Below are 128,323 nucleotides of genomic sequence, written 5' to 3' on the forward strand. Positions count from 1 at the left end.
CTGATCTTCTGCTGAAGTTACTCCATAATATCAGGACAGCCAGCCAAACATCACCTTCACCACCCGATGAGATTCTATTTTAAGGAGAATCAAATGGTACATTTCTGACTGGTTCTATTCCCATATTGATAATTAACACATTGATTTGGGGAAAATAACAGTTGGAAAATACAACCTTAAGATACTTCCACTACCTCCCTAAAAGTAATCATACTATACTACAATCAGCTACTCAGCTCAGCTAGAACTTTTGACCACCAGACCACTGGAGTCTGCATCTCTCGAATGTTGCCATTCGTATGGTAAAGGTTTGAGAAACCCCAAATAAAGAGCGTAAATAGCCATTTCAGCCACTTATCACAGTTTTCCACCAATCTTCAGCAAAACGTACAAAGGAGAATCTGGAAAACCACTATGAAAAGTCGTGGTCAGTAACTTCAGATGAGGGAATAAAGTAGGAGAGGGAAAAGTTAACTCAAATGTGTGAGGTATGACACAATAGGTAGACATAATGAAGCACAAACAAGATTTAAATAATTGATAGATTGGCAAAATATAATGTAGCTTTCATAATTAAGTTTTAACAGGAGATATCAAAGTGAATCATCCATATTCATTTGAAATAATTGGATTGAGTCATTGTTAAATTGCAGTAAATCTAGGTTCAATAGAATGTTTAAAACAAGGAGTAACAGTAATTATGCAACATACCACTATCAGCAGTAAATATTAACAAACATTGTTAACCCAAGGATATTATAGGGTTTGAACTCCTTCATCTTTTCTTTGTTCAGTATTTCTTTGTTTGCCTACCAGGACAATACATGTTATGTGTTATTTAAATGAACCAATAAACACTTGACAAAGGATTAACAAGATTGGTTGCAACTCTGATGCAAACCAGAAATCCTAATTGGCCGCACTATTCTACGTCAATTAGGCTGGATTCAAAACCAATACTTTATGCCTTTCATGTTAGAGTATGTCCCTGTAATTCAGTACGTGCACTGGATCTAAGATATTTCAAGAGAAGTCACAAAGAGGGATCCATGAAAACGAAGACCTGAGTTGGAGCAACACTTATCAGATTTCACCATCAAGAGCCTAGAAAAATTCTTCAAGCACAAACGCATTCTCTGGTTAAGGTATTCATTTGGCTGCGGTGAGATTTTGTGGAAATCTGTGAGATGTGATTTGATCAGCAGTAACAGTGCTCCCACAGCCTGTATCATTGTCACTCCAGTTAACTTGAGATGAATATTGAATGATTGATATTATGCTATAAACTTAGTTAAAGTTAAAAGAAGTCACTGCTGCAGTCATTATAAAAGTGGTAATATTTGTTAAATGCTCTTACAAAGTTTGCAAATTTTGTTTCATCTTGACTTGTGAAGAAACAAATAGGTCAGAGCCATTCCAAGGATCTTTTCTGTTGTGACCAGCATTGCGACAGAGTGACAGTGGAACTCAGGAGTCAGGTCCAGTGTCTTTATAATTTAAATATAGTGTTCAGCTGGGTTTAAAATGTGATCTTTGGACATCCATTGCATTCCCTGAGATTACCCAGAGCTTAATTAAAAGTATTGAGAGTGTAGGTGCTTAGATGAATGCTTTCAATGCATTTAAAATTTAATAGCTTGGAACAGAGCTTTGTGTATGTGTATAATTACATGGGTATAAACAAGGTACTGCTTGGGTGGAACCGTTACTATATTGACCAGTTTCAAGCCAGTAGCTACAGCATAAATACATCATCATGTTAATAAAATGTTTAAATCAATCCAGTACAGAAATGAAATCTGTGAGCTCCCTTGATGACTCTCTTTCTGGAGTTTACACAGTATAAGATGGATCGCACAGACCAGCAGCTTCCAAATATGAACGCTGAATAAATTTCTCTCAGCTATGGCCCTATCATCTGAACTGGGTTTTATAAATATCTATAATAAGCCATTGAACTTTATCCACTGCATGAGTGAATACAGGATTCATAGGAACTGATAAATAATCATATTAAATTGTACCAAATGTGCTTTTCCACAGGAATTAACTTCAAATACAAAAGGATTCAACACTAGATCGAGATTACCACAAACTCCTATTTTCTGAATTGTCTCATTTCTATCTCAAGGTTTTACTGAAAGAAGAAAAATGAATTCAACACAACTTCAGGATATGGGGGACACACAATTCTGCTTTGAATTTGTCAATATTTCCTGCCCCAAAACCAACAGGTCGACAGCAGTCCATGTAGCATTATACATCCTCTTTGTAGTTATCATAATAATTACAATTTTAGGCAACTCGCTGGTGATGCTTTCAATTTTGCATTTTCGGAAACTACAGACACCCACCAATTATCTTGTACTTTCACTCGCTGTAACTGATTTTCTAGTGGGGCTCATTGTTTTGCCTTATAGTATGATTAGGTCTGTTGACACATGTTGGTACTTTGGAGATATATTTTGTAAAATCCATTCCGGTTTGGACATGGTCCTGACAATAACATCTATTTATCACCTGTGTTTTATTGCCATTGACCGCTACTATGCTGTGTGTGAACCTTTGCTCTACACTACAAAAATTACTCTGCCTGTAATTGGTATATTTATTACATTTAGTTGGGTATTTTCTATAGTTTATGGATTTGCTTTAATTTACTCAGACGCTAATGTGTATGGAATAGAGGATTATATCAGTGCCATTTCTTGCTATGGTAGCTGTGTACTCATATTTAATAAATTATGGGGCCATCTGGATCCACTGATAGCATTTTTTGTTCCTGTTTTGGTTATTGTCTATATATACCTCAAGATATTTTTTGTGGCAAGACAGCATGCTCGAGCAATTGGAAACGTAATGCACAGAAAGAACGTGAAACAGGAAAACAATATCGGAGGTTCCCACAAAAAAGAATTCAAGGCTGCAGTAAAACTGGGGGTTGTAATAGGTGTCTTCATTATCTGCTGGTTGCCATTTTTCATAATTACTATTGTTGATCCTTACATTGATTTCTCAACACCACCAGCAGTATTTGAAATGTTTGTATGGCTTGGTTATTTTAATTCTACTTGCAATCCAATGCTTTATGCCTTTTTTTACCCCTGGTTTCGCAAAGCACTAAAAATGATTATTTCTTGTAAGATATTTGAAGACGACTCTACAATGCTGAATATGTACCCAGAATAACCACATTTTACCAAGTAGGAGATTGTTAATAACCTGTTCTTTGTGACACCAATGAGCTGTATACTCTGTGATAGCACTTTCTTTTAGAGGCATAATTGTTTCATATTCTATTGAAATATAGTTTGCTCTGATACTTATGAATATGTATTTGAAAATTCTGACAGTAAACTTGTAATGTGTATAATAAGTTCTATTTTAATGTAAACATGTTTTCTACATGTTACAGAGGAAAGTGCATGCTGTAAACGTTAATAAAGCAATATCAGTGTTTAGAAGATCCATACTGAATTCAAAAAGGTGTACCTGTGCAGGGTCTTGTGATATTACAGAACTGCCAATGGTATCGGTGCCAATAGCCTACCCCTGTGCTGGTCAATACAAGCTTGACACATTTTGAGATTTCCCTCTATGCTGTCATGAAGAGGTCTATGGGCTGGATTTTCATTATGGAGACGGGAAACAGGAACCAGGTCTGAAACCCGCCTCTGGTGGGAAACTGATTCAGATAGAGATTTTAAAATAGGTGAGCCCTTAATTGGTATGGAGACAGATTTCCTGTCCACTTAGAGCCACTGGGGCTGAGAATGAAGGTGAGTAAGATCAAGTGTGGGGCTCATGTAAAGTCCCATGGCATCCATCACTGAGGCTGCTTGTTGTCCTGAGGGAGAGATCTGCCTTTCACTGCACCAGGGAGAAGTGAGATCTCACAGGGGAGCCAGAGGCCTGGCACTAGGGGCAGGGCAGACCCTTGCTTCATCGATGGCGACCTGTATTTAATGCTGCAGGCCATGAGGGAGAGAAGAGTGGTCCTCCTCCCAGAGGGCGGCAGGAGGAGGCCATCTTGGCATGCAGCAGGGGCATCTCTTGTTATTCCCTTCCATCTCTTCTTCCTCCTCCTCCGTTACGTCCTGCTTCACCCCCAAAGAGCTGCTTCATTCCAGGGCCTCACTGTTCTCAAAGTCCACACCTCTCTGGAGGGCCATGTTATGCAGTGCGCAGCAGACCACCACAATGACTGAGACCCTTGCAGGAAGATATTGGAGGGTTCCATCTGACCAATCCAGATACCAGAATCAATGGCCTACTCAATGTTTGGCCTGCTAAGCAGGTGGTATTGGTTGTATTGCCTCTGTGCCTCTGTCTGGGGCTCCCATAGAGGGGTCAGTAGCCATCTCTTCAAGGGATTTCCCTTGTCCCCTTGGATCCATCCATGCACTTTCAGGGATGGAGTGAAAATCCAAGGCAGTCTGGACTGGCGTAGGATGAGGTAGTCATGGCAGCTGCCAAGAAAACGAGCACACACATGGAGCAAGCTCTTGTTGTGGTCGCAGACCAGTTGAACGTTGAGGGAGTGGAAGGCTTTCCTGTTGATGGATCTCACTGGCCGGTTACTGGGTGCCTTGATGGGCCACATGGGCGCAATCGATGATGTCCTGCACCTGGAGGAATCCAGCGATTGAGGCTGGACCCAATGTCCTCCGTGCCAGCACAGGCCCATTTGTGTGAAAGTGGATGTAGTACCTCGCCCTCTGGAATATGGAATCCGTGACCTGCCTGATGGCTTGATGAGCTGCCGACTGCGAGATGCCACCTAGGTCAACAGCAGATCACTGGAACAATAATAAAAGCAAAATGCTGCAGATGCTGGAAATCTGAAATAAAAACAGAAAGTGCTAGAAATACTCAGCAGGTCTGGCAGCATCTGTGGAGAGAAAAACAGAGTTGACTTTTGAGTGGGATATGACTCCTGACCAGGTTGCATAGAAATTCAGGGCACGGTGTCCTTAATGGCTGCAGGTAAGGGACTGCCATGGGGGGGTGTGAGGCCTTAGGTCGTTGTGTATCAGAGCACACAAGATGGAGACCATCTGCCTGGATAGGCGCGCAGCCTCCTACAGCACTGACGCTCTGTCATTTGCATGTAGCTGACTCTTGAGCGGTAGACCTGATGTATTGGGTAGCGCCTTCTTCCCCTTGCAGCCCCTGCTGTGTTCCTCTGGCCTCCTGCTGTCCAGGAGTTTGCATTTGCTGAACCACATCCTGTCTGCTCTGTCCAATGTTACAATGGCCTGTTCCCATCTGAGCTCCATCAGTTGTGATTTGTTTGTTCACCAGGCCGTCCCCTGCCAACCCCAGCTACCCAAGTGGTGCCAGTGGCTCTCTGGATTTCTGCCACTCACCACTGAGAAAAGCAAGTCTCACAGCTGCGGCAAAGGTCACTCTGTGGCACTTTTGGAGCAGCTAAGCTTTATTTTGTGTCTTTGCATTATTTTAATCAGCCCTTACCAAAGCCCACATGGTCCCCCGCAGTATTCATGACTTGTACACCCTGACCTGTTCCACTCATAGCGTTCTCCCCGTTCCCTACCTTTAAAAATCCAAAACTGCCGCTAACAAGCCTGTTAATGAGCTCCATAAAGAGCTCAACAGGCAAATAATTGGAGGTCATAGAGTCATAGAGAGATACCCCTTTGGCCCACTGAGTCTGTGCCGACCAACAACCACCCATTTATACTAATCCTACATTAATCCCATATTCCCCACCATTCTCCTACCACCTACCTACACTAGGGGCAATTTACAGTGGTCAATTTACCTATCAACCTGCAAGTCTTTGGCTGTGGGAGGAAACCAGAGCACCCAGCGGAAGCCCACGCAGTTACAGGGAGAAATTACAAACTCCGCACAGGCAGCACCCAGAACCGAACCTGGGTCGCTGGAGCTGTGAGGCTGCGGTGCTGTTCCGCAGGTATGAGGGGTTGACATTCCTTCCCCCTGGCGTCCCTTTAGAAATGGCTTTGAAGGCGACGGGTACCCGTGCCAAACTTTGAGAATGCGATCTTTAATTTGTGCTCGCCTTAACACCCAGCGGGTTTTAAAAATCCAGCCCAAAATGGCAAAATGCTACAACTAAATTAAAGATGGCTCTCAAGCACTTTGATTTGTTGGACCGCAAGGCTATCATATTTAAAGTAAGATTCAGCAGAGGGATCTGAACCAATGTATTTCGGTAATGAAAATTAGCTTAGACATTTTAGTAATTGTTGACACCTATAGTGGTTGAGTTGACTTGATTAATTTGAGCTCACAAGGGATAGTTGCAAGGATAGTCTAGTAAAATTCCTCGGCTTGTGGTCAGAATGAACAAAAAGGGAACAAAAACCCACATTCAGGGCCAGCCAAGTTGTACAAAGGTGTTGTCATATTAATGCAGCAAAATAAACCAGCTCATCTTGCCAGTGACTTCATCAGTTCTGCTTGGATAAACACACATGGGGACTTTTACAAGTCTATCGTATCTGGTTCATCGTCAAGGGGGATGCATTGTTGCATTCATTATGTCTATATAGATATTGGCAGCTTGAATCAACTCTGTAATGTAAGACACATGCCCAGATTTTGCTGTGGTAATGCTGATAAAACTGTCAGCGTTCGACATCATTACTCCACTGAAACTGACAGCAACTTTGGGAGCTCAGGCAAGTGCAGAATAATGCAGAATCCAGAATTTTCTGTCAGTGAGTCTACACTTCTGTATAGGATACACTGCACAGGTTCCCACAGACTGCTATCTTGCAACAATGAATTCATGAGAACTTCCACTCTAATGCTGCTAGTCTCACTGTAAAACCTCTGGAAAAAGTTACAACTTGTTGAAAGAGGTGTAACTGGGTTTTTAACAGCTTACTAACTTCATAATTGCTACTACATAGCCTGACTGGCCCTGAAAAGCTTATTTTATATTTGTGGAATGTCAAATTTCTCCACAAATGATTGTTTGGGAGAGAAATGCAATATTGTACTAATGTGCCTCCTGGCTTGCCGTATTCATGTGACCTCTACCATGAGGCACTCACTGCAGGCATCCATCAGAAGACAGTTCAATAAAGCCACAGTACAAGCAAGACTGTTGTCCTGTGAGATCGTAATATGATGTCAGGAGTGGGATGGGATTGAGTGTTAAAGAGCTGCAAGGAAGCACAGCTACTAAAAGAGAAACACAGGAATGTTCAGAGCTGCTGAAAGCTGCTAAAAGCCTCAGAAAAGGAACAAAGAAGTGCTGAAAGCACTGGGTAAGACACAATGGCTACAAATCTTCCTCTCCCAGCACCAGTCCAAATGAAAGGTGATATGAAGCAGAAGTGGCAGTTTTTCCACTCACAATGGGATGGATTTTACAGCCACCCCCCCAGCCCGCCCAACATCAGGGGTTGTGGCTGGGGTGGGGGTTGGAAAATGCCCTCAAGCTGAGGAATTTTGCTACACCATGATAATATCTGCTCCAAAGCATCTGCAAAGAATGTTACTCCAGTTACAGAGATACATCTGGACTTGACATAGAAAATAGTGCACAAAGGAAATAGTCATTATCCCGAAGGAGTTGAGAGGAGAGATGCTAAAGCACATCCATGTAAGCCACCAAGGAACTGAGACAAGTCTGAGGAAGGCAAAATAAGTGCTGTACGGGCCAAACATGAGCAATGAAATCAAGGACCACACCAGCCAGTGCAGTGCATATAATGAGTACCAAGCTAAGCAAAATAAAGAGCCGCTAGTGACACATGACATCTTAGACAGACCATAGATGAAGCTGGGAGTAGACATCTTCACTCTCACAGTAACTGATTATCTTGTCACCGTAGGCTGCTATTCTGACTTACTGGGAGGTAGACCAGCTGACCTCAACGACTACTCGTGAGATTCTAGAATGCCTGAAAGAGTCATTATGGCATTCCAGACATTGTAATGAGCGACAATGGCCCTCAGTTCATGAGTGAAGAATTCAGCTGCTTCATAAAGGATTGGGAAATTCAACACCATACATCATCTCCACCCTATCCCTAGTCAAATGGAAAGGCTGAGACCGCAGTGAAAATTGCCAAAGGAATCATAAAGAAATCGAGCAAATCCGGCACAGATGTATCAAGGCAATCCTCAAATGGAGAAACACATCTACTGAAGGCATGGAAAGTAGGCCAGTACAAAGACTAATGTCATGCCGCACCCAAACCACTCTTTCAATAGCGAAAAAGCTACTGAAACCAGAAGTAGTAACAGGCATGAGTGACAAAATCAAGGTGAAACGGCAGAAAGACAAATTTCATTTTGACAAAACTGCCAGACAATTGCCAGAATTGAGCATTGGGGAGCCAGTCAGGGTACAAATCTTTAACGCTCACACCAAGAGTCAGCCCAAGTGGCAACTTGGGACCTGCATGGAGCAGTTGTCACCTCAATGGTATGCGGTGAAAATGAATGACCAGATATACCGTCGCAACCGCAGGCACATACGCACAACTGGAAAAGCTGTTCCTTCACTGCAGGCAGCCGATCAGGCAGATGTGAACTGACCATCTGCACAGGCCACAGATCAACCATCAGTCCCAGAGGTCCACAGCACACCAGTAACAGAAATGTAGCAATAACAGTTACCGTGGCAACGACAAGTGACATGGGAACGACCCCCCCCACCCCCGAGAAGGTAAATCAGCCAGATGAACAGCCAACAACAACATGCATGTGCACAATTAAGAGACCAGCACAATTTAAAGACTATGTGTGCAATGCATGTGCTGAGGCTGACGAGAATAATGAACTGCTAATGCATGAGAACAGTTGTGTGCGTAGTGGGTACCTTGGGCAACTCACAGTGTAAATGATAATGTATGCACATTTCTTTCATTTTTTTGCATGAAAAGGGGTATGTTTGGGAGAGAAATGCAATACTGTACTAATGTGCCTCCTGGTTTGCTGTAGTCATGTGACCTCTTCCATGAGGCACTCACAGCAGGCATCCATCAGAAGGCAATTCAATGAAGACACAGTGCAAGCAAGACTGTTGTCCTGTGAGCTCGTACAATGATTAAAAATTCCACATACTTTGAAACATTTTTTTCCCTTTTTTAAAAGTCTGTTTATCGTTATGTTTACCTCTATGTTAATACTGTCATATTTATTTTGTTATCTGAAAATCTAAATTAAAAGTGAAGCATTTTAAGTGCTTTTAACTTCAAAGTTTGCTGTGTATTAATTTAATTGGTTTCCTACCTGCTTGCTGACATCAATATTGCTCAATACCAAGAAATCCTTGATTTGGCACCAAATTTAAGCTGCTGTCGGGGAAGGGAAAATTTCCACCACAGAGATTGCTAGAACTTTGTGGGAAGCTTTCTTTAAGGTCAGCAACAAGCGCCATTGCTTATGAATCCAGGAAAGCATCTATAGCCTAACCAAATTTGAAACATAGCACTGCTGGAGGACATGTCCATGATCACACTGAACATAGAAGAATACCTATCACTACTTATAATCCCTTGCTCATAGTTGTCTGTTACAATTGTGTAAGCACATTGAAGCCACTGATGATTTCACTGTGGAGTGCAGACACCAAACCTGCCATATCAGTTCTGAGGAATACTGCTTGCTTTGCTTAAAGCCTGTCATTTAGACAGTTGAATTATTAAATCTTGCTTTGCTCTGTGTTGCTCATTGAGCCAATGAAAATCTTACTTTTTATAGTATTTGAAGCCACCATCTAGGGTTTTCTGCTTCTGTACTCACCACTCACATGATTTTCTCTCCATTCATTTTAATGGATGGAAAAACTCAGACAGGCATATGCAGGGTACATTGAAAAACCAACATTCCACTTTGGCTGTAGCATGAGATGGAGATGGAGCAGAGGCAGCAAAGAAGAGGACAAGGGGCTCACAGAGTAAGGAGGAGAGGAGAAGGGGTCTCAGTAGGAGACCTTATCCACCTAGCATCTTCCAGGAGCACTTCTCTTACCTCTAAGCAATGTGTGCCTCATCTGCACTTTATGAAGGAGGTGCTCACTGAAATTTGTCACCTCTTGCAACCAGATCTGCAGCTAAGAGTCATGCGAGAACAGCACTGTCAGTGGCTGTGAAGGTAACCGTGGACCTGAATTTTTTCATATCGGAATCCTTCGAGATTGGAGCACTTAACATTCTAGCATCTCTAACATCTCTCAATTCACTATCCCCTGCTGCATCAGAGAGGTGACAGACACACTTTATGCTTGGAGAGGAGCATTCATTGTGTCCTCTCTAAACAAAGAGAAATAGGTGGAGCATGCACAAGGTTTACCAGGCTTCCCCAAGATGTAGGGTACTATCGATTGAACAGATGTAACTTTGTGAGTGTCGCATCTCAATGTTGCAGTGTACCACGATCACAAAGGTTATCACTCGCTGAAAGTGCAGTAGGTGTGCGGCCATGCTCAGCACACCGTGCTGGTGAATAGCCATTATCCTGGCAGCAGACATGATGCTTTCATTTTGCCTGAGTCTGCTGTTCCCTTAATCTTTCAGCCACCATCTCATGGTTGCTGGGCAAAAAGGGCTACCCACTTTACACCTGGCTCATGAATCTGCAACCGAACCACATGTGGCCAGGCCAGCATGCCTACAATGTCAGCCAGGCTGTCATGAGAAACATCATAGAGCAGACCATTGGTGTGCTAAAGCAACCGTTCCGTTGCCTTGACCACGCTGGAGGAGCCCTCCAACACTTGCCAGAGTGGGTGCCCAGATTCATGGTAGTCTGCTGTATCCACCGCAAACTGGTCTTCATGAGGGCACAGTCTTTGCCACCAGGGATACTGCAAGCACCTCAGAAGAAGGAGGAAGAGGAGGAGGAAGAAGAGGAGCATGAGCATGTTACGTCATCTTCCCTCTTCCTGTAGCTCAAACATTCTTCTACAATGACATCCAGTACCTGCTGAGCCCGAATGCACCACCCCTTTAAGAGATATAGGCATAAACTGAGGCATACAGCCCTCTGCTGAGCCATACAGCCACTAAATAGCAGTTAGAGTCATAGAGTTTTACAGCACAGAAACAGGCCCTTCGGCCCCATGCGCCTGCGCCGACCATCAAGCACCCGTCCAAACTGATCCCATTTCCCCGCATTTGGCCTATAGCCTTGTATGCTATGGTGTTTCAAGTGTTCATCTAAAAACTTCTTGAATGTTGTGAGTGTTCCTGCCTCTACCACCTCTTCAGGCAGTGTGTTCCAGATTCCAACCACCCTCTGGGTGAAAAGATTTCTCCTCAACTTCCCTCTAAACCTTCTGCCCCTTACCTTAAATCTATGCCCCCTAGTTATTAACCTCTCCGCTAAGGGAAAAAGTTTCTTCCTATCTCTCCTATCAATGCCCCTCATAATCTTGTACACCTCAATCAGGTTCCCCCTCAGCCTTCTCCACTCCAAGGAAAACAACCCCAGCCTATCTAGTCTGTCTTCATAACTGAAATGCTCCAGCCCAGGCAATATCCTGGTGAATCTGTTCTATTAGTGTTGGCTGCATAACACTATCATTTAACTTAGCAGGCAGTATGAGGTTTGGGTGCTGCCTGCATTAGTTTAACTGGGCAGGGTTTAATCACGCATTGCAATCCCTGTTTTCAGAAGCTATCAAATTTCTAGCCCATAGAAATTGCAATGGGGTGGTAAAAAGAGTTTTACAAGCATATTCAACAATGGATCTGAGGTTGCTGAAGAAAATCAGAGAAGATATAGCAGTGCCTCAGACCTCAATTTTTCACTCCTCTTTAGATGTGCAAATAATGCTGGGACATAGTCAATGTAGCATCTCTGTTCAGGAAATGAGAGATAGACGAAATGGGTAACTCTAAACCTTGACAAACTATCATTCAAAATCAAATCAGCTGGTATTTACAGATGCACCAGTTAATTAATAACAGCTGGCATAGATTTGTTGAGCACAAGTCTTGTTCAATAAAATTCATAGTTTTTAGACGAATTGTCCATGTGAATTTGGCAGACATAATGGCCCAGATCTTTCTGCAAAAATAACAGCAAGTTTATTGGTACCAGTATTAATGCATAAATCAGCCATCGAGTTGTGGTTAGAAAGAGATACACTTTGAACTGTGAATTGTCACAAGTTGCTGAACTATTTTCACATTGCCCATTAGATTTGCAAAAATGGCAGATCACCCACAACATTACCCTGTGTTTCAAGAAATTGCAGCATTTGCAGATTAATTGCCAATTAAACTTGCCACAGAAAGTTAGGGCTAGCACTAACAGCATAAATAACTTTTTAATGAGGAGATTTATGCTCAGGCCCAGAAAGAGACCTATTTAAACTGCGAAGTCTCAATCCTGCCAGCATTAAATTGTTAGCGATTTAAAAAAAATCTATTTTTTGAAAAAACTAACCATTTGCCTCATATTTCCTTCTCTCTTAACCCATTCTTTCTTTCCCTCTCTTTAATTCTCTTTCTGTATCTGATGTGGCTCTAATTCATCCTGTTTCCTTCTCAGTCCTTCAGTTTCTTTCTGCTTAAATGTCATTGGTTAAAGCAATAGACTGTTGGTCCGATCATTTACTAAGGTTCGAAAAGCCCCTTTGTCCTCATCATTTTCTTATCAATTTATACTTCCAGCAACTTTTAGGGAAATCTTTTTCTGAATTGATGGGTGAGGGAAAAGTTCTAACCGACAGGGGATGCTGCAAAATGTTCCAAGATATATGAATTTTCAGTTGTTCAATAAGGTGTCTCACTTGAAACTTTTTAGAATCTAGGATGGGGAATTTTCCCAATATTTAATTCAAATTACAATGATACATCATGCAGCCAATACAGTTTATTTTCATGACCACTTAACCCTTAGAGTGTCAGCTGCCTTTTTAATGTCGTTTCTCAGAGACAGAGAGCTCAAATATCAACTAATATTTTATAATAATTCAAATAACGTGCTAGGGACAGTTTAATTAGTGTAATACCTGTTATGGGTTAAAAACAGTGAATAGTTTTAAGATTCTGATGGTACTGGATCTGTTTTTGCTAAGTAGTATAGGTCTCATTCCTGAGGCCCACTCCTCTAGCCAGCCCTTTCTGTTTAGTGGCAGTATTGGGTTTGCTGCTTTGCTTCTTTTTCCTTAATCTGACTAAAGAGTACTTACCTAGTCCCCTCATTTTTGCAACAAACAAGTCTTGCATGTCAGGATTTTGCCACACATTTTCACAGGCAACAAAGCTAGTTTCAAATTAAAAATGCCAATGTAAACCTGGTTTTAATTTTCTTATTTCCAGTGCATTATAAATTTTGGGGGGATGATATGTTAGCCATATTATAGCAGAAAAGTCACACGTTAGATTGGGAAACAGATATGCAAGGTCCCAGCCTTTCCTGGATCCTTGTTTGGGGCTAAGCTCCAAGAGAAGAAGCAGCTGGGGACAAGGATTACTAGGCCAGGAGGTCCTTCATTCCCAGCCTGGCAGAGCATTAGTGGGTCAGTGCGTCAGGTGAGAGCAAACATACTGGCTCATCCCACTGCACTTGTGGGGCCTAGATGGTGATCCAAACCTGGATTGTAGTCTGGAAACCAAAGAAAGAAGAAATTTAATAAAAGCAAAATACTGCAGATGCTGGAAATCTGAAATAAAAACAAGAAATGCTGGAAATACTCAGCAGGTCTGGTAGCATCTGTGGAGAGAGAAGCAGAGTTAATGTTTCAGGTCAGTGACTCTTCATCAGAAGAAATTTGTTTGGGTCATTTTAGCTCCCTGACAAAGGATGTTTATGGGGAATTGTGGTAATCTTCCAGGGAAAAATTCCCTGGGCTGCCCTCCCGAACCCAACACCACAGGCCAGAGTTCTGGGCTTTTCCTTTATGGAGGGTACCCACCAGACTAATGCAAATATGTGACCTCCCCTGACCCTGCCAACCTTTGTAGGTTTAACATTAGAGGTGACCACTTGGTGAATTCTGGTATGTGGGAACGAGAGAGACTCACGGTTGGTATGTTGCCTCCCAGGTGCCAGGGTTCGTGATGTCTCGGATCGTGTTTTTGGGATCCTTAAGGGGGAGGGGGAGCAGCCCCAAGTCGTGGTCCACATAGGCACCAACGACATAGGTAGGAAGAGAGATGGGGATTTAAGACAGAAATTCAGGGAGCTAGGGTGGAAGCTTAGAGCGAGAACAAACAGAGTTGTTATCTCTGGGTTGTTGCCCGTGCCACGTGATAGCGAAGCGAGGAATAGGGAGAGAGAGGAATTGAACACGTGGCTGCAAGGATGGTGCAGGAGGGGGGGTTTTGGTTTCCTGGATAATTGGGGCTCTTTCTGGGGTCGGTGGGACCTCTACAAACAGGATGGCCTTCACCTGAACCAGAGGTGTACCAATATCCTGGGGGGGAGATTTGCTAGTGCTCTTCGGGGGGGTTTAAACTAATTCAGCAGGGGAATGGGAACCTAAAATGTAGTGACAGAGTACAGGATGTTGAGAGTAGTGAGGTCAGGGATAAGGTTACAAGGACGCAAGAGGGCACTGGCAAGCAAGAACCTGGTTTAAAGTGTGTCTACTTCAACGCCAGGAGCATCCGGAATAAGGTGGGTGAGCTTGCAGCATGGGTTGGTACCTGGGATCTCGATGTAGTGGCCATTTCGGAGACATGGGTAGAGCAGGGGTAGGAATGGATGTTGCAGGTTCCGGGATTTAGATGTTTCAGTAAGAACAGAGAAGATGGTAAAAGAGGGGGGGGTGTGGCATTGTTAATCAAGGAGAGTATTACAGCGACAGAAAGGACGTTTGAGGACTCGTCTACTGAGGTAGTATGGGCCGAGGTTAGAAACAGGAGAGGTGAGGTCACCCTGTTGGGAGTCTTTTATAGACCTCCGAATAGTTCCAGAGATGTAGAGGAAAGGATAGCGAAGATGATTCTCGATAGGGGCGAGAGTAACAGGGTAGTTGTTATGGGGGACTTTAACTTTCCAAATATCGACTGGAAGTACTATAGTTCGAATACTTTAGATGGGTCAGTTTTTGTCCAGTGTGTGCAGGAGGGTTTTCTGACACAGTATGTAGACAGGCCAACCAGGGGCGATGCCATATTGGATTTGGTACTGGGTAATGAACCCGGCCAGGTGTAAGATTTAGATGTAGGTGAGCACTTTGGTGATAGTGATCACAATTCGGTTATGTTTACCTTAGCGATGGGCAGGGACAGGTATATACCGCAGGGCAAAAATTATAGCTGGGGGAAAGGAAATTATGATGCGATTAGGCAAGATTTAGGATGCGTAGGATGGGGAAGGAAACTGCAGGGGATGGGAACAATCGAAATGTGGAGCTTATTCAAGGAGCAGCTACTGCGTGTCCTTGATAAGTATGTACCTGTCAGGCAGGGAGGAAGTTGTCGAGCGAGGGAGCCGTGGTTTACTAAAGAAGTTGAAGCGCTTGTCAAGAGGAAAAAGAAGGCTTATGTTAGGATGAGACGTGAAGGCTCAGTTAGGGCGCTTGAGAGTTACAAGCTAGCCAGGAAGGATCTAAAGGGAGAGCTAAGAAGAGCAAGGAGAGGACACGAGAAGTCATTGGCGGATAGGATCAGGGAAAACCCTAAGGCTTTCTATAGGTATATCAGGAATAAAAGAATGACTAGAGTTAGATTAGGGCAAATCAAGGATAGTAGTGGGAAATTGTGTGTGGAATCAGAGGAGGTAGGGGAAGTGTTAAATGAATATTTTGCATCAGTATTTACAGTAGAGAAAGAAAATGTTGTTGAGAATACTGAGATTCAGGCTACTAGGCTAGATGGGATTGAGGTTCACAAGGAGGAGGTGTTATCAATTTTGGAAAGTGTGAAAATAGATAAGTCCCCTGGGCCAGATGGGATTTATCCTAGGATTCTCTGGGAAGCTAGGGAGGAGATTGCAGAGCTTTTGTCCTTGATCTTTATGTCGTCATTGTCGACAGGAATAGTGCCGGAAGACTGGAGGATAGCAAATGTTGTCCCCTTGTTCAAGAAGGGGAGTAGAGACAGCCCTGGTAATTATAGACCTGTGAGCCTTACTTCGGTTGTGGGTAAAATGTTGGAAAAGGTTATAAGAGACAGGATTTATAATCATCTTGAAAAGAATAAGTTCATTAGCGATAGTCAGCACGGTTTTGTGATGGGTAGGTCGTGTTTCACAAACCTTATTGAGTTTTTCGAGAAGGTGACCAAACAGGTGGATGAGGGTAAAGCAGTGGATGTGGTGTATATGGATTTCAGTAAGGTGTTTGATAATGTTCCCCATGGTAGGCTATTGCAGAAAATACGGAAGTATGGGGTTGAAGGTGATTTAGAGCTTTGGATCAGAAATTGGCTAGCTGAAAGAAGACAGAGGGTGGTGGTTGATGGCAAATGTTCATCCTGGAGTTTAGTTCCTAGTGGTGTACCGCAAGGATCTGTTTATCGTTTTTATAAATGACCTGGAAGAGGGTGTAGAAGTGTGGGTTAGTAAATTTGCGGATGACGCTAAGGTCGGTGGAGTTGTGGATAGTGCCGAAGGATGTTGTAGGGTACAGAGGGACATAGATAGGCTGCAGAGCTGGGCTGAGAAATGGCAAATGGAGTTTAATGCGGAAAAGTGCGAGGTGATTCACTTTGGAAGGAGTAACAGGAATGCAGAGTACTGGGCTAATGGGAAGATTCTTGGTAGTGTAGATGAACAGAGAGATCTTGGTGTCCAGGTGCATAAATCCCTGAAGGTTGCTACCCAGGTTAATAGGGCTGTTAAGAAGGCATATGGTGTGTTAGCTTTTATTAGTAGGGGGATCGAGTTTCAGAGCCACGAGGTCATGCTGCAGCTGTACAAAACTCTGGTGAGACCGCACCTGGAGTATTGCGTGTAGTTCTGTTCACCGCATTATAGGAAGGATGTGGAAGCTATGGAAAGGGTGCAGAGGAGATTTACTAGGATGTTGCCTGGTATGGAGGGAAGGTCTTACGAGGAAAGGCTGAGGGACTTGAGGTTGTTTTCGTTGGAGAGAAGGAGGAGGAGAGGTGACTTAATAGAGACATATAAGATAATCAGAGGGTTAGATAGGGTGGATAGTGAGAGTCTTTTTCCTCGGATGGTGATGGCAAACACGAGGGGACATAGCTTTAAGTTGAGGGGTGATAGATATAGGACAGATGTGAGAGGTAGTTTCTTTACTCAGAGAGTAGTAGGGGTATGGAACGCCCTGCCTGCAACAGTAGTAGACTCGCCAACTTTAAGGGCATTTAAGTGGTCATTGGATAGACATATGGATGAAAATGGAATAGTATAGGTCAGATGGTTTCACAGGTCGGCGCAACATCGAGGGCCGAAGGGCCTGTACTGCGCTGTAATGTTCTAATTCTAATTCTAATAACAATTCCAGGTGAATTGCAAACCCATTGTAAACCAAGTGGGACTATGTCCTATGTTTGCTATCTGCAAAATTATGAATGTTTGTAACCACATATCTATAGGGTATAATGAAAGCAAAAGCAAAGGATTCAGTTTTATCCCCTTATGCCCCCACCTCAATGAATTTCGCGCTCAGCATGACGTTGAGCTCTTCTTCTGTCGCCTCCGCCTCCAGGCTCACTTCTTTGACCAGGAGTCCTCCCCCCGACCAGCAGACCCATTCACCCGCCCCCCTGCATTCTACCTCTACCTGGACCCCTCCCTCTGGCCTCTTACCTGCTCTTGATCTTTTCATTGAAAACTGTTGGAGAGACATCTGTCATCTGAATTTCTATGCCCCCTCACTCACTCTAACCTGCCCCCCTCTGAACTTTCCGCAATCTGTACTCTCAGGTCTAACCCCAACATTGTCATCAAACCTGCAGACAAAGGGGATGCTGTTGTTGTATGGTGTACTGACCACTACCTTCCAGAGGCTCAGCACCAACTCTCAGACATTTCTTTCTATTTCCCCCTGGACCATGACCCCACCACTGAGCCTCAAGCCACTGTCCACAGGACTATAACTGACCTCATCTCCTCTGGAGATCTTCCCTCCACAGCTTCCAACCTCATAGTCTCGCAACCCCGGACAGCCCGCTTCTACCTCCTTCCCAAAATTCACAAACAGGACTGTCCCTGCAGACCCATTGTTTCAGCCTGTTCCTGCCCCACTGAACTTATTTCTTCCTATCTTGACTCGATCTTTTCTCCTCTGATCCAGTCTCTTCCCACCTACATCCGTGACTCTTCTGATGCCCTCCGTCATTTTGACAATTTCCAGTTTCCTGGCCCCATCCGCCTCCTCTTCACTATGGACGTCCAATCTCTCTTTTTTTTTTGTTCATTCAGTGATGTGGGCATCGCTGGCTACGCCAGCATTTATTGCCCATCCCTAATTGCCCTTGAGAAGGCGGTGGTGAGCTGCCTTCTTGAACCGCTGCAGTCCATTTGGGGTAGGTACACCTACAGTGCTGTTAGAAAGGGAGTTCCAGGATTTTGACCCAGCGACAGTGAAGGAACGGCGATATAGTTCCAAGTCAGGATGGTGTGTGACTTGGACAGGAACTTGCAGGTGGTGGTGTTCCCATGCATTTGCTGCCCTTGTCCTTCTAGTTGGTAGAGGTCGTGGGTTTCGAAGGTGCTGTCTAAGGAGCCTTAGGGCATTGCTGCAGTGCATCTTGTAGATGGTACACACTGCTGCCACTGTGCGTCGGTGGTGGAGGGAGTGAATATTTGTAGATGGAGTGCCAAACAAGCGGGTTGCTTTGTCCTGGATGGTGTCGAGCTTCTTGAGTGTTGTTGGAGCTGCACCCATCCAGGCAAGTGGAGAGTATTCCATCACACTCCTGACTTGTGCCTTGTAGATGGTGGACAGGCTTTGGGGAGTCAGGAAGTGAGTTACTCGCCGCAGGATTCCCAGCCTCTGACCTGCTCTTGTACCCATGGTATTTATATGGCTATTCCAGTTCAGTTTCTGGTTAATGGTGGCCCCTAGGATGTTGATAGTGGGGGATTCAGCGATGGTAATGCCGTTGAATGTCAAGGGGAGATGGTTAGATTCTCCCTTGTTGGAGATGGTCATTGCTTGGCACTTGTGTGGCGCGAATGTTACTTGCCACTTATCAGCCCAAGCCTGGATATTGTCCAGGTCTTGCTGCATTTCTTCACGGACTGCTTCAGTATCTGAGGAGTCATGAATGGTGCTGAATATTGTGCAATCATCAGCGAACATTCCCACTTCTGACCTTATGATTGAAGGTAGGTCATTGATGAAGCAGCTGAAGATGGTTGGAGGAAGATGAAGGAGGAACTCCTGCAGTGATGTCCTGGAGCTCAGATGATTGACCTCCAATAACGACAACCATCTTCCTTTGCGCTAGGTATGACTCCAGCCAGTGGAGGGTTTTCCCCTGGATTCCCATTGACCTCAGTTTTGCTCGGGCTCCTTGATGCCATACTCGGTCAAATGCTGCCTTGATGTCAAGGGCAGTCACTCTCACCTCACTGCTTCACATGAAAGGAGTGTTTGGGGCCTTGGATAGTGAGGAGAGAGGAGGTAAATGGGCAGGTATTACAACTCCTGCGATTGCAAGGGAAAGTGCCATGGAAAGGGGACGAGGTGGTGGGGGTAATGGAGGAGTGGACCAGGGTGTCGCGGAGAGAACGATCCCTTCAGAATGCTGATAGGGGAGGGGAGGGGAAGATGCCTTTGGTAGTGGCATCACGCTGGAGGTGGCAGAAATGGCGGAGGATGATCCTTTGGATATGGAGGCTGATGGGGTGGAAAGTGAGGACAAGGGGAACCCTGTTGCAGTTCTGGGAGTGAGGGGAAGGGGTGAGGGTAGAGGTGCAGGAAATTGGACAGACACGGTTGAGGGCCCTGTCAGCAACAGTAGGGGGGAATCCTCAGTTGAGGAAAAAGAAAGACATATCAGAAGTGCTGTCATGGAAGGTAGCATCATCAGAGCAGATGCATCAGAGATGGAGAAACTGGGAGAATGGAATGGAGTCCTTACAGGAGGCAGGTTGTGAAGAAGTGTAGGAGAGGTAACTGTGGGAGTCGGTGGGCTTATAGTGAATATTAGTAGACAGCCTATCACCAGAGATGGAGATAGAGAAGTCGAGGAAGGGGAGGGAAGTGTCGGAGATGGACCATGTAAAGGTAAGAGAAGGGTGGAAATTAGAAGCAAAGTTGATAAAGTTTTCCAGTTCCGGGCGGGAGCAGGAAACAGCACCGATACAGTCATCAATGTACTGGAAAAAGAGTTGGAGGCAGGGGCGCTGAGTAGGACTGCAACAAGAAATATTCGACATATCCCATAAGGTGGGGAGTTGAGTTTCTGTGTTGATTTAGTGTTTTTTAAGGTGGGCTGTTTGTTGCGTTTGTGACTGTCAATTTGTAAACTCAGCAAGAATGTGGTAAAGATAGCTATGGGTTTCTGCTTCTAATTTGTTTTTGCTTTTGAGAGGAGATCTGGGGGGAAGCGGGCTGTCGTGTATCTTACAACTCTGTTCTGCATATGGTTTGATAAGGGAGACTGTGGCTCATGGTGCAGGATGTGTGTTAGTAATATCACCCAGCACCCCAACTGCACTGCTTCAGCTTCTTCAGGGTTGGGGGTTTGATAATTTTCTCTAAACTCCATTCAGTGCGTTGGGGGAGAGAGTTATCAGTCTGGACCTAGCCATTATTAGTGCACATCTTGGGGCAGCACAGTGGTGCAGTGGTTAGCACTGCAGCCTCACAGCTCCAGGGACCCGGGTTCGATTCCGGGTACTGCCTGTGTGGAGTTTGCAAGTTCTCCCTGTGTCTGCGTGGGTTTTCTCCGGGTGCTCCGGTTTCCTCCCACAAGCCAAAAGACTTGCAGGTTGATAGGTAAATTGGCCATTATAAATTGTCACTAGTATAGGTAGGTGGTCGGGAAATATAGGGACAGGTGGGGATGTTTGGTAGGAATAGGGGATTAGTGTAGGATTAGTATAAATGGGTGGTTGATGTTCGGCACAGACTCGGTGGGCCGAAGGGCCTGTTTCAGTGCTGTATCTCTAATCTAAAATCTAATCTAATCTTGACCAGCAAGTTTGTGGGATTAGGAGATATTGCATGAGCTACAAATTTCCAGAACATGCTGGTCGATTTATTCTGTTCCGTTGTTTGCGACACACAAACGGCATCTCGCCCAGAACCTCCCTGTTATGTTTAATAATTTGTTGGATATGCATATCAATTGACCATTAAAATCAGCACAAAAATCTAAGTCTGATAATTAATAGTGTAAGTAGCCTCTTAATACAATCCCAGTTAATCTCTCCATCCAGAAAGGAAATAATTTAAATGGTTTAATCTGATTTTTGCATGTCAGTAATTCCCCCTCCTTTCCCATCATTCCTCTGTTTCTTTCTCAATCCTTAAACCTATCCTGCAGTTCACTAAGGCCCAGATACCCCATTGCCCTCGCCACGCTGTTATCAATCCACACTTCCAGCAAGGTATGACGTAAATATTTCTGAGCTTAATGGTTCAGAAAAAGGTGGAACTAATGGCACACCCAGCCTTGCTCCAGCAAGATCTAGCCTATTCATCCATCAGGTGCCCATCTGCCACTACTTTACTGGATCAGGAACCAACAGTGCTACCGTGCAAGCCAAACATCCAAAATAGCTTTAATTCGAGTCACCACATGGTTTTTATTTTGTGATGTTTGATTGAAGGATAACTATTGCGCAAGACACTAGGATAAATTTAAATATTATAATAAGGATGAGGGTCTCACATTTAACATGTTTTACAAGTTTAACCCTGGTTGGCCAGGTTTTCCAAGCTTCTGGAAACTCGCCAGCTTAACATGCAGAAATCAGCGAGTGCAGCTTCGGGGAAAAGATAAGTGCCATTACAGCACTGCTAATGGTCCAGTAGAAACAGGAGTGCTTCATTCCAGCCTTCCACGCTACCATCTTCTCTGTCATTGGATACTGCCCCCTGCCGCGCCATCGGATCCACCCCACTCCAAAGACTGCCCTTCCAGGATCAGAAATCCGACCCCTCCCCAGGGATCCAATCCACCACCACTCCCCAGGAATTTGCTCCCTCCTTCTCAGGATTGGGGAGCTGACCCTCCTGTGCAAGGGATCTGATCCCACCATGATCAAACCTGTCACCCAGGATCAGGGGTCTGACCTACCCCCTAGAATTGGGGATCCAAATGCCCATTTGGTTTCAGAATCTGCCCCTTCCCTCCCTCATTGCCCTTGGGGATTAAGGGATCTGACACCACCCCCAGAATAATGGATCCAACTTCCCCACCTCAAGGCTCGGAGAGATGATCCCCCCCTCCATTCCTGGGATCAGGGATCCAACCCCTTCTCCTCTCCAAAAATCAGGAATCCAACCCCCTCCTCCACTTCATTCTCTAACTAGTAGCAGCTGGCTCCCTACCTGTCCCTGCTCCTGCAGCCTCCTATGGAGCAGCCTCTGCCTGACAATCAGGCTGAATTCCTATTGGATAAGCTGTTGAAAAGAAAGAACGCTGTGCAGTCAAAATGCCACAGCATGGGGGACCAAATCTCCTTACCTCACCACACCCCAACCGCCCCACCCCTCTCCCCAACCTCAGTTTATGTAACCCATCCCTGTTAATATCAGGGCCATTACTTTTGTTTTTCTCTCCACAGATGCTCCCTGACCTGCTGAGTGTTTCCAGCATTTTCTGCTTTCATTTCACACAGAACATGCCTTCTTGCTGAAGAGATCAGGGAAAGAATAACCAAAGTAACAATTTTAACATGAAAATCAAGGAAACATTGCTGGTCCTCAACCAGATGCTGGTTGATTTAGAAAAAAAAAAGCATTTCAGTGTTAAATAAAAATAGAATATCTCTCACTCAAGAGGTAAATGCTTGAACAGAAACAAAAGAAAGAGAACCTGTTGACTGTGATTCAGTAACACCAGTTTTATTTAGTGTATCACTGGCATCTGCTTTAAAAACGAGTAGAAGTGCAATTTAGTTAACCTATTAACAAGAAACATTCTTTTGGGGAGATATTATGGAGTGACCTTAGAAAATCTGTACACGTTGTAACTTAGTAATATTTCAGTTTTAAGTTTCTATATAGTATATTGACATACATTTCTGCCATTGTATATCGACCACCCCCTGACTCAAGCACTTCCACAGGAAATAAAGATAATTACAATGACACACATAAGTTTAATTCTAATTATGTATTAGAAAGATTATCATGCGAGAAATGATCGATGAGAATTGCCAACAAACACACAATTTTCCTTTGAACAATTATATTTCTAGAGCACGTTTAACATTTAAACATTCCAAAGTATTTCCAAGGCACAGCAACCATATACCAAGCAGTGATGGGACAATGTTCAGGTGAGATGTGGTCAAACAAATAGATTATGAGAAAGCTTTTGAAGGAATGGAGAGAGATAGAAGGGTCAAGAGGCTTACAGAGAAAATTCCAGAGTGCAGGGTCATTGTGACTGTAGGGTCTGTCACTGATGTGGAGCAGCAAGAACTGGTGATGCCAAACAAGGCAGAATTGAAAAAGAGAGCGTATTGCTGTCACATAGAGCTAGCGAAGGTGTGTGGGGAAGGGTGAGGTGAGGCCAGGGAGGGACTTATGAATGAGGAAACAGATTTTGAATGCCGTGCTAATGTTCTGAGAACCAAAAATGGAAAAGACACCTGTAATTTTTTGATATTTTGAACAATTTTACAGTGTATCTATCTCTTTTTACAGTAGTTTAAACATTACTCTGGCATAAATTATTTCCAGAAGTGCAGACATGAGAAAAGCCTGAGTAAAACATATTATTATAAAAATTGGTGTCTTCACATGTGTCAACTTGTCACTTGAGAGCTTACAAAATTTATTAATAAATTACTAATAGTTAATACAGAAAAATTGCCATAAAACATAATTTAATTTGAGTACAGATTTACAATGCCTTACAATTGCTATTACAAGGCTCTAATTATAAGAAGTGTTGCACATAATCTCCATTTATTTATTTTATGTAATTCAGCAGTGTTATAATTATTCTGGCAATAGAGTTATTGTGGATGATTCATTGTTCATTATTTTACCCGAAAGGATGAGTTTTAGAGCTTTGCAAAACTAGGAGTAACAAAAAGCATAAATCATTGGATTAAAAGTGGAATTAATATAACCAATCCAAACAAATGCATCAAATAAAATTATTGGTGTGCTGAACTCAATATATGGGTCAATAATAATGCTTATGGTGAAAGGCAGCCAGCAGATTATATAGACTCCGATTACTATTCCCAGTTTTTTAGCAGCCTTATGTTCTTTCTTGTGAGAAATTTCTGTATTGTCTTCCTCTTTAGGCTGGGGTTTCCTTGTCATATTTCCAATTACCCGAGCGGATTTTCTTGCCACAAGAAAGATTTTGATGTAAGTAATTAGAATGGTAAAAGTGGGGCCAAGAAATCCAATCAGTGGATTCAAATGTCCCCAAAGCTTATTAAATATGAGCACACAGCTGCCCTCGCAAGAAATTGCCCTGATGTAATCCTCTATTCCTTGTATTATAATGTCAGAAAAGACTAAACTAAACCCATACACAGTAGAAAACATCCAAATGAATGAAATAAGAGCAGGCAGTGTAATTTTTGTGGAGTAGCGCAAAACACATAGCATAATAACGGTCAATTGCAATAAAACACAAGTGGTAAATTGATGCTAATGTCAAAATGATATCCAAACTCAAATGAATTTTACAAAACAAATCCCCAAAATACCAACATGATTCAACAGATCTGACCATGCTGTAGGGCAACACAATAAGACCCACTAAAAAATCAGTAACAGCCAAGGAAAGAATGAGAAAGTTAGTGGGAGTTTGGAGCTGTTTAAAATGTAAAATTGAAATAATCACTCCCAAGTTTCCCAAGACTGTAATTAATATAACTGTTGTAAAGAAGATATACATTGCTGCATGAGTCACTGTTGTTCTGATAACTTTGGGACAGGAAGTATTGATAAATTCAAAGCAGTACTGTACACCTTCCAAAGTTTCCAGATGTGTTGAATTCATTTTATCTACTCTTCTCAGATTCTCCTGTTCCACTGGGATGAGATTCCTGGGGAAAACATAATAAGCCAAATTTAAATTGGAAGAGATAGTGAAGCCCACAATGTTTTCATTCATCGGATTAAGACAACAATTTTCAGGTATATGGTGCCTTTAGTATAGATAAACATTCCAATCCATTTCACAGAAGCATAATTAAAAGAAAGAGCTTCTAAACAATAGGGTTCTTAAACAGTTAATAACATCATTATATTTTGAAAGGAATTTGAAAGAAGGTAACCAGGTAAATCATAATTTATTTCTGTTAAAAATTGTATTTGCCGAAGCACTGACTGAAAAAGATCTGTCTAATTCAAAGTAAGAGAGAGCAACACACATTTATCCCGTGCAGTTCACAATCTCAGGCTTTACAGCTAATGAACTACCTTTGAAGAGTAGGCACTGTTGTAATGTAGGAAACACACCAACCAATTTGTGCATAGCAAGCTCCCATAAGCAGTAATGAAATAATTGACCAAATCATCTGTGTTAGTAATGTTGGTAGAGAGATAAACCTTGAGATCAGGAAAACTCCCCTCCTCTTCTTCAAATAGTGCCATGGGATCTTTTACATCCTCCTGAGAGGGCAACCATGACCTCAATTAATGTCTCACCTGAGAGGTGACACCTCCAACAGTGCAGCATTCCCTCAGTACTGCATTGGAGTGTCAGCCAAGAGTTTGTGCTCAGATCTCTAGAAACATTAACCCACAACCTCTGACTCTGAGGTAAGAGTACTATCACTGAGCCAGAGCTGACGCAGTGCTAAGTTTTAAAAAATTCTATACTGTATATCTTTTTATAAGCTCAGGTGCAGTATTTTTATATAAATTAGGAGACATGACTGCTGCTCTAGTTCTTCAAAATTTCTTTGTTTTGTCATGAGGGTCTGAGTGTAATATAATATATAGCTGCCTGTCTGGAGGGAACTTTGATATTCAGAGAATGTCCTGCTCTTGTTTCTGTCTTTGTAAATAATCCAAAATAAAGAAAATGCTGAAAATATGCAGCAGGACTTCATCATCTGTAAACTGGAGAATAACTAATCCCCATGATGAAACTGGGCAAAGAACATTGGTGGAAATTAATGGATGTAAAAAGAAGAAAAGGTAGTGAAATACAAATCAAAAATATAATTACCCGAAAGGTAGACACCTCACCAAACCTGTGTTTGGATAGGGGATGACAACGCCAATCTGCCCATCCCCCAGATACTGACTATACACACCATACAACCCCAGTAAATCCCCCATCTCAGAAGGTGAGAAAGCTCATTGCAGTCCATAGCTGGTCATGTGTACTCCTGCCATAACTTCAGCAAGAATCCACCAAAATATTTAAAAACAAGGCCAGCACCCAGATATGCCAGGACACAGCCTTTTGCTAAAGGTTTCTGAATGATCGGTTGGGGTGGAACCTCCATCAGACCTAAACAATTACCATCTTTTTAACAGGATTAAGGGCAGAGATTCTCTACATCAGGAGCCCTCAGTAGGAATATTGTTGACAGACATACAGTGAGGAGCAGAAGTAAGGCTTATCTAGGGTTCCATACGAGGATTATGGCCTGGCCCACAAAGAAAAAGGTGATATCCTTTGAATTTTTAAATGCAGCCCCGTTACAAAGCAGGCTGCTGAGAGCAGCTGCAAATTATTTCCGGTGACACCTGATGCCCCTCATGGTGCAACCTGCCATTGACAACCAAATTAGGCAACCTGCCTCTCACAGCCGGGGTCAGTGGCAGAGGTTCCTAGTTGGCACACCTTGGCACCTATGCTGAGATGCCTGCCATCATGCATCTTTGCTTCAGTATATATTTGACATTAGGATATAATTAATCACATATATCCTATAACATGGTATAATACTTACTTAACTGTGTCATCATGACAATATCCAAGAAGCATTGCTCATTTAATCCTTTGTTTCTTGTCGTGGAATTATATATGAACACTCTGCACACTATACATAGTACAGTGCTTTAGCTGTGTCCTGTTATTCCTATTTCATACCAATTTAATTTTATTCACTTTCTTTTTCCATGCTGACCAATATCATCTAACCAAATTCTATGAACATACTAACATTCTATTACAATAAGAAAAGCACACATGCACAATAGAACACTGCGATGAAAAAAGAACATTTGCATGGTATATTTCTGACACATGGGGGGTTGATGGTCGGCACAGACTCGGTGAGCCGAAGGGCCTGTTTCAGTGCTGTATCTCTAAATAAAAATAAAATAAATAAAATATCCCATTATGTATAGTGATAACAGGATTTGGTTATAGAGACGCAACACACTCATGCACTAGAAAACCATTAATGCAACTCCTTTACAAACAGTGGACACATTGCCAGATAACTTTGATTTTGTATTTAAGCATTTTGCCTGACCTATATACGCTACAATAGATAGTTGAATGTTCTCTTTTGCGAGATGAACACATAGATAGAAAATAGAACAAAGTTTTGTTAAGAACTGGTGATGAGCATCTGGGCAAAATATATATTCAAATAGCTGTTACTTACAAAAACCATAAACCTAAGTGTAATAATATTGAGAAAACATTCATTATATTCCATTCTTTATAAAGCTTAATGCAAATAACAAGTTAAAAACTAAAGAAATCTATAATGAATTGAATGAATTATTGAAAACTTTCACTAAAATATTAACTCAAAGCAAGGTCTCTTAACAACACAAAATTATATTTATTAATAAATATTTTGATTTTCTATCTTGTAAAACATACATAACTTCATTGACAGCAAGTTTCAGTTGTTTATTTTTTACAAGTACAGAATAGGGGAATATTTATTAAGAGTAGTCACAATGTTTGGGATGAAATGAAGTGACATTATATATAATCTTACACCAGTGGAAATCTAATTCTTCCAATAATACTTTCCAGTACTTTATGTCCTGTCAGTTATTGTTATTAAATTAAGAACCATGATGTGGTTTGCTCCAAGTGTGGTGCAGTTGCTCTGCACCTACTCATTTGGCATTGGTGTAATTTTGAGCGTGTTACGGCAGTGCGGTACTGGGTTTTACAGCCCACTCATAAGCCTTCAGTCCAAGTATCAAACATTCTGCTCGCTGACATATAATTGTTAGCAAAATGTTTAATGTTAGAGAAGTGTTGATAGGAAAACCAGCTCTTTTCTAACATTAGAAAGATAAAGGCAATCCAGAAGATTACCGGGATATTTTTAAAAGCAAAATACTGCGGATGCTGGAAGGGTCACTGACCCAAAACGTTAACTCTGCTTCTCTTTCCACAGATGCTGCCAGACCTGCTTAGTATTTCCAGCATTTCTTGTTTTTATACCAGGATATTTTTTCTGCTTTCATTTCTAAATCTGAAAAGATGGGTTCATTGTAACCAATGTGAAGTCCAAATGGTGCATCCTGATAGAGATCTGTAACAATAAAAAGATTATGGCCATCAGCTTGAACCAGCTGAACTCAAAGATCTCTGAATGGTGTGAGTTGACAACCTCAGCTGCACATCCAGCACAATGGGGTTAATTTTAACCAAACCCGCCAGGTGGGAAACTGGTAGGATCATGTTGAATTAAAACAAGAAATGCTGGAAATACTCAGCAGGTCTGGCAGTGTAACTCTGCTTCTCTCTCCACAGATACTGCCAGACCTGCTGAGTATTTCCAGCATTGCTTGTTTTTATTTCAGATTTCCAGCATCTCCAGTATTTTGCTTTTATTTTAGGATCATGCTGAATGTCACTTTACACCATTCCCAATTTAAATCACCAGTTTAGGTTAGGGTTAGGTTAAAATTACCCCCAAAATGTCTGTTCAGTTGAGTGTTTCTGATTATATTTCATTGCTTTGACAATTAAACCAATTTCCATGGCTGTAAAGATGTAGTGTATTTGCAATATTGTAATAGCAAACATCCATTGGTTTTTCCTAAGTTCAACATGTTTTCTTTTTAGTCTAGCAGTTAATAATACATGTTGCCTCATACTTTGTAGTTTGAATCCATCTCCGTGCATCAGTGTAATTTGTTGTTGCCTATAAAAATACTTCCCATGTTTGAAAGCAATACATACTCACAAGGATCAAACTTGATGGTTCTTTGCTCATTCTAAAAATGGCTGATGGTCAAAACACCAATTGTGAAGTTACAATATAACATTTATCAAAAGTCTCAAATACAGAGATTTCTCAAAAAATTCTACTATTTAGAATTGGGGCCTAATAAAGCAATGTATTGTACATAGACATGGTTAATGCAAAGATAAATAGGACAACAAGATTTTAATCAATTCATTAGTATTACACAAATTCTATAATCATATTATACCATAAAATCTATAAGAAACCAGCTGTTAAAAAAAGACTTTTCTTCAAACTGTAATCAGAAACCTGAAAAGTAACTTTACCATAGGATGCTGATCCCTTTGAAGAATTCAGCCAAGATCTGAATTATGTAATTTAATACTGCTAGTCTTAGGATGTGAATCTCTTCCAGGGCTATGTTTAATACCAATATCTGATGGAGTGAAGAATCGGAACATAAACACAGATGTGAATTCTCCCACAAAACTTTAAGGAGAAAAATACTGGGCTTGCCTTCCAGACTAAATGATACAGAATCGTATAACCAATAAGATGGCTTTGTGTCACACCTCAGCCATAAGCAATCTGACAAATTTCTTGGAGGCATATAAATATAAATCATGAAAAAAATACATTGAAATCATTTAGAGAAGCATAAACATACCAATAGAACTAATAGAGATTACAATGGAGTGTATAAGAATAATTAAATCTGTTCAATAAAATTATTCCTTCTAGATTGCTTTATTATGTTGTGTTAGCTAAATCTAGAATAAATAAATCACCATGAAGAAGCCTGTGCTTTCTTAATTAAGATTTATATCCCTTATGGGCAAAATATGCATAATTAGCAAGATTTACTTTTCAATTGTTGGCCAAATGCCATGGGGAGAACCTGTCCATTATAGGATGTTCCACAGGTTGATATACTGGATCATAACCTACCTCAACCACAACCAAAGCAGTGGCTGAATCTGGACCCAAACTGAAAAGCCTTCAGAGGGTCTAGTAGTGTTCTGAATGACAGTATTCTGGAGTAACATGGAGGACGAATGCTGGTTTCACACTAGTACAAAGAGCCAAACTGCTCTGTAAACTATGAGCAGCAGGTTGAATTATGTTATTGCAATCTGTCCATGGATATGGGACCAGGTCAAACATGAACAAGGAAACCTCCTGCTAATTACCACCTACTATTCTCCCTCAGCTGATGAATCAGTGCTGTTCCATGTTTAACACCATTTAGAAGAAGCACTGAGGGTACCAAGGGCAGAGAATTCTTTTAAATTTGTTAATGGGATACAGGCTTCGCTGGCTAGACCAGCATTTATTGCCCATCCCTAATTGCCCTTGAGAAGGTGATAGTGAGCTGTACTCTGGGTAGGAGACTTCAATGCCCATCACCAGGAGTGGCTCAGTAACACCACGACTGTCTGAGCTGGTCGAGTCCTGAAGGACATATCTGCCAGACTTGGCTTATAGCAGGTGCTGAGAGAACCAACACAACGGAAAAACCTACTTGCCCTCGTCCTCACTAATCTATTTGTCACACATGCATCCGTCCATGATAGTAGTCATAGGAGTGACCAACTCACAGTTCTTATGAAGACAAGGTCTTGTTTTCAGACTGAGGACCCCATCCATTGTGTTGTGTGGCACTGCCACCATCCGAAATGGAATAGATTCAGGACAGATCTAACAGCTCAAACTGGGCATCCATGAGGCGCTGTGGGCCATCAGCAACAGCAGAATTGTATTCCACCGCAATCTGTAATCTCATGGCACAGCATATCTCTCAGTCTACCATTACCATCAAGCCAGGTGACCAAACCTGCTTCGATAAAGAGTGTAGAAGAGAATGCCATGAGCAGCACCAGGTGTACCTAAAAATGAGGTGCCAACCTGGTGAGGCTACAACACAGGATTGCATACATGAATAGGAAGATAGGGACAGGAAGTAGGCCATTTAATTGAAAGCAAAATACTGCGGATACTGGAAATCTGAAATCAAAACAAGAAATGCTGGAAACACTCAGCAGGTCTGGCAGCATCTATGGAGAGAGAAGCAAAGTTAATGTTTCAGGTCAGTGACCCTTCTTCAGAACCCCTGTTCTGGGCTGGATTTTAAGCGCCTGCCAGCAGGAGAGGTGTTAGGCGAAAAAAATGGCTGCCCGCATGTGCGGGCCGTGCACCGCCATGCTCCCGCGATCTACCACACAGCAGCTCATATAAATACCCTGATCAGCCCGCTGCCCCCCCTCCAATCATGTGGAGGGGGTGTGCTCTCCAATGCCAGCAATGCGCCTGCTGCCTGTGCATCGGCACTGGCACCATTTTCAAAGGGCAGCCAGCCTTGCCGGTGAATAAAAAATTTTCGAGACATACCTCCCCACTGCCCCCCTCCACTGTTGCAATCAAAATTCTATCACCCTTTTCCCACCCCCCCATAACAATAATATTAAGTATTTGCCCTTACCCCCTCCCCCAAAACACTTAGCTTTCAAATATGACCTTCCCTTCCCAAACTGAACAAAGTTCACAGATCACCTGTTCCCACCATCCCCTACACTAATGACGATAATTTGACCCCATCACCCCCCCACCCCGCACTAAAAATCTTACGTTCCCCTCTTCCCCACCAGTGTGGCACCTGCTTGCCTCAGAGGGAAAGTAAAGGCATGGGAATGCCGGCCGCTGCTCTGAAGACAACAGCGGGACCTTAAGGTGGCAGGTAAATATATTTTAATTTATTCAATTCATTAATTTACATATGTTAATCCGGGTCCCATCACCCAGTGGTGGGGGGGGGTCACCATGGAGCCCCACCGTTGCCAGGAAGATTGAGCGTGGCCCTTCTGGTGTCGGGCTCCATGGCGGGCTGCTGCCAGAACGATCTTCCAGCCCCACATCCCGCCAGAGAGCCCGATGTCAGGGGCCCTATAAAATCCCGACCTCTGTGTGTAGAAGTGTTTCCAAATTACACTCCAGAAAGGTCTGCCTCTAATTTTTAGACTATGCCTCTAGTCCAGGACTCCCCACCCAGCTATCTTTCTAGCTACCCTTTTGTTCCCCTTAATCCCCCTTAACCTTCTAAATTCCAAGGACTACAACCTTAAATTTGTGTAATCTCTCCTGATAATTTAACTCTTGGAGTTCGGATTTCATTCTGGTAAATCTAAGCTGCATTTCTTCCAAAGCAAATATATCCTTCCTAAGGTAAGGTACCCAGAACTGCTCACAGTACTCCAGGCGTTGTTTAATCAGTGTTAGAGTCATACAGTTGTACCGCATAGAAACAGGCCCTTCGGCCCACCGCATCCATGCCGACCATAATGCCTATCTATACTAATCCCACCTGCCTGCATTAATTCCATATTCTCTATGCCTTGCTCATTCAAGTACCTGTCCAGATGCCTCTTAAATGTTGCTACTGTTCCTGCCTCCACCACCTCCTCAGGCAGCTCATTCCAGATACCCACTATTCTTTGTGTGAAAAATTTACCCCTTTGATCCCCTTTAAACCTCCTCCCTCTCACCTTAAATCTATGCCCTCTAGTTTTAGTCACCCCTACCATGGGAAACAGACTCTGGCTATCTACCTTATCTATGCCTCTTATAAACCTCTATTATGTCCCCTCTCAGTTCCTTCACTCCAGGGAAAACAGACCCAGCCTATCCAATCTCTCTTTATAACTCAAGCCCTCCAAACTAGGCAACATCCTTGTGAATCTTTTCTGCACCCTCTCTAGCTTAATCACATCTTTCCTGTAGTGCGGCGACCAGAACTGCACACAGTACTCCAAATGCGGCCTAACCAACGTTATGTACAACTGTAACATGACGTCCCAACTCTTGTACTCAGTGCTTTGACCAATGAAGGCAAGCATGCCATATGCCTTCTTCACGACCCTGTCTACCTGTGTTGCCACTTTCAGGGAACTATGTACTTGCACCCCAAGGTCTCACTGCTCAACAACACTCCCCAGGGCCCTGTCATTCACTGCATATGTCCTGCCCTGGTTTAACTTCCCAAAATGCATCACTTTGCACTTGTCTGCATTAAATACCATTGGCCAATCCCTTGCCCACTTTCCCAGTTGATCTATATCCTGTTGTAACCTGAGACAACCTTCTTCATTGTCCACTATACCACCAATTTTGGTGTCATCTGCAAACTTACTAATCATGCCCCTTACATTCACATCCAAGTCATTAATATATATGACAAACAACAGAGGGCCCAGCACCGATCCCTGCGGCACACCACTGGTCACCGGCCTCCAATCTGAAAAACAACCCTCCACTACCACCCTCTCCCTCCTATCACCAAGCCAATTTTGTATCCAATTTGCTAGCTGACCCTGGATCCCATGTGTTTGAACCTTCTGGACCAGCCTGCCATGCGGGACCTTGTCAAAGGCCTTGCTAAAGTCCATGTAGACAACGTCCATCACCCTGCCCTTGTCAATCCTCTTGGTCACCTCCTCGAAAAACTCAATCAAATTCGTGAGAAATGATTTCCCACGCACAAAGCCATGCTGACTATCCCGAATCAGACCATGCCTTTCCAGATGCATATAAATCCTGTCTCACAGAATTCCTTCCAATAACTTTCCCACTACTGATGTAAGGCTCACCGGTCAGTAGTTCCCTGGTTTATCCCTGCTGCCCTTCTGAAATAAAGGCACAACATTAGCTATCCTCCAGTCTTCCGGTACCTCACCCGTGGCTAATGATGATACAAAAATCTCTGCCAGGGCCCCAGCAATCTCCTCCCTTGCTTCCCATAGCATCTTAGGATACACCTGGTCAGGCCCTGGGGGTTTATCCACCTTAATGCGCTTCAAAACCTCCAACACCTCCTCCTTTGTAATGTTGATATGCTCCAGGATATTGCTGTTCCCTCCCTTGAACTCATTAGCTTCCATGACCTTCTCCACAGTAAATACAAACGAGAAGTATTCATTTAAGACCTCGCCCATTTCCCATGGCTCCACACATAGATTACCACACTGATCCTTAAGGGGATCTACTCTGTCCTGAGCTACCCTTTTACTCTTAACATACTTATAGAATCTTTTAGGATTCTTCTTTATCTTATCTGCCAGGGAAATCTCATGGTCCCTTTTCGCCCTCCTAATTTCCTTCTTAAGTGTAGTCCTACATCCCCTATACTCCTCGAGGGACTTGCTCGATCCCAGCTGCCTATACCTGACATATGGCTCCTTCTTTGTCCTGACCAGACCCTCAATATCCCTCGTCAACCAAAGTTCCCTAAACTTGCCAGCCTTGCCCTTCCATCTAATAGGAACATGCCAGCCCTGAACTCTTCCTATCTCACTTCTAAAAGCCTCCCACTTGCCAGACGTCCCTTTATCTGTAAACAGCCTCTCCCATTCAACTTTTGAGAGTTCCTGTCTGATGCCATCAAAATTAGCCTTCCCCCGATTTAGGACTTCAACCTGAGGACCAGTCGTATCCTTTTCCGTAACTATCTTGAAGCTAATAGAGTTATGGTCACTGGTCCCAAAGTGCTCCCCCACTGACACATCAACCACCTGCCCAGCCTCATTTCCTAAGAGGAGGTCGAGTGTAACCCCTTCTCTAGTAGGGCCTTCCACATACTGCTTCAGAAAACTATCCTGGACACACTTAACAAATTCTTTCCCATCTGATCCCTTAACAGTCCCAGTCAATATTAGGGAAGTTAAAATCACCTATTATTACAACCCGATAATTCCTACACCTATCTGTGATTTCCCTACATATATGCTCCTCCAATTCCCTCTGACTATTGGGGGGCCTATAGTATAATCCCATCAAAGTGATCACCCCTTTCTTATTTCTAAGTTTTACCCATATGGCCTCGCTGCTCACCCTCCCCTTTCAGAATGTCCTGCCGCCGCTCCGAGACATCCTTGACCCTAGTACCAGGGAGGCAACATACCATCCTGGAGTCTCGTTTGCGGCCACAGAAATGCCTATCTGCACCCCTTACAATAGAATCCCCTATCACTATAACTCTTCCAACCCTTTTCCTCCCCTGCTGTGCAGCAGAGCCCTCCGTGTTGCCACAAACTTGGCTGTTGCTGCTTTCCCCAGTAGGTCATCCCCCCCAACAGTATCCAAAGCGGTATATCTGTTTGAGAGGGGGATGGCCACAGGGGACTCCTGCACTACCTGCCTGCGCCTACTACTCCGTCTGGTGGTCACCCATCCCTTTTCTGCCCGTGCAGCCATTACCTGCGGTGTGACCACCTCACTAAACGTGCTATCCACAATGTCCTCAGCATCGTGGATGCTCCACAGTGAATCCACCCTCAGCTCCAACTCCATAATGCAGGTAGCCAGTAGCTGCAGCTGGATACACTTCCTGCACACATCAGCGCAGGAGGAGCATATCACGGGGCTGAGCTCTCCTGCCATGGCTTACCCTTAGATTAATTAGTTACTCCCTTAATTAAAAAATACTAATTACACTAGGGGCCTTGTTCTACCCGCTCCAATCTAAAGTCCTTAAAAAAAACACGTTAGTGGTACTCAGCTTATCACCAGAGGTTTTCTTTTCAACAAAAAAAAACTTCCCCTTATTTTTTTTTAAGATATTTAAATGCACTATCAGCAGTGACTCACCAACCAATCACCTTGCAGCTCTCCTCTGACGTCACTATTGGCTTTTTTTTTCAAAACTCCGGCATGCTGGAAGAGCTCCTCTCCGCTCTGCTCCCGGAAGGTAAGAGACTGGGCCTCGATCCTCGGGTTGGATTTATAGGCTCCGCTCTCGGCGTTCTCCCCACAGGTCCGCTCCGCTCCCGGAAGGTTATGTATAGCTGTAGAATAACTTTTATACCCTCGCATTCTCATCCTTTCAATATAAAGGCCAATATTCTGTTAGCCTTTTTGATTATTTTTTGTACCTATTCATGACATTTTAATGACCCATGTACTTGGACCTAATGTTAAACAGAGGAAGCAGCAAATGAGAGACAGATTAGATTAGATTAGATTAGATTAGATTAGAGATACAGCACTGAAGCAGGCCCTTCGGCCCACTGAGTCTGTGCCGACCGTCAACCACCCATTGAGACTAATCCTACACTAATCCCATATTCCCACCAAACATCCCCACCTGTCCCTATATTTCCCTACCACCTACCTATACTAGTGACAATTTATAATGGCCAATTTACCTATCAACCTGCAAGTCTTTTTGGCTTGTGGGAGGAAACCGGAGCACCCGGAGAAAACCCACGCAGACACAGGGAGAACTTGCAAACTCCACACAGGCAGTACCCGGAATTGAACCTGGGTTGCTGGAGCTGTGAGGCTGCAGTGCTAACCACTGCGCCACTGTGCCGCCCCAAGCTAAGCAATCCCACAACCAATGGATTAGATCAAAGATCTGCAATCCTGGCACATCCAGTCTTGAACAGTGGTAGACAATTAAACAACTTATGGTAGGAGGAGGCTCCACAAACATTCCCATTCTCAATGATGGCTTAGCCTAACACATGAGTGCAAAAGACAAGGCTGAAGCACTCTCACCCATCTTCAGCCTCCTCCTGAGGTTCCAACCATCACAGATGCCAGTCTTCAGTCAGTATGATGCACTTCATGTGATAACAAGAAACAATTCAGCACAATGGATACGACAAAGGCTATGCACCCCAAAAACAACACTCTAGAAGCTCAACAGCAGCCCACTTGATAGAGACCTCATCCACCACCTTGAACATTCACTCCCTCCATCACCAGCATATTGTGGCTACATTGTGTACCATCTACAAGATGCACTGCAACCACTGACCTCAACAGCACCTTCCAAACTCATGACCTCTACCACCTCGACAGTCAAGGGCAGCAGGTACATGGAAACACCACTACCTCCAAGTTCCCCTCCATTGAGTCATACAGCACAGAAACAGGCCCTTCGGCCCACTGTGTCTGTGCCAGCCATCAAGCACCTACCTATTCTAATCCCATTTTCTAGCACTTGGCTTGTGGCTCCAAGTCACAGTCAGAATCAGAATCACAGAATCACAGAATAATACAGTGCAGAAGAGGCCCTTCGGCCCATCGAGTCTGCACCAATGCATTAAAGACACCTGACCTGTCTACCTAATCCCATTTGCCAGCACTTGGCCCATAGCCTTGCATCTTATGACGTGCCAAGTGCTCATCCAGGTACTTTTTAAAGGATGTGAGGCAACCTGCCTCTACCACCCTCCCAGGCAGGACATTCCAGACCGTCACCACCCTCTGGGTAAAAAACTTCTTCCTCAAATCCCCCTTAAACCTCCTGCCCCTCACCTTAAACTTGTGACCCCTCGTAACTGACCCTTCTCTAAGGGGAACAGCTGCTCCCTATCCACCCTGTCCATGCCCCTCATAATCTCGTACATCTCGATCAGGTCACCCCTCAGTCTTCTCTGCTCTAGTGAAAACAACCCAAGCCTATCCAACCTCTCTTCATAGCTTAAATGTTCCATCCCAGGCAACATCCAGGTGAATCGCCTCTGCACCCCCTCCAATGCAATCACATCCTTCCTATAATGTGGCGACCAGAATTGCACACAGTACTCCAGCTGTGGCCTTACCAAAGTTCTGTACAACTCCAACATGACCTCCCTGCTTTTGTAATCTGTGCCTCGATTGATAAAGGCAAGTGTCCCATATGCCTTTTTCACCACCCTATTAACCTGCCCTCTGCCTTCAGAGATCTATGGACTAACACGCCAAGGTCCCTTTGTTCCTCGGAACTTCCCAGTGTCAGGCCATTCTTTGAATACTTCCGTGTCACATTACTCCTTCCAAAGTGTATCATCTCACACTTTTCAGCGTTAAATTCCATCTGCCACTTTTCTGCCCATTTGACCATCCCGTCTATATCTTCCTGTAACCTAAGACACTCCACCTCACTGTTAACCACTCGGCCAATCTTTGTGTCATCCGCGAACTTACTGATCCTACCCCCCACATAGTCATCTATATCATTTATATAAATGACAAACAATAGGGGACCCAGCACAGATCCCTGTGGAACGCCACTGGACACTGGCTTCCAGTCACATCCTGACTTGGAAATATGTCGATGTCCCTTCATTGTTGCTGGGCCAAAATCCTGGAACTCCATATTTAACACTACTGTGGGTGTACCTACACCACATGGACTGCAGCGCTTCAAGAGGCAGTTCACGAGTACCTTCTCAACAGCAATTAAGGATGGGCAATAAATGCTGGCCTTGCCAGTGATTCCCACATCCAATGAATGAGTAACAAATACTAAATACTCATGACATGGCTATTGAATTGGCTTTTTAAGTTGGCTCAAAGCTTCTTACATGAAAACGCCAAAGTAGTAATGGGCCAGCATCTACTTCAATGATTGACATGTCTGCTTGTTTTACTGTAAACCTTCCTGCTTGGAGATATCCAAAAGAGATAAAAGAATACTCCCAAACTGAAATGTGCAGGCTGGAAATGAAAGACAGAAAGCACAACTTGAGAAAGAAAAGCTCCAACAGGAAAAGGAACTGGAGGCAGGAGAAAGCCTTCTAGTTGGAATTATTCAAATATAAAGCTATTGAGAAGAAGGCTAGTTCCAATATATTTGATGGAAAGCTAAGCTTCCGACCCCATAATTTCTCCACCTCAAGGACCGCCTACTCCCATCTCCATAACATTGCCTGTTTCTGACCCTGCCTCAGTCCATCTGCTGCAGAGAACCTCATCCCTGCATTTGTCAGCTCTAGGCTCCAATGCTCTCCTGGCCAGTTCGCCATTCTCCACCTTCCATAAACACTTTGCTGTCCATATCCTGTCCTGCAGCAAGTACTTCCTCACCGATCACTCTTGCCCTTACTGACCTAAATTGGCTCCCGGTTCCCCAGTGCCTTCAGTTTAAAATTCTCTTCCCGTGTTCAAATCCCTTTATGGCCTCTGCACCATCCTATTTCTGTAACCTCCTCCATCCCTACAACTCCTAAGAACTCAGCGTTTCTCCAACTCTGGCCACTTCATTTTCTTAGATTCATTCTCAGGATGTGGACATGCTGGCAAAGTGCGTGAAAAGATGGTGACTGGTCTTCCTCTTGAACCAAGACAGTCCATCTGATGAAGGTGCTCCCATACTGCTGGTAGGTAGAGAATTCTAGGAATTTGACCAGGCAACAATGAATGATCGGTGAAAAGATATCCATTGGGATGGTCTGCGACTTGGAAGGGAACTTGCAGGTGGTGGCATTCCCATGTGCCTGCTGCCCTTTGTGCTTCTAGGTGGTGGAGGCTGCAGATTTGGGAGGTGCTGTCCAAGAAGGGAAGTGTTACCAAAGAAGCATCCTCCAACCCCTTTGCCTCACCTTTGGTAGCTAAACTTACGACCATCTCGGCCTTAAGGTCTGTAATTCTATCCTTAAAGATCTTTCCACCTTCCCCTCCTCCTTCAGGACCCTGCTTAAAACCTATCTTTTTGACCAACTTTGAGGCACCCCTCCTGATATTTCCTTATTTGTCTCAGTACAAGACCTTAGGACAAGACCTCCTTCCCAGTGGAGCAGGTGGGCGCACATTGCCAGTGGCCAACATGTTGCCTGGCACTGGAGAGCCATACCCCCACCCACCTGGGTCTCTGTTTCTCACCAAATTGTGTGCTTTCCTGTTCTGCAAGGAAAGAAATAAGAGAGGTGTGAGTGGTCATGGCTTGTGTGCAGAGGAATGGAGAACACCATTTGTCGAGGGTCACTGTGAGGCATGGGGTGGAACAGGGCAATAGGATGTGGGTGAGTGTTGGCTGCTCAAATGGGAAGGTGCTGCCTGCAGGGAGAGGAATGAGTGGAGCTGTAAAGTGTGTTGTTGTGAGGAGTGTCATGCAGGTGTCACGGCGGCAAGCCCACGTGGGCTGCATGCCAAAGAGCCGCTGCAACCTCCCACGTGGCGGCTCATTTAAATAGCCGGAGCTGCCGTTTTTAAAGGGCAGCCAACCTTGCCAGCACATTTAAATTTTTAAAGTAGGAACCCCATAAAAGTAAATCAATAAATTTATAACACCCCTTTCCCAACCCGCCAATAACAATTACAGTAACTATTTGCCCTCCCACTCCCAAAAAAACACTCATCTTTTACATCTGACCTTTCCCCCCAAACTGCACAAAGTTTAAAGGTCAACCCTTCCCACCATCCCCTACATCCATAACGTTTATTTGACCCTGTCCCTCCCCACACTGATAATCTTACCTCCTCCCGCCACCCCACCAGTGTGGCGCCACGTTTCCCTGGATGCGGATTTGAAGGCGTGGGAGTGCCAGCCGCCACACCGTAGATCTATTTAACTGTATTCATTTTATTGATTTGAATATTTTAATTGAGGTCCCGTCGCCCAGAGGCAGGGGGGATTGGGCCAGGCCCCCACGGTATCGAGGTCGGTGGCGGGCCTCATCCGGAGCCATCTTCAGGCCCCCCACCACACAACCCGATGCCTGGCGGAGAACAAAATCCAGCACAGAGTGTGCGGCTTGGCACCTGAAATTATTATGCGACTCACCTTTTATACCCTACCTCCTGAAATCCTATATCCTCTCTCCAGGTTGAAGGGAGAACACTCCTGTTGCTGACTTGCTGCCTGCTTTGTTGGAGAGTTGTGCCCTTCCTCTCGTCCTTGGGAGTGCTCACCTCACTGCAGCTGCTCCTGCAGCAGGACCTCCAGGTTAGAGGGAGAAACCTGGGTGGGGTGGGGGAGGGGGGGCGGGAATTGTGTGGAGCAGCCTACACAGGTCTCCTCTCCATTCCTGTGGTTGCTGCAACCTCAAAAATCCAAGTGCTGGTGAACTTTTCTGAAACATGCTGTGGTCCCTTTAATTAGAAATCCTTCCTTTGACAGAATATGACGTCCCACCCTCCCTCCCTAATTGATGAGTGAACCTGGAGGTGGACTATTAATTGGTTGGGTCTTGAACAACTATTGGGCACACTGTTCCGGTTCCAAACCGAAAATGGTCCCGTTGTTGTGCCAGGGACTAAGTTGGTAAGATTCCGCACTACACTTCTGCGAAGTTCCTTGGGATGTTTTTCTATGTTAAAGACTACTAAATAAATGCAAGTTATTGTTATTTGTAGGTACCACCTTTATATGTTTCCAGTCTGCCTTACATACATAAATTATAATTAAACAATAAATATAGCAAGCGATCCACACAGAAATACACATTTTCATCCCATCTTTTTGACCAAAACTGTGACACTCGGACAGCAAATTGCACAGCAGTTGGCCAGGGTTGAAATTCATAGAATTTAACACAGAACCACTTATCCTGATCATAAATGATACCATATGTATAGTCAATCACAGTTCCACAGTTAATCTATATTAACATTTAGTTTCTGAATGATTCCGTAATTAACAGTTCACATTCAGTTCAGATGTTATTCCAAATATATTAATCACAGAGCCTTAGAACATCTTATTTCATAAGTCACAGAAAAGTATTTTGTAGTTTCCAAATTTTGTTTTTAAGATTGATTTTAAAAATCTGAGACTTTAACTTTTTACTTTTTTTCAATTTGCCTTTTTATGTTCCTTCTTGGATATATTTTACCTCCTTAAAATCCATGTACTCGCTTTCCTTATTTTTCAGATTTTGTGACTACTTAATTCTATCTCTAATTTTCTGACTTTCTGTAGCACTCCATCTCCAGCTTCATTCAATCCCATTGTATCTCTCTCACCAATCCTCAGAGTCTGAAACAAGAGACAAAAGGCAATCTGTCTACGAATGTCACATCAAAATCCCAACCCCACAGGCTCCAGCAATGGTTGAAGTTTGGATCAGTTTGTTACTTGATGACTGAGGTAGCAGAACACAACAGGAGAAACTGGACGTCATTCGGGAAACAGTGGACAGATCCTGGTTGGATTCGAACTTTAACCATTGATGGAGCCCGTAGAGTTTGGATTTTTATGTGACAGGAGAGGCTGGTTTACTGTGGGAGGAAGAACTAAGGTCCACCTGCAGGCTGTTAGATGGGCAGTAGAACAGACATTGTGAATCATGAGCATGTGGGGACTCAATTGGCCTGGGTAAGGAGCAGATGGTTGTGAGTGGACCTTGTTCTCTCTGCAAGTAGTTTATGAGGTGCCTAAGGACGATATTGTCAATCAACTGCAGGAAGGGCATGCACCAGGCTGTGGATCGAAAGTGTAATTCTTGTGGCAAGTTTGTAACTTTTGAATGAATTATTATTGAATGAATAATGTATTTATTATATGATAAATTACATTTTTAGCAGTATATAGTGGGGTCGGGACCAAACTGTCATTGTTGTAGAAAATAATTTGTTGGGAACATAGGAACATAGGAGCAGGAGTAAGCCATTCAACCCATTGAGCCTGCTGCACCTATGTCACCAACTGCAGAAGCTTGAGCTCCGGGTTTTGGAACTTGAGCGGCGGCTGGAGTCACTGTTGTGCATCCGTGAGGCAAAGGATGACATGGAGGGAGGTTTAGGGAGGTGGTCACATTGCAGGTTAGGAGCATGCAGGCAGAGAGGGAATAGGTGACCGCCAGGCAGTCTAGAAGAACCAGACAGGCATTGCAGGAGTCCCCTTGCTATTCGATTTTCCATTCTGGATACTGGTGAGGGTGATGGTTCCTCAGCGAAGTGCAGCCAGAGCAAAGTTGGTGGCACCCCGGTGGCTCAGCTGCATAGGAGGAGAGGAATAAGAGTGGAAGAGCAATAGTAATAATGGATTCGATAGTCAGAAGATCAGACAGGCATTTCTGTGGCAGTAAACGTGACTCCAGGATAGTACATTGCCTCCCTGGTGCTAGGGTCAAGGATGTCACGGAGCAGCTGCAGGACATCCTTCTGAGGGAGGGTGAACAGCCAGAGGTCATGGTCCACATTGGTACCAATGACATAGGTAGGAAGAGGAATGAGGTCCTGAAAGCAGATTTTAAGGAGGTAGGAAGGAAATTAAAAAGCAGGACCTCAAGAGTAGTAATCTCAGGATTACTCCCAGTGCCACGTGCTAGTGAGCATAGGAATAGGAGGATTGATGGATTTGAACACATGGCTGGAGAATTGGTATAGGATGGAAGGCATCAGATTTCTGAGGCATTGGGGCAGGTGGGACCTGTACAAGATTGACAGCTACACCTTAACGGGACCGGAACTAATATCCTCACAGGCAGATTTGCTAGTGCTGTTGGGGAGGGTTTAAACGAGCTTGTCAGGGGGAATGGGAATCTGAGGGGTAGCTCAAATTGGAAGGAAGCAAAGCTGGTAACAGGAGGTAGAAAAGTAGCAAGTGACATTAGAAGGCAGGCGAAACAAAGGCAAGCATCAACTAGGTTTAGAATGCAGAACAATGTCAAGAAGACAAGGTTAAGGGCACTCTACTTGAATGCACACAGCATTCACAACAAGGTAGATGATAGAAAGGTACAAATAGAGGTAAATGGGTATGATCTAATTGCCATTGCAGAAACCTGGCTACGGGGTGACCAAGACTGGGAACGGAATATTCAAGGATATTCCACATTTAGGAAGGACAGGAAAATAGGAAAAGGAGGTGGTGTTGCGCTGATAATAAGGGATGGGATCATTACATTAGTAAGGGAGGATCTCAGATCGGAAGAACAAAATGTGGAATCAGTTTGGGTGGAGCTAAGAAACAGCAAGGGATGACAAACATTGGTAGGAGTTGTTTATAGGTCACCAAACAGTAGTGGTAGTGTGGGGCATGGCATTAATCAGGAGATAGAGAAGCATGTAGCATGGGTAATACAGTAATCATGGGTGACTTCAATCTGCACATAGGTAAACCTAATGAGCACTAATGCTGTGGAGGACAAGTTTATGAAATGTGTTAGAGATGGTTTTCTAGAACAGTATGTTGAAGAACCGACTAAAGAACAGGCTATTTTAGATCTAGTTTTATGTAATGAGAAAGAGCTAATTAATAATCTTGTTCTAAAAGAACCTTTATGGATGAGTGACCATAATATGATAGAATTTTATATTATGTTTGAAAGTGAGGTAGTTCAATCTGAAGCCAGGGTGTTAAATTTGAACAAAGGAAATTATGTAGATATGAGGGCAAATTGATTGAGGCGAATCAATCACCCATCAACACTAACAGAATTTTTTATCCACAGCTGTTTACATAAGTTTCTAAATTCACTTGAAAAAGCCCTTCAAAACACTCCTGCAGGGGATGCAGAGACCAACTGGGCCCACATCAGAAACGCCATCAATGATTCAGCAATGGCCACCTTTGGCAAACGTGAGAAGCAGAATGCAGACTGGTTTCAATCTCACTTTGAAGAGCTGAAACCTGTCATAGCTACTAAGCGCACTGTACTGTTGAACTACAAGAAAGCCCCCAGCGAGTTAACATCCTTAGCACTTAATGTAGCCAGAAGCGCTGCACAAACAACAGCCAGGCACTGTGCAAATGACTACTGGCAACACCAGTGCAGTCGTATTCAGCAGGCCTCCGACACTGGAAACATCAGAGGAATGTATGATGGCATTAAGAGAGCTTTTGGGCCAACCATCAAGAAGATCGCCCCCCTCAAGTCTAAATCAGGGGACACAATTACTGAGCAACGCAAGCAAATGGACCGCTGGGTGGAGCACTACCTAGAATTGTACTCCAGGGAAAATGTTGTCACTGAGACCACCCTCAATGAAGCCCAGTCTCTGCCAGTCATGGATGAGCTGGACGAACAAACAACAAAATCGGAACTCAGTGATGCCATTGATTCTCTCGCCAGTGGAAAAGCCCCTGGAAAGGACAGCATCAAACCCAAAATAATCAAGAGTACCAAGCCTGCTATACTCTCAGCACTCCATGAACTGCTTTGCCTGTGCTGGGACAAGGGAGCTGTACCACAGGACATGCGCAATGCCAATGTCATCACCCTCTATAAGAACTGCAACAACTATCGTGGAATCTCCCTGCTCAGCATAGTGGGGAAAGTCTTCGCTCGAGTCATTTTAAACAGACTCTAAAAGCTAGCTGAGCGCATCTACCCTGAGGCACAGTGCAGCTTTCGAGCAGAGAGATCCGCCATTGACATGCTGTTCTCCCTTCGCCAGCTACAGAAGAAATGCAGCAAACAACAGATGCCCCTCTACGTTGCTTTCATAGATCTCACTAAAACCTTTGACCTCGTCAGCAGACGTGGTCTCTTCAGACTACTAGCAAAGATCGGATGTCCACCAAAGCTACTAAGTATCATCACCTCATTCCATGACAATATGAAAGGCACAATTCAGGACAGGCCTTATCAGACCCCTTTCCTATCCTGAGTGGCGTGAAACAGGGCTGTGTTCTCGCACCTACACTGTTTGGAATCTTCTTCTCACTGTTGCTCTCACATGCATTCAAGTCTTCAGAAGAAGGAATTTTCCTCCACACAAGATCAGATGGCAGGTTGTTCAACCTTGCCCGTCTTAGAGCGAAGACCAAAGTACGGAATGTCCTCATCAGGGAACTTCTCTTTGCTGACAATGCTGCATTAACATCCCACACAGAAGAGTGTCTGCAGACACTCATCAACAGGATTGCAGCTGCCTGCAACGAATTTGGCCTAACCATCAGCCTAAGAAAACGAACATCATGGGACAGGACGTCAGAAGTGCTCCATCCATCAATATCGGCAACCATACCCTGGAAGTGGTTCAAGAGTTCACCTACCTCGGCTCAACTATCACAAGTAACCTGTCTCTCGATGCAGAAATCAACAAGTGCATGGGAAAGGCATCCGCTGCTATGTCCAGACTGGCCAAGAGGTTGTGGGAAAATGGCGCACTGACACGGAACACAAAAGTCCGTGCGGTTCAAGCCTGTGTCCTCAGTACCTTGCTCTACGGCAGCGAGGCCTGGACAACATATGCCAGCCAAGAGCGACGTTTCAACTCATTCCATCTTGGTGGCCAACACCCCCAGCATATACACCCTACTGAACCAGCGGTGCTTGAGATGGCTTTGCCATGTGAGCCACATGGAAGATGGTAGGATCCCCAAGGACGCATTGAACAGCGAGCTTGTCACTGGTATCAGACCCACCGGCCGTCCATGCCTCCGCTTTAAAGACGTCTTCAAACACGACATGAAGTCCTGTAGCATTGACCACAAGTCATGGCAGTCAGTTGCCAGTGATCGCCAGAGCTGGCGGATAGTCATAAAGGTGGGGCTAAGGAATGGCGAGTCAAGTCAAAGAGACTTAGCAGTTGGCAGAAAAAGACACAGAAGTGCAAGGAGAGAGCCAACTGTGTAACAGCCCCAACAACCAATTTTATCTGCAGCACCTGTGAAAGAGTCTGTCACTCTAGAATTGGCCTTTATAGGCACTCCAGGTGCTGCTCCACAAACCACTGGCGCCTCTAGGCGCTTACCCTTTGTCTCTCGAGACAAGGAGGCCAAAGAAGAATTGGGAAAATACATTAAAAGGTATGACAGTGCATAGACAATGGATAGTCTTCAAAGAGTTATTACATAGCTTACAGCAACTGTACTTTCCTTCAAGGCACAAAAACCCCAAAAGTAAAGGCAATCAACCGTGGCTAACAAAGGAAGTTATCGATTGTATACGATTAAAAGAAAAGGCCTATTAAGTTGTCACAAATAGTAGTAAACCTGAGGATTGAGAGGATTTTAGAACACAGCAAAGGAGGGCCAAGAAACTGATAAATGGAGAATAGAATGTAAGCTAGCAAAAAACATAAAAACGAACTGTAAAGGCTTCTATAGGTACGTAAAAAGGAAACGTTTGGCCAAGACATATCTGAGTCCATTACAGGCAGAGTCAAGAGAATTTGTAATGGGGAATAGAGAAATGGCAGAGAAGTTAAATGATTACTTTGTGTCTGTTGTCACTGAGGAAGATACAAGAAATCTCCCAAAGTTAGAGATCCAAGGGATTAGGGGGAATGAGGAATTGAAGGAAATTAGATGTGGTTCCGCAATTGGGCAACATTTGCTAAATAATCCGCAGTGTGCTTAGAATTACGCTGATAACCAATTTAAGATTGTCAGTAGGGCTCGCAGTGTGGTGCATTTGCATATACTGGAAGCTACATATATTAATTCACAGGGCCCTGTTATTTGCAGACTGAAGGAACATTGAATTAGAATTAAAACATTACAGCGCAGTACAGGCCCTTCGGCCCTCGATGTTGCGCCGACCTGTGAAACCATCTGACCTACACTATTCCATTTTCATCCATATGTCTATCCAATGACCACTTAAATGCCCTTAAAGTTGGCGAATCGACTACTGCTGCAGGCAGGGCGTTCCACGCCCTTACTACTCTCTGAGTAAAGAAACTACCTCTCACATCTGTCCTATATCTATCACCCCTCAACTTGAAGCTATGTCCCCTCGTGTTTGCCATCACCATCCGAGGAAAAAGACGCTCACTATCCACCCTATCTAACCCTCTGATTATCTTATATGTCTCTATTAAGTCACCTCTCCTCCTCCTTCTCTCCAACGAAAAAAACCTCAAGTCCCTCAGCCTTTCCTCGTAAGACCTTCCCTCCATACCAGGCAACATCCTAGTAAATCTCCTCTGCACCCTTTCCATAGCTTCCACATCCTTCCAATAATGCGGTGACCAGAACTGCACGCAATACTCCAGGTGCGGTCTCACCAGAGTTTTGTACAGCTGCAGCATGACCTCGTGGCTCCGAAACTCGACCCCCCTACTAATAAAAGCTAACACACCATATGCCTTCTTAACAGCCCTATTAACCTGGTTAGCAACCTTCAGGGCTTTATGCACCTGGACACCAAGATCTCTCTGTTCATCTACACTACCAAGAATCTTCCCATTAGCCCAGTACTCTGCATTCCTGTTACTCCTTCCAAAGTGAATCACCTCACACTTTTCCGCATTAAACTCCATTTGCCATCTCTCAGCCCAGCTCTGCAGCCTATCTATGTCTCTCTGTACCCTACAACATCCTTCGGCACTATCCACAACTCCACCGACCTTAGTGTCATCTGCAAATTTACTAACCCACCCTTCTACACCCTCTTCCAGGTCATTTATAAAAATGACAAACAGCAGTGGCCCCAAAACAGATCCTTGCGGTACACCACTAGTAACTAAACTCCAGGATGAACATTTGCCATCAACCACCACCCTCTGTCTTCTTTCAGCTAGCCAATTTCTGATCCAAAGCTCTAAATCACCTTCAACCCCATACTTCCGTATTTTCTGCAATAGCCTACCGTGGGGAACCTTATCAAACGCCTTACTGAAATCCATATACACCACATCCACTGCTTTACCCTCATCCACCTGTTTGGTCACCTTCTCGACAAACTCAATAAGGTTTGTGAGGCACGACCTACCCGTCACAAAACCGTGCTGACTATCGCTAATGAACTTATTCTTTTCAAGATGATTATAAATCCTGTCTCTTATAACCTTTTCCAACATTTTACCCACAACCGAAGTAAGGCTCACAGGTCTATAATTACCAGGGCTGTCTCTACTCCCCTTCTTGAACAAGGGGACAACATTTGCTATCCTCCAGTCTTCCGGCACTATTCCCGTCGACAATGACGACATAAAGATCAAGGACAAAGGCTCTGCAATCTCCTCCCTAGCTTCCCAGAGAATCCTGGGATAAATCCCATCTGGCCCAGGGGACTTATCTATTTTCACACTTTCCAAAATTGATAACACCTCCTCCTTGTGAACCTCAATCCCATCTAGCCTCGTAGCCTGAATCTCAGTATTCTCAACAACATTTTCTTTCTCTACTGTAAATACTGACGCAAAATATTCATTCAACACTTCCCCTATCTCCTCTGATTCCACACACAACTTCCCACTACTATCCTTGATTGGCCCTAATCTAACTCTAGTCATTCTTTTATTCCTGATATACCTATAGAAAGCCTTAGGGTTTTCCCTGATCCGATCCACCAATGACTTCTCGTGTCCTCTCCTTGCTCTTCTTAGCTCTCCCTTTAGATCCTTCCTGGCTAGCTTGTAGCTCTCAAGCGCCCTAACTGAGCCTTCACGTCTCATCCTAACATAAGCCTTCTTCTTCCTCTTGACAAGCGCTTCAACTTCTTTAGTAAACCACGGCTCCCTCGCTCGACAACTTCCTCCCTGCCTCACAGGTACATACTTATCAAGGACACACAGTAGCTGCTCCTTGAATAAGCTCCACATTTCGATTGTTCCCATCCCCTGCAGTTTCCTTCCCCATCCTACGCATCCTAAATCTTGCCTAATCGCATCATAATTTCCTTTCCCCCAGTTATAATTTTTGCCCTGCGGTATATACCTGTCCCTGCCCATCGCTAAGGTAAACCTAACCGAATTGTGATCACTATCACCAAAGTGCTCACCAACATCTAAATCTAACACCTGGCCGGGTTCATTTCCCAGTACCAAATCCAATGTGGCATCGCCCCTGGTTGGCCTGTCTACATACTGTGTCAGAAAACCCTCCTGCACACACTGGACAAAAACTGACCCATCTAAAGTACTCGAACTATAGTATTTCCAGTCGATATTTGGAAAGTTAAAGTCCCCCATAACAACTACCCTGTTACTCTCGCCCCTATCGAGAATCATCTTCGCTATCCTTTCCTCTACATCTCTGGAACTATTCGGAGGTCTATAAAAGACTCCCAACAGGGTGACCTCACCTCTCCTGTTTCTAACCTCGGCCCATACTACCTCAGTAGACGAGTCCTCAAACGTCCTTTCTGTCGCTGTTATACTCTCCTTGATTAACAATGCCACACCCCCCCCTCTTTTACCATCTTCTCTGTTCTTACTGAAACATCTAAATCCCGGAATCTGCAACATCCATTCCTGCCCCTGCTCTACCCATGTCTCCGAAATGGCCACTACATCGAGATCCCAGGTACCAACCCATGCTGCAAGCTCACCCACCTTATTCCGGATGCTCCTGGCGTTGAAATAGACACACTTTAAACCAGGTTCTTGCTTGCCAGTGCCCTCTTGCGTCCTTGTAACCATATCCCTGACCTCACTACTCTCAACATCCTGTACACTGGCACTACAATTTAGGTTCCCATTCCCCTGCTGAATTAGTTTAAACCCCCCCGAAGAGCACTAGCAAACCTCCCCCCCAGGATATTGGTGCCCCTCTGGTTCAGGTGAAGACCATCCTGTTTGTAGAGGTCCCACCTACCCCAGAAAGAGCCCCAATTATCCAGGAAACCAAAACCCTCCCTCCTGCACCATCCCTGCAGCCACGTGTTCAACTCCTCTCTCTCCCTATTCCTCGCTTCGCTATCACGTGGCACGGGCAACAACCCAGAGATAACAACTCTGTTTGTTCTCGCTCTAAGCTTCCACCCTAGCTCCCTGAATTTCTGTCTTAAATCCCCATCTCTCTTCCTACCTATGTCGTTGGTGCCTATGTGGACCACGACTTGGGGCTGCTCCCCCTCCCCATTAAGGATCCCAAAAACACGATCCGAGACATCACGAACCCTGGCACCTGGGAGGCAACATACCAACCGTGAGTCTCTCTCGTTCCCACAGAACCTCCTATCTGTTCCCCTAACTATGGAGTCCCCAATGACTAATGTTCTGCTCCTCTTCCCCCTTCCCTTCTGAGCAACAGGGACAGACTCTGTGCCAGATACCTGTACCCCATTGCTTACCCCTGGTAAGTCGTCCCCCGCAACAGTATCCAAAACGGTATACGTGTTGTTGAGGGAAACGGCCACAGGGGATCCCTGCACTGCCTGCTGGTTCCCTCTCCTTCCCCTGACGGTAACCCATCTACCTACTTCTTTTACCTGAGGTGTGACTACCTCCCCATAACTCCTCTCAATAACCTCCTCCGCCTCCCGAATGATCCGAAGTTCATCCAGCTCCAGCTCCAGTTCCCTAACGCGGTTCTCGAGGAGCTGGAGTTGGGTGCACTTCCCACAGATGCAGTCAGCAGGGACACTCTTGGCGACCCTTACCTCCCACATTCTGCAGGAGGAACATACAACTGCCTTAACCTCCATTCCCACTATTCCAAATTCCCAACAAATCTACTGAAAAACCAAAAACAAAAAGTCAAAACTTGTTAGGTTAGCAATCCAACGGACAGAACGTCCTAAATAAAAAGCTTACCTTATCAACACACCAGAGTCCTTTTTTTTGGTTAGAGGAGGAGGGTGGGTGGGAGACACTACACGTGTAGTGTCTCGGGTACAGCCACCACACAAATATATACCTTTCTCCTTACCCAGCAGTCCCCTGGTCCTCCGAAAACAAAAGGGAATTCACTTTTAAACTTACACTGAAATTGACTTCACAGCTGTAAGTCCGCTCCCGCACCTCCGTTACTATCAAAGCTGCAGTCACCGAAAACTGAAATTGACTTCACAGCTGTAAGTCCGCTCCCGCACCTCCGTTACTATCAAAGCTGCAGTCACCGAAAACTGAAATTGACTTCACAGCTGTAAGTCCGCTCCCGCACCTCCGTTACTATCAAAGCTGCAGTCACCGAAAACTGAAATTGACTTCACAGCTGTAAGTCCGCTCCCGCACCTCCGTTACTATCAAAGCTGCAGTCACCGATTGCTCCTGTTTCAGCTGAACATAACAGTGAAAGCCCTTCACTGGTTCATTCCTCAGGGCAATTTCTTTACCAATCAGAGTCAAGCTGCCTGGTTTAAATTTCAAACAAAGCTTGGCAGTTAACTGTCAGTCACCAGAAACTGGTGCAGTCTCCTTGGGAGACCTCTACCAATCAGAGTTCACTTGCCAACCAATCAGCCCTCTCTTCTCATGCAGTATAAGTTGTTGTTTTCCCTTACATTGGTTATTCTTGTGTATTGTCCTGATGAGTGCAAGACGAAAAGCTTCGACAACATTTCTCTATTTTCAGCAATTCTCAAGTTCTGTACTTCCAAATGACTATTTGAAATTAGTATTAGTAAGAAGGTTGTATTGGAGAAATTAATGGGGCTGAAGGTTGAAATGTCCCCAGGACCTGATATTCTACATCTCAGAGTGTTGAAAGAGTTGGTATGGAGATAGTGGATGCATTGGTGATCATCTTCCAAAATTCTATAGATTCTGGAATGGTTCCTGCAGATTGGAAGGTCGCAAATATCACCCCACTATTTAAGAAGGGAGGGAGAGAGAACACAGGGAATTACAGACCTGTTAGCCTTATATCAGTCATTGGGAAAATTCTAGAATCTACTCTAAAGGATGTGATAAATGGACACTTGGATAATAATGATTTGCTTAGGCATAGTCAACATTGATTTATGAATGGGAAATCATGTTTGATGAACCTGTTGGAGTTTTTTAAGGATGTTACTGCCAGAATTGATAAAGGGGAGTTGGTGGACGTGGTATGCTTGGATTTTCAGAAGGCTTTTGATAAAGTCCCGCACAGGAGGTTGATTAGCAAAATTAAAGCACATGGGATAGGAGGTAATATACTGGCATGGATTAAGTACTTGTTAACAGGCAGAAAGCAGAGAGTAGGAATAAATGTGTCATTCTTGCGTTGGCAGGCTGTGACTAGTGGGGTACCGCAGGGATCGATGCCTGGGCCCCAGCTGTTCACAATATATCACAATGATTTGGATGTGGGGACCAAATGTAATATTTCCAAGTTTGCGGATGACACAAAACTAGGTGGGAATATGTGTTGTGAAAAAGATGCAAAGCGGTTTCAAGAGGATTTGGACAGACTTAGTGAGTGAGCAAGAATCTGGTAGATGGAATATAATGTGAAAAAAAGTGACGTTATCCACTTTGGTAGGAGGATTTCTTAAATAGTGAGAGATTAGAAAGTGTAGATGTACAAAGGGACCTGGGTGTCCTTGTCAATAAGTCACCAAAAGCTAACATGCAGGTGCAGCAAGCAATTAGGAAGGCTAATGGTATGTTAGCCTTTATTACAAGAGGATTTGATTACAGGAGTAGTGATGCCTTGCTTCAATTGTATAGAACCTTGGTTAGACCGCACTTGTGTGCAGTTTTGGTCCCTTTACCTTAGGAAGGATATTATTGCCATAAAGGGAGTGCAATGAAGGTTCACCAGACTTGTTCCTGGGCTGGTGGGACTGTCCTATGAAGAGGGATTGGGGAAACTGGGCTTGTATTCTCTAGAGTTTCGAAGAATGAGAGGTGATCTCATTGAAACCGACAAAATACTGAACGGGATTGACAGGGTAGATGCAGCTGACATGTTTCCCCTGGTTGGGGAGTCTAGAACTAGGGGACACAATTTCAAAAAAAGGTGGAGGTGGGGGGAAGCCACTTAGGACAGAGATTAGGAGAAATTTCTTTACTCTGAGAGTTGTGAATCTTTGGAATTCTCTGCCCCAGAGAGCTGTGGAAGCTCAGTCATTGAGTATGTATAAAGCAGAGACTGACAGATTTCTAAATACAAATGACATAAGGGGATATGAGGATAGTGTCATGCAGGCCCCCACCTGCCAAGAATGAGGCATATTAATTTTGTCATATGAACTTTGATTTTAAACTTGATGGGAAAAAGAGAAGACCTGTTCCAAGGACTGCCAGGCACCTAGCTGAAAAACATTTGCATCCTAACAGACGGTGCTTGTGGACACAAAAGGACCATTCTCTGACACATTCAACCCACAATGGATTTTGATCACCAGACATTGAAGGTGTAAGGAAGAGCATTCCAGAGACTGCTAAGGTGATACAGTTCACAAAATCCAAGACTGGTTAAACCGGCTGGTCATATGACTAACTGGCTGGTCCAGGGTTTTTTGAAGTAGCCACAGAGTTTTTGAACTCAGAAAGACTGTTTGCTGCTGGAGTGAGAAGACCCACTGAGGGTACATGAACTTCAAGAGAGAAAAGTATTCTACATCAAACAAGGTTTAAGAAGAATACTGGGCCCCAACGAAAAGCAAGGCCTACATACAATGAAGGACTTACAGCGAGCTCAAAGAACAGTAACCAAAACCATCTTCAGATATTGCCTCAAACTTTTCCACTTTATTTCTTCTGTTCTTTTCTGTCTCTATCCGCATGCGTGTATCGCATATGCAGGCTAGTGTGGGCACAACACATATCCTTAAACGTTAACCGAAAATTAGTTGTAAGTTTAATAAAGTTCAACCTTTTTTCTTTAAACCTAAGAAAACCAGTTTGGTTAGTTTCTTTGCCTTATAATTGGAAGTTAGTGAACAAGGATTCACCAAAAGGAAGCTAAAAACATGGTGTGTTTAAAATTAAACCCTTTTACGGTAAGACCAGATGAAGGCTGAGGGGGAACCCTAGACCCCTTTCTCACTTGGTCGTAACAATAGTGTGGGAAAAAGGCATTGAAGTGGATAATCAGCCATGATCATATTGAATGGTGGGACAGGCTCAATGGGCTGAATGGCTACTCCTGCTCCTATATTCCTATGTTCCTATATTATATTTGTATTAAATCACCAACTGGTTTATTTACAGTACTTTAAAATATCTCAGTACAATGTCCTTCTTATAACAGTTTATGTTTCTCGAGAACATTCCATCCTGTCTCTTTTAGTTTCAGTTTCAACACACTAGGCTTAAGTAAACTAACACAGTGAACATTGATCAGTGAACAGACTAATACAATCAAACCCAGATCAATCATACATGACAGGCATCACTGACAAGGCCAACATTACTGCTGATCCCTAAGTGCCCTTGAGAAGGTGGTGGTGAACTAGCTTCTTGATTATATCTGAGTGGCTTGCTGGAACCTTTTCAGTGACAGTTAACAGTCTATCACATTGCTGTGGTACTGGAGTCACAAATAGGCCAGACTGGGTAAAGATGGCAGATTTCCTTCCCTACAGGACATAAGGTAACCATATGGGTTTTTTATGACAATCTCATAGTTTCATGGTCACCATTACTGAGACTAGCTTTTTATTCCCGATTTTATTTAATTTTGTTGAATTTCAATTTCCCAGCTATCAGGGTAGGATTTGAAATCATGTCTCTGGAGCATTAGTCTAGACAGCTGGATTACTAATCCAGCAACATAAAACATAACCACATGCTGAAAACTAATCTGTGAAATCATGGTTCATAATTCAGAAACATGAAGGCACTAATTGTCGACTATTGCACCTAGGAGTCACCAGCTGGCGAAAGACAGCAATGGCGACACATCCTGTGAACCAGTGTATATTACCATGACAACTATTTGCTACAGCAGCTTGGCAACAGGCGCCAACCTCAGAAACAACAACTCACAGCGCCACTTGGCAGCTTCACGTGCAGCACTTGTGGCAGAACCTGCCTCTCAAGGATTGGCCTTCACAGCCATCAGCAAAGGTACACCAAGAGAAGACACCCCACCTAAATGGATTATTTGCTGCATGTCCATCATCTTTCGTAGATGAAAGGATGCCAACCAGTTCAGAAACACCAAGAAAACATCATCACAATCAAATGTGCATGTTATGCCATCCATCAAAGAGGAAGTATTATTTAACCATTATTCAATCTGCCAAAGCAACTGATGAGATGCCTTGATTTCTCTGCACTGAGTAAGCGAAAGTGTCACAGTTCTCTACAGTGTGTTGCAATCTGGTGGAGAGTCATAATGATGTGTTGATGGTGCACAACATTATTAGTGCATAAAAATTTAGCAATTGGTGGCAAAGAAGCGAAGCACCGTGAGTTGTGATCTGTCAAAATTGCTGGATGATTTTTGCCAGTCTGCCGTTAGCCTTGTAAAACCTGGATCATGCTGTCAATCTCACCATGAGTGTCAAGAAATTGATGGTTTTGTGCTGTAAGAACGAATGGATCTCACCACAGATATTTATGTTGCTATTTCATGTCACAAAATGGTGTGATTTGTGATTCTGCTATGAAACTCAACCTTGGAGGCCTAGAAAGAAGACAATTAAAACTGTGGGGCTGATTGGGTAGATGATGGCATAGTGGTAATGTCATTAGACTAGTAATTCAGAACCCGGGCTAATGCTCTGGGGACATCGGTTTGAATCCCACCACGGCAGATGGTGAAATTTGAATTCAATTAATAAATCTTGAATTAAAAAGCTAGTCTAATTATGACCATGAAACCATTGTTGATTATTGTAAAAACCCATCTGGTTCTCGAATGTCCTTTACTGCCGTCCTTACCTGGTCTGGTCTACATGTGACTCCAAACCCACAGCATTGTGGTTGACTCTTAAAATGCCCTCTGAAATGGCCTAGCAAGCCACTCAATTCAAGGGCAATTAGGGATGGGCAATAAATTCTGGCCTAGCCAGCGATGCCCAGATCCCACAAACGAATAAAAAAAACTCCGCTATTCCAAGAGGTTTTTAAAATGTTTGATTTTACACTTCTATTTTTATCTTACTTTTAATTTTGTTTCTTTTTTTCTCTCTTATTCCATCTTTCTTTTCCTCTTTCCATTTCTCTTTCTGTATCTAATTTGACTTTAATCCACCCTATTTCCTTCTCCGTCGCTCACTCTGTTTCTCTATGCTTCATTTTTGTTGGTTGGTGAGATGCACTGTTTGTCCTCTCATTCACTGAAGTCCCAGACACCCCATTGACATAACCATGCCCTTATTAGACTTGCAGCAATTTGCCATACAAAAGTAATCAGAATTGAAAATAGAGGGAAAAAAATCCAATTCACAGCACATGCTGTGAGATGCCCCGCTTTGCAGTTTCCGGGTCATTTGGATTTTTCAACTGATTTACTTGCAACGCAATACCTCTATATTTGCATCTATTATCTATATTGTGCACCTTGACCGCATATGACACTTGCATTTCTGGACTCTGTATGTAAACATGTAGGGTGCCACCTGTCCTCCCTTACTGGTTGCTGTACCTCTACACAAATGCATCACTTCCAACTGGAGAAGTCTAATTTGGAATTTGGCCATGAAAGCAGGATCAGTGGCACACTCTTATGGAGGTTGGATGTATTTCAATTGGTCACCAAGGAAGATGCACTTCACTCATTTGCCAGCTATAATCAAACTCAGAATTCCACATTCAATAATGAATGTCAATATTGATAGCACCATTGTCAACAGTGGTGCCTTTTTAGAAACAGTCTGCGAATGTATTTTGACAGGGTCTGAGGTATCTATTGAGAATTCTTCTTGCTTGGTGGTTGAATACAATCTTCTCCTTGACATCATTAAACCAGTTATTCAATTCCTGCTGGGTTCTTCTGTTGGCTATGGTCTTATAGTCGCATTCAATTGCTGCCCCCAGGTCCTCCTGTCGGTTGATGAATTGGGCGAATGTGTTTGATCACTTTGTATAGTGAACCTCTAGGCCACTGTCTCATCCATTACTAGGACCACCTCCACTTCAATGAATTCTGTATCCTTAATTTCATTAGATATTGTCAAAATTTCCATCCAGCTCTGCTAGTGAGGTGGCCTCACATTGAGGCGAAGAACCTATCATTACAGGCTTGGAATCAATATTTACAAACTTATTTGACCAAACCTTAACAGCTTCATATTATATTGTATACTACTTTTAACAGATTTAACATTTACATTTAAAATATCGGGGAAAACATTCGATGAATGCATTAAAGTTTTGTCTTCAAATAACACAAGTATAATTTTTGCTTTCTATCTAGCTAATTACATATTATGGTCTCAAAACACTAAACTCATATTGTCATCCCAACAGAGTTTAAAATAATGGAATTTTTGTAAATTCAAGCCCCAACACAAAGCTTCACCCACCAGAGTGTTCCTGAGGAATTCAGGTGCAGAAGACAATGAACCGCATAGGATTTTCTATCACTTCAAAGTAATGGACAGAAAATCCACAGTGCCTGCTGATCTCTGTTCCCAAATTTCTGATATGGATCCCTTGGAGTTGAAGATCTGTGCTCAGCACAAGAATCTGTAAAAGTCACTCTATAGAATATAATCTATTTTCGCTTATGAAATACATATGAAGTAATAAATTGAAAAAAGCAAAATTGTCGACCTGATTTACGACAAACTGTTCATGTAAATTGCATGGATTAATTTCTCACATGACAGAATAATTCAAAATCTCCTCCACCAATCCCAACCCTCAGAATTTTTATGTAACTTGTTGTGATTCCGCAGGCAAGTTTATTGTGGAAGATTCAAGCTTAAGTATTTTACAGCTTTGTAAAATGAGGGGTGATAGCATCTTATTACTGTGAACCAGTGATTATTTATTAACCTGACCATAATAACAACAATAGCCTAGATTACAGGCTGCTCTCCTATTACAGTCCACTTCTTGGTTGCTGTTATTAGGAAGAATCTGGCTGAATATGTGGCTGTTTTTAACACTTAATGAGCATATGCAGATATATTGTGTGTTGGGGGTGGGGGAGGGGCATGGTTTCTGAGAAGGAAAGTGATAATGTGTAAAATTCAAAGTTCACTTCTATCATTTTATTTGTACTTTGTAGCTGCTGTATGTGAGTTGAAGCTACAGAATAAAGTGTTTGTTCCTTTTCAGAAGCGGGAGCAAAGTTTTGGGGCAGGATTTTCTCTGCGGGGATGGGAAACAGAAGTCGGGTCTGTTTCCAGGTCCTGAGCTAGCCCCCGGGGGTGAAACAGTCATTGGCCCCAAGTTTTATGGGGGTTCCCCTTTAATTGGCATGGAGAAGAGTTTGGTGGCCAATTAGTGGCCGCAGGGGTGGGAACAGAAGCGGGACTGCTCAAATGTAGGCCCAATTTAAATAGACCACGTCAGCCATTGCTGTGGCTGCCATTTGAGTGCTCGAACTTCAGCTTAGAAGAAACTAAATTGTGAGGTAATTTTCATGTCTCAGGAGAGCCAGAGACCTGGAACCGAGGGCGGGGCAGCTCCTCGATTCGCTATTGCAGACCTGGAATTCCTCCTGGAGGCTGTAAGGGAGAGGAGGGAGATCCTCTTCCCAGAGGGTGGCAGGAGGAGGTCATCCACCCACAGTAAGCAGATGGATATAGCTGACTCAGTCAGCAGAAGAAGTCTGGTCCATGTAGTGTTGTAATGTTTTGGAATCGCAATTGCATTGTGCATTATGTACTCTAGAGGCTGCTGTAGAATACACATGCTAGTAAAGTGAAACTAAGACAGAAGAATAAAAGGAAAAGCCTCTGGGTTCAGTTGCTACAGCTTTGTCTCTCTGTCTTTGCCTCATACCTTACACCAAACTTAGGTAAACCTCACTCAAGTCCCGAGGACATCACAGCCTGCAGAAGTTAGATCCACTGTCAGAACAGGTTCAATGATACACTCTAGCAAAGTGAGTGTTACCCCAAACCCTTCTGGAAAAGCCTCTGAATATACACCCTCCAGCAGACACACTAGCTGAGAAGTCTCAGAGCACATGCTGCTCCTGAGGAGTGTGTGCCCAGGCCACTTACTGACCCCTCAGAATGGCTCAGAGCCAAAGTGCTGCTGAGGACATGCCAGCTCTGAAACATGCAGCTTCTTTTTTTTAGAACATTAGAACATTACAGCGCAGTACAGGCCCTTCGGCCCTCGATGTTGCGCCGACCTGTGAAACCATCTGACCTACACTATTCCATTTTCATCCATATGTCTATCCAATGACCACTTAAATGCCCTTAAAGTTGGCGAGTCTACTACTGTTGGAGGCAGGGCGTTCCACGCCCCTACTACTCTCTGAGTAAAGAAACTACCTCTGACATCTGTCCTATATCTATCACCCCTCAACTTAAAGCTATGTCCCCTCGTGTTTGCCATCACCATCCGAGGAAAAAGACTCTCACTATCCACCCTATCTAACCCTCTGATTATCTTATATGTCTCTATTAAGTCACCTCTCCTCCTCCTTCTCTCCAACGAAAACAACCTCAAGTCCCTCAGCCTTTCCTCGTAAGACCTTCCCTCCATACCAGGCAACATCCTAGTAAATCTCCTCTGCACCCTTTCCATAGCTTCCACATCCTTCCTATAATGCGGTGAACAGAACTGCACGCAATACTCCAGGTGCGGTCTCACCAGAGTTTTGTACAGCTGCAGCATGACCTCGTGGCTCCGAAACTCGATCCCCCTACTAATAAAAGCTAACACACCCTATGCCTTCTTAACAGCCCTATTAACCTGGGTAGCAACCTTCAGGGATTTATGCACCTGGACACCAAGATCTTTTTTTAGATTAGATTAGAGATACAGCACTGAAACAGGCCCTTCGGCCCACCGAGTCTGTGCCGAACATCAACCACCCATTTATACTAATCCTACACTAATCCCATATTCCTACCAAACATCCCCACCTGTCCCTATATTTCCCTACCACCTACCTATACTAGTGACAATTTATAATGGCCAATTTACCTATCAACCTGCAAGTCTTTTGGCTTGTGGGAGGAAACCGGAGCACCCGGAGAAAACCCACACAGACACAGGGAGAACTTGCAAACTCCACACAGGCAGTACCCGGAATCGAACCCGGGTCCCTGGAGCCGTGAGGCTGCGGTGCTAACCACTGCGCCACTGTGCCGCCCTCTGTTCATCTACACTACCAAGAATCTTCTCATTAGCCCAGTACTCTACATTCCTGTTACTCCTTCCAAAGTGAATCACCTTGCACTTTTCCGCATTAAACTCCATTTGCCATCTCTCAGCCCAGCTCTGCAGCCTATCTATGTCCCTCTGTACCCTACAACATCCTTCGGCACTATCCACAACTCCACCGACCTTAGTGTCATCCGCAAATTTACTAACCCACCCTTCTACACCCTCTTCCAGGTCATTTATAAAAATGACAAACAGCAGTGGCCCCAAAACAGATCCTTGCGGTACACCACTAGTAACTAAACTCCAGGATGAACATTTGCCATCAACCACCACCCTCTGTCTTCTTTCAGCTAGCCAATTTCTGATCCAAAGCTCTAAATCACCTTCAATCCCATACTTCCGTATTTTCTGCAATAGCCTACCATGGGGAACCTTATCAAACGCCTTACTGAAATCCATATACACCACATCCACTGCTTTACCTTCATCCACCTGTTTGGTCACCATCATTCCTTCAAAGCGCCTGTTTTATACATTTCCACTAAGTTTTCAAAGTGCAAACAAATCAACACAGTGGAGGGTTCATAAACCTCAAAAATTTGCAGTCAGTGGGCACACTGACACTCACCAGTACTAAACTGGTAAGTGTAGTATAACTGCATCCTAAGAGGATTTAAATGCAAAATCTTTAAGACATTATGAGATTCTTATATGTTTGATAGCAAGGAAGAAATCCATAAACTGAAGGACTGATCAGGTGGGCAGAAAAGTGGCGAGCAGAATTCAATCCAGAGAAATGTGAGGTAATGCATTTGGGGAGAACAAACAAAGCGAGGGAATATACAATAAATGGTAGGATTCTGAAAAGTGTAGAGGAACAGAGAGACCTTGGAGTGTATGTCCACAGATCTCTGTAGGTAGCAGGTCAGAAAGATAAGGTAGTCAAGAAGGTATACAGGTTACTTTCCTTTGTTGGCCAAGGCATAGAGAATAAGAGCAGGAAGGTTATGCTAGAACTGCATAAAACTTTATATAGTTCACAGCTAGAGTACTGCGTACAGTTCTGTAGCCGGAGTATACAAATGTGGTCAGTTAACAAGCAGGATTTGAAAGCTTTCAAGTTGGAATGGGGAGAGAGAGGGACTCCTACTGAGGGCCTGCTCATGTCAGAGTCCAGTTGCTTCACATCTTCTGCAGAGAAAACACCAGCTTAAAACCATAGATGGGGAGGGGCTTGTCACATGACATCCACTGAGTGATTCAAACATAGCAGCATTTCACTGCTTGCTGAAAAAAACAGGTAGTTAGTAAAATTTCTTCAAAAAATATAAATTCAGATCTCCAGTCAGTGGACCAAAGAAAATTATCATTCAACAAAACACATTGGCGTAACAAGTAGGAGCATAAAACAGAGTTGAAAGTTACAAACTTCATGTAGTGTGACTCACAAAAAGCCCAAAATTAAGTTTGTGTTGCCAGTATGCAATGACGGTAGACAGAGTTTGAGAAACAGTGGCTACATGCACAGCTTCCCAACCTCAAGAATTCCTACTGAAATTTTGTTGAGGTTAATGAAATATGCTGCTATGTGAGATGTGCCTTAGTTGGTAGTGCTCTTGCCTCTGTATCACAAGGTTCTGCATTTAAGTCCCACTCCTGGGCTAGAGCACAAAAATCAAGGTTGACACTCCAGTGCAGTACTGAGAGGTGCTGTCCTTTGAATGAGATGTTAAACCAAGGCCCCATCTGCCTGCTTAAGTGGATGTAAAAGATCCCATGGCACTATTTTGAAGACAAGCAGGGGAGTTTTTCTCGCTGTCCTGGTCAAAATTTATCCCTCAATCAACATCACAAAAATAAATTATCTGGTCATTACCACATTGCTGTTTGTGGGACCTTGCTTTGCGAAAATTGGCTGCTGCCTTTAATTGATTACAACAGCGACTACACTTCAACAAGTACTTCATTGGCTGTAAAACACTTTGCGATGTCTGGCGTTCATGAAAGGTGCTATATAAATGTAAGGCTTTTTGTGCTACTTTATTTTTGGGCCTCACAATAACTTATCATAATAACAATGGGAAATGCCCCTCTCCTGCTGCCAGCACGAACAGTGCCAACCTGTGCACATCCCAGGCACGCGGCACTGCGCGCTTGCGCAATGGCAGGGGAGGCGGCCTGGTGAACGGGGTCAGAGGGGGCGGGGCGAACCGGGTCAGAGGGCGATTGGGAGCTGCCGGAGAGCGGGGCTGAGAGTCGGGCCGGAGCAGGTACCCAGCCGCCGGGGCTGTCTGTAAGGGAGGAGCTGTCGTTGTCGGCTCCGCGCTCTCTCTCTCTCTGTCCAGCGCTTGTTCCCTGTCAGCGGCGTCTCTCGCTCCGGACAAACCGTCTATAACAGTGTCCGGGCCCGGCTTCAACTGGGGTTTGTTTGTACCTTGGGAGCGGCGGGTGTTGACGGCGCTGGTGGGCGAGGGGCCCAGACTGACTGTCACCCTCCCTTCCCAATTCTGGGAGAAAACCCTGATCCTTCTCTCTGCACAAAGCTGTTCCAGCTCACTTCCGAGAAAGGGAAACTTCAGGTCAGGCAATCCTTTGAAGGATGATTAATGGGGCCCTCTCGCTGGAGAGACGGAGCCGGTCAGACAGAATAGTCGGGTGGTCCCAGGTTTGATTCTCCAGTTTGTGCTGAATTAACTGATCTTAGCCTGGGTGACAGTGGGAGCTTCTGACCCAATCCAGGGTCCGTGTTTGTGTGTGACGGCAAGGCTGAGATTTCAGCTTCTGTTTGTTTCAGTGGACTTGGCTGGGAGCACATCGCAAGCAGGAACTGGCTCATTTTTCATAAACTTGCCTACTGGCAGTTACTGCCAAGCTCTCACGTGATGGTGTCTGCTTTAGCGGAGGATTATAGGTGGCAGGTGTATGTGAAAAGTATCTCGGGGGAAGTTAATAGCTTTTGTCACTGTGGTTCAGTTGGTAGTACTCTTGCACCTGAATCAGAAGGTTTTGGGTACAGAAATTAAGCCTGACACTCCAGTGTAGTACAGAGGAATAAGACATTAAACCAAGCACTCCCTGCCCTGTCAGGCGGACCTGAAAAATCCCATGGCACTATTTTGAAGAGCAGGGGCATCCTTCCTGGTGTCCTGACCAATATTTATCAGCCTTGAAATTTCAACCGTGCTGTTTGTGAGAGCTTACTATCTGCAAATTGGTTTTCTGCATTACAACAGTGACGACACTTCAAAAGTACTTCATTGGCTGTAAAACACTTTGAGAAGTCCTGTGGTCATGAAAGGTGCTATATAAATGCAAGTCATTTTAGGAGAGGTGAAAATTAGTAAGAAAAGAAATTACTCTGGGGGTAAGAGGTGAAGGATGCAGGTGGGGGACAGGTGGTACAGCATTATCTTGTTCTGATTTATAACATTTTGAACACTAACTTGTACTTTGAACTGATATTTGTAACAGTGCGATAAACCAGTTTCAGGGTATCTCAATTGTCAGTCAAGCTCAACTGAATTGCAGTTGAAATTCTTGATTAGATTACAATATTGAACTTGTTCCTTATGTTATACATTTTCTTGATAGTTATTTCTCTTTACACGGTACTTGCAACAACTGTTAATGAATCAACCCCTTATTTTCAATAGAGGATGCATGAAAACTGAAACTTGAATACTGCTGGCTGCAGTTCCTGTGTAATTGTTACAGTTGTGATTGGTAATTTTCTACTTTGTAAATAAAGCACATATTTTTATTTTTGGAGGTTTATTAGATTTTTGGTTTGTTTTATAAAATCTATGCATTAATTGCCACAATTTCCAGATTTATACCTTTTCAACTATTGTGTCTTTGTGATCAGTCTGCTGATTGACTGAAATTGACACCCTTAATATTGACATGCTTCTTTGAATTTTAACATTCCATTTGTGGGTGTATTCTCCATTTATTTTGCAGAATCACAGAAAAGCCCACTCACCATTCACTTCAAAGAATCACATCAGCTTCAGTTGGCAGGCTATCATCGATGTGTTTAAAATTAAATCACGTACATTAACCTTTTTTAAAACGGGCATCTCACGAACACTTACAATAGCTGCTTCAAACGGCATTCTTAAACTGGGTGGTTATGTGAGTCATTTGGGCTTTGTGCATGTAATTAGTCTAAGGTGGGATGTGCCTTGTGAAATCTTGCATAGGTTGGATTTGTCTCTGGAGGTGTGCAAGTCTTTGGAGCTTGGAGAGTGGAGAATGTGTTAAGTTTTGCAAAATTCTTGTCATTTTTTTCAAGGAAAGCCCTGGATTTAAGAAATTAAATTCTACAACTAATAAATGGTTTGAAGAACTGGCACTAGCAATATTTTATTTGATGCAACTGGCATTTGAGTGTTTGTAGTAGTTTGAAAAGCTGACAGCTCTGTGTTGGGTCATAAATCACTAAGCCTAATGAATTCAACATCCATTCAGTATAAATGTTGCAACTGTCCAAATTTACTGTCAACAACCACCTTATTAGTACCATATTTTAGTCTCGCTTTCATCAAATTTTCTTGGTTGTAAATGGCTTTGCCCATATCTCCCAGTCAATTTGTCTATGTCAGCTGGCTCCTGTTGCAATGTGATTATTGACTGTGGTTCTGCAGTTTGAAATGTCGGCTCTGGCCATTGGGTTGCAATGCAGTTTTAAACCTTTTCAGAGACTGTAATTTATTTTTCAGGTGCATTCTATTTGTAATCTTTGTATGCAATTAGTGAATGAAATTAACAGTTTTGTTTGCATCCATTACATTCCACAATTTTAAAAATCCGTCTTTAAGCTATCTTTCTCTAATGTGGGACATTCTCAAATTTTCTAAGAGTATGCCGTGAACTCAGCTAAAGAAAAAATATGATTTCTCCAGCTAATAAAGCAAAAGAAAGAAATGTAAAAAACACATGCGGTCTGTGTATTACCTATTTTCTAGATGATTTCACATTTGTTACTTTCTTTACTGTCTCAGCTGCTTCCCCCACCTCACCACCACATCTGTATCTAGTGTCAGGTGCCAGTCTGTTTTTGCAGTGGGTTATTAACCATGCTAATATCAGCTTCACATTGACAAATTGTCTACAGTGAATGGCAAATAATGACACCAAATCCTTTTCTTCCTTTCTTGATGAATATCCACTCATTCACTCATTCGTTAAGTGAGTTGTTGAAAGAGGCTGCAAAAAAAGATTTGGTCAGAAAATAATTCTTTTGCAAATGATTGAGCACATGGAGAGAATGTTGTTAGGTCTGTGATGCAGACTTGTTGCTAGAGGAAAAAACCAATTTTTGTTCAGCATCTGATCTGCAAAGGTCTTTGGATGAATTCTTAGAACACAGAATTATGTATGAAAGGGGTGTTTGTCAGTAGGACTGGGAACTGCTCAGGACATCGGTACATAACAGCATCATGTTACATTCTGATGGACAATACACTGGTGTGAGGCAAAATAATTTGAAGCATTTTAGTGCATAAATTTAATGCTGCTGTTTTAATAGATTCTCTGCATATTATGTAAGGATTGGGCAGGAAATGTTTTTTTGCTGGGGGATGAGGATGGCAAATCAATGTAGTATGTGGGTGTATTAGAAGATCTATGAAGTAGACATGGTGCTGGAAGGTTCCCTTTTCCAGCAACATGTGAAAGTATATTTTCCCCAATCACTGAATTTACAACTGAGACAAACCACTTAAGGGGGAAAAAAGCATATGTTGAACACAGAATTGGATAGTTGATTATGCACATCACATGTGTATTCGGACTAAACCCGCCATCTTTCCTATTCTTGTGAATTTGCTTACCATAGTTCTGTCTTTCCATGGACACACATTTTCACATCTTGTAGCAGCTGTTGTTCATAATTTACCAACTGTCTGTCTGAGGGAATTGATTACTATCGAAGGAAGTATAACAGCTTCCTCTTTTTTGAAAGCTGTTCCTCAATGCTGAACTGTTTTGAAAAAATGAAAAAAAGCCTTACGACATTGTAAGGTCAAGGAAAGGTGCTAAAACAAAACTTGCTTTATCTAGATTTAATTTGCTAGGAGTGTATAATTTTATGGAGCTAAAGTTTTGCAAAGTGAACCTAATGGATTAATCTGTGAGAGTTTATCTTTGCCACTGGTGACCTTCTAACCTTTGCATTAAACAAGACAAACACTTGCAGTGACTTAGTTTAGTTTAGAGATACAGCACTGAAACAGGCCCTTCGGCCCACCGACTCTGTGCCGACCATCAAACACCCATTTATACTAATCCTACACTAATTCCATATTCCTACCACATCCCCACCTGTCCCTATATTTCCCTACCACCTACCTACACTAGGGGCAATTTCTAATGGCCAATTTACCTATCAACCTGCAAGTGGGAGGAAACCGGAGCACCTGGAGGAAACCCACACAGACACAGGGAGAACTTGCAAACTCCACACAGGCAGTACCCAGAATTGAACCCGGGTCGCTGGAGCTGTGAGGCTGCGGTGCTAACCACTGTGCCACTTAATTTGTGACTAAAGCGTTGACCCTTTTCGATACAGCTGTTAATGGTTTGTGATCGTCTCTAATTCATTCCTCGTTAGAATAATTTAGTTTAACGTGCATTTGCAAGGTATCTTGTATTTTCTGTTTGCTACGAAATAGAAAATCGGGTAAAATGTAAACTAGCAGCTATTCTGTTTTTCTGCCGACAGTGAAAGTTAAAATGACCACACTTCAACCTGAACTTAATGTTCACCACCCTGAAGTACAATGCTTATTTTTTTTCTCTTCTCTCCTGCCAACAAACCTAGTTGGATCAAAATGCCAGTTTCTTTTTAAAATTTTCACTGTATTTTTTTTCCATAGGAGCTTCTGTCAACATAGAACAGTGTTGACCATGAAAAGCTCAAAGCTATCATCCTCATCAGATGACTCGACATGTATACATGATAAACTTTACCATTGGTTCTACTTGTCACTCCATCTGACCTGATCATTAGGAGGCAGTGACAAGCAGTTTGAGGGATAGATAGTTCCAACTGCAAAGCTAAGAGCAGTTCTTTAGAAACAAGGTCGGTGAAGTGGGAAAAACTACCAGTTGAGAATTTTACCCAAAAAAGTAGAAAATGGAAAATCAAATTTCCGCATGTGCTATCTTTTTGGCTAAAGTTATTGAATTGGGAATTTTTCCCCCAATATATTTGTAATTGTTAAATGAGCGAAACCAGCAACATAAATTGATTAGGAATGCAGGGCGTTACCTACCAGAACAACCTTGGTCATGATCATTCCAATAGAGGCTATTTTGAAACAGGGGACCAATAGTTAAGTTATCGGATTCTTCCACAGTTTTTATCCCCCCAACATTGTGTGCTGGAACTTCTGTTGCTGAGGTTTAGTTTTTGCTAGTTTTTAACAAACATAAATTATCCATCTGTAAAATTGTATTTGCTGCTTTAAATGTTCATAAGTCTTTTTTTGCAATCTTGGAGTTGAAGCTAAGGAACAGAAAAAGTGGAGAAAACTGGTGGAAATATTTCATACACCTGTTTGTATTAACGTATTAGAAGAATGTCCTTGGATATGTGTGGAAGAGGCCTGCAGATGAAAGATAATAGATTTTGGCCTGTACGTGACACTGGGAGGGCTGGCTACTTAACCTTGGTTTGTATTCCCTTTGAGTTGAAAAGGTTGCAGGGTTATGTAATTAAGTGTTTCAAATAAAGTTAGATAAGGTAGATAAGGAGAAATTATTTCTGCTGGTGGGAGGATCCAGTACAAGGGGGTATAATCTTAAAATTGGGGATTTAGGGATGAAGTGAAGCACTAGTTTTTTTTACAAAGGGTATTGGAAATATGAAATTCAAAAATTTGTAGATGATGACACGGTTGAAATCTCAAGGCTGATATGTTGCAATATTAAGTGATATGGGTGAATGGAGTTGAGGTACAGGTCAGCCATGATCTAATAAAGTGGTGAGCAGGCTTAAGGGGTTAAACGGCCTCTTCCTGTTGCAGGTGGACAGACAGTTTCAGTATCTGAGGAGTTGTGAATGTAGAATGTAAAGTGCCAATCATCAGCGAACATCCCCATTTCTGACTCTATGGAGTGAAGGTTATTGCTGAAGCAGCTGAAGATGGTTGGGCCTAGGACACTACCCTAAGGCACTCCTGCAGTAATGTCTGGGGCTGAGATGATTGGCTTTCAACAACCACAACCATCTTCCTTTGTGCTAGGAGGTATGACTCTGACCAACAGAGATTCCCCCCCCCCCCCCCCCCCCCCCCCGATTCTCAATGACTTCAATTTGGCTAGGGCTGCTTGATGCCGCACTCAGTCAAATGCTGCCTTGATGTCCAGGGCAATCATTCTCTCCTGATCTTTTGAGTTCAGCTCTTTTTATCCATGTTCAGACCAAGGCTGTAATGAGGTCAGGAACTGAGTGGCCCTGGTGGAATCCAAACTGAGCATCAGCGAACAGCAAGTACTGCTTGATAGCACTGTCGATGACACCTTCCATCACTTTGCTGATGATCGAGGGTAGACTAATAGGGAAGTGATTGGCCAGATTGGATTTGTCCTGCTTTTTGTGGACAGGACATACCTGGACAATTTTCCACATTGTCGGGTAGATGCCAGTGTTGTAGCTGTACAGGAACAACTTGGCTAGGTGTGTGGCTAGTTCTGCAGCACACGTCTTCAGTACTACAGCTGGGAGGTTATCAGGACCCATAGCCTTTGCAGTATTCAGCGCCTTCAGTTGTTGCTTGATATCACGTGGAGTGAATTGAATTGGCTGAAGACTAGCATTGGTGATGCTGGGGACTTCAGGAGGAGGCCGAGATGGATCATTCACTTGGCACTTTTGGCTGAAGATGGTCACAAATGCTTCAGCCTTTTCTTTTGCACTGATGGCTCCTCCATCATTGAGGATGGGGATATTTGTGGAGCCGCCGCCTCCTGTTAGTTGTTTGATTGTTCACCATTCGTGACTGCAGTCTTGCCACATCCAGAGCTTAGATTTGATCCATTGATTGTGGGATTGCTTAGCTCTGTCTATTGCATGCTCCTTCGCTGGTTGGTTGGCATGCAAGTAGTCCTGTGTTGTAGTTTCACCAGATTAATGCCTCGTTTTCAGGTGTGCCTCTTGCTACTCGTGGCAAGCTCTCCAGCACTCCTTATTGAACCAGGATTGATCCCTTCGCTTTATAGTAATGGTAGAGTGAGGGATATTCTGGGACATGAAGTTACAGGTTGTAGTTGAATAAATTCTTCTGCTGTTGATGGTCCACAGCACCTTATGGATGTCCCGTTTTGAGCTGCCAGATCTGTTCTGAATATATCCCATTTAGCATGGTGGTAGTGTCACACAACATGATGGACGGTATCCTCAATGTGAAGATGGGGCTTCATTTTCACAAGGATTGTGCGGTGGTCACTCCTACCAATACTATCATTGACAGATGCATCTGCAACAGGTGGATTAGTGAGGGCAAGGTCGAGTAGGTTTTTCTTTCTTGTTGGTTCCCTCATCACCTGCCACAGACCCAGTCAGGCAGATATGTCCTTCAGGACTCGACCAACCCGACCAGTGGTGGTGCTACAGAGCCACTGTTGGTGATGGATATTGAAGTCCTCCCACCCAGAGTCCATTCTGTGTTCTTGCCACCCTTAGTGCTCCTTCAAGTGCTGTTCAACATGGGGGAGTACTGGTTTATCAGTTGAGAGGGGGTGTGGGCACGGGCGCAGGTGTAGTAGGTGGTAATCAGGATGCTTCGGTGTCCATGTTTGACCTGATGTCATGACACTTCATGGGGTCTGGAGTCAATGTTGAGGATTCCCAGGGCAACTCCCTCCTGACTCTATACCACTGTGCCATCACCTCTGGTGGGTCTGTGCTGTCCTGCTGGTGGGACCGAACTAATCAGGGATGGTGATGGTGTCTGGGACATTGGATGTAAGTTATGTTTTCGTGAGTATAATTATGTCACTCTGTTGCTTGTCTAGTCTGTGGGGACAGCTCTCCCAATTTTGGCACAAACCCCCCAGAAATTAGTAAGGAGGACTTTGCAGGATCAACAGGCTGTTTTCCATTGTTGTTGTTGAGGTTGATGCCGGGTGTTCTGTCCGGTTTTATTCCTTTTCAACTTTTGTACAACTGAATGGCTTGCTCAGCAATTTCAGAGGGCAGTTAAGAGTCAATCACATTGCTGTGGATCTGGAGTCAAATGCAGGCCAGACCAAGTAAGGATAGCAGATTTCCTTTCCTCAAGGATATTTGTGTACCAGATGTGTTTTTATGACAATGGATGGTAGTTTCATGGTCCCCATTACTGAGACTAGCTTTCAATTTCAGATTTTTATTGATTTATTAATTGAATTTAGATTCCACCAGCTGCTGTGGTGGGATTTGAGCCCATGTCCCCAGAGTATTAACCTGAGTCTTTGGATAGCTAGTACATTACCACTACACTATTTAGTATCATTTGCAAACTTGACCAGTTTGTATTTGGTTTCTGTATCTTATTCATAGCAGAAACACTCCCCACTCATTATTTACTGGTATGAAATGTTTGAAATATCTATTTGCACATATGATCGCTATAAAAATGGAAATTATGTAGTTTAGTAACAGGAGGAAGCCTGGTGCTGAAAACTCACATTCCACGCATACGCTAACATCAGTCCTCTAGTAATTAACTTTTTTTTCAACCAATCCCTTATCACACCTAGGTTTTACCTTGATTTCTTGTTGCTGTTGGTTCAGGGCAGTTAGAACTGTCCACATGGACGATCACTTCCTCAAGAAAAAGCCAAAGAGATTTGTCAGACAATCATTACCTTTTAAAGTTATGTTTGCTATTAATAGATTATTTTGATTCAGATACTTAATTTGTCCTGATTGCTTTTTCTGATATCTGTTTTGCTTGGTGATTATTGTTTTTCGCTGGTGCTTATTAATGTTTTTTGAAGAAATCTGTTCTGAGATGCTGTTCTAAAGGGGGATGTATTGTTTTGATTTTGTAAAAGTACATCTTGGTGTCTGAAATATGGTCCACTGATTAGGACATGAAAACAGTACTGCTTACAATATATAGTGCAAGACTTTTAATCTATTTATCATAATTAGGTGTTTCAATGAGTCAGAGGGTACAGTAAATTGTGAGGTATGCAGTTTTAGGAAGTAAGTGTTACACTCATAAGAAAAACAGTATTTACAGTGCTAAATAGATATTCCTTGACATTGTTCTCAAGTTACAGAATACGATTGTATTATCTTTCATCCAGTTTTATTTTTACTTTGATTATGTTTCTCATGTTTTGTCTCATTTTCCAGGTTGTTGCAGTTCTGATATTCCAGTCACATTCTGTCTTGTACTCTCTCTTTTGCCTTGTCGCCCCAAGTGTTCCATACCTCAGGGCCTCATCATGCGCTGCGCTTTTGTCTCTTTTCCACAGTGGCTTACTACTGTTGCAAACTTCCCATTCATTGACTCACCTCAATCTGTCCCATCTTCTCCGCTGACTGTGTTGCTTTGTTCCTTTTTCTTTGATGTATATCTTCCAGTTGGTGTTCTCCTCACCTGTCAGGCCCCTGTAGATCTTCTCTGGAGGTGTTGCTTGCATCTCTTGCTTTCCTCCCCGATCACATTCCTCTCTGCTTCAACTTGCCATACTGCTGCTGTCTGCCCTTCTCTCTGCCCACCCACCCAACTGTCCACTTCCCTTTTACTGTCTTTACTGCTTATTTGCTGCTCTCTGCCACCTTGCTGCTGTGTCTACATACTGTAAGTTTCTTTTGTGATCTATCCTCTCCATTAATTTCCACACCAAGCCTTGTGTTGCATTTATGTGCCAAAACAGCCTAATAGAATCCTTTATTGGAAAATTGGCTGCTATGCTTTGGCCACAGATGCTTACCCCTGTTTTGGTTTCTTGAACTCATACCAAACCTTTTGGCAGAGGACGCTGCATTTTTCTCCATGCCTGGCTGGCACTTAAATAGATTTTTCAAACTAGAATATCTGTCCCAGCCTGCTTGCTGTTTTAATGATTTCGCAACACAAAGCTAGGAGGGTAATCATTGGTTGGGGCTGGTCTACTTCCCTTCTGTGCTGAAGCTTTCTACACAATTTTGTCAGCGCTTGGGCTCCACGGCATAGGCCTTATTGCTCCCTTGGTTAAAGTTTCTACTATTCCTGGCTTGCTGCCTCGATTTGTAATTTTAGCTGGGGTACTTATACTGTCAGTGGGGCAGTTACAGGCTGTATGAGCATGTTTTGGTTTCTTGCCAAGTTTCATACCAGTTCTTTTCTTTCCCCACTGCATCTATGCTTCTGTTCCTGTTTCTGACTCCCCCATCATACCAGTGAGACCTCTGGTTTGTTGCCAATTTAAATGTAAGTCTCTGATGAAAACAACCTACTTATATGCAAAGAGAAACTTTCAGTTTCCTTATCAGTGGCCATCTGACACTCATTTGATTTGGCCGCTGTTGATTAGAAGTCCAGCCAGTTCATTCTGTTATATCTTCTGTGCTAGCGAATGGTGTAATTCCTAGCCTGATTTGTCAGTCTGAAATGTAATCAGTAATGCAATGCAATTGATAAGTTTAAAGAAAATGGAACAGTTTTGGCCTTTGGCCAAAAGTTGGGTAGTACAGGTGTTTTAATGGTAGGATGCAGATTTTCTTCTCTAATTCTCAACTTGGCAAGTTGCTGATACTTTCTGGGATACCTGAACTGATTTCTGTAAGAAGTTTGCATTCTGCAATGTGAGACTATCTGTTTTGCAGCAGTCTTTTATCATGTACACAATAGTTATCTTAATTTTCTCTTCCATTTGTTTCTTGCATTTATATAGCACCTTTCATGACCTTAGGATATCCCAAAGCACTTTACAGCCAATGAGGTACTTTTGAAATGTCATCAATGTTGTGATGTAGGCACGCGCCACATCCAACTTGTACAAAGTGAGCTCTTACAAGCAGCAATGAGGTATATGACCAGATCATCAGTTTTTTTTTATGATTCTGATTGAGGAACTTGTATTGGCAAGGACACTAGAATAGTTCTTTAATTTCTTCCGCAGGATCTTGAATGCCCACCTAAGCAGGTAGATTGGGTCTCAGTTTAACATCCTATCTGAAATACTATAACTCTGACCAGTGCAGTGCTCGCTTAGTGTTCTCTGGAGAAGTGGGCTAGATTATTTTTGAGTCAAGGCTAATGTCTAAAAATGTGAGGCAGAATTTTTTAAAAAAGGCTTTACGTACAAATGAAGGGGCGGCGCAATGGTTAGCACCACAGCCTCAAGAAAACGAACATCATGGGAAAGGACGTCAGAAATGCTCCATCCATCAATATCGGCGACCACGCTCTGGAAGTGGTTCAAGAGTTCACCTACCTAGGCTCAGGGTGGCACAGTGGCGCAGTGGTTAGCACCGCAGCCTCACAGCTCCAGCGACCTGGGTTCGGTTTTGGGTACTGCCTGTGCGGAGTTTGCAAGTTCTCCCTGTGACCGCGTGGGATTCCACCGGGTGCTCCGGTTTCCTCCCACAGCCAAAGACTTGCAGGTTGATGGGTAAATTGGCCATTGTAAATTGCCCCTAGTGTAGTTCGGAGAATGGTGTGGATGTGGTAGGGAATATGGGATTAATGTAGGATTAGTATAAAATGGGTGGTTGTTGGTCGGCACAGACTCAGTGGGCCGAAGGGCTTGTTTCAGTGCTGTATCGCTAAATAAATAAATAAATTATGAAAGATTAATTGCGTAGCATGTTAACTTTTTGAATGTGTTCTTCATTCTCACCACTCCCTGGGTAAAGAAGTTTCTCCTGAATTTGTTGAATTCATTAGTGACTGTCTTGTATTTGACCCCTAGTTTACCCTATTGATTCCCTTTCATAATTTTTATGTTGATGTATAAATATTATTTCAGCTTGTTTTCCAGGTGCCTGAAATAATCCACACAGGAAGGTTATTTGAACTTCTGATGCTGGTCAGCTGAATCTCACTGGGCATTTTATTTAAACTGCTAACCACCATGTCTTTTGGAAGAAAAAACAATGATGAAAAGGGTCCATCTCCAGCTGCAAACCAACTTGCTCATGTTATAACTTCCAACATCCAGAAGATCGCACAAAATTGTAAGTTACAAAATATCTTCCTTTCTAGTAAACAACTTGCTTCCAAAAACAAGTCTACCATTGTCACCTAACAAGAATGAAGAAACAGAATGCATTATAGGTGCTATACTTAACAGGGAATTTTTTTTTTACTGTCATGTTGTGTCATTGCTTGTAAGTAAATTGCTAATATGTCAGCAAATGCTCAGGTTTGTGGGTAAATTAAGGTAAATTGAAATCAGAGCAAGGCCACTACAGAAGAATTAGCGAGGCTAAAAGGCTGCATATGGTAACACCACAAGACTTGGCCAGGATGGAGATGATTGGGTAGCCTTATCTCCTTTTCCACCATCCACCTATCCAAAATAATCTTGAATGTTGACATAGTTTCTGCAAAGACATTTCTCCTGCCCTCTAATCTAATTTGCTTACATTTTATCTTGTATCTATGGGCTGCATAGGGAAATCACTTCCAGGATTAATGTTGAGGCAGAAACTGTCAAAATTACATGGAATCAGTGGATGGCAGAAAAGGAGGTGATGGCTTACTGGAACTGGGTGGGTAAATGTGATCAGGACAATTTCGTCGCATGGAGGGAAAACCTCTAAATGGACTGGTTGGGCTGAATGGGCTGTTTTCCATGTTGTACCTTTTGTATGTATTTCTATATATTCATTGTAGCTGCTCTAGAACTGGCTCTCATGATTGAGGGTTTAAAATAATAGAGGATGGATGAGGAATAAATCTTGCCTGTTGGGGAATACAGATCAAGAAAACCGTTTTAAAATTGAATTAAGCTGATTATATGCCAATACACAATTGATTGTGAGAACGTGGAATGCACTGCACCACAAAGCTATGGACGCAGAATCCATGCAGGTGCTTAAACATAGTTAGCTCACTTTTGAGAGTAAGGCTAATGAAATAGAGGGAGGAAGGAATTGAGGTTAAAAATATAGAGCTGCCATGGCGAAGGAAATGGCAGAGCAAGCTCAGTGGGCTGATTGGCCCACTCCTGCAGTGAGTCTCCCCTCAGTCAATATTGGATTTTAAGCATCTGGATGATAAATCTAGTCAATGCCTGCAACACAACTTCTGAAGCAGGTCACTCTTTGTTGACAGGTCCTGAAATAATTGAGTGTCTAACACTCCAAATTAATTTTGAGTTTTGGGAGGCGGGAGTATGTTACTATGCTGTAATTTCTGTGTATCTGTTTGTGTATTCCCTGCACCAACTCTAGAAGCAGATTTAATTCGGAGCGTTGTGTTGGCTGGTATTAATTAGATCCATTTTCACCCAGATACTTATCAATTTTACCTTCAAACTTGATTGGGTTACTCCTGTACTTCTCTTGACCTCATTTAGTCATATCATTGTGTATATCGATATCTAAAAGGCCTTTGGTGAAATACTGCACAAGAGTCCCACACTATGTAATTAACTTAATGTCCCAAGGACAAATGGGGATGCTCATGGCTGCCGTGCTGGTTTTGCCGAAATCCCCAGAAGAAAATGCTTATACAAAGGGAATATCGGGAAGGTGGGGATGTGGTAGGAATATGGGATTCGTGTAGGATTAGTATAAATGGGTGGTTGATGGTCGACACAGACTCGGTGGGCCGAAGGGCCTGTTTCAGTGCTGTATCTCTAACTAAATAAATAAGGTGCTAAAGCTTTATTAACACTGGGTAATGGATACGCGAATGAGAAGCTTAAGCTGACATTAACAATTCAAAGCAGTTCGGCATCTTGTATATCTTCATACATACCACCAGAGGGCAGTAATGGTATAATCTTTGTAATGACAATTACAAATGCTGCAGAGAAAAAGAAAAGGCTGCGTTTGCTGACAACACAACCACCAGGTGGTGCAGTACTGGCACCTGTGCAAATGCTGCTGCTTCCACTGAAATGTCACTGCGATGTTCAGGCAGCTGCCAGGATTGAAAATGGCGCTGCTCAATTTATCACAGAAAAACAACTTCAACCCGAAAATCCCCTCAAAGGTTGCCATCGCCGCCTCCATCCCACCCCCAACAGTCCCCCACACCCTCCTCCTGCCATTGCTTAATTTGTATAATTTCTTGGCTATCTCCAGCTCAACAGTTTTGATTTTTTTTCAACAAAGAGAGAAGATCTCTGGTACGATACTACCACTGAAATTTGGACTGTAAAGCAACTTTCTATGGGACAGTAAAGTCAACATTTACACTGTGAAGTTTATGGAGGAAGGAACTGAATTTCTGCCCCACGTTCCCCCCCGCCCCCTCGCCTCCATTCCGCAATCTCCTATTATCCCAATCCTCACACACACACTCGCTACAGCCTCGCCGTTTTCCTCCCTCCCTCAGCCGCTCGCTCCAGACCTTGCCACTGCACCCCCCCCCCACCTTCCCCTCCCCTTGGCCGATTGTTACCCGCTCTCCGGCTTCTCGCTCTCTCTCTCTCCTCTTTCCCCTGCCCCCCCCCCAAGACGCTGGCTCCAGGCCCACGTCACTTCCCTCTTCTCAGCCACTCGCTCCCATGTTCGATTGTTCTCCGTGTGCCACCTGAAGAAGCAAGGCGGTCTGCGAGGGATGACGGGGCAACGTAGGAGTGTGGCCGTGAGGAGGGAAGCGCCGTGGCTTAGAGCTAGCGGCTGAAGGTGGGGGTAAGCGGGGAGAGAGCGGGATGGCAGGGGTGGGGGTGGGTGGCGGGATCCGGGGAGTAATCGGCCGAGGGGAGTCGGGGGAGCAGTGGCACGGTCTGGAGCGAGAGGCTGAGTGGGGGGAAGCAACCGATGGGGAGGGGGAGAAAGCATCGAGGCCTGGAGCAAATGGTCGAGGGGCGAGAAAGTAGCTGAGTGGGGGGAAGTGGGCGAGAGGTGCAAGTCGCTGATTATGTTTTCCTGCGCACGTGCCAATTAGTTCTGGCAAGACGTAGGCTGCGCATGCGCAGCATCTCACTGAGAGCAGGAGACCGTTTGTGCGTGTGCGCAGTTTGGAGCAATCTGATGACTGTGGCGGACCACTGCGTTGTCAGGAGTCACTTTGAAAAGAAAATGTTTACATTCTGGAAAGGTACAGCAGATCTATCGGTATCCCAAAAGAGGAAAGATAGGTTAACGGTTTCAAGTAGAAATCCTGTGGAGTTGTCATGTTGTATCTACACTTTTTTCTACAGTGCTACACATGCCTTGACATTATCATTGTATTTGGCAAGGTCGGTAGCATTACAGGACATGGACAGGAGTTTGCAGCACAGCAGGTAGTCCATCATCTGTGACTCATCAAGGAGTCAATGATCTGCTTTTTGCCCTGCCACTTTACAGACTAATGCAAAAAAGTTAAAATGCACGTGCATAACCGTGCCTATTGAAATCAGAGAATGCGTGATAGTGTTGATTACTCATTTTTAAATTTATTGATGGATACAATTTTCTACATCTGAATTCCCAACTGAGTGGCTAATGTATTGGACAACACTGCCTTAGTTGAGGATTAGCTTCTGATAACTAGTGTAAGATTGGATGTCCAGAACATCAGTGATTGACATGTTGCAAGCTATCTTGAATAGGTCCTTCAGCTATACTGAAAGCATATGGTCATTAAATGACTGAAGAGATTTGAGGCATTGGGTACTGGAAGATGCATGAGCCCAGGTGTGTGAACATGTGTACATATATAGGGGCTATCACTTTGGGTTTATAAAGAGGCAAGCAGTTGTTACTAAAACTTTGCAGTCTAACTGAAGAAACCCCTGTTTGGGTATGGTTTATCCACACTTTACAACTACTGCTGCTCAAAGTTCCTGTTATCTACTGTCCTCCCAGCAAGTGAATATACAAATATTTCACGTTTCAAAAGAAAGGAGGCAAGTAAGCTTGATTTCTGGAATTGAGTTGACTGGCTTCAAGCTGACATAATGGGAGATCAAAATTATGTTGATCTTCTGGTGGAACTGATAATCTGATAACCTGAGCCAGGCAAATCTACAGTACTTTCAGGGTGACTGTCACTATTTGATTAGCCAGCCTGGTTTTATAATGAGACTTGGAGGGGTGGACCTGCCGGCAAATCAGTGTCAGTGGTAGAATTGACAGATACATTCGACCTCATAAAACTAGTTGTGCCTTCAAGGCTTTCACTTACTGTAAGTTGTTTATTTCCTTTTAATTTAATTCAGTTTTTGATAACTCTTCCCTTCAGCTGCAGAAATCCAAAGGATTTTAAGCCTCTTTGGAAAACCTCAGGATAATGCAGAACTTCGACACCAGCTGTGAGTATGATGCATAAGTACAACATCTAGATTCCTTCATTAGAGAAATGAAAATTAAGAGATCAGAAACAAGTGTTCACAATTGAGGGGTTTTGATCAGGTCAATTGGAAAATGCTATTTCCATTGGTTGATGAGTTGATAACTTGGCATAAATTTAAGGTATTCAAAATAAAGAAGGCATGCATTTTTTTGGTAGGACTTGGAGTGACTTTTCAAAAACTGGAAGCAGAGAATCCATGGCAGATTTTCAAAGGGAAGTAGATAAATACTTGAAGAAAACTTTAAAAAAAGCAGGGAAATGGGACTAATTAGATAGCTCTTTGAAAGCCAGCCAGCACAGACATGATGAATTCTGTGGTAGACAATTCTGAGACATAATGCAGGATTGTCTTATGAGGAGAGATTCCCTCGAGTTTAGAAGAATGAGATATGATCGAATGACACATATAAAATTCTTAAGGGGCTTAACAGGGGAGATGTTGAAATATTGCACCTGACTGGGAAGTCTAGAACACAGGGTCACAATCTCAGAATAAGGGGTCAGCCATTTAGGACTGAGATGAGAAATTTCTCCATTCGAAGGGTTGTGAATTTTTGGAATTCTGTACCCCAGGGAGCTGTGGATATTCAGTTATTGAGTATATTCAAGACAGGTCGATATATTTTTTGGCTACTATGAACATATGAATTAGAAGCAGGAGTAGGCCACTCAATCCCTCGAACCTGCCCCACCATTCAATAAGATCATGGCTGATCTGATTGTAATCTCAACTCCACATTACTGCCTACCCCCTGATAACCTTTCACCCCTTTGCTTATCAAGAATCTATCTACCCCTATGCCTTAAAAATATTCAATGACTCTCCTTCCACCACCTTTTGAGAAGAGAGTTCCAAAAACTCAAAACTCTGAGAAATAATTTCTCATCTCTGTCTTAAATGGGTGACCCCTTATTTTTAAACAGTGACTCCTAGTTCTAGATTCTCTCACAAGAGGAAACATCCTTTACACATCCACCCTGTCAGGACCCCTCAGGTTCTTATATGTTTCAATCAAGTCACCGCTTACTCTTCTAAACTCCAGCAGATACAAACCTAGCCTGTCCAACCTTTCCTCATAAGCCAATATGACTATCCCAGGTATTAGTCTAGTAAACCTTCTCTGAACTGCTTCCAACACATTTAAATCCTTCTTTAAATAAGGAGATCAGTACTGTACACAGTGCTCCAGATGTGGTCTCACCAATGTCCTGTATAACTGAAGCATAACCACCCTACTTTTGTATTCCACTCCCCTCACAATGAACTATAACATCCTATTAGCTTTCCTAATTACTTGCTGAATCTACATACTAATCTTTTGCGATTTATGCGGTAGGACACCCAGATCCCTCTGTATCTCAGCTCTGCAATCTCTCATAATTTAGATAATATGCTTTTTTATTCTTCCTGCCAAAATGGACAATTTCACAGCTTTCCACGTTATATTCCCATTTGCCAGATCTTTGCCCACTCACTTACCCTATCTATATCCCTTTTGTAGTTTCCTTATGTCTTCACAACTTACTTTCCTAACTATCTTTGTGTCATCAGCAAATTTAGAAACTGTACCTTCGGTCTCTTCATCCAAGTCATTTATATAAATTATAAAAAGTTGAGGCCCCAGCACTGATCTGTGCGACACACCACTCATTACTTCTTGCTGACCAGAAAATGACCCATTTATTCCTCCTCTCTGTTTCCTGTTAGCTAGACAATCATCTATCCATGCCAATATGTTTAGCCCTACACAATGAGCTTTTATTTTCCGCAATAACCTTTGATGTGGGACATTATCAAATGCCTTCTGAATATCTAAGTACTGTATTTCCACTGGCTCCCCTTTTTCCACAGCACATGTTACTTCTTCAAAGAACTCCAATAAATTGGTTAAACATGATTTCTCTTTCACAAAACCATCTTGATTCTGCCTGATTACTTTGAATTTGTCTAAGTGCCCTGCTACAACATCTTTAATAATAGCTTCTAACATTTTCCCGATGACAGATGTTAAGCTAACGGGCCTGTAGTTAACTGCTTTTTGTCTCTCTCCCTTTTTGGATAAAGGAGTTACATTGGCTATTTTCCAATCTAAGGGAACGAAAGGATATGGGAATTGTGTGGGAAGGTGGAGTTGAAGTAGATGATCAGCCATGATCTTATTGAAACTGAGCAAGTTTGTAGGGCCAGATAGCTGCCTGCTATTTCTTGTGTTCTATGTTCTTAACCATAATAATTAAATTTGGTTTTATTGGTACATAGCAGTTCTAACTTTCTCTTAAAAGTGGATTTTTAAAAAATGTACTTTTAAATTGGTGTAACTGTGCAGGATGGTCATGCACCTGTAAAATTGTTGACAATCACTTCTTCAATCTAGCACCATCATTGTGCCATTTTTTAATATAATCACAATACAGAGCACACTTTAATAAGATTCACGACATATGTAATGTTTATCCTCCTAGAGCAGGATTTACTTTGATTACTAAAATCTGGAAGGAAACTGAAAGTTGTAATGTAACATTGTGCTTCAGGTGACCTTTTCAAATTATTTACCTTTATTGTTTGTTATACATTCTTGATCTCTTGATGAGTTTCTGATTTAATTCCTTTTAATATGTTAAATATTTCTATTTTAAATATTCTCAAATATTTCCAGCATTTCTGAATGGGTGAACCTTGGCATGGTCCTGGAGTTCTCTACATTGACTTCAGAATCCGTCAAGCTTCATGGCTTCACGTGCAATAGTACTAACAAAATCTTCTGATTACTACCTGCCATTGCACACCCCTGCCCCCACCACCCCTCTCCTTGCCATTGGTTATTTAGTGCTCTTGAATGCTGCTTGGAAGAAGCCATAAGGGAGGAAAGCAAAGGAAAACAGTGCACTCTAGTGGTTCAGTAATATCATTGATAACGCTGGTTACGTCCTGAAGGACATAGTTACTAGACTGATCCTGCAATGGGTAGTGAGGGAACTGACATAAAGGAATAAACTTATCAACCTTGTTCTTGCTGACCTATCTCTTGCTGACATTTCTGTCTACGATAGCTTAGGCATTACACAGGCCTTGTGATGACAGTCTGATCGTCACAGTGAGGACACCTTCCACCCTATAGTGGGGCAGATTAAGAATATATCGAGCAGCCCAAAACTGAGCTGCCATGAAGCATTACGTGTTTTCAGCAGCAGCAGAAGTTTTGACCGCCACTATCTGTGAACCACATGGCCTGGATAATCACTAAATTTGCCTCTTTAACTTCAGTTCACTGGAAAAGTGGATGGGTGTGGCAGGAGCAGCACCCGCCATACTTCAGAATGATGTAGCACACAGCACACGACTTACCTGCTGAGCCCAAAAAGTAGCAGGTTATAGACATTAACTGGTCCCAAAATCATCAAGAACAAACCCCTCTAGCCCTATCAAATTAGACAAGAATGGTGGAGAACCATTACTAAAGGCTGCACGGGCATTTCCATCCTTAATCATGGTGGAGCGCAACACATGATTGCACAATGAAAGGCTAAAGTGTCCTCCCAAGTTCACTGCTGATATCCAGTAAATTTGATTTAGTCCTCGTGACATTAAGAAGTGGTTGAGTACACTAGACACAGAAAAGGCTATGCACCGTGATGATATTACTGGCCATAGTACTGAAGACGTTGCAACAGAATTAGGCAGTCTTCAAACTATACAATAGTTTGGCATGTACAAGATTATGAGGGGCATGGACAGGGTGGATAGGGAGCAGCTGTTCCCCTTAGTTGAAGGGTCAGTTACGAGAGGTCACAAGTTTAAGGTGAGGGGCAGGAGGTTTAAGGGGGACTTGAGGAAGAACTTTTTTACCCAGAGGGTGGTGACGGTCTGGAATGCCCTGCCTGGGAGGGTGGTAGAGGCAGGTTGCCTCACATCCTTTAAAAAGTACCTGGATGAGTACTTGGCACGTCATAACATTCGAGGCTATGGACCAAGTGCTGGCAAATGGGATTAGGTAGACAGGTCAGATGTTTTAATGCATCGGTGCAGACTCGATGGGCCGAAGGGCCTCTTCGGCACTGTATTATTCTGTGATTCTGAGTCAGGAGATGAGTTGCTCACCGCAGGATTCCTAGCCTCTGACCCGCTCTTGTAGCCACAGTATTTATATGGCTGCTCCAGTTCAGTTTCTGGTCAATGGTAACCCCCTGGATGTTGATAGTGGGAGATTCAGCGATTGTAATGCCATTGAATGTCAAGGAGAGATAGTTAGATTCTCTCTCATCAGAGGTCGTCAGTGCCCGTCCCTTGTGTGGCGCGAATGTTACTTGCCACTTTTCAGCCCAAGCCTGGATATAGTCCAGGTCTTGCTGCATTTCTACGCAGACTGCTTCAGTATCTGAGGAGTCGCGAATGCTGCTGAACAGTGTGCGACCATCCCCACTTCAGACCTTATGATTGAAGAAGGTAATTGATGAAGCAGCTGAAGATGGTTGGGCCTAGGACACTACCCTGAGGAACTCCTGCCGTGATGTGCTGGAGCTCAGATGATTGACCTCCAACAACCGCAACCATCTTCATTTGTAGTGTAATGCTAATATGCAATGTTCCTTCTACATTCAGTTAGTATGTATGGCTACTGTCAACATATGGACCCCTTCTCCTTACATATGCACACTGTTTAAGGTAATCATTGGTTTACTGATCTTTGGACATTCTCCATCCATGAATGACTGCATTGGCCCTGGATAGTCTTTACTTCCTTATATCTCTCATGTATATTAAAGATCCCCATACTCCTTTCACACTTCTTTCTGGTTTCTCAGACGTGCTGGTGCTATTCAGCAATTAAAATTGCACACTCGCATCATCCCAAGCCTAGCTGCTAGTCCTGTATCTCTGAATCCAGAGATTAATTTAGTTCTATTTAACACATATGGCTATTATAATGTCGTCTTCTTTGGCCTGCTTGTCTCCAGAGACAATGGGTAAGTGCCTAGAGGTGGTCAGTGGTTTGTGGAGCAGCGCCTGGAGTGGCTATAAAGGCCAATTCTAGAGTGACAGACTCTTCCACAGGCGCTGCAGATAAAATTGGTTGTCAAGGCTGATACACAGTTGGCTCGCTCCTTGCACTTATGTCTTTTTTTCCTGTCAACTACTAAGTCTCTTTGACTCGCCACTCTTTAACCCCGCCTTTGTGGCTGTCCGCCAGCTCTGGCGATCACTGGCAACTGACTGCCACGACTTGTGGTCAATGTCACAGGACTTCATGTCATGTTTGCAGACATCTTTAAAGTGGAGACATGGACCGCCAGTGGGTCTGATATCAGTGACGGGCTCGCTGTACAATGCATCCTTGGGGATCCTGCCATCTTCCATGCGGCTCACATGGCCAAGCCATCTCAAGCGCCGCTGGCTCAGTTGAGTGTATATGCCTGGGTTGTTGGCTGCCTCGAGGACTTCTGTGTTGGAGATACGGTCCTGCCACCTGATGCCAAGGATTCTTTGGAGGCAGCGAAGCTGGAATGAATTGAGACGTCACTCTTGGCTGACATACGTTGTCCAGGCCTCGTTGCCATAGAGCAAGGTACTGAGGACACAGGCTTGAAACACTCGGACTTTTGTGTTCCATGTCAGTGCGCCATTTTCCCACACCCTCTTGGCCAGTCTGGACATAGCAGCGGACGCCTTTTCCATGCGCTTGTTTATTTCTGCGTTGAGAGACAAATTCTTGGTGATAGTTAGAGTCATAGAGAGATACAGCACTGAAACAGGCCCTTCGGCCCACCGAGTCTGTGCCAACCATCAACCACCCATTTATACTAATCCTACATTAATCCCATATTCCCTAACACATCCCCACCTTTCCTCAATTCTCCCACCACCTACCGATACTCGGGGCAATTTACAATGGCCAAGTCACCTAACAACCTGCAAGTCTTTGGCTGTGTGAGGAAACCGGAGCACCCGGCGGAAGCCCACGCGGTCACAGGGAGAACTTGCAAACTCCACACAGGCAGTGCCCAGAACTAAACCCGGGTCGCTGGAGCTGTGAGGCTGTGGTGCTAACCACTGTGCCGCCCTGAGCCTAGGTAGGTGAACTCTTGAACCACTTTCAGAGCGCGGTCGCCGATATTGATGGATAGAGTATTTCTGACGTCCTTTCCCATGATGTTCCTTTTTTTGAGGCTGATGGTCAGGCCAAATTCGTTGCAGGCAGCTGCAGTCCTGTTGATGAGTGTCTGCAGACACTCTTCTGTGTGGGATGTTAATGCAGCATTGTCAGCAAAGAGGAGTTCCCTGATGAGGACTTTCCGTACTTTGGTCTTCGCTCTAAGATGGGCAAAGTCGAACAACCTGTCATGTGATCTTGCGTGGAGGAAAATTCCTTCTTCTGAAGACTTAAATGCATGTGAGAGCAGCAGTGAGAAGAAGATCCCAAACACTGTTGGTGCGAGAACACAGCTCTGTTTCACACCACTCAGGATAGGAAAGGGGTCTGATGAGGCACCGCTATGCAGAATTGTGCCTTTCATATTGTCATGGAATGAGGTGATGATACTTTGTAGTTTTGGACATCCGTTCTTTGCTAGTAGTCTGAAGAGACCACGTCTGCTGACGAGGTCAAAGGCTTTGGTGAGATCTGTGAAAGCAACGGAGAGGGGCATCTGTTGTTCGTGGCATTTCTCCTGTAGCTGGCGAAGGGAGAACAGCATGTCAATGGTGGATCTCTTTGCTCGAAGGCTGCACTGCACCTCAGGGTAGACACACTCAGTCAGCTTCTGTAGTCTGTTTAAAATGACTGGAGCAAAGACTTTCCCCACTATGCTGAGCAGGGAGATTCCACGAAATTTGTTGCAGTCACCGCGGTCACCCTTGTTCTTATAGAGGGTGATGACATTGTCATCGCGCATGTCCTGTGGTACTGCTTCCTCATCCCAGCAATGTAATGTACCCCCTACTTAATACTAGCTATTCTTACTTTTTTTGTTACCTGCTCTTAAACACATGGATGCAGGAGCTAAATGCCAAAGGAGAAGTGAGCGTTGTTACCCTCGTCATCAAGACAGCATTGAACTGAGTTTGTCATCAACTATCCCTAGCAAAACGGAGGTCAGTGGGAAAACCCTCCAGTGGTTGAAGTTGTACCTCGTGCACAGGAAGAAGGTTGTTGGAGGCTCAAGACATTCCTGCATGAGTTCCTCAAGATAGGGTCTTCGGTTCAATCATCAGTGCTTCATCAATGACATTTGTTCTTTCATCTGGTGGAGCTGTTCACTGATTCCAGAGTGCATGGCTTAATACACAACTTCTCCAATAATGAAGCAGCCTATGTCAAGTTACAACAGGACTTGAGCAACGTAGAGGCTTGGGATGTCAAGAGGCAAGTATAAGTGCTAGCTAATGACCATCTAAAGCTTCCCCCTCCCCGACCTTCAACGATCAAGCTCAACACCATCCTGGATAGAGTAGTTTGCTTGATTGGCACCCTGCTACTGAATTTAATATCTATTCCCTCCATCATCTATACTTTTTGGTTGCAGTGTGTACTGTCTGCAGAATACACTGGAGCAACTTAACAAAGTTATATTCAAACTCCCTCCTAGTCCATGACCTTACAACAGCAATATCAGGAACATTATCACCTCCCAGGTGCATCCTGGCATATTGTGCCAACCTGACTTGGACATAAACTGCTGTTCCTTCAACATTGGGTCAGAATCCTAGAATTCGATACCTAATGTTGTGAGCAGCACAGTGTTCAGCAGAGAGATCCATCAGCCTGTTTACTAATAAGCTGTAAATGTAACCTTGCCAGCATTGCCCAAATCTGGAGAATAAATTAAATAAAACTCTGTGATCTTGAATATACAGTGTAGCTTTAGATCTAAGTATGCAAACAATGTGAAAGTTGCTGTGTAATACCAATCATATTGTGTTTCTCTAACCAATTTTCGTAGGACCACCACAACTATTTGCTCTTTAGGATTACTGCTGTTCATTGCTACATTGATTTGTGTTCAATATTTCTTTCCAATTCTAGTCAGCAGAAGCAGCAGTTAGTCAACTATCTTGCTAAAGAAACTGAGAAGTACATAAAGGAATTTGGATTATTAACATCTAAGAGTGAACTGGTAAGGGTTTTTTTCCAAACTAACTGTAAAAACCTTTTAATCCTATAGGTGTATCAAAATCTTCCTTGATGATTATTGAGAACATTCCTTTTATTAATTAGTAGTCATTAATTAGAAAATAAACCCAACAGTCCCAAGACAACAATCTTCACTTAATATCAATTAGTACTGATTATAAACATCCCAATTTTATTAACTTCATTTTAATATTTCAATGTAACTCCATTTTAAATGGAGTTTTAAAATATTCTATTTTACTTAAATACCTATATTTAAATAATGGTGAAAAAGGCTTCATGTTCATTTTTTGTCTAGTAATTTTATGGATCTGACTATTGGCTTGATGCACTTTACATCCCAATTGCAAACTAACTTTACCATGGATGTCTAAGCTTCTGTGCAAGCTACATTTTATTTGCACAACAGACTGTCATTTATTACTATTAACACTGAAATGTGCCTGAATTTTTAGTGTGCCTTTTTCTCCTCAGCGACAAACAAAGATAATGAGAGACCGTTTAGTTGCAGAATTCACTACAGCACTGACCAATTTCCAAAGAATTCAACGAGAAGCTGCTGAAAAGGAGAAAGAATTTGTAGCAAGAGTACGTGCTGGCTCACGGCTGTCTGTAAGTATTCCATATAAGTTGGAACTCTTTTTAAGAAAAAGAATTTTAATTTCATTGGAATCCTCTATGCGTTGTTACAGCACAGTGAGAAAGGTGTTTAGGGGTCCTTCTCAGCCTTCACCTGGTCTTAATCGTAACATGGTTAATTTTAAATACTCTGTTTTTAGCTCCCCCTTGGTGAATCTTCCTTCACCGCTTTCCAATTATAAGGCAAAGAAACCAGCACAAACAGGTTTTCTTAAATTTCAACTTTTCTTCTTTAAATCTATTAAACTTGAACTTAAACTCTAATTCGGTTGACGCTTTCGGATATACGACATGCCCACGCTAGCATGCATACGCGATACACGCATGCAAATAGAGACAGAAAAGAGCAGAAGAAAAATAAAGTGGAAAAATTTGAGGCGCTATCTGAAGAGTTTTTGTTACAGTTCTTTGAGCGCACTATAGAGTCCTTGATTGTAGGTAGATCTTGCTTTTTGTTAGGGCCCAGTATTCTTAAACCTTGTTTGCTTTAAGAGACTTTTCTCTCTTGGGGTTCATGTGTCTTCAGTGGATTCAGGGGCTTGTGAAAAAGAGATGGGAGCAGACAGGAGAGATCTTCTCAGTCCAGACGCAAGCAGTCTTTCTCTCAGTTCAAACTCTCTGTGGCTAGTTCAAAACACCCTGAAGCCAGTTACTTATGTGACCAGCTGGTCTAACCAGTCCTGGATTGTATCAACTTAGCAGTCTCTAGAATGCTCCTCTTACACACAATCTCTGGTGATCAAGGTCCATTGTGGGTTGAATGTATCAGGGAATGGTCTTTTGTCCTACCAGGCACTGTTTGTTAATATGCAGATGTCTTTTCCAGCCACGGCTGATCTGTTTAACAAGTCATTTTCTCGCTCCAGCAACAGTTTAAAATCAATGTTCATGACAAAATTAATGTGCCTCATTCTTGTCAGGTGAGGGCCTAGCATGACAGCGTCATTCATCATTATCCTGCTCATTCAGAAACCAGTGCAACTGCATTATCATTTGAAAATAGTGTCTAACTCATTATGACAATAGTCTCCAAGATAGAAAATGCCTATTGCACGGTGAGAGAAATTTTACAAGTCTCTGGGCCCCATTTTTTGATTGTACTTTTTCACAAGCGTTTGTAACTCGATTTGTTAAATTTGCAGCAGGCTAGTGCTGTTTCTAAACTTGTATTCCAGCAAGTGTCTTAGGTTTTCCTTTTACATTTCGCATTTTTAATCTGGGGCCTGGCTAGACTTATTGGTAATGACCTCATTATGTTAGCAAGTGTATATGTCTTGCACTTAACTGGATCTAAACAAGCTTCTTCAGTGATTTAGCATCTATTTACTTAATGGACTAACCTTTTGTAGCCAGGTTTTTCTTTGCAAACAACAATTGCAAGTTCTATAGTTATTCACCTTGTATCTTGCCAGCTGCTTTTTTCATCTCACTTCCAGAGACAATATTGCCTAGAAACAAAAAATACTCTGCCTTTTTTTTTTGCTGGGCACTGATAAAGTTTTCTTATTGCTGGCTTATCTTACCCTGCTCATATCCACCAAGCCAAACTTGTCCCCTGCCCTAGCCCTGAAACCTCTTGCTCCCTCTCTAGTTTCTGTCCCATCTCTTCTCATCGCCTCTCTGAGCTCATCCTACCCATGGCACCCACTTCCTGCTGTCTCGAAGTCATTCCCACTGAACTATTAACCATCCACCTTCCATTCCTGGAAGCCTTGCTAGCTGGCATTGCAAATAGTTTCCTCTACTTAGATACTGCCCTCAACCTTTCCATATTGCAATTGTCACCTTCCCCTGCTCAACAAAGTCCATTCTTGACTCTGTCCTTGCAAACTGCTGATCAATATTCCCTGCAACCCAAAAATCCACGCACAGGCTGGACACAAGTTGCCCCTTTTAAATTGCCGCATGTGTGCGGATGTGTAAAAAAAAAAAAAAAATTAAAGGAGCCAGGACTTAAATAAATCAAAGCGAAATACTGCGGATGCTGGAAATCTGAAATAAAAACAAGAAATGCTGGAACCACTCAGCAGGTCTGGCAGCATCTGTGGAAAGAGAAGAAGAGTTAACGTTTCGGGTCAGTGACCCTTCTTCGGAACTGACAAATATTAAAAATGCCACAGGTTATAAGCAAGTGAGGTGGGGCAAGAGATAACAAAGGAGAAGGTGCAGATTGGACAAGGCCACATAGCTGACCAAAAGGTCATGGAGCAAAGGCAAACAATATGTTAATGTATAAATAAATCACCTTGGTCCTACAAAACAAAATAGTGGGAGTGTTGCTACTGACCCATCTACAATTCCAGTTTCCTGTCCAAAGTCCTTGAACATGTAGTCACCTTCCACATTCATACTCGTCCTTTCCACAATGCCTTGTTTGAATCTTTCCAATCATGTTTTCTACCAAAGCAGCAAAACAGCCTTAATATGACCACCTTTTTGACTATGGTGCCTTTTCCTGCTTATCATCATCAACCTCTCTTTAGCCTTCGACATGGTCAACTGCAACATTATTGGCTGTGGTGCTGGAATTTGACTAATGTAGTATTCCACAGCACAGCTAGCCTTGTAATTAAAAATACTTCTTGACATGGTTCTGTAGAGAGGATGCAAGTAAGTATGTTAGTTTTGAGGTATTGTTTATTTTCTTGGATTGAAATCCATGTCACCTAGCAAAAATGTAGTTTTCACCAAAATAATAACCTTCCATCTAGTCAGTTAGGTTTGCATAATGCACATAATTTCATCAATATTTCAGTAACTTGCCAGAACCTAGCTAATGGATAAATTTTGGTGGCCACACAAAAAAGATGCAAGGTTTTGGAGAAGATGCAGAGGATGCCAGCTGGAATGGTGCCAAAGGGGTTTTTTTGAGGGTAGGCTCCAGGATTTGAGGCTATTTGAAGAAATATGAGCCAAAAGGGGACCACTGTTCCCTGAAAGTCGTCGCGCACAAGTTGGCCGTTTTGTTACTGTGTGTGTGTGTGTGTGACCATGCAAAAAACGTTAAAGGGCCGTGCACTTAAATAAATCATCCGTGCACCCCAAACAGATTTGCAGGAATGTTGGAAGGGTTATTTTTTTTTCAAAATGAAGCACCTGCTTGAAATAAGGATGGATACGTTATTTAGAGAGAGATAGTAATCTGAGGGCAGAATCTGTAGACAGAATTAGGTTAGCTTTTTGAGAAATATTTATTTTTACAAAGAAGATTTACCTCTGGAACAAACTACTGAAATATATAGTGGATATGAATTTGCTGTAGTCTTTTTAGAAGGGACAAGTTCCTGAAAGAGGAAGTTTCCAATTGTTAGTTGCTTGATTGCCTTAAAGAGTTGGAGAGAAATTTGAGTTTTCTTGACTTGTTGTCTTGACATGGTGGACATGATGGTCACTTTTTCCCGTTTTCCTGTGTTAATTGGTAGCGGTTTTTAGATTTATTATGCACTGAACCTTTAGCATCTGTTATCTTGGACTTTTTTTATTCTGCATTGTGGTTTGTATGTACAGTTTCTATTTTGTTGTAACTGTCATGTCTTCTGTGGCTACCTGAATAGTAGTCAGCTTAAAAACTGCATGTTGAAGGGGCAAGGGTACTATTTTGAAGTGCAATTCAGCTATTAGGCACAAGAAACTTTGGGGATAGTTTTCGCCTGCACTGCCTGGGTGGCGATCTGGTGGAATGGATGGCCCGCTCATTGTAGAAGCCGCTTGATTTTCATCCCATTGACACCTATAAGTAAGACATTGGCTTTGACAGACTGCTGCCAGGTGGTGAAGGTAAAATTTGTGAATTTCTCTCTCCCTCAATTTTCCACTTCCCTCAACCTCCACCCTGCTGGATCTGAAAATTACCTGTAGTCTGATGCCTCCAGTCTGAAAACTGTCAACATTTACATGTTTACATTCAAATTCTGCCAAACTTGACAGCAGTTTATCACATAAATTAGGCACAAGTAGTCTGAACGGAAACTAAACATGTCAATTCTCGCAATTTCTAAGTAAAATTAAGCCCCCGTTGTGATCTCGCGATAGGGCTCTGAAATTTCAGGATTTTTTTTAACAGGCATTCAAAACACGCCTTTTGTAAATATAGAAAATAGGAGCAGGAGTAGGCCATTCGGCCCTTCAAGCCTGCTCTGCCATTCATTATGATCATGGCTGATCATCCCACACAGTTCCCACTTTCGCCCCATACCCTTTGATCCCTTTAGACCCAAGAGCTATATCTAACTCCTTCTTGGAAACATACAATGTTCTGGCCTCAACTGCTTTCTGTAGTAGCGAATTCCTTAGGCTCACCACTCTCTGGGTGAAGAAATATGTCCTCATCTCAGTCCTGAAAGGTTTACCCCGTATCCTTAGACTATGACCCCTGGTTCTGGACTCCCCCACCATCAGGAACATCCTTCCTCCACCTACCCTGTCAAGTCCTGTTAGAATTTTATAGGTTTCTATGAGATCCCCCCTTACTCTTCTGAACTCCAGCGAATATAATCATAACTCACTCAATCTCTCCTTATACGTCGGTCCCACCATCCCAGGAATCAGTCTGGGAAATGTTCGCTGCACACCCTCCATAGCAAGAACATCCTTCCTCAGATAAGGAGACCAAAACTGCACACAATATTCCAGGTGTGACCTCACCAAGGCCCTGTATAATTGCAGCAAGACATCCCTGCTCCTGTACTCGAATCCTCTCGCTATGAAGGCCAACATACAATTTGCCTTTTTTACCACCTGTTGCACCTGCATGCTTGCCTTCAGCGACTGGTGTATGAGAACACTCAGGTCTCGCTGTATATTCCCCTCTCTCAGTTCATAGCTGTTCAGATAATCTGCCTTCCTGTTTTTGCTACCAAAGTGGATAACCTCACATTTATCCACATTATACTGCATCTGCCATGCTAGCCCACTGACTCAACTTGTCCAAATCACCCTGAAGCCTCTCTGTATCCTCCTCATAACTCACCCTCCCACCCAGTTTTGTGTCATCTGCAAATTTGGAGATATTACGTTTAGTTCCCTCATCTAAATCATTAATGCATATTGTGAATAGCTGGGGTCCTAGCACCGATTCCTGTGGTACCCCACTAGTCACTGCCTGCCATTCGGAAAAAGACCCATTTTTCCCTACTCTTTGTTTCCTGTCCGCCAAACAATTTTCTATCCATCGCAATACACTACCCCCAATCCCATGCGCTTTAATTTTATATGCTAATCTCTTATGTAGCCTGTTATGCCCTGTTCCTCCCCAGGATGGATCATGTACTCTGCCCCTTCACTTCAATATAACCCTCCTCTCAACAGGGTGGCTGCTTTCTCCTTTAACCTTCTCTCCTCTTTCTGCCCCCCCCCCCCCCTCCCTGCCCCCACCTCCTTTCCCTTTCTCATGTGGTTGCTCTACTGGGGTAGCAGTGACTAAGACAAGCTCATGGATCCAGCCTGCTCCCCGAACTTTGAAAAGCACGTGCAGACTGGGCCTGCATGGCTCCAGCCAGCGGGGAGCAGAGGGAGAAGCACACAAAGAAAGCGGGAATCAGTGGGCATGGCAGCTGGAGCCTATTGTACCAGGTTAATGCGACTTCCCACAACAAATACCAGGTGTTTTGTTTTTTTCTCGGTTAGACTCGCGGAATTTATTCATTCTCTTGGCTGGGGCAGGGTGGGGGGCAGCTTTAACTCTCAATTCTGGTTCATGTTAAACTAGTCAAAATACCCCAATGAAGCACTTGCAAATAAATGTTATTAAATAATAAATTTGCTTCGTGTTTGTATTTATTTTTAATTCACAAATTGGGTTATTTTCTCAATTTTGGTGAACTCAGCAGTGCAGAACTTTGCCTCTTGTTATAGTGACCTTTAATCAAGTACATAAAAATAAAAGCAAAATATTGCGGATGCTGGAAATCTGAAATAAAAACAAGGAACGCTGGAAATACTCAGCAGGTCTGGTAGCATGTGGAGAGAGAAGCAGAGTTAACGTTTCAGGTAAGTTAACCACCCTTTATCAAGTGCATGTTGTAGTTTAAAATGCTAGGAAATTAACTTCTAATTATTAAGGATGGGTTGCAGTGTAGCAACGGGTAGCCAGTCTCTTTCTCAGGTGGTTGGATTTCTGTTTTTAAAAATGAAAATCCAGCTGAGATTTGCAGTTGAAATTAGATTACTTTGACTAACTATTGAGACTGCACAATTTAGGGTTGGGGGTTATGGTCTGGTTAGGATTAAAGTCTGAAACTAACAATTTTTATATAGCAGCACCTATATAACATAGTAAAACATCCCAAGGTGCTTCACAGCAATGCTCTCAAACAGTTTGGCGCATAGCCACACAAGATACTAGGATACGTAACCGAAAACTTGGCCAAAGAGCTAAGTTTTAAGGAATGTCTTAAAGGAGGTAGGGTGGTTAATTCCAGAGTCTAGGGCGTAGGCAGTTGAAGGCACAGCCACCATTGGTGCAACAATTAAATTTGGGGATGTAGGAGTGCCAAGAATGAACTATCGACTGCGTCTTTGTCACTACAGCGTTCTTTTAAAAAAGATTTATAAACCGAATATCAATCAATATTGGTTTATGTTTGAAGAAACTAACAACTCATGATTTTACCAAATCTCTGGATTTTTTTCCAGAGCTTGTCTCTTGATTTATGGGACAATGGGGTTGGCATGTCTGGGAAACTGAAAGGAAACTCAGTCCTTCTGTGGCTCGTTGTCAACCACATAGGAGCAGTCAGTGTTCTGAAGCAAGTATCATCATTGGTGTGTTGCCACGTTATCATAACTTAAATGTTAATGCAGTATGATTGAACTAATTAACTGGTCCTGTCCCTCAAGCATTTAGATAATTGGTTTTCTCGTTGGGGTGAATGCAGCTATCTGCTAGGTGCTAAAGACTGTTTTAAAAACAGCATCAGGAGCCAAAGTGGAAAACTTTAGTGGCTCCACTGAGGTAATTGTGTATTTATTTCTTGGTTACAATAATGATGCCCAGGCCAGTGTTGTATATCTGCTGTTTGGTCCAGTTGCCTATAGACTTTGTTCACATAAAAAACCTCAAACTTCAACCTGAGCAGTTAACAAATACATACAATTGTGTTGTAATAGGTTAGGTTTTTAATGTTAACTTTGTCAAAGTAGCATTCATTTTCAATAACATTTCTAGGTCTAAGTTAAATGGTCCTTTGGCTCCATATTAAAAGCAGATGAAAACTCAGCTAAGTAATTCAGTGTTCACTCCAGTTTGAATCCTGAACTGACTAGGATTAATTTATAGGTCCATTCATTGAGCAGGACTGATCCCATCAGAATTTCCAAGGCTGAACTAATTTGAATAGTTTCATTGAGCTCATAGTCCATTTTGGGCTTGATGCTGGGAACTTGCTAGGTGAGTTTGCGATAGAAAATCATATTTCAGCAACTTTGGGAAAAATTAGGTGGAGGAGGGGTGCAACAAGAAGTTGTTAAAAGGCTGTGCCGTTTATAAGAAGAGTGACTGGCAAAACCCAGTGGAGGGCACATTGTGAAAGCAGAAACATGGGTCTGGGAAATAACGTGCCACATAGAATTCGACCTTCTGTTTAAAAGCTGTTGAAGTGAAGTTGCTACTGCATGAGGTGAATGTGAGGAGTGCTGTCCTGTTTGCCTCTGTAAGGCATGTCCCCCATAGCAGAATAAGGCAGCACGTGTGGCAGAAGCTGGCTCAGCACTCTGCAATATCCATAAAACCTAAGAACAGATGTGGCACATTTTGAAGAAGCTGCCTGCATAAGTCTATGATTACAGGACTGGTGCATGCCATACTGTGTTGCCAGTATTCTATTGCAAATTTAAGTCTGCCTCTTGCCAATCTTACCTGAAGGCTCTTTTATTTTAACTGTTGATTATGCATCCCCATAGGATATATATTTACAGCTGTAACTTAACATTTTCAAAGAGCTTAACTGCACAATCTAGCTGCACGGTTTATGGACATTTAATGACACCAAAATGGTTTGCAGCTTCAGCACATCTGTCGAGCATGTGCTCCTTCAACTTGCCATACATCTTGGTTATGCTGTTTCACATGGCAAGATGGCACCTAATTGAAAAGAGCAGACCCAAGCTGGAGGAAGACTCAGGAATTACTCCCATGCAAGAAGCACCATTTTTCCTAAAAGATAAATGAAAGAATCAGAGAAAGTGAAGGCACAGGTCTCTGATCCTACCAGGCTGTGATCTAGAAGCATAGTTCGCATATCTCATCCCTTACTTCACTTCCACACAGCCATACTTAAAACCACAAAATCAACATGCACAACTAGTACCTCGTAAGAATGGCTTTATTGGCAAGTATCCCTTTGAGCCATCATTGTGACATTAGTTACCTTTCTCACATCAGCCTGATAAAAGCCTGCTAGGACTGACTGGAACAGGACAGCACAATATTGTGTCCCTCTCCCCAGTCAAGCATCCACATGCCATGGAGGGTAAAGTTAATGAGCTTGAAGAAGCAGCATTGGCTGGGTCATTAAGCATGGGTGAGGAGGAGCGAGCAGTGGTGCCAGAGAAAGAGTGGGAACCTGCTAGCAAAGACTCCTTGTACTTTTGAGAAATGTAGCAGTGTGGTGACATTTGCAAACTATCAGACCTATGTTGAAAGTCATTAGGAAATGAAATGAAAAATGCTGATTGATGCATCAGTTATTTCATATATCTGTGAGTAGCTGATAGGAGGGAGGTCAGTCAAAAAAAATGTTTCATGGTTGGGTAACCTTGCCTGCTGCTGGCTGTGCCAGTCCTATGTTGCATGTTGATTGCAGATGTCCTTCCAAATGGTGTTGCTCACTAATGGGCAGTGGGTTAGCAGGAAGCCAGTGGAAACAGTTCCTGATAGTTAAGTTGCAGTATTCTCGACATGCCTGGAGATGTTCAGGCACTAAAGGAACAATTCAGAATATTCGACAAAAATACATTCCATTGAAAAACAAAACTCAGCAAGAAAGACCCATCCGTGGCTCACTCAGGAAGTCAGGATAGTGTTAGATTAAAAGAAGAGGCTTACAATGTTGCAAAACACAGTAGCAAGTCTGAGGATTGGGAGTGATTCAGAAACCAACAAGGGGCCACCAAAAGGTTGATAAAGTTTTTTTTTAATTCATTCGTGGGATGTGGGCCTCGCTGGCTAGGCCAGCATTTATTGCCCATCTCTAATTGCCCTTGAGAAGGTGGTGGTGAGCTGCCTTCTTGAACTGCTGCAGTCCATTTGGGGTAGGTAGACCCACAGTGCTGTTAGGAAGGGAGTTCCAGGATTTTGACCCAGTGACAGTGAAGGAACGGCGATATAGTTCCAAGTCAGGATGGTGTGTGACGTGGAGGGGAACTTGCAGGTGGTGGTGTTCCCATGTATTTGCTGCCCTTGTCCTTCTTGTTGGTAGAGGTCGCGGGTTTGGAAGGTGCTGTCTAAGGATCCTTGGTGCATTGCTGCAGTGCATCTTGTAGATGGTACACACTGCTGCTACTGTGCGTCGGTGGTGGAGGGAGTGAATGTTTGTAGATGGGGTGCCAATCAAGCAGGCTGCTTTGTCCTGGATGGTGTCGAGCTTCTTGAGTGTTGTTGGAGCTGCACCCATCCAGGCAAGTGGAGAGTATTCCATCACACTCCTGACTTGTGCCTTGTAGATGGTGGACGGGCTTTGGGGAGTCAGGAGGTGAGTTACTCGCCTCAGGATTCCTAGCCTCTGACCTGCTCTTGTAGCCACGGTATTTATATGGCTACTCCAGTTCAGTTTCTGGTCAATGGTAACCCCTAGGATGTTGATAGTGGGGGATTCAGCGAAGGTAATGCCGTTGAATGTCAAGGGGAGATGATTAGATTCTCTCTTGTTGGAGATTGTCATTGCCTTGCACTTGTGTGGCGTGAATATTACTTGCCACTTATTAGCCCAAGCCTGGATATTGTCCAGGTCTAGCTGCATTTCTTCACGGACTGCTTCAGTATCTGAGGAGTCACGAATGGTGCTGAACATTGTGCAATCATCAGCGAACATCCCCACTTCTGACATGATTGAAAGAAGGTCATTGATGAAGCAGCTGAAGATGGTCGGGCCTAGACACTACCCTGAGGAACTCCTGCAGTGATGTCCTGGAGCTCAGATGATTGACCTCCAACAACCACAACCATCTTTCTTTGCGCTAGGTATGACTCCAGCCAGTGGAGGGTTTTCCCCCTGGTTCCCATTGACCTCAGTTTTGCTAGGGCTCCTTGATGCCGTACTCAGTCAATGCTGCCTTGATGTCAAGGGCAGTCACTCTCACCTCACCTCTTGAGTTCAGCTCTTTTGTCCATGTTTGAACCAAGGCTGTAATGAGGTCAGGAGCTGAGTGGCCCTGGCGGAACCCAAACTGAGCGTCACTGAGCAGGTTGTTGCTAAGCAAGTGCCGCTTGATGGCACTGTTGATGACACCTTCCATCACTTTACTGATGATTGAGAGTAGACTGAGGGGGTGGTAATTGGCCGGGTTGGACTTGTCCTCCTTTTTGTGTACAGGACATACCTGGGCAATTTTTCACGTTGCAGGGTAGATGCCAGTGTTGTAGCTGTACTGGAACAGCTTGGCTAGGGGCGCGGCAAGTTCTGGAGCACAGGTCTTCAGTACTATTGCCGGAATATTGTCAGGGCCCATAGCTTTTGCAGTATCCAGTGCCTTCAGTCGTTTCTTGATATCACGCGGAGTGAATCGAATTGGCTGAAGTCTGGCATCTGTGATGCTGGGAACTTCAGGAGGAGGCCGAGATGGATCATCAAAAAATAGAATGAGGGTAAACTAGCCAGTAATATGAAAACAGATTGTAAGAGCTCTTATACGTTAATAAAAAGGAAGAGAGTAGCTAAAGTAAAAGTTGGTCCCTTAGAAGCAGAGACAGGTGAAATTATCATGGGGAATAAGGGAACATAAGAACATAAGAAATAGGAGCAGGAGTAGGCCATTCGGCCCCTCAAGCCTGCCCCGCCATTCAATAAGATCATGGCCGATCTGTCACAGACCTCAACTCCTCTTTCGTGCCAGCTCCTCAGCCTTCAACTCCCGATATTTCAAAAATCTATCTACCTCCTCCTGAAATACTTTGTGATCTAGCCTCCACAACTCTCTGGGGTAGAGAATTCCAGACATTCACTACCCTCTGAGAGAAGAAATTCCTTTAAATCTTCGTTTTAAATGAGTGTCCCCTTACTCTGTAACTATGTCCCCTAGTTCGAGATTCCCCACTAGTAGAAACATCTTCTCACCATCTACCCTGTCAAGCCCCCTCAGAATCTTGTACGTTTCAATAAGATCACCCCTCATTCTTCTAAACTCTAACGAATAAAGGCCTAACCTGTTTAGCCATTCTTGATAAGTCAACCCCTTCATCCCAAATTTTGTGTGTCTTCACAGTAAAAAACACAAGTTTCAAAGCAGAAATAAACTGTAACCTAGGGGCTAAAAAGTGTAAGGCAATTAATATCAGCAGAGAAAAAGTATTGGAGAAACATAAGCGACCAAAATCTGACCAATCCCTGGGACCTGATGGCCTGCACCCTAGGGTTCTAAAAGAGATACTGCAGAGATGGTGGATGCGCTAGCTATGATTTTCCAAAACTACTTAGATTCGGGAATGGTCCCATCAGATTGGAAATTGGCAAATGTAACACCCCTTTTCAAGAAAGGAGGGGAGAGAAAACTCTGAACTACAGGCCAGTTAGCCTAATATCAGTTGTTGGAAAACTGCTGGAATCTATTCTTAAAGAAGTCTTAACAATGCACTTAGCAAAGCACAGTATTATTAGAACAGGTCAACATGGTTTTACTAAAGGGAATTCCTGTTTGATAAATTTATTCGTTTTTTGAAAATGAACTAGTAGAGTAGATAAAGGGGAACCAGTAGATGTAATATACCTGTATTTCCAAAAGGTATCCAATTAGGTGCCACACAAAAGTTTAATGCACAAGATAAGGGCTCATGGAGTTGGAGGTGATGTATTAGCACAGATAGAGGATTAGCTAACGGACAGGAAGCAAAGAGTACAAGCAGGGCATTTTCAAGTTGTTAGGCAATAAGTAGTGGAGTGCCGCAGGGATCAGTGCTGGGGCCTCCGCTATTTACAATCTATATTAATGACTTTGATGAGACAAAGAGTAATGTATCTTAGTTTGCTGATGATACAAAGGTAGGTAGAAAGGTAAGCTGTGGGAGGTAGGAAAGTATGTGTAGATAGATAGACAGATGGGAGATAGCAGGGGCTCTGACACAAATTTTCAAATCCTCACTGACCACAGGAGAGGTACCAGAGGACTGGCGGACAGCGAATGTGCTACCATTATTCAAGAAGGGTAGCAGGAATAAACCAGGTAATTATAGGCCTGTGAGTCTAACGTCAGTGATAGGAAAATTATTGGAAAAAATTCTGAGAAACAGGATTAATCTCCACTTGGAGAGGCAGGGATTAATCAAAGATAGTCAGCATGGCTTTGTCAGGGGGAGATCGCGTCTAACAAATTTGATTGAATTTTTCGAGGAAGTGACTAGATGTGTAGATGAGGATAAAGCAGTTGATGTAGTCTACATGGACTTCAGTAAGGCTTTTGATAACCAATCTCCCATGTGGGACCTTAAGGTAAGAGCCCATGGGATCCAGGGTAATTTGGCAAATTGGATACAAAATTGGCTTAGTGGCAGGAGGCAGAGGGCCATGGTTGAGGGATGTTTTTGCGAATGGAGGCCTGTGACCAGTGGGGTACTGCAGGGATCGGTGCGGAGACCCTTACTGTTTGTAGTGTACATGAATGATTTAGACGTGAATATAGGAGGTATGATCAGTAAGTTCGTAGATGACATGAAAATTGATGGCGTCGTAAATAGTGAGGAGGAAAGGCTTAGATTACAGGATGATATAGTTGGGCTGGTAAGATGGACGGAGCAGTGGCAGATGGAATTTAATCCTGAGAAGTGTGAGGTGATGCACTTTGGGAGGACTAATAAGGCAAGGGAATATACAATGGATAGTAGGACCCTAGGGAGTTCAGAGGGTCCTTGGGCTCCTTGTCATAGATCACTGAAGGCAGCAGCACAGGTAGATAAAGTGGTTAGGAAGGCATATGAAATACTTGCCTTTATTAGCCGAGGCATAGAATATAAAAGCAGGAAGGTTATGATGGAGCTGTATAAAACACTAGTTAGGCCACAGCTGGAGTACTGTGTACAGTTCTGGGCACCACACTATAAGAAGGATGTGATTGTACTGAAAAGGGTGCAGAGGAGATTCACCAGGATGTTGCCTGGGCTGGAGCATTCCAGCAATGAAGAGAGACTAGATAGGCTAGGGCTGTTTTCCTTAAAGCAGAGAAGTTTGAGGGGGGACATGATTGAGGTATGCAAAATTATGAAGGGCATTGATAGGATAGATAGGAAGAAACTTTTTCCCTTAGCGGAGGGATCAATAACCAGGGACATAGATTTAAGGTAAGGGGTAGGAGGTTTAGAGGGGATTTGAGGAAAACATTTTTTACCCAGAGGATGGTTGGAATCTGGAGCACACTACCTGAAGGGGTGGTAGAGGCAGGAACCCTCACAACATTTAAGAAACATTTAGATGAGCACTTGAAACGCCATAGTATACAAGGCTACGGGCCAAGTGCTGGAAAATGGGATTACAATAGGTAAGTGCTTGATGGCCGGCACAGATACGATGGACCGAAGGGCTTGTTTCTGCGCTGTATAACTCTGACTCAGAAATCTGAGGTGCAGAGGGATCTAGGTGTTCTAGTGCATGACTCACAAAAAGTTAGTATGCAGGTACAGCAAGTAATAAAGAAGGCTAATGGAATGCTATCCTTTATTACGAGAGGAATTGAAAATAAAAGTAAGGAGTCATTTAGTAGTGCAGAACTTGAGTATGGCTAAAAATAGAGACATGTTGTCAAAGCTTTTTGTCTTGCGCTCATCAGGACAATTTGCAAGAATAAACAGCAACTTATACTGCATGAGAAGAGAGTGCTGATTGGTTGGCAAGTGAACACTGATTGGTAGAGGCATTGCCATGGAGATTGCAGCAGTTTACGGTGACTGACAGTTAACTGCCAAATTTTGTTTGAAATCTAAACCAGGCAGCTTGACTCTGGTCAAGGCATTGCCCTGAGGAATGAACCAGCAAATGGCTGAAACAGGCGCAATGTTTGTATATATTCTTTCTGTCTGCAAAGAACAGGGCCCTGTGTATTAATATATGTAGCTTCTAGTACTTGCAAATGCACCACGCTGCGAGCCATACTGACGATCTTAAATTGGTTGTCAGCGTAATTCTTGGCGCACTGTGGATTACTTAGCAAATGTTGTCCAGTTGCGGAATCACATCTAATGTTGGACACTGTTTTGAATTTTCCAAGCACGAGCTGGTTGGGTACAGCCCGTGCCTTGCCCGTTGCGAACAGCAGAAGGGACATGTTGTTTGATACGATTCGCCAGTCTTTGGGATGTATGGCCTATATACATAGTATCACACTGGCATTGAAATTCATATGTCACATTACTCATTTGTGTGATGGGGTATCTTTTTGGCTTGATGGCAGCATCTTGTTAGTGGCAAACACCACATGTGTTGCTACTACATAGCAGCATGAAACAGTGAGCTTTACCTGGTCAAATTTTTGGGATAAATTACCCTTCCTTGGTTTCCTAAATTGATACCTGGAATGAGTGGGTTGTCTTATGAGGAAAGGTTGGACAGACTGGGCCTGTTTTCACTGGAGTTTAGAAGAGTGAGGGGAGACTTTATTGAAGTATATAAGATCCTGAGCGGTCTTGACAAGGTGGATGTGAAAACGATGTTTCCTCTTGTGGGTGAGTCCAGTACTAGGGGGTACTGTTTTTAAAATTAAGGGCTTTGAGGACAGAGATGAGGAGAATTTTTTTTCTGTGGGTTGTGCGATTTTGGAATTCTCTGCCGGTGGTGGAGGCAGAGTCATTGAATATTTTTAAGGCGGAGGTAGATAAATTCTTATTAGGCAAGGGAATCAAAGATTATCGGAGGTAGATGGTAGTGTGGAATTTGAGTAAGCAGCCATGATCTTATTGAATGGCGGACCAGACTCGAGGGGCCAAATGGCCTACTTCTAATTTGTATGGTAGGACACAGGCTGCAAAAATATATAGACAGGTTAATTGAGCGAGCAACAAGATGGCAGATGGAGTATAATGTAGGGAAGTTTGAAGTTATTCACTTTGGTTGTAAGAATAGAAAAAGCAGGATACATTTTTTAAAACGTGTGAAACTTGTCAGTGCTGATGTTCAGAGAGACTTGGGTGTGCTTGTACAAGGAACCTAGTAAGTTAGCATGCAGGTACAGCAAGCAATTAGGAAGACAAATGGCATGTTGTCTTTTATTACAAGGGATTGGAGTACAGGAATAAGGAAGTATTGCTACAATTGTACAGAGTTTTGGTGAGACCACATCTGGAGTACTATGCAGTTTTGGTCTCCACATTTAAGAAAGGATATACTTGCATTGGAGGCAGTACACCGGAGGTTCACTAAATTGATCCTGGGATGAGGGGGTTGTCCTATGATCTGAGTAAATTGGGCCAATATTTTGAATTTAGAAGAATGAGAGGCGATCTAATTGATACAAACAAGAGTCTAAAGAGGCTCGAAAGGGTAGACACTGAGAGATTTTTTCCACTGGTCGGGGAATCTAAAACAAAGGGGTACCTTTTCAGGTAAGGGGGCGATAATTTAGGACTGAGATGAGGAGAAGTTACTTCACTCAAATGTTTGTGAATCTTTGGAATTCTCTACCCTAGCAGGTTGTGGTTGCTCCATCGTTGAATACATTTAAGGCTGGGATAGACAGATATTTGTTGTCTCAGGGAATCAATGACGAGCGGGCGGGCAAGTCGAGTTGAAGTCTAAGATCAGCCGTGATCTCATTGAATGGTGGAGCAGGCTCGATGGGCCTTATGGTCGACTCCTGCTCCTATTTCTTGTGTTCACTAGAGAGGGTGCAGAAAAGATTCGCAAGAATGGTTCCAGGGATGAGGAGCTTCAGTAATGTGGATAGGTTGGAGCAGCTGGGGCTGTTTTTGGTGAAGAGAAGGTTGAGAAGAGATTTGATAGAGGTGTTCAAAATTATGAGGGGTCTGGACAAAGTAGATAGGGAAAAACTATTCCCATTGGTGGAGGGATCCAGAATCAGAGGACACCGATTTAAGGTGAATGGCAAAGGAAGCAACAGTGACACGAGTGGTTAGGAGCTGGAATACTCTGCTTGAGAGTGTGGTGGAGACTGATTCGATCAAGGCCTTCAAAAGAGAACTGTATAATTATCTGAACAAAAAAGTTGTGTAGGGCTATGGGGAAAAGCAGGAGAGTGGGATGCGGTGAGCTGCTCTTGCAGAGAGCTGGCGCAGACACAACAGGCTGTATGGCTGCCTTCTGTGTTGTAACTATTTTGTAGTTCTATGTGGTCGGAGACTTGGAGGGTTTGGGCAATACAGCTGCGGTGGCTGCTAATCTCCCCGGCATGCCTCCTTTCATTTTGTACCAGTCTAATGCATGAAGTGTTGTGATTTGAGTATTATCAAAGCAACCCTGTAGTAAGGTACCAGACTGGGCACTGCACTTGGTGTAACCTTTTGTTAAATGCTGTGACAGAGTTTTTAATTTAAGCACAATTTACATCGATCAGTCTAATTAATCATACGAACATACAAACCTACGAATTAGGAGCAGGAGTAGGCCACTTGGCCCCTGCTCTACCATTCAGTAAGATCATGGCTGATCTGATTGTAATCGAGAGTCTGCATTCCCTCCTACCCCCGATAATCTTTCACCCCTTGCTTATCAAGAATCTATCTACCTCTGCCTTAAAAATATTTAAAGACTCTGCTTCCACAGCCTTTTGAGGAAGAGAGTTCCAAAGACACTCAACCCTCTGAGAGAAAAAATTCCACCTCATCACTGTCTTAAATGGGTGACCCCTTATTTTTAAATAGTGACCCCTAGTTCTAGATTCTCCCACAAGGGCAATCGACCAATTTGTTTCAGTTAAGCAGATAGACTGCAATGAACATGGTGGGTATGTTGCATTTAATCAGAGTTTAAGATGGTTATAACATTAATTATACAGCAAAAACATACAACTGCCACAAGTAGCGTGTACTGGTCCCTGACAGCAGGACAGATGGCATGTGTGAACAGCTCATCTCTTTGGTGCCTTGCTTCTTCTTGAAGTCTTCCAAACTACCGAAGAGTGTTAGACCAAAGTCAGCATGGATCCATCCTTGGGAGTTCCTCTCAACTGCCTTCTGCACTATAGGCCATCCAAACCTTTATACCCTTTTCAGGGGTGGACCTGGCTGTTAATTAACAGGGCTTAATTGTCCTGTAAAAGTTTCCCTTTAACACAAGGTGTCCAATGGTATGTTGAGCTTTTTGTTTAAGCCATGGAGTAAAAGCCCATGCTTATGTTATCGCCTACCTTTCCTGGGTATCCATAGCCATTGAAGGTAGTTTCTGTATTTGATCAAGCATGTTATTACAGCATTCTCAGGACTATTTTCCTTATCTCTCTCTCTGTTGTTTCCCATGATGAATTTCATAACTCCCTTGAATATCTACATTCAGTCAGAGGCCTCATTGTTCATATTTGCCTGTTAACCGGTTGTTTTTGCTCAGAGCTGCTCGTAAGGCCTGTTAATCTGTTCACGATGGCTATCCCTCCTCTTCTACATCCTTATCCTATTGAACCATAGAATGATTTACTGAGGTACCTCCTTTCACTAGTTTTATTTCCAGTGAAATGAAACTTGAGCAATTCCCAATAAAGCGCAATTCACAGCATTAATCTAATCCTTTACCTGTTCCAAGCTCTAATGTAAGCAATTATCTGCATCACAATTTTATGCATATCTCTAATTTTTAACACACCCTGAAAAAGTCCGAACACTGGGATTATGGGCACTCCTTGCAGAAATCAACACCTTTTAAGAATCATATTCTGTAGAATTTTCGGAAAGTGTTTCTGTACAGTCAAGTTTCTCTGGTATTGATAACAATATGCTGCATTTCTCTGTACGTAAACATTTTCTGCATGGTCTGGATTGAGAAAATAGGAAGCATTTGTTGAAACTTTACCTGAAATCTTTTTTCAAAGTTGCATACTGGAAACAACACCTAGAAAGAGAACTTTTAACGTTTTCATTCTTTTCCTTTAATCTGGCACTTTAATCAGGTTTCCTTTAATGCCTGATTTAATAATTTATATTAATAATGGCACATTTCAAGGTGACTCTCAAACAAAGATTTGCCAGATGCTGACATTACTGTCTTGTGTTGGAGAACCAAATGGGTCTTGATGTGGCATGATTTAAACGCAGTAGAGGGGCAGAGTAGCCTTGGTGTGTGGTTATGCAGCTTGTTGAAGGCAGCAGTGGAAGTAGATAAGGCGGTTGAAATTAGAATACTTGGTTTTGAATATAGAGGATACAGAATATAAAGATGAGAAGGGGATATAGAACTTGCATATAGGAACATAAGAGCAGGAGCAGGCCCTTCAGCCCGTCGAGCCTGCTCCGTCATTTAACTAGATCATGGCTGATCTACCTCAATCCCATTTTCCTGCGCTATGCCCATATGTCTTGATATCTTTAATATCTAGAAATCTATCAGTCTCTGTCTTGAACATACACGGCTGAGCTTCCACAGCCCACTTGGGTAGAGAATTCCACGGATTCGCCACCCTCTGAGTGAAGAAATTCCTCCTCATCTCAGCCCTAAATGGCCTGCCCCTATTCTGAGACTGTGTCCTTAGTTGGGCAGCAAGTGGATACTTAGCATGGATCTGGGCCCCTCATTATGGGCACCTGATTGAAGAGAAAAAAATTGCAGGGCTATGGGGAAAGAGCAGGGGAGTGATGCTAAATGGATAGCTGTACAAAAGAGTTGGCACAGGCATTAAGGGCTGAATGGCCTCCTGTGTTGTAAGATTCTATTTTTCATTATATATAATGGGTGAATTTCCACCCAGATATCGGGATGGCATTGCTCATTGGCTTCATTAGCAAACATGATGCACACTTACACTTTTACTGAAAGAGTCAGTTGTAAGGCATAACGCCTCAGCAAAAGTATGTAGGAGGTATATTTTCAGCAGGGGCCCAGTAGGGCCTCCCACCGCATCCTGGTTCCCATTTGCACCAATCCAACTGGAAGTAACAAAATCCAACCCTATTTACAAAATGATTTATATAAAAGCACACACACATGCATTTGTAATGGGAAAGGAACAGCTGCAAATGGTAGAAATTGGAAAAATACAAAATTGCACAAATGTCAGTTAGGTAAAAAAGGATAGATTAACATTTATGTGGTAGCTTTTAATTAATGTCTGATTTTGTTTATAGATTAGTTTATGTACTTTGAAACATAAATTTCTTTTTCATCTTTCACTTGGATGTTTATCCTTTCCCAGACAGGTTTGCCAAGTAGCCAAAAAGATGGAAAGCTAGTGTCTATTGAAAGGTAAGGAAAATAGAATCTACGCCAAATGTCTTCTCCCCAGCAAAAAAAATTTGAACATGCAACACACTACATTTAAGTGGAGCAGTAAATGTACAATATCTTTCACACTTGGCTCGATATTAATTCAGAAAGAAGAAACTTGCATTTACGTAACGCCTTAACATTTCCTCAGCACATCCAATAGTACTTCACAACCAAGGTATTCTTTTTGAACAAGAATTACTTTTGTAGGTAAACCCAGCAGCTAATTTGTACACAGCAACGTCCCAAAGAAATGGCAAATAGGAATAACGCTCCTCCGGAAGTATGGGAACTATATTTATCATAAATCTGTCTAGACGCCACCCCTTATTAACATTTGCTAAACCCTTCAAAATGAAGTCCTTTCTTGCCACAGTAGTGTTGGCCAGAAAGCCAGTAGAACTCCCTGTACTTCTTTGAATAGTGTCATAGGATCATTTATGTGCACTTGGACAGGCAGATGTGCCCTTAGTTTAGATCTGAAAAACAGCATCTGGGTGCAGCACTTCTTCAACATTGCACTTAGGTTTGTGTGCTCTAGTCCTGGAGTGAAGTTCAAACTCTCAACACTTTATTTCAACAAGAGTGCTACCACTGAATCAGTTAACATTTACTGCTTGTTGGCGTTTGATCACTGCTAGACTTTAGAACAAAGAACAAAGAAAATTACTGCACAGGAACAAGCCTTTCAGCCCTCCAAGCCTGCGCCGATCCAGATCCTCTATCTAAACCTGTCGCCTATTTTCTAAGGGTCTGTATCTCTTTGCTTCCTGCCCATTCATGTATCTGTCTAGATACATCTTAAAAGACGCTATCGTGCCCGCGTCTACCACCTCCGCTGGCAACGCGTTCCAGGCACCCACCACCCTCTGCGTAAAGAACTTTCCACGCATATCCCCCCTAAACTTTTCCCCCCTCACTTTGAACTCGTGACCCCTAGTAATTGAATCGCCCACTCTGGGGGAAAAAGCTTCTTGCTATCCACCCTGTCTATACCTCTCATGATTTTGTACACCTCAATCAGGTCCCCCCTCAACCTCCGTCTTTCTAATGAAAATAATCCTAATCTACTCAACCTCTCTTCATAGCTAGCGCCCTCCATACCAGGCAACATCCTGGTGAACCTCCTCTGCACCCTCCCCAAAGCATCTACATCCTTTTGGTAATGTGGCGACCAGAACTGCACGCAGTATTCCAAATGTGGCCGAACCAAAGTCTTATACAACTGTAACATGACCTGCCAACCCTTGTACTCAATACCCCGTCCGATGAAGGAAAGCATGCCGTATGCCTTCTTGACCACTCTATTGACCTGCGTCGCCACCTTCAGGGAACAATGGACCTGAACACCCAAATCTCTCTGTACATCAATTTTCCCCAGGACTTTTCCATTTATTGTATAGTTCACTCTTGAATTGGATCTTCCAAAATGCATCACCTCGCATTTGCCCGGATTGAACTCCATCTGCCATTTTTCTGCCCAACTCTCCAATCTATCTATATTCTGCTGTATTCTCTGACAGTCCCCTTCACTATCTGCTACTCCACCAATCTTAGTGTCGTCTGCAAACTTGCTAATCAGACCACCTATACTTTCCTCCAAATCATTTATGTATATCACAAACAACAGTGGTCCCAGCACGGATCCCTGTGGAACACCACTGGTCACACGTCTCCATTTTGAGAAACTCCCTTCCACTGCTACTCTCTGTCTCCTGTTGCCCAGCCAGTTCTTTATCCATCTAGCTAGTACACCCTGGACCCCATGCGACTTCACTTTCTCCATCAACCTACCATGGGGAACCTTATCAAACGCCTTACTGAAGTCCATGTATATGACATCTACAGCCCTTCCCTCATCAATCAACTTTGTCACTTCCTCAAAGAATTCTATTAAGTTGGTAAGACATGACCTTCCCTGCACAAAACCATGTTGCCCATCACTGATATTCCCATTTTCTTCCAAATGGGAATAGATCCTATCCCTCAGTATCTTCTCCAGCAGCTTCCCTACCACTGACGTCAGGCTCACCGGTCTATAATTACCTGGATTATCCCTGCTACCCTTCTTAAACAAGGGGACAACATTAGCAATTCTCCAGTCCTCCGGGACCTCACCCATGTTTAAGGATGCTGCAAAGATATCTGTTAAGGCCCCAGCTATTTCCCCTCTCGCTTCCCTCAGTAACCTGGGATAGATCCCATCCGGACCTGGGGACTTGTCCACCTTAATGCCTTTTAGAATACCCAACACTTCCTCCCTCCTTATGCCGACTTGACCTAGAGTAATCAAACATCTATCCCTAACCTCAACATCCGTCATGTCCCTCTCCTCGGTGAATACCGATGCAAAGTACTCGTTTAGAATCTCACCCATTTTCTCTGACTCCACGCATAATTTTCCTCCTTTGTCCTTGAGTGGGCCAATCCTTTCTCTAGTTACCCTCTTGCTCCTTATATATGAATAAAAGGCTTTGGGATTTTCCTTAACCCTGTTTGCTAAAGATATTTCATGACCCCTTTTAGCCCTCTTAATTCCTCGTTTCAGATTGGTCCTACGTTCCCGATATTCTTCCAAAGCTTCGTCTTTCTTCAGCTGCCTAGACCTTATGTATGCTTCCTTTTTCCTCTTGGCTCGTTTCACAATTTCACCTGTCATCCATGGTTCCCTAATCTTGCCATTTCTATCCCTCATTTTCACAGGAACATGTCTCTCCTGCACGCTAATCAACCTCTCTTTAAAAGCCTCCCACATATCAAATGTGGATTTATCTTCAAACAGCTGCTCCCAATCTACATTCCCCAGCTCCTGCCGAATTTTGGTATAGTTGGCCTTCCCCCAATTTAGCACTCTTCCTTTCGGACCACTCTCATCTTTGTCCATGAGTATTCTAAAACTTACGGAATTGTGATCACTATTCCCAAAGTAGTCCCCTACTGAAACTTCAACCACCTGGCCGGGCTAATTCCCCAACACCAGGTCCAGTATGGCCCCTTCCCGAGTTGGACTATTTACATACTGCTCTAGAAAACCCTCCTGGATGCTCCTTACAAATTCTGCTCCATCTAGACCTCTAACACTAAGTGAATCCCAGTCAATGTTGATTTTAGATAGGTCACAGTTGTTTTTAGAAGCTGAGAATTCTGGAATCACCTTAGTATTTTATTAGGCAGAGGAGTGTGAGTTGATAGAAATAGAAGCTGCAAAGTGGTTTGAGGAAAAGTATGTGTTTGAATCTGGAGGTTCTTTTTACAGCTTACAAAACTAGTTTTATATTAGAAAATTCAGCATTTAATAATTTCTAAATGTGAACATGATCACTGTAATTGGAACTGAGATCCTTATATTTAAAAAATGCATTTTATATTAAAATTACATAATCTAATATCATTAACTGTTCATTTCAATGTTATCTAGCCAGAATCAAGTTCAAGATCACGTAGAAGATGGAATTACAGTAGAGGACTTGGAGCTCATCAAAGAACGAGAGTCTGCTATTAAGCAGCTGGAGGTACCTATCCTTTGTTGCATACCACTTTATCAAATGTGTAGTTTTGATATAACATTTTGTATTCTTTCTCTTTCACCGAGATGCATTTGCTAAGCAGTGGAACATAGGAACAGGAATAGGCTATTTAGTCCCTGAAGTCAGTTCCGCTGTTCAGTAAAATCATGGCTGACTGTGACCTAACTCCATATACCCACTTTTGCTCCATTGGCTAACAAAAATCTATCGAGCTCAGTTTTAAAATTAACAATTGGTCTAGCATCAGTTGCTGTTTGCAGAAGAGAAACTCCAAATTTCTGCCACCCTCTGCGTGAAAAGATGTTCCCTACTTTCATTCGTGAAATGTCTGGCTCTAATTTTTACACTATGCCACCTGGTCCTAGACTCCCCAAACAGCAGAAATAGTTTGTCTGTATCTACCCTCTCTGTTCTTCTCAATGTCGTGAAAACTTCAATCAAATTAGCCCTTAACCGTCTAAATTCCAGGAAATACAACCCTACTTTGTTTAATCTTTCCACATAGCTTAACCCACAGAGTCCATATATCAGTCGAGTAAATCTGCGCTGCACTCCCTCCAAGAACCATAGAAAAATTACAGCACAGAAGGAGGCCATTCAGTCTGTCGTGTCCATGCCGGCCGGAAAAAGAAACTGGCCACCCAATTTAATCCCACTTTCCAGCACCCGGTCCATAGCCTTGCTGGTTACAGCACTTCAGGTGCATGTCCCGGGTACCTTTTAAAAGAATTGAGGATTTCTGCCTCCACCATTGTTCCTGGCAGTGAATTCCAGACACCCACCACCCTCTGGGTGAAAAAGTTTTTCCTCATGTCCCCTTTAATCCTCCTAGCAATTACCTTAAATCTGTGCCCCCTGGTAATTGACCTCTCCACTCGGGGAAACAAGTCCTTCCTGTCTACTCTATCTAGGCCCCTCATAATTTTGTACACCTCAATTAAGTCACCCCTCAGCCTCCTCTGTTCTAAGGAAAACAACCCTAGCCTATCCAATCTTTCCTCATAGCTGCAACTTTTGAGCCCTGGCAACATTTTTGTAAATCTCCTCTGTACACTCTCCAGAGCAATTATATACCACAAACAGCAAGGGACCCAACACTGAGCCCTGTACAACGCCACTGGAAACAGCTTTCCATTCACAAAAACATCTGTCAACTACTACCCTTTGTTTCCTGGCCCTGAGTCAATTCTGGGTCCAACCTGCCACCTTCCCCTGTATCCCATGGGCTTTCATTTTACTGACCAGTCTGCCATGTGGGACCTTGTCAAATGCCTTATTAAAGTTCATGTAGACCACATCCACTGCACTACCCTCATCAATCCTCCTTGTTACTTCCTCAAAAAACTCAATTAAGTTAGTAAGACATGATCTTCCCCTAACAAATCCATGTTGACGATCCCTGATTAATCTGTGAGTTTCTAAGTGGCAGTTTTTCCTGTCCTTCAGAATATTCTAACAATTTACCCGCCACCGAGGTCAGACTGACCGGCCTATAATTATTTGGCCTGTCCCTCACACCCTTTTTAAACAATGGTACAGCGTTCACTGAGCTCCAATCATCTGGTACCTCTCCTGTATCTAGTGAGGATTTGAAGATGATCCTCAGCGCATCCGCTATTTCCTCCCTGGCTTCCTTTAATAACCTGGGATGCAATCCATCCGGCCCTCGCGATTTATCCACTTTCAAAGCCTCGAGTACCTCCTCTCTCATTATGCTTATTGTATCTAGTCTTTCACACTCCTCCTCTTTTACAACAATGTCTGCATCCTCCCTCTTCTTTGGGAAGACAGAGACAAAAAACCCATTAAGAACTCTGCCCACATCTTCTACATCCATGCACAAGTTCCCTTGTACATCTCTGATAGGCCCTACCCTTTCCTTAGTTATCCTCTTGCTCTTAATGTACTGATAAAACATCTTTGGGTTTTCCTTGATTTTACCTGCCAATAATTTTTCATGTCCTCTTTGCTTTTCTAATTTCCTTTTTTACTTCACCTCTGCACTTTCTATACTACTCTAGGCTTTCTAAAGTATTGAGATTTTTGTGATCATCATAAGCTTTCTTTTTCTGCTTTAACTTGCCCTGTAAGCTTCTAGATAACTAGGTAGCTCTAGATTTGACAATACCACCCTTTATCTTTGTGGGGACATGCCTGCACTGTGCCTGTCGTATCTCACTTTTGAATGCCTCCCACTGGTTTGCCACTGATTTTCCTTCAAGTAGCTGTATCCAGTCCACATTTTCCAGGTCACCTCTCAGTTTCTTATAATTTGCCTTTCCCGAATTTAGAACTTTTACTCCTGTTTTATCTTTGTCCTTTTCCATGATGATGCTAAAACGTACTGTATTATGGTCACTATCTCCAAAATGGTCACCCACTGTTACTTCCTCCACTTGCCCAGCTTCATTACTGAAGACTAAATCTAGAATTGCACCCCCTCTCGTTGGGCTTGTTACGTCAATATATCGTTCCTAGTGTGGTGCCCGGAACTGCTTGCAGTATTTCAGATGTGGTCTAACAAGGGCTTTGTGTATCTGAAGAATGACTTCTACAGCCTTGTATTCCAGTCCTCTAGATAAAAACCTCTGGCCTTGGGGCTATGATTGCCATATTTGATATTAATGGTTTCAAATGCAGTGGATAATCCTGGACCACAGTTAGAAAAGTTAACTTATCCTCTGTTTGCTATTTACCCAGACTATCCTTTATTAACAGTTGTCATTGCTAGCTGTCTCCATGATGTACTGAAATTCAGTCTGTAATTGTAAGAAGGACTCTCTTTAATCTCCCCACAGTCTAGAATAAGTTGAGTTTGGAAAGGTCTGATCCAATTTTCCTCATCTCTGGTCAGGTAGATAATTTTAACACCATAAGAGCCTTTGAAGAGCATAAGAACCAGAGTAAGAAAAGCCCATTCAACTCCTTATTTATTTTTTATTTAGAGATACAGCACTGAAACAGGCCCTTCGGCCCACCGAGTCTGTGCCGACCAACAACCACCCATTTATACTAATCCTACATTAACCCCATATTCTCTACCACATCCCCACCATTCTCCTACCACCTACCTACACTACGGGAAATTTACAGTGGCCAATTTACCTATCAACCTGCAAGTCTTTGGCTGTGGGAGGAAACCGGAGCACCCGGCGGAAACCCATGCGGTCACAGGGAAAACTTGCAAACTCCGCACAGGCAGTACCTAGAATTGAACCGGGGTCGCTGGAGCTGTGAGGCTGCAGTACTAACCACTGCGCCACTGTGTCGCCTTAAGCCTGGTCCATCATGTATGATTATTCTATCATTTGGCTTTCCTCTCATGCCATGGAAAGAACTAGTTTTCTTTCCATTCCTCCTTTGTTTGGGGTGAAGGGTCGAAATTAAGTAGTGCTGTGAAATATATTTCTTTAAGAAGCTGTTGCCAACCTGGCTGTTAATTGTTTGATGTGCTAAATAAATTATGATCAGTATACTGTGGAAGGAAGAATCCGGCCCGCCCTCTGACCCATGATTTTGATGTCTTTTCTTTTTAAATTAATACATTAGTTAATAGATTTCCATCAGAAAAAGAACATTAAACAAGGTTTTGGTACAGTTCTTCTTTTGGGCCTCCTTATCTCGAGAGACAATGGATACGCGCCTGGAGGTGGTCAGTGGTTTGTGAAGCAGCGCCTGGAGTGGCTATAAAGGCCAATTCTGGAGTGACAGGCTCTTCCACAGGTGCTGCACAGTATAAGTTGTGGAACCATCACTCAATCCTCAGATGATGAGTATAAATACCTTGATGTATCAAATTTCCCCTGCTCCACCCCACTGGCCCATCCACTTCAGCTGGAATGATAGATACGCTGAAAGTATGTGTTAACTATAGTCTGAGGACGACTGTTTACAGCAAGTTATCTTAATTTATTTTTGTGTCGACATCTCAAGTACCTTCGAGACCTCCAAATTCAGGCGCAGTCTTAAAAGGAAAATGCACTTCTTTATTCATATAGTGCACCAGAGTTATGCAATAGCGTTGAAAATACTGTATGAGCAGCAAATTTGAAATATAAATATAGGTGATAAGGAGGAAGGGAAAACCTCTCAATCAGAAATTCCCCCGTTAGGCTAAAGAAACTTTATTTTGTTGCGACAAATGACTGACTGAAGCATTTCTTATATTTTTATCAGCATGTAAAAATTCAAGTTTCTGTTGTTCATTTCAGTCTGATATCCTGGACATTAATGAAATATTTAAAGACTTGGGAATGATGATTCATGAGCAAGGAGACCTGGTTGGTAAGCATCTTGTGTTCTAATAGTGTCCTCAGCTGTGCTGTGGTGTGCAGCTTTGGGTTCTTTTGTTTTCAGATACAGCAATTTCAAAACTCCAATTAAAATAGCAGATACTGATGAGAATGACAGCATCTCCTCTCAGATAGATTTTGGAATGAATTAATAATTTGTGGCTTTCCAGAAGCTTATCAAATGAGTAATTGTGGTTTGATGTGTACTCTTTCAGAAGTAGTATTTAAGGATTTCCTTCCTGTTGTATAAATGACTAGATTTAATTGATATAATCCAGGTTTGCATTAGTACTGGTTCAGCTTTTTTGGCTTGCTTTAATAAGGTTAGAGGTTCTTTTGAATCATAGAAATAGGAAAAGTATATGCCTGTGCAATTTTCTATGGTTAGTTGACGAATAGAAGGTTATTTTAAATATACAAGATGATAACTGAATTGAGAGGCTTAAGAAACTTGCTCAACCATCATTTAGTGGCCTGAAGCTGCAGTTACATTGTGACAGTTAACCTAGTAAAACACTGGGAAATATTGGCACAGCAAGTTACAGTGGTAAATGTTGACAAAATCATGGTGGCAACAGGTTTGTGGACAGGAAGTATGCATCCTATGTAAGATATTTAATACATAAATAGACAGTTCTTGGTGAATTTTGTGCTGATCAGGTGGTTTATATACATACTGGTGACAGAAACATTTACATTCTCCGTAACTAATGTCAAGCCAAAGTTAAATCTGTTGTAGCTTCAGATAAACGATGGATGTTCTTTTTTTGCCTGAACACTGTGGGCTAAATTTTATTAGCGCACCGCACATTGTGGCGGCGCGCTTTGTACCGGCCATCACGTGTGGAAACACCACCGCTGAGCCCCCGTGATATTTTGCGCAGGGGCTCATTTAAAGGGAGAGGGAGGAGCGGCTCCCCCCCCCTCCATGATATGGGTGGGCGACCGCTGCATCCCAGACATTGCAATCTGGCGCTACTGCGCAGGCGCCAGTGCCATTTTTAAAGGGCTGCATGCCTTTAGGAGCAATTTTAATATTTAGTTATATTGCACAGTATTATGTATACAAATTCAATAAATACCGGAAGCCCTTTCCCACCCCACAACCCCCAACCAATATTTGTTGACGGGAGCAATATCATCAAAGGGAACTTTATTCCCAACCTGCACAACTCCTTCCCCCCCCCCCCACCCACTTCCCCACCAACCTCTTAACATATGCCCTTCAACCCCTTCCTACCATCCCCACAGCCAATAAGATTAGATTAGAGATACAGCACTGAAACAGGCCCTTCGGCCCACCGAGTCTGTGCCGAACATCAACCACCCATATATACTAATCCTACACTAATCCCATATTCCTACCACATCCCCACCTGTCTCTATATTTTCCCTACTACCTACCTATACTAGGGGCAATTTATAATGGCCAATTTACCTACCAACCTGCAAGTCTTTTGGCTTGTGGGAGGAAACCGGAGCACCCGGAGAAAACCCACGCAGACACAGGGAGAACTTGCAAACTCCACACAGGCAGTACCCAGAATTGAACCCGGGTTGCTGGAGCTGTGAGGCTGCGGTGCTAACCACTGCGCCACTGTGCCGCCACTGTGTTATAAATAGTGTTATTCCCACTGTTTCCCCCCCCCCCCCCCCCCCCCCAACCTGATGATTTCAGTCCTCCCCCTTCCACACCATTTCGGAACTCCGAACGAAGTTCTGAACGCACATGAGCTGTGGTCAGGGCCCAGCAATGTCGGCGTGGGACAGCTGCCGGAGCCAGGTAGATTCATCTGCATTGTCATGGAAGTGTTTGTTTTCTCTCTGTTTAAAAACTATGGGGGGATCTGTGTGCCTTTAAGACTGAGATAAGTTTTAATATTCCCTGGAATAGAGTGTGTGAGCTGCAAGCCTGTTTCCTAAGCAACAGTGGGAGAGGTCACCTGCTGTATTGTGAGTTTGACTGTGTGTAAAGACTGACTAGAACTGGTTTGAAACGTGCTTTCCTGGAAGAACGAAGTTGTCTCTCTCTCAACGGAAAATCTACATTGGCCTACAGGCTGTATTTCGCCTAAAGAGGAAAAGACCCTGGGAAAGGAATCTTTGCATTATTGGAGATAGCAAATTCCTTTTTACACCCATCTCTAAGAAGTCTCCATCTCAGGAGTGACTTTCTGTTGCCTTTCGTGTTTCTGGGAGTTCTGGAAACTCAGTCAAGTTTCTATTGATAGACTGCTAATTTGAAATCTAAATAGTCTTGTTATACTCCTTGTTGAAAGATCTGTGTGATGCCTACTGCAGCCGAAGTGCTGTGAACGCCTCTCCATGACAGACTGTTAATCAAACTGGCCTGGAGATTTTGAGTGGCGTCTGACTATTAGACTCTGGGACATCTCACCGAACCGGGAATGCAACCCACCAAGACTTACAACTCAGTTGTTTTATTTATTCCTAAGAAACAGCCCTAATTTAAAACAGCATTTTAGTATTGGTTAACTGTTGATTTTTGAATGTATGTTTGTGTGCATGAGGGTTAGGAGGAATAAGAAGTTATAAAGTCTTTTCAGACATAGATTTATCTCACTATTGTTTAAGATTTAGTTTAATAATAAATAGTTAATTTGTTTTTTAAAGATACCTGGTTTGGTATGTTTTATTCTGGTGGTTAATAAAGTGTTTAATTTGGCTAATTTCCAGTAGGTGGGAAACATTAATAATATGCTGTGACCTGTATTGGGACTGAATTGACAGTATATTACTCCCGCTTTGGTCATAACAGCATGTTTGTTTATCTAATTTTAATATTTAGATGAAGGCCCCACCACCAAGCCGTGCGGGGGGGCACACTGAGACCTTGCCGCTGCCAGAAAATGTGGCGGGGCCTTCTTGGTGTCCGGGATTTTGGTGGACCGCTCCCACAAATATTTTACCGGCCCCCAACCATGACCCCTGACGTCGAGGAATAAAGTAAAATTCAGCCCCGTATCTTAAATACAACTTCTAGTACACTTACATTTTTGCATGAGCCATGCTTGTGCTTTCTATATCTTCATTATGCATGGGTTTTGCACTGTATTTGTACTTGTAGAAGCATAAATATGGGGCAAGAATCCTAGGATAGATCTGATCAATCAGGATGGCTCTGAATGGCAGAATAGTTTAACTTCCTGCATTCACTGCAACATTTCATGATTCAGTATGCAGTGTGATGTGATGCATATGCCTGTCCATGTGAAATGATGTACTCATTTTAAGAAAGCAGAAGCAATCAGTATAACTTGGCTGGAATGAATTAGGCATTCTGAGCAATTTGGGTATGATGGGAGTAAACGTGAGATTCAATTACTGCAAAATATTGGGTGATTTGGGCTGACCTTAAAGAAAAGGGCATTGCCTACCTTGCAGTCATCCTGATCGTAAAAGTTGAATTCTTCCTCCTTTGTTCAATATACAAACTTTGGCTCTTTCCAGTGCCATTAGAATCTGGACCGAAAGCAATTTGAGTCCCCCACTACAATGTAAATGTCCATAGCTTTTGTTGACTTATCCAAAGCCAGTAACTTATTTCCCAGAGTTGCACACCAATTTCCACAGTGCCTTTGAGTGGAGGTGACATTCCACTAATATTTCCCTTTCCAGGGTATACTCGTCTTAAAATTACTGCAGACTGAATGCATGTCTCCCAGGGAAATCCATCCTTGCTGTATGTACATTTGTTAGGATCACTAGCTAAGTACAATGTAGTCAATCTAAATTCCATTTTTGCCATTTTCTCTATTACAGACATAGGGTGATTCTCAGGCCTCATGTTTTTTGCCAAAAATATTCATGTGCCACTTTGATTACATCCTCTTGATCCTGAATGTCAATTGGCAGGAGTTGGAACTATTGTGTAGAGGTAGTACAGTCATAGTGAATTCAGTGGATTGGCCTCAGGACAGAAAACTCTCTATTGCTGAAATCAGCTGAGTGTCTTCAGCTTTCACAGCCCATATGGTGGGTTTCTTAAGCTATCTATATTGAAACAGCTTCCAAGAGCAGTGTGCCGCTAAAACATACATAGTGTAAATGCTCAGGGCTTTTTGCAAAAACAAGAACATAGCAAATGACCAATAAATTATGTTCAAACTTGTTTGTGCCGGTTAAAGAAAAATTGATGTCCAGGGAGCAGAGACGAAATCTTGGGACTTAACACTGTCATCATAGGGTTGTTAACACCAGTGAGTGTTGAATTAGCAGATAGTACTATAGAGGCTTCATTATTTTAGACTGATCCCTATAGTGCATTGAATGTATGTACGTCAGTGCCCTTTATTATTCTACAATAATGAGTGAAATTGTCAACTGATGCAGATCTTGTACAGTTTAAGATTACAATACATTTAATAACCTTCATGTAAACCTCATTTAACACTTTTCCTTTAACTGTTCCAGTTGGTCTTTTCTAATCTTTGGGAAGAAAGTAGAGAAATCAATTGGCATATTCTGCAAAATTCAATCAAGTTGCTGCTATCTAGATTGCCTTAAGTGTGGAATGCATCACTTTGAGGTTTCTTTCATCCTGGACTTGTACCTGGTTGATACATAATAGTTTACATCTTTTAAAATAGGCCATATTTTGCATACTGATCTATCACCTTTTATGATAGTTGGTCTCTTGGTTGACTTTGTTAATTTAGTATGATCATACTTAAACTGGTATACTTACGCCACCCCCCCCCCCAACCCCCAAATCAAGTGTACAGAATTAACCAAAAAAAATAAATTACCTCGACATTTTGGGATGACCTCAAAATATTTAGCTGAATGTTTATGGTGTTAGCATACTCAGATACATCTGGAACTGTAATCTTAATTATATAAACAAAATTAATCTAAGAAAAGTTTAGTCAGCGTCAAACTTCAAGGTAACTCTTTCCCCATCAAGCACTTTGATGTCCAAAGGATATGACAGGCACTGTATAAATGTAGGTTAGCTCTTTCTGTATGTTTAAAAACTACTTTTCATTTTAGAGTGATGCTTCAATGTTCTTGTGTGTTTCAATAGATAGCATAGAAGCCAATGTTGAAACTGCTGAAGTACACGTTCAACAAGCAAACCAGCAGCTTAGCAGAGCAGTCGATTACCAGGTACGGTCTGTTTTTTGGAAAGTTTAATGGTAAAATAGCAAGTTGCATGGGGTTTTTGAGAATGAAAACTAAACTTTAATGCTTATTTTCATTGTTCTTAATTCACTTTAGAATTATTAAATTGTATTGCTGAATTATTTAATTATCCTGCATCAAAATTAATTGTAGAATGTTAGCTTTTTTTCCTCATACTTGAGATTTACCTATTGGTGGATTGAAGTGTTTTTGTTTTCCCCCTAATATATCTAGAAGTAATCAAATATATTTTTCTTTCCCACAGCGCAAATCTCGTAAGAAGATGTGCATCTTAATTGTGGTATTGGTGCTGGTAGCTGTGATAGTGGGAATCATTATCTGGGCATCAGTGAGCAAATGAATTCAGAACATTTAGCACAGACATTGTACTCAAATGTTGGTATAATGTTAAACATCAGTAGAGACTGGGTTATTTACTGAAGTCTAATACTTTATTCAAACAAATAGTTTAGAAAATTAAACAGATATCCAAAGTATGCTTTCTAGCAATATAATCAGAACATGTAATTTATAATTTAAAATGCTGTGCTTCGCCAATTCAAATGTCAATGTTTTAATTGTATACTATGTTAAGCCTCTTAATGATTGGGACAAAGTGTCTTTTTTTTTGATGTGCCAGGTAGCCATAACTTAATATTCAAGTCTAATGACTATTGTAGATTTATTTTAGTTTAACCTAATTTCCAGGCAAAAAGCATTCCATTAGCTATGAGTGTGTCTGGACCAGTGCTGAAATAGATTCTTCAGTTTTGCATTAAAATGATGCCAGTTTAACCATTTCCATTTTGCTCAGTTGTTAACAGCTTTGGTTTTGTGCCTGCCCATAACAATCACTAGATGAAGTAACAATGCACTTAGTCATATCACTAGTATGTAACTATAGACTTCTTACTGAAAATTAACTTGCAATTGTCTGGTGTTTGCAATATTTGCACTGAATGGAACTGGTCTGACTTTGTACCACATACACCCCTTTGTATTGTGTGTCATCTTAATGAACAATACGGAAAGGACAATATTTGTATTCCTCGGGGATGTATTAAGCATTTTAATACAAGTTGTGCCATTTTGCGATTGTATGCTTGCATATGGATTTTCAGATTTGGATTCAGGTTAGACTGAACCGTATAACAAAATGCAAAAATGCTGCTTAAATAAACTATTTGTCAATATCATTGTGTAACCATTGCTGTCGAGCAAATTTAGGCAACATACCAGTTGGTACGTTTTCTAAGCCACCAAAGTTATTTGTGAGGTTTGAAGAACACACCAATGAAACTTTGTTTATATTAATTTAAATAGTGAAAATCCAGTGACATGCCTCAGACTAGTTAGACAGCCAACAGCAAAGAACTTGGTGTGGGAGGAAGGGGAAAGAATTGTTATTAATTGCAAAAGCAGACGATAAACTGAGTTTATTTAGGTTGTCTGCTCTTGCAATAAGAATCACATTAAGTTATCTGATATTTTTGTATGGCAGAAAACCAGCATTGTACTGAAACACTGTTCCCAGTTTTTATCATATTTGCTGTAGCATTAAGGTTGTGTTCAGAAATATCCTGTTTTAAATGCATATGCATGTCAAATACAGATAAACATCTCTAACGAAAGTTAGATCACAATCTTTTATCACAGTGCTTGACAATAGCATACATGAGACCACTGCCTTAATGAGTAACAAATTGCCAGAAACATTGGGATCTTGTAATATTTAAGCAAAGGGGTGTGGGGAGGGAGAGTCAGTATCTTGGTTCAAAAGATCTTGACTTCCACCAAATGTACTAGGCAAATGTAGGCTCCTATGTAAGAAACAGATTCTGGATCCCTGCCCCAGAATATATATCTGCTCTATGTGTGTTTATTTTTTATGCATATATTTTTATAACCAGACATTTGATAATATTTGGTATCCTCCACAGCAAGCTACAGAGCCTGGGAACAACCATCATTGACTTAAAATGTAGGTTTTTCAGGAGGCTATTTCAGCTGAACCTCCTGACACTGTAGTTTCCAGTAGTACTGAAATTCTGCTTTGATCAAAGGCTATTTGCGGAGTGATGTATGCCCAATGTTCCTGCCACTTTATTCATTAAATGCCAACCTCTAAATGGAAAATGCAGCTAGAGCATTGTGGGCATAGGGCAAAGTGACTTGACTTAATTTAGTGGTGCATGAACATACTGCTTGCGATCTGAGTAGAGGCTAGGAAATATTTCTACTTTACATGGAAAGATCAAAACCATTCATTGTTGATGGCTGATGACTAAGTAATAAGTCCATCCATATATTTTGTAAATGACAAGGATCAATTTCTAATCAAAAAGGCATTTGTTCCTCCTAGATGGAATAGATTTATCTGTTATTTTAAAGTGTTTAATTCTGATCTGTTATAAAGTAGCTTATTTGTATGCACTGCTAGTTCACATTTTGACAGCTCAGATTGGCAGTAAAATGATCAGATTTCAGTTTTCTATAACTGTTCTACTGTGGACATATTTTGCAACAGTAGTAAAGTATGAAAGTAAGCAACTAATTTCTTAGACTTGCTACAATATTGGGCTATGAGTTAGTAAATGTATGAGATGGTGAAACTAGAAAAGTTAAGTCTCAGACATTTCAGCCTTCAAGACTTGGTGAAAGGTAGGGAAATCTGTTCCCAGTGTACTGGCTGGTCTTGTGAGAAGTACAGTTGGTTATTATGTGTGAAGTAGTTGGCCCTGCTATTTCCATATTTGCTGAAAAGGCTCCACATTTTCATGCAGGTATCTAAAGTGCAGTGCCACACCATGTTGATTAATTTATCTTGTCATTAGAGGAAAATCGACTTTTTTTTTGAAAGTTGAATTAGAATTTTTAGAATTAGAATATTACAGCGCAGTACAGGCCCTTCGGCCCTCGATGTTGCGCCGATCATCTGACCTACACTATTCCATTTACATCCATATGTCTATCCAATGACCACTTAAATGCCCTTAAAGTTGGCGAGTCTACTACTGTTGCAGGCAGGGCGTTCCACGCCCCTACTACTCTCTGCGTAAAGAAACTACCTCTGACATCTGTCCTATATCTTTCACCCCTCAACTTAAAGCTATGTCCCCTCGTGTTTGCCATCCTCATCCGAGGAAAAAGACTCTCACTATCCACCCTATCTAACCCTGGGGCGATTAATTCTCTATGGGGAAATTTTCAAAGGCGTTAACAGATGAACAATTTTAATTGTTGTGAGCCAGCGAGGAAGCACACCACCACCACAGCTGGCCATCAGTTTGACTGTAGAGCAAATCAGTCAAAATATAAAATTTACATAGTCTTTCCCCTGGGTCCTATCATAGTCCAGAACAGAGGAGCTAAAGGCCATTGAAATGTTAAACTCTGAGCAAATTTCTCCAAGATCCTTTTACGGCTGAGGCGGGAGCAATGCACTGTCAATTCAGTCCCATCACTCCACAGGTCGCATCATATTATTAAAGTTTCCTCACCCAACCAGAGAGCAGCCAAATTAAACACTCCAGTAAACCTCAGAATAAAACAGACCAACCAGGTATCTTTAGGCAACACCAATTTAATTATTTATTAAAACTAAATCTTAAACAGTAAGCCAAACCTATGTCTAAAGACCTTATAACTTCTCATTTTAACCTAACTTCCCTGCCATTCTCTCACACACTCAAAAAAAAAAGTTAACTAGTTTTTGAAAATAATGATGTTTAAAGAAATTAGCTGTTTCTTAAGAATAAATAATTGGGTTGTTAGTCTTTGTGGGTTATGTTCCTGATGGGTGAGATATCCTAGTGTAAAAATAATCAAATGCCGCTTGAAGTCTGCACACGGATTTGATGAAACAGTCTCTTAGTAGATAGGCATTCGGCTGCAGCAGGCAACATAATTTTTTTCAATGATGAGTACAGCAATAGGTCGTCTTGAATTTTTAAAAATCGGCAGTCTCAGTCGAAACTTTACTCTGAATTCCAGCAAACGCAATCAGTCAAGGGAGAGTCAATCTTGAAGCAAAGACTTAGATTGAAAGTGATGAAAAAGGAATTTTCCTACCTCCAGCAATACAAATGATCTCTTCAAAGGGTTTTCCCCCTCCTTAGGCAATTAACATGGCCTGTAGCTCATTGTAGAATTTCTGCTGAGAGAAATAGACAGCTCTTTCCTTCAGTAAGAATACTTCATTGGTGTCTCTCTAAACTGGTTTTAGCTGGTTTTTCCACACAGTTAAATTGAAACATTATGCCATATGACGACCTCACTCTCTTGTTGTTGCCTAGGTAACCAGTGCAGCTGGCACAATGTGCCTCTTAGTTTTTAAAGGTGCACTGTTTTTAAAGAGGAGAAAAATAATACAGTTCCGTGACAATCCAAGCATTGCTTCTTGATGAACAACATCCTTTCCATTTTAACACCTGTCATAAACAGGAAAAATTGATGCTGGGCCATAAGTATTCAAAAGGGTGACTAAAAACTTGGTCAATGAGTTGGGTTTTAAGAAAAGCCTTAAAGCAGCAGAGAGAGGCAGAGATGTTTAGTGCCTAGATGACTGAAAGTATGGCTGATAATGGAGGCAGAAGGAGAAGGATGCCGAAGATGTCAGTTCATGGAACACAGAGTTCCAGGCAGTTGTTGCTTGGAGAAGGTTACAGAGGTAGGGAGGGATAAACTGGGTGACATTGAGCAGAGTGATAATGGGTGAGTGGGACTTTGTGCATGATAGGATGCAGGCAATGCAGTGGAGCTTTTGGATGAGCTGAAGCTATGTAAGATGGGAGGCAGAGCAGGAGAGCATTTGAATAGTCAAGTCGGGAGGTGACAAAGGCATGGATAAGGATTTTAGCAGCAGGTGTGGCATGGCAGAGGTGGAGATGGGTAATGTTATATAGGTGGAAATAGGCAGTCTTTGTGACAGAGTAGAAATGGGTCAGAAGCCCAGCTCGTTATCATGTAGGAAGTCGAAGTTGCAATGTTGGATAGTCAGTCTGACAACGCAGGCACTGCAGGGGTCAAGAGTAATGGTCGGAAGATAGAGTTGGGTGTCATGAGTGCACATGTGGAAGCTGATCCTATGCCTTTGGCTGTTGTCAAAGGGCAAAATGTAGACGGGAGGTGGTCCTAGATAATCTTTTGGAGACTCCAGAGGTAACTGCAGGGGTGGGAAGAGATGCTTGGCTGTAATTGGATAAGTAAGAGGGAACCAAGAAAGAATAGGCCCATTGACCGAGACAATGGAGAAGAGGCATTGGAGAAGGATGGTATGGTGAACTGTACCAAAAGTTGCAGAAAGATGAAGAATAATGAGGGTCTACACCATGGTTACAATCTGAGGATTGCATTTGTGACTTTATTCCCATCTTCATCACAGGTGTGGTTTGTGCAGCTCTAATGGATCAGCTGGTAAATGCACCATGTACGGTGTCAATACTGCCAAAATGGGTTAACTGGTCTAACTTACTGTTCATGAGCACTTGCTATATGTGAATGACTGCTATGTCTGCTTACATAACACTGACTAGATTTCAAATGTAAAGTTGTGAAGATGTCTTGTGGACATGAAAGGTGTTATTTTTATATAGTTCCTTTTCTTAACGGTAAAGTCCTGGATCTGTGAGTTTGTCAGATAAATCAAACAGATGAAATAGTCTGTTAAATTACTAGGCTTGCCTGGCTTTTTGCAGCAACATGTGTTATGTTCATTGCTGAATTCTAAATCAAGGCAACTTTGACATCTGATCATCTAAGGTGTTAACTATTACTTTCATTATATGGGGTTCCCCTCACCTTGGATGTGAGTCGACCAATTCAAATAGTGCCCATGATGTAACCCTGTTCAAGTTAGCACAAGGTAGCCTCCTAGGAGGTCTGCTATTCTATAAACTCGCCCTTAAGATTAACAAATATATCACTGACCAGATGGGGATCTACAGAGTATCGGGCTCGAGGTAAAGATTAATAGAGCAGTCCATCTCATATCATTCAGTTAGAAGAGCAGGCAGTAAAGTTGGCATGAAGAGCTTCTTGACTATAGTACAGAGGAAGGAGAGTATCTATGGTCAGACAACACTGGTTGTCCAGCACATGGTTACCATGTTGAAAGGCAACCCCACTATGTTGAATTGTGGGCTGGTGGTGAGAGCTTACTCTCAGCTCAACACTTTAAGGGGTAGACAGCAGATTGGCAGATTTGGTGTAATATATCTCAGTTCGCGTTCAGGTGTGGAAAACAAACTGGTTTACTATCTTTTTTAAAGAGTTGAAGAGATAAATCTGTTTGCCTTTCCAGATGAGCAGGAGCTCCCATGTTTCTGTTTGAGACTAGAGCTGTTTGATTGAAAGCAGGATGATCCTTTTTATGGATGCAAAGATGTCTGTATGTATCTTGTCTGATTGCATGAGCAGTTTAAAAGATACATGCAGACAGGGCAAAGTTACACTGGTAGCTTCCTTCTGGCCCCTGCAATCTGTGACTCAAACATCATAGCGATGAGCAGTGACACAACCCTGCTACCTCATAGAATGGATCTTCTTCTGTTCATGGTGGGTGCCAGAAGCAGATATTTCATCTGGACCTGGAGACATTTTAGTTGGTGATTTGGTTATTGAAAGACAATGATCAGGGTCTCCTGGGCCATGCAATAGCTATTTTGATTAGTTGCCATCAGTTATTAGCTAACAGTTTATAATGCAAAATGGAAAAAATTGTGTGGTGTTTTTCTACTGACTTGAATTCTTCTTTAGTGATCCTGCTTAAAATGGATTGGATTAGTTGAGATTATGAAGAAATTGCAGCAGTGAGATCCATTGCCACCAGTTATTGCTGTTTCTGGCACCACGATGCGGAAGGTGGCAGTCAACTACAGGAGCATCAATAATGACTGAGGTTTTCCAGTGGAGGGAGAGGACCCGATGATATTGCTATGTAGGCATTGGTCTCTGCCAAACAAAGCCAGGTTGTGTTTTATCCAATTATTGAACTAAGTAGACAAAATCTAAAATATATAAGTACAGTTCTGTAAACTGATGTTTACCACCATCCAACAAATAAAAGACAAAAAGTTAATTGGATGCTGGGTGAGAATTTTTAACCCAAGGTTTCATTTGAATCAAGAAATTGCCCCATTGTTTCATCTAATGCTATGTAAGTGAGAACTAGATCACTTCTCGCTCCCCTCAGTGCCCTGACATGATGTGTCCTCAGTGAAATTTAAGGCACAGTCAATAGTTATTCATTTCCTATGTGCAGGAATCATAAGAAAATTTCATTAGCCCATTGTTTTCATCTTTCATCACTACCATATTGCAGTGAAGAAACCCATGGGCAAATTAAGGGTCATTCCACCTGCTCCCCAGCTGCTTCCTGGCCATCCCTCAATTGTTTTAATTGATATAATTTTCTATCATCATCTAAATTTGATTACAGCATTGTTGGCAGTTCAATCCTGACAGTTGGTGGTACAGCAATTTTGTGGGTGCTTCCCATCACCTAAACATTTACTACTGGGCAATTTTCCACATTGCTGGGTAGATGCCAGTGTTGTAGCTGTACTGGAACAGCTTGGCTAGGGGCACGACTAATTCTGGAGCACAGGTCTTCAGTACTGTTGCTGGAATGTTGTACGGTTCCATAGCCTTTACAGTATCCAGTGCCTTCAGTCGTTTCTTGATATCACGCGGAGTGAACGATTTGGCTGAAGACTGGCATCTGTGATGCTGTGAACTTCAGGAGGAGGCCGAGATGGATCATCCACTCGGCACTTCTGGCTGAAGATTGTTGCAAATGCTTCAGCCTTATCTTTTGTACTGATGTACTGGTCTCCCCCATCATTGAGGATGGGGATATTTGTGCAGTCACCTCCTCCAGAACTTGGATCTGATCCGTTGGTTGTGGGATCGCTTAGCTCCAGCTATTGCATGCTGCTTATGCAG

General features: G+C 42.9%; 3 protein-coding genes across 5 annotated transcripts; 2 read left to right on the forward strand and 1 right to left on the reverse strand.

Annotated features, from left to right (window-relative positions):
• The first annotated feature begins 2,151 nt into the window (after nt 1–2,151).
• On the forward strand, nt 2,152–3,189 carry LOC137352526 (trace amine-associated receptor 4-like). Its single transcript, XM_068018081.1, has one exon. It carries the CDS (start codon nt 2,152–2,154, stop codon nt 3,187–3,189), a length of 1,038 nt encoding a protein of 345 aa, XP_067874182.1.
• Nucleotides 3,190–24,082: 20,893 nt separating this feature from the next.
• On the reverse strand, nt 24,083–24,920 carry LOC137352530 (trace amine-associated receptor 4-like). Its single transcript, XM_068018096.1, is given in 2 exon segments — nt 24,083–24,617; nt 24,619–24,920. Coding segments are annotated over 2 exon segments (837 nt in total).
• Nucleotides 24,921–62,834: 37,914 nt separating this feature from the next.
• LOC137358725 (syntaxin-7-like) lies at nt 62,835–121,572 on the forward strand. Of its 3 annotated transcripts, none has more exons than XM_068024976.1 (10): nt 62,835–62,918; nt 74,602–74,809; nt 78,978–79,047; nt 87,110–87,200; nt 87,692–87,829; nt 107,345–107,394; nt 110,834–110,927; nt 115,154–115,226; nt 120,282–120,364; nt 120,645–121,572. In XM_068024976.1, exons 2-10 carry the CDS (start codon nt 74,707–74,709, stop codon nt 120,738–120,740), a joined length of 798 nt encoding a protein of 265 aa, XP_067881077.1. In that variant the 5' UTR covers nt 62,835–62,918; nt 74,602–74,706; the 3' UTR covers nt 120,741–121,572. The 3 variants fall into 3 exon arrangements, with proteins under 3 accessions (XP_067881077.1, XP_067881087.1, XP_067881097.1); XM_068024986.1 differs by lacking the exon at nt 62,835–62,918 and adding an exon at nt 62,962–63,070; XM_068024996.1 differs by lacking the exon at nt 62,835–62,918 and adding an exon at nt 63,096–63,227.
• The last annotated feature ends 6,751 nt before the right edge of the window (nt 121,573–128,323 follow it).

Source organism: Heterodontus francisci, chromosome 3 (assembly GCF_036365525.1).
Source record: "Heterodontus francisci isolate sHetFra1 chromosome 3, sHetFra1.hap1, whole genome shotgun sequence".
Taxonomy (NCBI): Eukaryota; Metazoa; Chordata; class Chondrichthyes; order Heterodontiformes; family Heterodontidae; genus Heterodontus; species Heterodontus francisci.

What these genes read in the sequence shown, in the direction of transcription:
- LOC137358725 (XM_068024976.1), top strand. Translation starts at nt 74,707, where the DNA reads ATGTCTTTTGGAAGAAAAAACAATGATGAAAAGGGTCCATCTCCAGCT. An exon ending in CCAGAAGATCGCACAAAATT is followed by an intron (nt 74,810 to 78,977) that starts GTAAGTTACAAA and finishes TCTTCCCTTCAG; the next exon opens with CTGCAGAAATCCAAAGGATT. An exon ending in GCAGAACTTCGACACCAGCT is followed by an intron (nt 79,048 to 87,109) that starts GTGAGTATGATG and finishes TTCCAATTCTAG; the next exon opens with TCAGCAGAAGCAGCAGTTAG.
- LOC137352526 (XM_068018081.1), top strand. Translation starts at nt 2,152, where the DNA reads ATGAATTCAACACAACTTCAGGATATGGGGGACACACAATTCTGCTTT.